General features: G+C 42.8%; 1 protein-coding gene across 2 annotated transcripts; it reads left to right on the top strand.

Moving 5' to 3' along the window:
* Nucleotides 1-89,196: 89,196 nt before the first annotated feature.
* On the top strand, nt 89,197-118,093 carry SLC34A2 (solute carrier family 34 member 2). 2 transcript variants are annotated; one of them, XM_040335165.1, is made up of 14 exons: nt 89,197-89,468; nt 93,675-93,707; nt 98,289-98,394; nt 101,675-101,812; nt 101,923-102,051; nt 103,267-103,410; nt 105,808-105,919; nt 107,762-107,957; nt 108,059-108,145; nt 110,138-110,252; nt 111,528-111,695; nt 112,188-112,304; nt 112,405-112,529; nt 117,069-118,093. In XM_040335165.1, exons 2-14 carry the CDS (start codon nt 93,696-93,698, stop codon nt 117,642-117,644), a joined length of 2,025 nt encoding a protein of 674 aa, XP_040191099.1. In that variant the 5' UTR covers nt 89,197-89,468; nt 93,675-93,695; the 3' UTR covers nt 117,645-118,093. The 2 variants fall into 2 exon arrangements, with proteins under 2 accessions (XP_040191099.1, XP_040191100.1); XM_040335166.1 differs by lacking the exon at nt 93,675-93,707.
* Nucleotides 118,094-144,179: the final 26,086 nt, after the last annotated feature.

Genomic DNA, 144,179 nt, shown 5'->3' with positions numbered 1-144,179 from the left:
ATGAGCGTTTTAATAGCGCTATTTTTAGCGCTAAAACGCTGTAAAAACGCTTCAGTGTGAAAGGGGTCTTACTGTTCCAACATGACTGCGCACCAGTGCACAAAGCAAGGTCTATATAAAGACATGTGTGAGCGAGTTTGGGGTGGAGGAACTTGACTGGCCTGCACAGAGTCCGGACCTCAACCCAATAGAACACTTTTGGGATGATTTTGAATTAAAACTGCGAGCCAGACCATCTTGTCCACATCAGTGCCTGACCACACAAATGCGCTTCTGGAAGAATGGTCAAACATTCCCATAGACACTCCTAAACCTTGTGGACAGCCTTCCCAGAAAAGTTGAAGCTGTCATAGCTGCAAAGGGTGGGCCAACACAATATTGAACCCTATGAACTAAGACTGGGATGCCAATAAAGTTCATGTGCGTGTAAAAGCAGGCGTCCCAATACTTTTGTCAATATAATGTATATGTGGTGTTTACTAAAAGAATGCCCAATCTCTATATAATGGAAATATTAAGTGCAGCGCTAATCCATATGTAGCACTACCCCCAAAGGAGCTGCTGGTTTGTTTTGGTTGGCATGTTACCTCTGTATCTCCGCCGTCTAGGGTACGTGATGAGAGCTGCAGTAAAGGCAATATCTTTTCTGTGCTTTTATTACCCAGCTGGGTAAAAACGATAATAGTAGAAATGGGTGAAGAGATAGAAGAAAAGGAAATGGCAAATTTAGGTGTAACTGGATAGGGAAGTCCTGCTTCCAACGACAACTTTACATCGCCACTCTAGCCAGAGTGGGTATAGTGTATCTGGACAGGCCTCTCTCACCAGCTTGGCAGCCAGAGTGTCACTCGAACTTAGGATTAAGTCTCTGCCACAGACCCTCCTAAAGGTTGGAGACAATTATGGTCCAGAATCCTCTTTCTGTAGATTCAGCACCCGGATCTCCTTCAGGTAGTTTTGGTCAAATTAGTAACTGAGAGGTGACCAACATCCAGCCTCTCAGGTTGTCCTCCGATGAATTGACAGGCCTCTCCTGAAACACCAGCCTCGTGCTTGGTATCCTTCAGACAGACTCCTCATCGGTCAGCTTCCTCCAATTGGACGGACAGCTCAAGACCCCCATTAGATTGGGGACCCAGTTGATAACTGGGCCCGCACAGCAGATCAATTACTCTGGGCCAACGTGGTCCCGGAACCAGGAACACTGTGCCACACGCACATCCCGGCCAGGAGGGCCATTTGTGGGGGTGTCGTGGAATGGCTACCCCAATGTTGGGCGCCACACGAGGAAGAACCTCGAGAGAATGCCGTCTGCCCCTTAAATACCCCTCCCCAGCATGCACAACGAGGTGGCCCACCCTCCTGATAGGCTGCTGAGGAGTGATACTCAAACACACTTGACCCCACTGCTGCCACCTGTCGGCCTGGGGCGGGACTCACTCCCCAGACAACAACAGTATGCACAGTCAGCACAGCCAAAGCTAGAGCAGAGGCCCCAAATGTAAACAATTAGACTAGTTCAGAGCCAACTGATTTACTGAACTCTCCCCTATATTTCCAATAGCACCGGATCTGAAAATAGCCAGGTGCTACACATATTGGGCCAGATTCACAAAAGAGATACGACGGCGTATCTACTGATACGCCGTCGTATCTCTGTTTCTAACTATGCGGCTGATTCATAGAATCAGTTACGCATAGCTAGCCCTAAGATCCGACAGGTGTAATGGACTTACACTGTCGGATCTTAGGATGCAGTACCGCGGCCGCCGCTGTTTTTTTTTTTTTTTTTTTTTATAATTTCCCCGGCGCAACTCTTTTTTTCCCCGACGCAACTTTTTTTTATCTGTCGCGATTCACAAAACCTAGGCGCATCGTAACTTTGCGCAAAGCACGTCGGGAAATTTACGTCGGGAGCATGCGCAGTACGTCCGGCACGGGAGCACGCCTAATTTAAATGGGACTCACCCCATTTGAATTTGCCCGCCTTGCGCCGGCCGGATTTAGGATACACCGCCACATATTTCCAGGTAAGTGCTTTGTGGATCGGGCCACTAACTTGGAAAAATTGCGGCGGTGTAACTTAAATCGGAAAAGTTAAGTTGCGCCCGGGCTACGTGAATCTGGCCCTTTGTGTGTATGTATTAGAAAATTGTGCAAGTATTCAAACAGTGTAACACATTGACTGTGCAGCAATAAACGAATATAAATAAAATTCATAGATTGAAATAACTAAAAAGTCCATATATGTGAAATGACATTGTGAATAAATAACCCATGAGGGCAAAGCAAAAAACAGTCCAAACAGGTGAGATGAAATCACGAGTGTTTAGGTAGAAATCAATGTTGAAATTGAAGATATATTCGACCTATGAATATAAGATGTCCCTTTTAGCCATGCCTAAAATTTTGCAGATTGTAGTCATGCCCACTTTTTACTATGGCCCACCGGACACTCTCTGTATGCCACCCCCAAACCAGAATGTTTTTCTTTCTCATATTCTAAAATTGAAAGGTATACTTTAACCGCTTAAGGACCGCCGCCTGTAGATATACGTCCACAGAATGGCACGGCTGGGCAGGTGGACGATGCACAATCGACAATGTCACTCCTACAGCCACACCCCCCTACAGTTGTAAACACACACTAGGTGAAACATAACCCCTTCAGCGCCCCCTGTGGTTAACTCCCAAACTGCAACTGTCATTTTCACAATAAACAATGCAATTTAAATGCATTTTTTGCTGTGCAAATGACATTGGTCCCAAAAATGTGTCAAAATTGTCCGAAGTGTCCGCCATAATGTCGCAGTCACGAAAAAAATCGCTGATCGCCGCCATTAGTAGTAAAAAAAAAAAAAAAAAAAATAAAAATGCAATAAAACTATCCCCTATTTTATAAACGCTATAAATTTTGCGCAAACCAACCGATAAACGCTTATTGCGATTTTTTTTTTACCAAAAATAGGTAGAAGAATACGTATCGGCCTAAACTGTGGAAAAAAAAAGTTTTTTTATATATTTTTGGGGGATATTTATTATAGAAAAAAGTAAAAAATATTGCATTTTTTCAAAACTGTCGCTCTATTTTTGTTTAATAGCGCAAAAAATAAAAAACGCACAGGTGATAAAATACCACCAAAAGAAAGCTCTGTTTGTGGGAAAAAAAACACGTCAATTTTGTTTGGGAGCCACGTCGCACGACAGCGCAATTGTCTTTTATAGCGACGCAGTGCCGAATCGCAAAACCTGGCCTGGGCCTTTAGCTGCCTAAAGGTCTGGGGCTTAGGTGGTTAAGGCCATTGCCGCAGTCATTTCAAACAGGAAGAGATGGCACAGTGTATGTCTTTACAGCTAAATGATTCTTCAGTGAACAAAGAAAATAATGAACAGTTCACTCACCACCGTCTCCCACCATACATGATGCAATTGTGGAAACTCAATACTGCACATCTAGCTAAAAATAATATTGCAACATGGCCACTATCTAAATAATTCCCAGAAACGTGGAAGGCACATAACATACTTCTATGTTTTTCTGTCATTCCTCTGGCATTTTACTCACTAGAATAAAGGGTTTTGTTTTGTACAAAATGTGCAAGGGGAGTGTGTTTTATCCATGATATCTGGGGTCACTGAGGAACAAAGCCAAAGACAGACAAATTCCCCATATAATCACTAAAAATAAATCCCAATCAGGAAAATAAAGCATCCAAAAATAGAACAGACACAACAGCATGTTTTTCTGAAAAATAATTAATGGAATATAAATCTGCTTCAATTAAAAAATGATTTATTATTGTTTTAAGATACAATGCCTTGAAAAAGTATTCATACCCCCTGAAATTTTCAAAATGTTGTCATGTTACAGCCAAAAACGTAAATGTATTTTATTTGGATTTTATGTGATAGACCAACACAAAGTGGCACATAATTGTGAAGTGGGAAGATAAAGAGAAATGGTTTTCAATTTTATTTTACAAATAAATATGTGAAAAGTGTGGCGTGCATTTGTATTCAGCCCCCCTGAGGCAATACTTTGTAGAATCATCTTTCTATGCAATTACAGCTGCAAGTCTTTTTGGGGATGTCTTTACCAGCTTTGCACATCTAGAGAGTGACAATTTTGCCCATTCTTCTTTGCAAAATAGCTCAAGCTCTGTCAGATTGAATGGAGAGAGTCTGTGAACAGCAATTTTCAAGTCTTGCCACAGATTTTCAATTGGATTTAGGTCCACCACACATTTTCCTTTTAGGCCAAAAATGTTGGTCTCATCTGACCAGAGCACCTTCTTCCACATGTTTGCTGTGTCCCCCAAATGACTTCTCGCAAACTACTGTAGCGCTACCCCTGAAGGAGCCGCTGATTTGTTTTTGGGATCGGCATATTGAGTTACCTTAATGTGGCGTATGGGTGCAGTTGGAGAACAAAGCAGTGAGTGAAGGTCCTGACAGTGAATAAAGGGTTTTCCAATCCTTTATTCCAGGCCAAACACGGCCAACATCAACATTAAATGGGAAGAGCAGGTTGATGAAGACGAAAGAAGAGCCTTGCAGTCAGGCCCGGACTGGCCATAGGGCATACCGGGCAAATGCCCGGTGGGCCGCGGCGGCCCGCGGGCCGGTAGTGGCCCGCGAATGGCCCTTGGCGGCCCGCATGTCACTTCTACCCAGAGGTGTACCAAGGCCCTTGGGGCGGACTGGGCTGGGTTGCAAGAATGCATTTGCCCCCTGGGCTGCTCTAATGTCCTGCAAAAAGGCCACTGAGCTGGCCGAGTGCGTCACCTGCCACAAGTTGTGGATTGTCCACTGGCCACGTCACCTGCCATGTCACCTGGCCACGTCACCTGCCACAAGTTGTGGATTGTCCACTTGCCATGTCACCTGGCCACGTCACCTGCCACGTCACCTGGCCACATCACCTGCCACATCACCTGGCCACATCACCTGCCACAAGTTGTGGATTGTCCACTGGCCACGTCACCTGCCACGTCAACTGGCCACGTCACCCGCCACAAGTTGTGGATTGTCCACTTGCCACGTCACCTGACCACGACACCTGCCACAAGTTGTGGATTGTCCACTTGCCACGTCACCTGCCACAAGTGGATTATGCACTTGCCAAATCACCTGGCCACGTCACCTGCCACAAGTTGTGGATTGTCCACTGGCCACGTCACCTGGCCACGTCACCTGCCATGTCACCTGGCCACGTTACCTGCCACAAGTTGTGGATTGTCCACTTGCCATGTCACCTGCCACGTCAACTGGCCACGTCAATTGCCACAAGTTGTGGATTGTCCACTGGCCACGTGACCTGGCCACGTCACCTGCCACATCACCTGGCCACGTCACTTACCACAAGTTGTGGATTGTCCACTTGCCACGTCACCTGCTTCAAGTTGTGTATTGTCCACTTGCCATGTCATCTGCCATGTCACCTGGCCACGTCACCTGCCACAAGTTGTGGAATGTCCACTGGCCATGTCACCTGCCACGTCAACTGGCCACGTCACCTGCCACAAGTTGTGGATTGTCCACTTGCCACGTCACCTGACCACAACACCTGCCACAAGTTGTGGATTGTCCACTTGCCACATCACCTGCCACAAGTGGATTATGCACTTGCCAAATCACCTGGCCACGTCACCTGCCACAAATTGTGGATTGTCCACTGGCCACGTCACCTGGCCACGTCACCTGCCATGTCACCTGGCCACGTTACCTGCCATGTCACCTGGCCACGTTACCTGCCACAAGTTGTGGATTGTCCACTTGCCATGTCACCTGGCCACGTCACCTGGCCACATCACCTGCCACGTCACCTGGCCACGTCACCTGCCACAAGTTGTGGATTGTCCACTGGCCACGTCACCTGCCACATCAACTGGCCATGTCAATTGCCACAAGTTGTGGATTGTCCACTGGCCACGTGACCTGGCCACGTCACCTGCCACATCACCTGGCCATGTCACTTACCACAAGTTGTGGATTGTCCACTTGCCACGTCACCTGCTTCAAGTTGTGTATTGTCCACTTGCCATGTCATCTGCCATGTCACCTGGCCACGCCACCTGCCACAAGTTGTGGATTGTCCACTGGCCACGTCACCTGGCCACGTCACCTGCCACAAGTTGTGGATTGTCCACTGGCCACGTCACCTGGCCACGTCACCTGCCACATCACCTGGCCACGTCACCTGCCAAAGTTGTGGAATGTCCACTGGCCACGTCACCTGCCACGTAAACTGGCCACGTCACCTGCCACAAGTTGTGGATTGTCCACTTGCCACGTCACCTGCCTCAAGTTGTGTATTGTCCACTTGCCACGTCATCTGCCATGTCACCTGGCCACGCCACCTGCCACAAGTTGTGGATTGTCCACTGGCCACGTCACCTGGCCACGTCACCTGCCACAAGTTGTGGATTGTCCACTTGCCATGTCACCTGGCCACGTCACCTGCCACATCACCTGGCCACGTCACCTGCCACAAGTTGTGAAATGTCCACTGGCCACGTCACCTGCCACGTCAACTGGCCATGTCACCTGCCACAAGTTGTGGATTGTCCACTTGCCACGTCACCTGCCTCAAGTTGTGTATTGTCCACTTGCCACGTCATCTGCCATGTCACTTGGCCACGCCACCTGCCACAAGTTGTGGATTGTCCACTGGCCACGTCACCTGGCCACGTCACCTGCCACAAGTTGTGGATTGTCCACTTGCCATGTCACCTGGCCACGTCACCTTCCACGTCACCTGCCACATCACCTGGCCACGTCACCTGCCACGTCAACTGGCCATGTCACCTGCCACAAGTTGTGGATTGTCCACTTGCCACGTCATCTGACCACGACACCTGCCACAAGTTGTGGATTGTCCACTTGTCACGTCACCTGCCACAAGTGGATTATCCACTTGCCAAATCACCTGGCCACGTCACCTGCCACAAGTTGTGGATTGTCCACTGGCCACGTCACCTGGCCACGTCACCTGCCACAAGTTGTGGATTGTCCACTTGCAATGTCACCTGCCACGTCACCTGCCACATCACCTGGCCACGTCACCTGCCACATCACCTGGCCATGTCACCTGCCACAAGTTGTGGATTGTCCACTTGCCACGTCACCTGACCACGACACCTGCCACAAGTTGTGGATTGTCCACTTGTCATGTCACCTGCCACAAGTGGATTATCCACTTGCCAAATCACCTGGCCACGTCACCTGCCACGTCACCTGGCCACGCCACCTGCCACAAGTTGTGGAATGTCCACTGGCCACGTTACCTGCCACGTCAACTGGCCACGTCACCTGCCACAAGTTGTGGATTGTCCACTTGCCACGTCACCTGCCTCAAGTTGTGTATTGTCCACTGGCCACGTCACCTGGCCACGTCACCTGCCACAAGTTGTGGATTGTCCACTGGCCACGTCACCTGGCCACGTCACCTGCCACAAGTTGTGGATTGTCCACAATACAATGCAAACAATTACATTTTTAATGTTTTTTTATGGTTTTTCATAATTTGCCATAATTTTTGAGATTTCTAATGTAAAAAAATAGGTCACCTTTAAAAACGCCTATAAACGAAATCGCGGCAAAACGCCGGTACCACGTTTTGCCGCGTTTAGCAGCGATTTGCCGCGATTTGCGTCTGAAACGCGAAAACTTTTGCGTCTGAACCCAAAATTTTGCTTCTGAAAAAAACGAGCCTAAACCCAACTGCTTTAAAACGCAAAAAAAACAACGAATGTGTGCATGGACACATAGGATAACATTAAATGTGTTCAGGGGCAGTTGAAAAAAATGCCCAAATGGCCTGCTGGCCTGCATTTGATGGGACAAAGTGGCTGCATTTGATGGGACAAAGTGGCTGCATTTGATGGGGCACAGTGGCTGCATTTGATGGGACACAGTGGCTGCATTTGATGGGGCACAGTGGCTGCATTTGATGGGGCACAGTGGCTGCATTTGATGGGGCACAGTGGCTGCATTTGATGGGGCACAACGGCTGCATTTGATGGGACAAAGTGGCTGCATTTAATGGGGCACAGTGGCTGCATTTGATGGGGCACAGTGGCTGCATTTGATGGGGCACAGTGGCTGCATTTGATGGGGCACAGTGGCTGCATATAATGGGGCACAGTGGCTGCATTTGATGTTTTTGTTCAGTTCAATTGCTTCCCCCCCAAAAAATGTTGAGCAACAGTGTGAGCCAAAAGGCTTGCACTCACAGATACTCCACTGAAAAGTTATCAATTCTCATTTCACTTTTCAGAGGCATTTGACAGACAGTAAGGAGGTGATGCCTAATTTCCTCCCTGCCTGTTTTAACCTCAGCCAGTCCCTCCAGATATTTCACTTTGTACTCCACCTTATTTTCATTACTCTTTATAGGTATTAGATGTTCTCTCACCTTATTCTTTGCACATCTAATACATAATGAGAGTTCTGGAAATAAGGTGGAGTTCAAAGTGAATTTCTAAACCTAAGTTGAGAACCCCTTTCTGAAGATTTGAGGATATTATTAAACTCAGAGACTGGTGGACTTAGGCCATCATAAATAGATTGAAAATCTGCCAGTTCAGCAGAAATTTCAATCTATCAATGTGCAGACTGGTTATACAGACTCCGATATATCAACTGACTTCAGTACAACAATGGGAAATGTCCAACGATTTCTCTCTGTTCCAGCAATGTGGAGTGATTTCTCTCTGTGCCACAAATGTGGAGCAGTCTCTCTCTCTGTGCGGGCATTCCATCATTAACCCCCGCCGCGTGCCCCCCCCCCCCCGCCGGGCTGCTCAGTCTAAAATGCCCGGGCCTATTTTTTGTCCCAGTCCGGGCCTGCTTGCAGTGTCAGGCCTGGATATTGATTGAGCAGTACTTGCTCAATAGAGTACCAAATTATTATTCGCCGCCACTCTTTCTGAGTGGGTAAAGTGCCCCCGGACAGACCCCTCTCACAAGCCTGGCAGCCGAAGCGTCACTTAGGATTTTCTGGGAGGAACAGATCTCTCTCACAGACCTGGCTCTAGGGCCTCTGCCACAGGCCAATTACTTTAGGTGAGCTAGATGGATACATTGAGTGAATCCTCCCAGTAGGTTTGTAGCATAGGTCACCGGATGACAGCAGCACGTACCTGTCACCATTCCGGTCACCAGATCCTCGATTGGTTCGTTCAAGCCCTGTTGGACAACCTGCCTCCGGGTTCCCCTCAAGCCGACTCTCTAATCGAACGGCACCCAGCCTGGGATCCTTTCAATAGAACCGGGAACCCAGTAAGTCACTGGAGTCCCTTTTTACCTCAGGATGAGGGTTTATGTAGACTGCAATTCTGGCCTGGTGGGCCTCGCTGGCAGGGTCCATGGATGCGTGCACCCTGAAGGTGGATGCCGCACCTGGAACCGGGACCCCACGAAAACTCGGTTAGCACACGACACCTGTCACAGATATACCCCTCCCCAGCATGCCTTGCGAGGGAGAAACTTCTCTGATTGGCTGCTGGGGAAAGTTGCTCTGCCAGAACCCCTCTGGTGCCAACTGCTGGCCAGGGATGGTATTGCATCCCTGGAGCACAGACTGACACAGTGGACGTTTCTGGAGTGACAGAAGTCCCAATTTTAGCAAATTTTGAATGGGAGCAAAGTAACTCGCCCATTCCCCACTAACTTTAGCGTAGTGCCCATACTGAAAGTAAGGGGGCACTACACTACAAACAGGACTTCTTTAAAGGGGTTGTAAAGGTTTGTTTTTTATTTTCTAAATAGGTTCCTTTAAGCTAGTACATTGTTGGCTCACTTACCTTTTCCTTCGATTTCCCTTCTAAATGTTTTTTTCTTTGTCTGAATTTCTCACTTCCTGTTTCTCCTCAGTAAGCTTGCCTCCATCATCCGAGCCGTTCTGGCTGGGGATTAGTCAGCGTGCTCGTCCCCTCCCTCGGACTTCATCCCTAAACGTTCACAGCGTCTCCTCGCAGGGATTTAGTCCCAAGGGAGGGAAAGGAAAAGGTAAGTGAACCAACAATGCACTAGCTTAAAGGAACCTATTTAGAAAATAAAAAACGAACATTTACAACCCCTTTAACAATGGCTTTCTTCTTGACACTCTTCCATAAAGGCTAGATTTGTGGAGTGCACGACTAATAGTTGTCCTGAGCACAAAAGGCATATCACAAAATAGTTGTCCTGAACACAAAAGACACTGATACAAACATGCTTAGGACAAACAGATCTATACTCAAGACTAAAAAAAAAATGGGGCAGACTTGAGGGACCACTTGGTCTTTTTTTCTTGGTAATCCCCATAACACTAGTGGATCCCTACTTGTAATGTTTACTATCTAATTTTCATTCAAAACCTCCTTTCCAGCAAGCTAACAAAGATATTTTTTTTATAATTTGCTCTGCTCAACCATACAAAAAGCTGGACAGGTGGGTCGGAGTCAGACAACACATTAACCCCCCTGGCGGTATCCCCGAGCGTGACTCGGGGTTGATTTTTTCTGCTGCGATCGGTATCCCCGAGTCACGCTCGGGGTAGCTATGCAGAGCCTGCAGCGTGCGCTGGCTTACCTTCTCCTGGATCCAGCGATGTCACCACGCTGTGTGAGCGAGCGGGACCTCGCTCGATTCACACAGCGTCCTCCTGTGCCGCCGATCTCCGTTCCCTGCGACGTTACAACACACGGGAGCGGAGATCGGCGCCAAATTCAAAAAAGTAAACAAACACCTTACATACAGTATACTGTAATCTTATAGATTACAGAACTGTATGTAAAAAAAACACACCCCCCTTGTCCCTAGTGGTCTGCCCAGTGCCCTACATGTTCTTTTATATAATAAAAACGTTTCTTTCTCCCTGCAAACTATAGATTGTCCATAGCAACCAAAAGTGTCCCTTTATGTCAAAAATGGTTTTAGATCAGCTAGAAAACAGCGATAATAAATTATAATCACTTGCAGAATTGTGCGATAGCGATTTGCGGGGAAATTCGTCATAAAAAAAAAAAATTATGACAGCGACAATTCTGCAACTGAGCAAATTTGATTTTGAGTTGATTACATTATTGAATAATTTTTATTCGAATTATATTATTATTTGTTATAATTATTTATAATTATTTATTATATTATAATTTATCATTTTGTTTTTAAAAAAATTTCATACCCGGGATGCCTATTAGATTCTTGTTTGGTCAGATTTAAGTGAGTTATTTCTAAGAATTACAGGCCTACAGTATAAAACGCCAAATTTCCTTGCAAATAATTGTACCGCTTTTGGTACGTAATTCCAGACTCATACCGCCAGGGAGGTTAAGTAGTTGTTCTATTGAAGAAGGTTGGATCGTTATGCCCAAAGACATCCTCCTGCTGCTTCTAAGCACTTGACTTGACCACCCAAGAAGTTCCTCTTCTTCTCCTCAAATCCTTTCAAATACCCATTTCTGGCCTGGCCTTCTCACTTTAGTCATGCAGTCCCTTTCTCCCAGCATTGTCATATCTCCAGGTCTTTTCTCCATCAGCTCATTCCTCACAGCGATTACCTTTTTTATCAATTGACCCCCCCACCCCACCTCTAACAAGCAGGGCCCTCTGATTCCTCTTGTACCAAATTGTAATGTAACTGTAATGTTACATTAAGTGCTGCGCATACTGTTGGCGCTATATAAATATTTAGCGCCAACTGGAGCAACTGTGCATAGCAACCAATTGGCTTCTATCCTTTATTTTTAAAAGTGAAGCTGATCCAGCTGAAGATAGAAGCTGCTCCAGATTATCCCAATTCTGTACCATTGCAAAATATAACCCAATTTAATATACAATGGCATTGATATTGTTTATTTACTCCCAGACCGTTTTATTTGTATTGATGTCATCAGCAAACATTTCCACAAAACACAATATTTATTTATTTTTCCATTGAGTCACTATATGGGAAATTCAGTTTTATTATCCATATACTGACACAGAGAATAACCAGAGTAACCTGTAAATGGTACCATACCATGTAAAAGCAGTTAAAGTGGGAGTTCACCCAAAAAATTTTTTTTTAACCTTAGATTAATGCTCATTTTGTCAAGGGGAATCGGGTAGTTTTTTTAAAATCGAAGCAGTACTTACCGTTTTAGAGAGCGATCTTCTCCGCCGCTTCCGTGTATGGTCTTCGGGACTGGGCATTCCTATTTGATTGACAGTCTTCCGACGGGCTTCTGACAGTCGCATACATCACGTCACGAGTAGCCGAAAGAAGCCGAACGTCGGTGCGGCTCTATACAGCGCCTGCGCACCGACGTTCGGCTACTTACGGAAAATCGTGACGCGATGTATGCGACCGTCGGAAGCCTGTCGGAAGACTGTCAATCAAATAGGAACGCCCATTCCCGCAGCCCATACCTGGAAGCGGCGGAGAAGATCGCTCTCTAAAACGGTAAGTCCTGCTTGGATTTTAAAAAAACTACCTGATTCCCCTAGACAAAATGAGCATCAGTCTAAGGTTAAAAATTAACTTTTCGGGTGAACCTCCACTTTAATAAGTGTTGGTCATGATGGCACTATAATTCAACACATCTGCATTTATAATAATAAAATGCCCAGTGCCACTGAGTGACTAGCCTACCTGTGTTACATTTGAAATGTATAGTAAGTAAATAGGAGACAGGTCAACAAACAGCATTTGAAATAGCATGAGCAATGTAAGATAAATACAGCATAATGCGGAACAACTAGAAATTGAAGCTCAGCCATGCCAGGGATTAGCAGGGAGTGTTTGACAATAATATCTTGTATAGTGTTTATCATACAGGATGCCACTCTACTTCTCTGTGCCAAGCAGGAAACAAAAATGATATCAAATCTTGCTCTACTACTTAAAGATGGAGATGTTGTAATGTATTTTAAAATGAAAAAGTAATGATGGTGGAAATTTTGTAATTTACAGGGATAGTCATACTTCTTTTGCAACCTGTATTATAGCAGCGTAGCCTCAAAGAACAACAGAGTCTAGTAGGGAGTTACAGCGTAAATATATATAGCGGTACCCCCCGTAGGTGATGCTAGAAAGTTGTGGCCCACCTGTCACCCTGCCCAGCCCTACATTCACTTCCCAATCACCTTGGAGACAATGAACAGTCCACATGCTTGTTCTTGTATTTCTTATTAAGGGATTTGAACTTGGAAAGGGACGGGAATATACTTATCATTAATTCCAGAAAACCATGCTGGTTTAGTAACACAATGTAAAACTTTGAGGCATAATTTAATGAGTAACTCCATTTTTGTTAATAAAAAAAATCCCCTCTGGATAATCTATGTTCATTGTAAGGGAGGCGGTGTGGTTGGTGGTGTTCGTTGGTCTTTGATGGTGGCAGTTACAGATGTGATGGAAATGGTGGTGGGCTCATCGGTGGGATGAGACCCTTATGGGGGGTTATTCCAGTGGAACGGTGTCCGCTGGAATACGGTTGTAGTTGCACTGTGGGGTAAAAGCGGTTGTCTCCAAGCTGGGTCGGCTGGGGGCCTGTTATGGTTAATGGTTCCGCAGTGTAGTGGTAAAAGTAAGGTTTAAGCCAGGTTGCCGTCAAAGATCAATAAGCTGGGTTATTAAAGTTGTTTGTCAAAATTGTTAATGAATAAAGTTTGGTGTGATTTAATTATTTAATTTAAATATTTATGTGGTTAAAATAAAAACTGGCTGTTGTGGCCATTTTTTACTCCAACATCTGTGTCTCTCATTAATATTAGAAGGGGGGGGGGTAAGGTAATACTAATGTAAGGGGGGTTTGATGGTTATGGGGGAAAGTTGGGCTATCCGAACTACACTGGTCAAGGATTTTTATCTTCTTAGTCCTACTTGTGTCTGTTCTTAAAGTGGTATTAAACACAAAAGCAAACATTTATTGTGTTGCAGCTTATCAATTTTCAAATGTTATGGCTGTATTAATTTTATTTTTTTAGGCTTTTCATTCTTCTATTTTTACCTGGTGAGCCAGCCAGTTAGCCCCCTTTCACACTGAGCCGAGCATAGCTTTGGCGGTAAAACTCCGCTATTTTTACCACTGACGCTATGGGCGGATTTGCGGCGCATTTCAGCCGCTAGCGGGGTGCTTTTAACCCCCGCTAGCTGCCAAGAAAGTGTTAAAACCGCCCGCAATGCGCTGCTGCAGCAGCGCATTGCCAGCGGTATAGCCGAGCTGTCCTATTGATTTCAATAGGCAGGAGCGGTGGAGGAGCGGTAAACACACAGTGGTAAACAACAGAATTGTATCAGTTACAGAGATCAGACAAACCATTTACCACTGACAGGGGTGGGGTGCTTGCAATTATCAGCTTTTAATTATTTATGTAAAACCTTTAGGCTCCATTCACATCTAGGCGGACGAAATCGTGGCGTTTTGTCGCCGCAAATCGCGGTACAAATAGCGGCGTTTTGTACCGCGATTTGCGGCGACAAAACGCCGGTATTGTCCGCCCAGATGTGCCCCAGAATGACCCCCTCTATGGAGATGCTTCCCATCTCCTAGCCGAAACGCCGAAAGACGCCTGAAAAAAAGGTCCGGGACCTTTTTTCAGGCGATAGGCGTCAGGCGTCCGGCGTTCGGCGTGGAGATGTGAACCATCTCCATAGAGGGACATGTATTTCCAGCCCTCTGGCGGCAGCGGTGTAGCGCTACAGGCGTAAAAACGCCTAGATGTGAATACGGGCTTACTCAGGAAAATAACTGTTGGCTGTGGCTCATTTGTTAGTGTATTTAAATCTGCATATACATATCCTTTTTTGCTTGTTGACAATTAAAAAAAATTATAATGTGAAAACAAGTCCACTGTGAAATTTTGCCATTTTAAAGTTCCCCTTTAGTAACGAGCCGCACACATTATCACTTGTGTGAAAGGAGACTGCAGTCCAGAGTAAAATGTTGTAATTTCTCATTATGTATTAATATTTATTTGACAAAGCTAATTAATGCTTGCACAATGTTTCCAGGTATGGAGTGTGAAAAATTTCCATTAATACGGGGGCCAATTTAGCAATAAAACTGATTATTTATCTTTAAGCAGCAATGATAATCTGGTTTTCATTAATCTTCCATGAGAGTTTCCAAACTCTTAGCCAAATATCCAGTTAGGGGAAGATAATTGCCAATGCCAACAGGACAACATTACGTCTTCATAATCATCACCTGAAACACACACTACTTACATACCAGCAGGTGTGTTACATGATCTGGAGTGCTATAAAGTGACCACCAATTTAAGGAAATGTATGATGGAATAGTCCTTCTCAAAAAGATATACAAGTGGAAATACATTTAAGCATCTGAAAACCCTACAAGGAGTAAAAACAAAATGCAGTGGCCAGCTGTCTCACAGACCGTTCAACAATCCAGATTAGAGATGGCCTGCCGGTTCGACATCTGGCGATGTTCACGGTGGTCCGCAATGTTACATGGGTAAGAAATTTGACCTATGACACATCCATCAGCTGGTGCAGGACAGCCAATTGAGACATTTCAGCACATGGGCATACCCCCTACCTTATAAATAGACCTGATCTGGCGGCCATGTCACATTCTGCTGTTTGTCAGTGTAGGGAAAGGGTGCTGTGTTTGGAGCAGGGACAGGCTGTATTATTTCAAATAGCTATCTAAAAGGTCCACAAAAGTCCCTTTAAGGACTGGTATAGGTGTGCTACTTGCTCCAGTATATAGGTGTCTAATACATTAATATACTTTTTGTCAGTGTAGGGAGAGGCTGCTGTTTGGAGCAGGGACAGGCTGTATTCATTAAAATGTAATGAAAAAAAAGTTTCATAACTGGTTAAATAAACCAGTGGCCCCCCAAAACGACAGATTTTGTTATATACCTTCTTCCACATATACTGCGCTTCTCTAGAGACTTTTGTCACAGGGTCATTTAAAAAATGATAGGCAGAGGAAGAGGCAGGCCCTTCCGCAGGGGTAGTAGGGGTAGGGCAGGAGCACCAGGCCGGAGCCAAAGTGGGAAGTGGCACAATGTTCGTTCGATTACGTCAAAAGGACGCACCAGACTTGGTTGAGTGGCTCGCCACCAACACCACCACCACCATATACCCTCCGCTTGAGTCACAGGAATTATTTTCCAATCCATCAGAAGACATTTCGGATGTGCAGCCATTCTTGGCATTGGATCAGGAAGAAGAGGTAGCAACAGCCGGCACTCAGCAGTCTGACGATAGTACTCAGATCAGCCCAAGGAGTTTGGTGCCCACTGTTGAAGCCTACTCCGAGATCTCTACTGTTAGTGATGGGGAAGGTGACGTCGATGATGACGTGTCTACAGACGTCACGTGGGTGCCCACAAGAGAGGAAGAGGAGGGGAGTTCAGAGGGAGAGATGGACAACATATAGGGAGGAGAAGCAGGCCGAACTTACATTGCACAGGAGGGACAAAGCAGACTCCTAATGTATCAGGAGCGAGCCATCAACCATGTACGGTCACATCTGGCGCTCCCAGGACGCCGGCCCATGGCTCCGCAGTGTGGGCTTTTTTTAACGTGTTCGCTGCAGACAATAGTTTTAGCTATCTACAGCTATTGCAGTCAACGCATAAGTCGCAGTAAGCCCAACACTCACCTAGGGACGACCGCCTTAAGAAGGCACCTGGCCTCCCATCACGAGCCCTGTGGGAGCAACGCCATCAGAACCCACAAAGCCACACTCCACGCTCTCACCGTCCAGCCTCTTCTCCTTCCCCTCTATGCTCACAATTGTCCTCCACTCCACCTTCCATCATGCCTTCCTCACGTTTTTCTGCAAAAAGGCAGGCTTCCGTGGCCCAAATGTTCGATCGTAAAAAAAAGATGATGCCGGATAACCCTCTTGCCCAATGGTTGACCGCTGGCTTGTCGGAACTGATAGCCCGCCAACTACTGCCATATAAACTGGTGGAGTCGGAGGCCTTTCGAAAATTTGTGGCCATTGGAACACCACAATGGAAGGTCCCAGGAAGGTGAACCCCTGTGGCCGTGGGCTAATTTTTGGGGTCTGTAATGGCCGACACTTACTCCTGTATCGGTTTGAATGCCTAATGTACCACCAGCCACAGAATACAAAGTTGTTTGCTGTCCGATGAGCGCCTGTGGCCGTGCGCTAATATTTGGGGCCTGTAATGGCTGACACTTACTTCTGTATCCGGTGAATGCCTAATGTACCACCAGCCACAGAATACAAAGTTGTTTGCTGTTCGGTGAACGCCTATGGCTGTGGGCTAATTTTTTGGGCCTGTACTGGCCGACACTTTATTCTGTATCCGGTGAATGCCTAATGTACCACCAGCCACAAAATAAAAAGTTGTTTGCTGTCCGCTGAACCCCTGTGGCCGTGGGCTAATTTTTGGGGCATGTAATGGCCACACTTACTTCTGTATCCATTGAATGCCTAATGTACCACCAGCCACAGAATACAAAGTTGCTTGCTGTCCGGTGAACGCCTGTGGCTGTGCGCTAATTTTTGGGGCCTGCAATGGTCGACACTTACTTCTGTATCCGGTGAATGCCTAATGTACCACCAGCCACAGAATAAAAAGTTGTTTGCTGTCGGGTGAACGCCTGTGGCCGTGCGCTAATTTTTGGGGCCTGTAATGGCCGACACTTACTTCTGTATCCGGTGAATGCTTAATGTACCACCAGCCACAGAATACAAAGTTGTTTGCTGTCCGGTGAACGCCTGTGGCCGTGGGCTAATTTTTTGGGCCTGTACTGACCAACACTTTATTCTGTATCCAGTGAATGCCTAATGTACCACCAGCCACAGAATAAAAAGTTGTTTGCTGTCCGGTGAACCCCTGTGGCCGGGGGGTAATTTTTGGGATCTGTAATGGCCGACACTTACTTCTGTATCTGTTGAATACCTAATGTACCACCAGCCACAGAATACAAAGTTGTTTGCTATCCGGTGAACGCCTGTGGCCGTGGGTTAATTTTGGGGGGCCTGTAATGGCCGACACTACTGTATCCGTTGAATGCCTAATCTACCACCAGTCACAGAATACAAAGTTGTTTGCTGTCCGGTGAACGCCTGTGGCCGTGCGCTAATTGTTGGGGCCTGTAATGGGCGGTACTTACTTCTGTATCCAGTGAATGCCTAATATACCACCAGCCACAGAATACAAGGTTGTTTGTTGTCAGGTGAACACCTGTGGGCTAATTTTTGGGGCCTGTAATGGCCGACACTTACTTCTGTATCCGGTGAATGCCTAATATACCACCAGCCACAGAATACAAGGTTGTTTGCTGTCAGGTGAACACCTGTGGGCTAATTTTTAGGGCCTGTAATGGGCGACACTTACTTCTGTATCCGGTGAATGCCTAATGTACCACCAGTCACAGAATACAAGGTTGTTTGCTGTCAGGTGAACGCCTGTGGGCTAATTTTTAGGGCCTGTAATGGCCGACACTTACTTCTGTATCCGGTGAATGGCTTAATGTACCTCCAGCCACAGAATACAAAGTTGTTTGCTGTCCGGTGAACGCCTGTGACCGTGCGCTAATTGTTGGGGCCTGTAATAGGCGGCACTTACTTCTGTATCCGGTGAATGCCTAATATACCACCAGCCACAGAATACAAGGTTGTTTGCTGTCAGGTGAACGCCTGTCGGCTAATTTTTGGTGCTTGTAATGGCCGGCACTAACTTATGTATCCGGTTTTCACTTAATACTTTTGGTAGGTCAGTGTCCATGTTGTGGGACTATTTGTGCACAGCTATTAAGTATTTTGTGGCTGCAAATATGACCTGAAGATTTTTAATATTCGCCTGCCATTAAAGTCAATGGGGCCTGCCGCAAACTTGCGGTTCATGGAAATTCGTCCATCACTAATCCAGATATCTTAACACATACTGGATATTTACTTTACAAAGTCAATCTTTACTTAACTTAGTTAATAAAGTGAAGTTGTGTTCACTTAAAGCGGTGGTTCCCCTAAAAATAAAATGTTAACATTGCCTTTCCCAAATAAATTACGATTAGAATCGGCCGGTTTTATTAAAAAAAAAAGCTCCGTACATACCGTTTGTTAGATTCGTTCCCACCGCCACTTCCGGGTACGATGCTGGCGGTGGGCATTCCTATTTGATTGACAGGCATCCGACCGACGCATACATCGCGTCACGAGATGCCGAAAGAAGCCGAACGTCGGTGCGGCTCTATACGGCGCATGCGCACCGACGTTCGGCTTCTTTCGGCATCTCGTGACGCGATGTATGCGTCGGTCGGATGCCTGTCAATCAATTAGGAATGCCCACCGCCAGCATCGTACCCGGAAGTGGCGGTGGGAACGAATCTAACAAACGGTATGTACGGAGCTTTTTTTTTTAATAAAACCGGCCGATTCTAATCGTAATTTATTTGGGAAAGGCAATGTTAACATTTTATTTTTAGGGGAACCACCGCTTTAAGTCATTCCATCTCGTGCAAAAATGGTTTTGGTAATTTTCCTTTCACATGATTGGATTTTCCAAAAAACATATTCACATTCCAAAGTTGAATGTGCAAAATTCTCCACACTGGCTTTCTTTACTTCATTTTGTAGGGTTTGCCTTGCAAAATGCCGTTTTCCTGTTTATCTTGCTCATTTAATGGCTTCGGTATATTCTTAACTACTGAATAAATATGTAGATCTGAAGTTTTAACTTCACCCCGACTCCTGTAACTTTCCCCTTTTTTCAAAATAATAGATTTAGTATTGACAGATTTATGCCAGAATATTCTTGAGATTGTAGGCCACACTATCCCGAAAAAAAACATTCCCCAGATACGACCCAAGAAATAATTAGACAAAGAATCAAGTTTGGCAAAATTTGGCCGCGGCACATTGAGATTGTAGGCCACACACATTCCAACCGACACTTACTCCAGGTACAACCAAATAAATATACCCAACCAAAAGTTTGGCAAATAATGGCCGCGGCACTTTATTGGTTTAACATATGAAAAGAAATAACCATATATTCTTTTATTATTAACCATCAAAACATCATAATAATAATTAAAACAAAAATTGCTTAGTTTTCAGAACTCAAGCAGCATTACCTCATTATATCATGGAAATAAAACGTCCCCCCTACACATCTGGGGTGACCCAACCACATAATAGTGCGCGTGACTGGGGAGGGAGGGAGTTTTTCCACTGGTGCTCCTTGCAGAAAAAGGGGGATTCCCAGCCCAGCTAGCCCTTGTAAAGGCTTCCCAGATTCCAGCACCTTTTGCCGCGTCCCATTGGCTGGCTGCTGATCCCAGATTTAAAGCTGCAGTAACTTATTATGTCTATGCCCATTAACATAATGTATATCCATTATTAACCCTATACAATACAATTTCCTTTATATTGATAATAATACATTTCATCTTGACTTAAAATTATTTATCTGCCCATTTATCAGAACTGCAAGTCACCAACTTTCTAACATATACAAATCACGCCCCCCCTAGAAATTTAGGGTGGCCCAACCACATAAACAGTGCACGCGACTAGGGTAAGAGCTAATTTGCTGCTGCTCAGATCCCAGGGGAAAAGGAATAAGCCCCCCACACACAGCTCTTATATAGACAATCCCAACTTCCAGAAAATTCCTCACATTCCCATTGGACCTTCCTGGAAGTACATATTTAAAGGGACAGTAACCTTTTCCTGCTAAACCATAATAAATAACAATTAAATTCTATTTTAAAGCTATTAGGTGAGGTGGCCACAATCTCAAGCAGGTGGGCCCCAAATTGTGCCCCCCTTTTTATTCTTTGTTGTGGCTGCACATCTGTGCAGCAATATTCATTAAAACTGTATATGTTTCTATGCAGACAGCTATTGGTACTGACCTGGACATTTTATAGATAGGCAACTCCTATCCTCTTATTGATTAGTGGTTCCAAATTAAGAATAACTACTGCAGTAGGGAACAGGCACAAAAGATACACTCCACATCTTTCCAAATAACCGTTCTCCTTTATTATGACGCAATTGAAGGTTTTTATACACATGATTACGTAGGTATCACATTAATAATACAATTGTATTATTATGGTAACAAGGGGCGTAACATAGGCAGACTAATTTTAATCAGCACTCGAAAGAAAGCAAACATGTACTGAAAACATTATTAGTGCCGTGTGCCGAGGGCAGTCTGCAAAACATACAAAATAGAATACAATTATATACAGAACTTACAAATTTCCTTAACAGTACCATTAGAGAACCTAAACAAATAAAGTTTTTCTGGCCCTGCAAACATTTCTGTGGATGGTCATAAGCCTAAATCCTGGCACATAGGCTTGAACTAGGACACTGATGCCCACCGGAGAATAAAAAAATCAGGCATAGATACAAATTGCTACATATTGGGTGGGGTTTGAAGGTGAATGGTTAAATAGAGTCTGAGCCTCTAAACCCCACCCATACACACTTTACACATTTGACACTGTCCTTGTACGCAACATTAACGTTAACAAATGTTGTAAGACATATACAAAATATTCAGTATATACATTGAATCCATCATCAGGCCTCAGATCAAAATCCTTGTAGCACACACACTAGAAATGTACAAACTTATATCAATAAAATCTTCATGGACCTCAGATCAGTGTAGGCGTGGATATAGACAGGCTTTTAACCCTTTCATGACTAAGCCGATTTCTGACATTTGTTGCTTGCAAGTTAAAATCTGTATTTCATTGATTAAAAAAACATTAGCATGATTTGTTTGTATAATGTGAAAGATGATGTTACACCGAGTAAGTAGAAACCCAACATGTCATGCTTTGAAATTGTGCACACTCGTGGAATGATGACAAACTATGGTACCTAAATATCTCCACAGGCGGTGCTTTAAAGAAAAAATCATGGTTACCAGGTGGTTCGAATTACAGAGGAGGTCTAGTGCTAGAATTATTGCTCTAGCTTTGATGATCGCGGTGATACCTCACATGTGTAATTTGAACCCCGTTTACATAAGAGGGAGCAACTTACGTGTGCGTTTTCTTTGCTGTACGAGCTCGCTGGGACGGGGGCGATTTAAATTTAATTTTTTTTTCTAATTTATTTTATTTAGTTTTTTGTTACTTAAAAAAAAAAAACAATTGATCAGTTTTATTGCTGTCACAAGGAATGTAAACATCTCTTGTGACAGTAATAGGTGGCGACAGGTACTCTTTATGGAAGGATTTGATGTCTAAAAGACCCCAAATCCCTCTTTTACACTTCAAAGTATTCAGATCGCCAAAAATGACAATTCTGAATACTGTCACTTTTTTAAAAACTGGCACCATTGGCAGCCGAGTAAACCGGAAGGGACGTTGCTTCCGTGTTTACAGAGAGAAGACTGGAACAAGGCCATTTCCGACTTTGTGCCAGTCTTTCTCTAGCTGGCGGAAGTGCCGTCTCGCAGACCGGGTCTCCCAGTGGGATGGGAGGCCTGGTAAGAGCAGCGGAAGGCGGCGGTAGGGGGGACGTCCCCTCTCGCTCCTCCGGTATAACATATGAGTGGCTTTTAGCCACATCGGTTGTTGTCCCTGAAGAGTCGACCGCCCGCTCTAAAAAACTGTACGGGGATGATGCCTGCGTTTAACCCCTGAATGCCGAGGCCGCATATATGCGAACGCTCGGCGGGAAGGAGTTAAATGTATATACCTGCTATGGGTACATATCAAACTCCCTGCAGGACAATGAGACAATTTATTGCTCAGACACAGTAAATAACATCTATTACTAAGTTTTAGCAATAAATTAGCTTCTTGTGCTGCAAACACTTGAGATTCCATACCTGACTGGAGATGTAGGGTGCAGCTAGTGGCGTAGAATTCCTGCACCTTTGCACCTCAGATGAACCTCAGTTCCTGCACCTTTTAACCTCAGGTCAGCCCTGATTTCTGCACCTTCACACCTCATACACTATACGCAAATGCTCTTTACCTCGGACTCCCAAAGTACCAAATCTCTCGTCTGCAAGTCGTTCAGAATACGGCCGCCAGACTTGTGACTGGGAAAAAAACATGGGAATCAATCTCACCTTCACTGAGAACCCTTCACTGGTTGCCAGTAAAGGACAGAATTGCTTTTAAAGCACTCTGTCTGACACATAAGTGCATCCATGGGAAGGCTCCGCAATATCTTTGCGACAAGATAGAACCCCACAATTCCAATCGCCTTCTGCGATCTATGGGCCAAAACCTGGTCAAGGTACCCAAAGCCAGATACAAATCCAAAGGAGAAAGAAGGTTTGCATTCCAGGGTCCAAGACTATGGAACGCTTTACCAACCAGCATTCGGTTGGAGGAAAACCACCTGGCCTTCAGAAGACAGATTAAAACTCTGCTCTTTTGATGTCAAGAGACAGGAACCATCAAGCGCCCAGAAGCGATTCAGTTCGCATGTGCCGCGCTATATAAGTTTTTCATTCATTCATTCATATATAAATATATATATATATATATATATATATATATATATATATATATATATATATATATATAAACACTTGCCTAATAATCTTTGCTTCTGGCCTGGATTAATGACAGCTCCTTTCTAGTAGGACATGTGGTCTCAGACCCTCTCCCCATATTTACTTCCTCCCGTTGGGGTTTCTAACCCAGCCACACAGAAACAGGAAGTGATGTACATTAATAACTCTGTGTCATTGGCAGCACAGCCACTTACAAATACAGACAGTAAAGTAGTAGCAGAGTAGCAGATCCCCACACACACATAAACAATCGAGCTTCTTACTGTTGGTGAAAAACGTATTAAAGCACTTTGGAGGTTTTGGAATTCCTTATTTCGAATGCTGCTATGTGGTATCCTTAACTTTGTTTTGTTTTCGCATTAGCAGCACCATGTAAGCAGGCAGACAGATGTGTGTGCACACGGGCTTCCTCTGTCACTGTCAGCGGTCACTGACATCAGGCAGGTGGTTTGCACCAGGCTTTATTCTTGACAACCTAGGGAGCTGTCAGCTTGGGCCCTTTTAGGTGCATCATCAAAGAGATGATAGGACTGCGATCACAGAGGGACAGACCAGGTTCTGTAATTGGTAGCCTAGGCTCTAATTGACAGCCTAACATGCGGTCAATCACATTGTGCGATGCTGTAATTGTAGCAAACACTTCATTAAAACTGAAGAGGGGGGACCATCAAAAGTCCCAAATCATTGGTTCTAATTATGTGTTTGCCCTACATGCTTGGGGCTCACCAAAGGTGGTACTGTCTGCTCCTGCTAACACATATCTGAACTCTGTCTACTAATGATCAATTCTTTTATTTCTTAGTTTTAATTGAATGATGCATTTAGAACTAAGTAACCTAACTTCATTATTCCATCTCTTAAAATGCTTATTAGGACTTGACTTTACCAAGGTTCTACGTATACTCTACTGTACTTTGTTGTGTGTGATTTTTCATGTAAGATATATTTACTTGCAGTTATTCATTTCTATAGATTACACCAATTTCTTTTGGCCATAAAACTATGCGTGTCGTAGTTGCTGAACTCTGGGCTCATTGGGTATCATGTAGCCGCCTCCAGTAGCTGCACGTCTCTGGTGGAGTGATATGCGACCGATCAAGGTGCAGACATCGGCATTCACAGACTGCACCTGTAATATCTCTGCAACTTTCTGTAATTAGCTGTATTTGGCTCCTGAATTATTCTGTACAGATTTTCATGTTTTACATTTCATATGAAGGTAAAGATGAACTTCAGATAAGGATAGCAGAGGGCGCATCTGAGTGTAGCAGTATAAAAACGAATTTATTCACAAGACGATTGGCTACTTACAAGATAATGTAGTGATATCAGGCATATACATGTAGAAATGTCTTTCAGGGTCAGCTTCTGGGGATGGACCTTCGCATAAAACAGGATGAGTGTCTTTAGGAGGGATCACCTGTGAAGAAGTAAAAGGTTAAGAGCATTTAGGTCTTCCCCTTCACAAAATTCCGAACGTCAAGACTGCGGTCACGTACAACACTACAAAGACATGAGAAAAATTAAGTTCAATGATTCTGAGAATGCGTTGAATTGATTCCGAGCATGTGTAGGATTTTTGTGGGTCGGAATTGGCTACAGATGATCGGAATTTCTGATCTGTTGTCGGAAAATTTGAGAACCAGCTCTCAAACATTTGTTGTCGAAAACTCCGACAGCAAATGTCCGATGGAGCCTACGGCATGGTCGAATTTTCCAACAACAAGCTCCCATCGAACATTTGTTGTCTGAAATTCCGACCGTTTGTACGCGGCATGACAGTTTATGTGTGCATAGACACATAAAGATAGGCTAACATGGAGGGGCGTTTAGAGGCAGTTAAAAAAAACGTAAAACGCCCCTAACAGCAGCTGTAAAAACGTCCTTTGTGCACAAGCCTTAAGAAGAGGAGGATCGGGGCTGCAAAACCATTACACAAAGTAGGTATGTATGACATGTTTTTAATAAAAAAAAATCTAAAAGTTTAAAATCCCTTTAAGGCTCCGTTCACACTACTGAGGCACACAGAATCTAATGACTATGGAAATCAAATTGTTTTCAATGGTGCCCATTCACATCAATGCAATTCAGCATGGCACAATTTTGGAAAAAGTTCCAGCATTTACTTTGGTGCGATTCCAGTGCAATTTTGGCCCCATAGAATATGCAAACCAAATTCAAATAGCATCCAAGTTGCACTACATAATCTCACTAAAAATCAGATCAAAGTCTGATCATAGCAGAGTGAACCTAGCCTAAAAGTAAAAGTCTGCTGTAAATTACTAAAACAAAAACAATCTATGAGAAAAAGCAAAAACTGTAAATGGCATTGAAATCATAAAATCTGAAACTAAAAATATAGCATTTGTAATCAGACCTTAATTAAATCAGCATCATATTTGGGTGTTTGAGAATTTCTAAAAGGCATACTTAGGGTAAAGTGCAATGACCATATGCAAATTGTAGTAATCCTAGTAACCAATTACATTTAATTTTTATTTTTCCTCAATAGACTACTGAAATATGGTTAACTATCATGCACGACTGTCCTTTGTGCTGTGTGAATAAATACACCTATACATAAGCCTTTTAGGATAGCTGAGACACCATGGGGTAGAACTTTCCATTACATAGTTTAGATTTGCTATAAAATATTTCTAGGCTTTAGGCAAGGCTATATTTATAGTTCCTTCCACATATGAATGAGGCTGATCTTTTTTTTAATAGGCCTTTCATTTTCGAAAATGTTACATAATAATATTATTATTGGAATAAATTTTACTATTCCATATGCTTTAAAAACAAACAAACAGGTAAATAATGTAATGTTGTTGCCATTAAGCGCTCTTCCTTATTTGCAGAGTGGCCGATGGACTGGACATTTTACTACTTCAAAAAAAAAGAGAGATGGTACCATTTTACCTAAACAAAAGAAAGACAGGACATTAACCTGCCTAGCGGTATTCCCGAGTGTGGCTCGGGGTGAGATTTCAGTGCCATTATCGGTAACCCCAAGCCACACTCGGGAATGCCTCGCTGGATCCTGGAAGAGGTTACTTACCTTGTCCCCGGGATACCACAATGTATTTCCGCAGTGTACGGCGGCCGGATCTTCCGCCCGATGCACTGTGTGTTCCCCTGATTCCCTTCCCTGCGAGTGTCGCAACGCAGGGGGGCGGAACCGGCGGTAAACTGGCGGTAAATTTTAAAAGTATAAAGCACAAACACACTGATACAATGTAATCATATTGGATTACAATAAAAAATAAAATAAAGTGAACTTAGTTTGCCCCCCAGTGCTTTCTCCATTGCCCTTGTCTGCAGTTTTACTGTACTTTGTGTCTGTAAACTGCGCAGCGACCATGGCATCAAAAAAGCACACCTCCACCTCAAAATCACTATATGACCTGCTGGAAAACAGCAACAGCGATACAGAACCGCTTGCAGAGGAGTTGAGTGACAGCGACTCATGGGGATGTTTGTCATCAGACGCAGAAAGCGATTTTAGGGATGATCCTGCGACTGTGCCCAGCGATGTGCGGACTTGGTGCTCGATTGATTGCGGTACGGAGCACGTAGCGCCCCCCAACATTTCCATTTACAGGAGCACCTGGGATCAAAGTGGATGTTGACGATGACAACCCCTTGGCATACCTCAAGCTCTTTTTGACTGATGAAGTTATTGCCGAAATTGTTATGGAGACGAATCGCTACCAGGAGCAACAAGCTGCTACCCATCAGCGCTTTTCAAGGAGCAGAAAGTGGGAACCTATAACCAGCGACGACATCTGGAAGTTTCTGGGTGTTATAATTTTACAGGGAGTGGTGGGGAAACCCCTGCAGAAATTTTACTGGACAACCAACAAATTACTGGCCACTACTTTTCTTGGCACAGTTATATCGGAATACAAATTTTCGCTCATAATGAAATATTTGCTCCTTGCAAATAATGAAGAATTTGATGAGAGTTCTCATCCAGCTTCAAAACTGAAAAAAAATTGGGAGATTTACCAACTAATTTTGAATAATTTCCAGCAGACCTATGTTACAGGCAGAGACATAAGTATTGACAAAAGTCTTATGGCCTAAAAAGGTAGACTTAGCCGGATACAATATATTGCATCAAAGCAAGCTCGATTTGGCATAAAGTCATTTATGCTGTGTGAATCCAGCTCTGGGTACATCTGGAATTCAGTCCTGTACATCGGGAAAGGGACCAAATTCAGCCATGAGGAAGCAACAAAAAAATATTATAAAAAAATCTTCAGGCATCTTCTTGAACAGTGCCTGTGGAATGCATCCATTCTTCTGAAAAAAAAGAGTTACAGGTCTATGGTCCATGCGGACTTTGTGTGGAAGGTTGCCGAACTCCGAAGCACCAAACGCCAACGACTGTAAACAGATATGGACGTCGGGCTGGCGTTGTGAACCCAGAACGCCTGACATGGTCGTTACTTTATGGACCACATTCCACCAACTGAAAAGAAGACAGCACCCACAAGGATGTGTGTGGTTTGCTTCTCCAAGCCTGACGACACCAAAAGGAAAATCCGAAAAGAAACCTGTTTCTATATAGTTTATGATTTTGTGTTTCAAACTTTATCGTACCCGAGATGTCTACTAGACTCTGGTTTGGGCAGATTTAGGTGAGTTTTTCCTAAGAATTACAGGCCTACAATGTAAAACGCCAAATTTCCATGCAAAATAATGGTACCGCTTTCAGCACCTAAAATCTGAAATAATCATGGGCTAGTACAGAGGTATTGAATAAGGAGACCAAACAACAATTTGATACAACATTTTTATTTATCTTTGGTAAAATTGGCCACGGTGTCATCCATAAAATGTGGGGGCGGGGTTACAAAAAATTTCTCAATAAATAAATTAAATTACAAAAGGCCAAATTGGCTAAACTTAAAACTTTAAAATCAAATTAATTGCTGTCCATCCAGCAAAAGCTGGACGACTACTCCCCCCATACGGACGACCCCATGACTTATTATGACAAACTGACAGGGAAGGGTGGGCGGGCGGGCGATGCTGCTTGTCAGGAGACGTGACTGAGCAAATCGCCTCAGCCTCTCCCTTATATAGGCTCGTCCAGCGCGGGCTTTACCTCACGCGAACGGACCTATCAGAGAAGGGGGCTGCCGCAGCTAACCAATCAGAGGCTGTTACTACCCCAGAGCGCGGCAGCCCACTTCTCCCTCTGCGCTATCCCATGCAGGCTCAGCATATTGCCGTAGCCTCACATACCGCCAGGGAGGTTAAGATTAAACAATCATTTCCACAGGTGGTAGGGAAAGGAAACATAAAGATAATACAAGATTAAACATGAATGAGAAATACATTTTGGTGATGTGTAGTAGTTGTGCTTAACCACTTGCTTACCAGGCCATTTCTGACACATCTCTCAAATATAGGGATGGGCAGAACACCCCCCGGTTTGGTTGGCACCAGAACAATTCAAGCAGGCAAAAAGTTTTTGCAAACATGCAAACCCTATTAAAGTCTATGGGACATGAACATGAAAAATCAAGTCTTAATTTTAAAGGTTAATATGCAAGTTATTGCCAAAAAAGGGTATGGGGACCTGGGTACTGCCCTAGGGGAAATGTATCAATGCAAAAAAAAAGTTTTTAAAACAAAAATTCAATTTAAACTTGCTTGCGGCTGTAATGTATTGCATTGAAAAAAATCCATGAAAAAAACAGCGTAGGGCCCCCCCCCCCCCCCAGTCCATACCAGGTTCTTCAGGTCTGATATGAATTTTAAGGGGTACTCCAAAAAAAAGTGTCCCTCAATGTACATCCACTGTCAATTACGCCCTCAATTAAATTTTTCTATTTTTCGGGTCTATCGGGTGGCGTGATTGAAGATGGATATACATCGCAGGACACTTTTTTTTTTCTTTTCAATAAAGGAATTGTCAAAAACTGTTTCTTGTGGTCTTTACTTTTTGACACTTTTACAATGTACCTAATACCTATTCACATGGGGGGAGGGGGGGCGCGAGATCTTTTAAAGGGGGCTTCCAGATTTCGATAAGCCCACCGGCCAGGGTTGTTGGGAAAAGGACCTTGTCCCCATCAAAATGGGGGCAAGTGGCTTTGGGTGGCAGCCCACAGCACCCTCCCCATTTTAAGGGCAAGTGGCCTTGTATGTCCACGCCAATTTTTTTTTTCAATTTTGGCATGGAGTTCCCCTTAAAGTCCATATCAGACCCAAAGGGCCTGGTATGGATTTTGGGGGGGGGACCCCTGCCGGTTTTTTCTTAATTTTGTCATAGGGTTCCCCTTAAGCACTTCTATACACTGTATTATATACTCTGCACTGCACTATATACCCTACACAGCATTATATATACTACACTGACTGCACTATATATTTTCCACTGTATTATATATACTACAATGACTCCACTATATACTCTGCAATGTATTAAATATACTATACTGATGACACTATATACTCTGCAACGTATTATGTATACTTCACTGACTTCACTATATACTCTGAACAGTATTATATATACACTACATGGACTGTACTATATACTCTGCACTGTATTATATATACACTACATGGACTGAACTATATACTCTGAACTGTATTACATATACTACACTGACTGCACTATGTACTAACTACCTGCCTAATCTCTATTAATTCCTTATATAAGGTCGCCGTGTAAGCAGCAGCCTTATACAGTGTTGGGCGTGGACTTAGCCCTTGAGCCATGATTGGCCAAAGGCACCTTGCCTTTGGCCAATCATGGCTCTCACAGCACATCGCGTTGTGATTGGCCAAATCATGCATGTCAGGTGCATGCTTTGGCCAGTCAGCGGCTGTCAATGCACTACGATCTCGTAGTGCATTATGGGGCGCTCCGCGGCGAGCGAACTTGCTGCGAGCACCCCATATGTTTGTTCTACGAACACACAGCTGATGTTCGCTCGAACTTATGTTCAACTCAAACATTGAGCCCATCCCTACTCATATACTGTATTTAAAAATCAGCGTTTTTGTGTTAGGAAGTTTCTTAGAACAACCAAACATATATATGTATATCTATCTGTCTATCTCATATATATATATATATATATATATATATATATATATATATATATATATATATATATATATATATATATATATATATATATATATATATATATATTAGCAGAGACCCTAGAGAATAAAATGGCGATTGTCGCAAGTTTTTATGTCACACAGTATTTACACAGGTGTTTTAAATTTTTTGGGGGGAAAATACACTTTAACCCTCCTGGCGGTATCCCCGAGCGTGACTTGGGGTGTTTTTTTTATGCTGAAATCGGTAACCCCGAGTCACGCTCGGGGTAGATATGCAGAGCCTGCAGCGTGCGCTGGCTTACCTTCTCCTGGATCCAGCGATGCCACCGCGCTGTGTGAGCGAGCGGGACCTCGCTCGATTCACACAGCGTCCTCCTGTGCGACGTTACGACGCACGGGAGCGGAGATCGGCGCCAAATTCAAAAACGTAAACAAACACAGTACATACAGTATACTGTAATCTTATAGATTACAGTACTGTATGTAAAAAAAAACACACACCCCTTGTCCCTAGTGGTCTGCCCAGTGTCCTACATGTGATTTTATATAATAAAAACCTTTCTTTCTCCCTGCAAACTGTAGATTGTCCATAGCAACCAAAAGTGTCCCTTTATGTCAAAAATGGTTTTAGATCAGCTAAAAAACAGCGATAATAAATTATAATCACTTGCAGAATTGTGCGATAGCGATTTGTGGGGAAATTCGTCATAAAAAAAAAAAAAATAATGACAGCAACAATTTTGCAACTGAGAAAATTTCAGTGATTTTGAGTTGATTACATTATTGAATATTTTTTATTAGAATTATATTATTATTTGTTATAATTATTTATAATTATTTATTATATTATAATTTATAATTTTGTTTTTAAAAAAATGTCATACTCGGGATGCCTATTAGATTCTTGTTTGGTCAGATTTAAGTGAGTTATTTCTAAAAATTACAGGCCTACAATATAAAACGCCAAATTTCCTTGCAAATAATTGTACCGCTTTTGGTACGTAATTCCAGAGAGAATCATACCGCCAGGGAGGTTAATTAATAAACCCCCCCCCCCCCCCCCCCACAATATACAACCCAATTTTTTTGTAAAATATGAAAGATGAGGTCACACTGAGTAAATAAATACCCTACATGTCATGCTTTAACATTGTGCACGCTCATAGAATAGCAGAAAACTACAGTACTTTAAAATCTCCATAGGCGACACTTTAAACATTTCTACAGGTTACCAGTTTAGAGTTAGAGGTCTAGTGCTAGAATTATTGCTCTTGTGTAAACATCCCTTGTGATTGAAATAAGCAGTGACAGGTCATCTTTATGGAGTGATCGGGGGTCAAGACCTCACATCTCTCCTCTATAATGTAAAGCATTAGATAAAACAACAACAAAAAAACATTGATCTAGTGCTTAAAAAAAAAAAAAATGGCCTTGTTTTTAATTAGTTTGGAACCGGAAAGGGGCATCATCATCCGGTCCTCCTAGACCAGGGGTCCCAAAACTATGGCCCTCCAGTTGTTCAGTTGCTCTGGGAAAAACCCCTTGCAAAGTGAAACTTCTCTTGCAAAGTGAACAGTGTATTTGCCGTCAGTAAATCAACCCCAATGCGGGAGAAACAAGAGGAAAGTTTACACATTAGTTACTATAGTTTTGTCATGGCACACCAAATTATAAAAATACATTTTATCAAAGAACTATACACTAAACCTAAAAAGACTTGCTCTGTATGCAAAACTATGAATACAATTCATAAATGTCTATAGAAGAAGTTTGGCAGAACATAAAATATTTTATTACCATTTGTGTCTGAATGCAGTTCTCCAGTGCAGGTGATATTGTGTCACCCACGGCATACTACATTTCTTTAATTTGATGTCATTAAATGTTTTTTAATACACATGGATTTATTTTCTTATCACTTTTATGTAATCTTGCATTTTATAGTTACTTAGAACATGCTAGCAAAAGTAAAGAATAATAATAACAATAAAATGTAAACTAGTGATAATATAAACCTTTATATAGTGTTTCCTTTTACCATCAATAACAAGCAAGTGGATAAAGGACACTGATACTTTAGATAATGAGTAAAGTGAGTAAATAGTGAGTATTATCTCTAATAAATAAATGTAAGCATGCACACATAAATTAAAATAGAAATACTGAAACATTAAATAATTATATGCTGCTGCAGGTATTCCACTGCCGACCGAGGACATCATTTGTCTATGGCCCGGTCGGCAAGTTGTAAACCCTAAATTAAAAAAGTTAATTAAAATAAAAATAATACACTTGTTTTTTCATGCTTTGTTGCATGGGTCTCAATGAAAGAATCATAGGGTATTTTTTTTTTAAGATTCAGATTTAAAAACATTGAAAAACACCTTTGAAATTACAATGACGTGTTAAAGAATATCTTCAAATCTTGCAAATTATAGTCATTTGTTCTTACAATGCATGATTGGTGCAATTAGTTTTTATAGAGTACTGATTGACATTGCTATTTAAGGTGCCCAGCTTTGTTTAAATATACAGGATATATATATGCTTAGGATAGTGTGGCTCTCTTATATACTTCAAAGTTGGTTCCTCTGCTGTTGTTGATGGTAGGCACTCAAGTTCAATGGAGTTGATTTACTAAATGTAAATAGTCTTTTCCATAGGTGTGCGCAGACTATTGAATTAGGAGGAGAAGCCTACTTTCAGCTGCTGCAGGAGGAAAATACAGATCTGTTCCATTAAATTCCACCCCCGCCATCTCTCCTGTCCAAGTTCTGAGGACCAGCAAGGAAGGATTGTAGTTTACCTGTCACCTGCCCACCATTGACAGGTTGCCAACCCCAGGATTAGGGTGTGCCCAGGCACACCTGGCACACCCCTTGCGCACGCCTATGGTCTTTTCACATTGCAAGGGAAATTACACTTTCCAAGGGAATTTTCCCCAGAGCCTCATGAATGTGACCAGGTTTTACTCTGCAAAGAATACCCAATCACATGCATGGAAAATAAAAACAGTTTTTGCTTGCACATGATTGGATGATAGAAGTCAGCATAATGTCACCCCATTCACTAAACTCTTGCAAAGCAAACAGCCTATTTTTAAGTGAATGCTGTGAACTTTATTTTTTCAAATGATGTGCAAGGAAAATAGAAAAAAAAACAGCATTTGTGGTTGCACGTGATTGGATGATGGAAGTCAGCAGAGCTTCACCTCATTTACTAAGCTCTGGGGAAAATATCCCCCTGCACAGTGAAACTTCTCTTGCAAATTGAACAGTGTATTTGCCTTCAGTAAATCTCTAATGTGGGAGAAACAAGAGGAACGTTTACACATTAGTTACTATAGTTTTGTCATGGCACCCTAAATTATTAAAATACAATTTATCAAACAACTATGCACTAAACCTAAAAAGACTTGCTCTGCATGCAAAATTATTAATGCAATAGGGCAAATGGGCATACCTGTACAACCCCCTTTAATTCTCGGTCTAGTGGACACACATTTTGATATACTAATGTTAAGTTTGTTGTATGTTTGAAGTGTTGTAAAATTGAAAAACTTTAAATAAAAAATGTAAAAGTGAAAAAAACAAAAAACAACGGAGTGCCGTGTCGCCAAAAGTGCTCTGGTCAGGAAGGGGATAAATTATTCCGGGGCTGAAGTGGTTAAGAAGTTTGGCAGTACATCAAATATTTTATTACCATTTGCTGTGTGTCTGAATGCAGTTCTCCAATGCAGGTGATATTGTATCACCCACGGCATACTACATTTCTTAAATATGATGGGCTAGATTCAGGTAGCATTTTACGGCGGCGAATCTCCAGCAATGTTAAGTATGGACGTCGTTCCCGCTTCGATTTTTGAATTTTTTACGTCATTTGCGTAAGTCGTTCGCGAATAGGGATGGACGTAATTTACGTTCACGTCGAAACCAATACGTCGTTGCGGCGTACTTGGGAGCAATGCACACTGGGATATGTACACGGACGGCGCATGTGCCGTTCGTAAAAAACGTCAATCACATCAGGTCATCATACATTAACATAAAACACGCACCCCCTTCCATATTTGATTTACGCGGGCTTACGCCGGCCCCTTTTACGCTACACCGCCGCAACTTACCGAGCAAGTGCTTTGTGAATACTGCACTTGCTCCTGTAAGTTGCGCCGGCGTAGCATAAATACGATACGCTGCGCGCCCCTACCTGAATCTAGTCCGATGTCATTAAATGTTTTTTAATACACAGATTTTTTTTCGTATCACTTTTATATAAGTAATTTTGCATTTTATAGTTACTTAGAACATGCTAGCAAAAGTTAAAGTATAATAACAACAACAATAAAATGTAAACTAGTGATAATACAAACCTTCATATAGTGTTTCTCTTTACCCTCAATAACAAGCAAGCGGATAAAGGACAGCGTATACTTTAGATAATGAGTAAAGTGAGTAAATAGCGAGTATTATCCCTAAAAAATAAATGTAAGCATGCACACATAATTTAAAATAGCATACTGAACCATTAAATAATAAAAATAAACATTTAGCCTGGGACAAACTCTAGCAAATAATATTATAGGGTTGATTTACTAAAACTGGAGAGTGCAAAATCTAGTGCAGCTGTGCATGGTAGCCAATCAGATTCTAACTCAGCTTGTTCAATTAAGCTTTGACAAAAAAGCTGGAAGCTGATTGGTTTCTATGCACTGTATTTTGCACTCTTTAGTTTTAGTAAATCAACCCCTAGGTATTTTTCATAATTATTGCTTGTGGTATATCTACAATATATAATTGTCAAAGTATAACCTAGAATGTAAAATAGGAGATATAAAACCTTGAATTTACTAAAAGCAATACAATTTTAAGGGCGCATGTATAATACAAATAGTGCATGTAAAACATTAGGGATGAGCCAAACCCTATACCCCCCCCCCCCCCCCCTGGTTCGGTTCGCACCAGAACATGCACCAGAACATGCGAACAGGCAAACAGTTTGCACGAACATGCAGCAGTGAACCCTATTAAAGTCTATGGGACATGAACATCAACAGTGCTCATTTTAAAGGCTTATATACAAGTTATTGCCATAAAAAGTGTATGGTACTGCCCGAGGAGACATGTATCAATGCAAAACAAAGTGAAAGAATAAAAATGAAAGATTCCTTTGAATATCGTGTCTAAGGGATCCCCTTTGTCTTCCTGTAAAGTGGCACATCTGTGCAATCTATAGAACAGTGCCACAGCAAAATAAAAATCTCTAAAGGAAAAATGTAATTCAAACTTGCTCACGGCTGTAATATATTGCTGGCTCCTGGCAATATAGATAAAAAATCAAGGAAAAAATCGGCGTAGGTACCCCCTCAGTCCCCCTCAGATTTTAAGGGGAACTTGACGCCAAAATGTAAAAATGTTTTTGCAAGGAGTCCCCCCATAATCCATTTCAGACCCTTATCCGAGCAAGCAGCCTGGCAGGCCAGGAAAGGTTGTGGGACGAGCGAGCACCCCCCCCTCTTGGATCATACCACGCCACTTTCCCTCAACATGGGAGGGTGTTTTTTCAGGTCCCACCCAAAGCACCTTGTCCCCATGTCTTATCAGAATCTGGAATCCCCTTTAACAAGGGGGCCCTCAGATCCCCCCCCCCCTATGTGAATGAGTACACTGTACCCCTACCCATTCACCATAAAAAATGTCAAAAAGTAAAACCCACAAAAAATATATAATCTGTACATCCATCATCAAACACGCTGCTTGACGTACCCAAAAGATTGAAAAAAAACCCCCGAAGATACTCTGCCTCCATGGCAGGCCTCCCGGCAACTTCTGTCATTTGGCTGTGACAGCTGTTATATAGGCAAGGGCGGGGCAAACCCGCTGACATAAACGGATGACCCCCGCCCCCTCTGTTGTCACAAGACGTCAGAAGGGGACGGGGTCACACGGTTATGTCACCAGATGGCCCTGCCCTTGTCTATTTAACAGCGGTGACAGCCAAGAGACAGCAGTCGTCGGGAGGGCTCCTATCGAGGCAGAGCTTTTTTTGTTCTATTTTTTGGGTCTGTCGGGCAGCATGATTGAAGATGGATGGAAATCGCGGGACACTTCTTTTTTCTTTTTCAATAAAGGAACTGTCAAAAACTGTCTATTGTGTTTTTACTTTTTGACACTTTTTGGGTGAATGGGTAGGGGTACAATGCAGTTGACAACTGAAATTCTGCAATTGTACAAAAATATATAATCTCATTTAACTACAATTCTAAAATCTGGCAGAGCTATGCCAAATCACCCACCACCTACCCTGCTGAAGGCGCAGTTTTGGTACTTTTTCCTAAAGAGCCAAATAGAACATGGCTGCTAAAACAGTACAAGACTTATTTAATTGCATTTATCTAAGTCGTTTACAGTTATCATGCCATAAAAGAATAACTTGTTGGCTGGAATAGATTATCCTGTGTCTGGATAGTAGTACAAGGAAAAGTCATTTGCGGTTCTTCAGTTATGTATTTGAACTTCACCTGACTTAATCTGAATTGAGATAAGGTAAGTGACTTTTAGTAAGTTCATTGTTTATTGTCCACAGCCTGGGTTTTTGAGTTCATCACGACTGTACCATACTGTACGTTGTTTTTAATCCATCAGTAAACATTTGACCTAACCATCCAAGTTTTTGAACCTCGGTACCTCTTACTTGTTTTTCAGTTTTTTTCCTTAGCTTAGATGAGTTGTATATTGTTTGTTAGTATCACTGAGATTAAGAATTACATCAAACACATTGCGTGCCAATAAACTGCCAAGATGTGCACCCTATGACATCAACTTCACAAATATAATTGGATAAAAGATCATGTACGTCAAATGCTAAAGTCCACCTTGAGACAATAATTAAGAAGGATGGTTGTGTAGAGCATAGCAGAACTTGTGACTTGAACCCATAAGCTGACATTGCATCTATTGGGGGACATGCTGGAGCTGACACTTAGGCCCCGTACACACGACCGGTTTTCTCGGCAGAATTCAGCAAGAAACTCGATGGGAGACGTATTCTGCCGAGAAAACCGGTCGTGTGTACACTTTTCGCCGAGGAAACCGACGAGGATCTCGTCGGGCCAAAAAGAGAACATGTTCTCTATTTCCTCGTTGGGCAATGGGAAAATTTGGCTCGCCGAGATCCTCGCAAGGAACTCGACGAGCAAAACGATGTGTTTCTCGGACGTGTGTACGAGGCCTTACACTATGGAGATAGTTGGAGATTTACCATGATTTCACTTCCATTTAAAGACATGACTGAAGCAATGCATTTTCTGTGATCTGCTGCATCACTCCTATGCACTGTTTAGTAAGATTAGAAGCCCAGGAACTGATCGTTTTTAGCCCCTGCACTGAGTACTAGATTCCATTTGTCACTGACAGCTTGCAATTCCAGCCTACATGCCAGCTGGGACCAGACAGAACCATTGAGTCTTGATTCCATTTTAAACAGCACTGAAAGTTGTAGCCTATGAATGAGCTGCAGGTTTCGTCTGAACCCATGATTTGGCAGAATTTTGCTTGTTCAGAGGTTCTTTTTTTTTCTACATTTTTAATAATGATCTTATGATAAGTGTGTATGTTTACTTAATATTTACTTTTTTTGGTAATTGAATAGGAGTTCTGTCAGGAATGTGCTGTCCATAGCACAACTGAAGCTCTGAGGTGCGGGCCTGCTGGTGCCCGTCTTGCTGTGCTCAGTTGCACGCATATGCGCATGCGCACACGAATACAAATGCACACACATATGTGCATGCATGCACTTTAGCCATTGACACTGGCGCCAATTGGCCTATATAGAGGTGCATCTCAAAAATGTGAATATCATCAAAAAGTTCATTAATTTCAGTAATTCAATTCAAAAAGTGAAACTTTTGAAGTTAATTACTTGAAAATAAATGAACTTTTTGATGATATTCAAATTTTTTGAGATGCACCTGTATCGTGCAGCAGCTGCACTAGTCCAATGCTGTCTGATCTGCAGCTGTACCCATGTTCCTGTATCTGATTCTGTTGATTCTACTGACTTCTGTGTTTGACCCGGCTTCCTCCTAACTTCGCTTGAACGCTACCTGCCCTGATCTTGGCTCATCTCTGGACTTTGCTCTGTCTTCTGCCTATCTGCCTGATCTCGTATTGCCAACCTCTGCCTGTATCCTGACTACTCCTTTCCTGCCATCAATGCCTGTATCTGACCGTCTGCTGCTGACCTGGCTTGTCTGATCACGCATCCAGTTGCTCTTCTGCTTTGCTGGCATCTGCCCAGCTCCCGCTGAAACTTCCTCTACTGTGGCTCACCTGTCTTCATGCAGCTGCTATGAGCCTCTATCAACTGCTGCCTATTGCTGCCTGCTATCTACCAGTCATGGGTCTGCTGTTCCTGCTATCATCTGCTGTTCCAGCAATCCGGCCAGTTCTGGTGACACACCTGCTATGAATCAGTACTGCCAGCGGAAGACTACACAGGCATTCAAACCCCACCGTGCTCTCACGACCACTGTTGCAACATCAGTGGTCCCCAAGAGGCCTCCCTCTGCAGTCAGGCTCAGCTGCAAGGTACGTGACAGGTGCTATGTACCTCTTACTTTTTGGATGGATGGAGGATGGTATCTTCCGTGCCCCCCTTATTTTTATAGGGAGCTTCCAAATTTGAAGAAGCCCCTCCCCCATCTGCAGACCCTAATAACCACCAGTTCAGGGTTTTGGGAAAGAGGCTCTTGTCCCTATTAACAATGACATTTCGCTCTCATTGACTTCAATAGGGTTTTGATTTGGCACTCAAACGTCAGTAATGTGGACTGCACCTCTAAATGAACCCAGGTTTGTTTGGCTTTCTCTACCACTTTTCCTGTGTCTGTGGACTCTGGATAAGATGACAAAAGATAAGACAAAAGATAGACAAAAAGACAAGACATTAAAAAACTATAAAAACACACTTTTTCTACTTTTATCAGAGTTACTGTAGATAAAATGTATAACTTTTATTCTATAAATTGTGCGATTTGCAATGACACCAACAGTATGATTCTGGTACAAAGCATTGAAAAGTTATTTACAAAAGAAATATAACCTTTTATTCTCAATAAAAATGATGATGATGATGTGGTGTGTGGGTAAGTTCCTCTCACCTCGTTCCGAGGTAAGTATTTCATAATGAGCTAGTATGCGGTGCATACTAGCTCATTATGGCTTTTGCTTTTCAGGTTTAAAAAAAAAAAAAAAAAAAAGACAGCGGGTTTACTACCGCTTTAACCTCCCTGGCGGTTTTATACTGTAGGCCTGTAATTCTTAGGAATAACTCACTTAAATCTGACCAAACAAGAATCTAATAGGCATCCCGGGTATGACATTTTTTTAAAAACAAAATTATAAATTATAATATAATAAATAATTATAAATAATTATAACAAATAATAATATAATTATAATAAAAATTATTCAAAAATGTAATCAAATCAAAATCACTGAAATTTTCTCAGTTGCAAAATTGTCGCTGTCATTATTATTATTTTTTTATGACGAATTTCCCACAAATCGCTATCGCACAATTCTGCAAGTGATTATAATTTATTATCGCTGTTTTTTAGCTGATCTAAAACTATTTTTGACATAAAGGGACACTTTTGGTTGCTATGGACAATCTACAGTTTGCAGGGAGAAAGAAAGGTTTTTATTATATAACATGACATGTAGGGCACTGGGCAGACCACTAGGGACAAGGGGGTGTGTTTTTTTTACATACAGTACTGTAATCTATAAGATTACAGTATACTGTATGTATAGTGTTTGTTTACCTTTTTGAATTTGGCGCCGATCTCCGCTCCCGTGCGTCGTAACGTCGCAGGGAACGGAGATCGGCGGCACAGGAGGACGCTGTGTGAATCGAGCGAGGTCCCGCTCGCTCACACAGCGCGGTGACATCGCTGGATCCAGGACAAGGTAAGCCAGCGCACGCTGCAGGCTCTGCATATCTAGCCCGAGCGTGACTCGGGGTTACCGATCGTAACATGAAAAACCCACCCCGAGTCACGCTCGGGAATACCGCCAGGGGGGTTAAGCTAGTGCATTGTTGGTTCACTTACCTTTTCCTTCGATTTCCCTTCTAAATTTGTATTTCTTTGTCTGAATTTCTCACTTCCTGTTCCTCCTCAGTAAGCTGTTCTGGCTGAAGAGAAACAGGAAGTGCGAAATTCAGACAAAAGTAAAAAAACATTTAGAAGGGAAATCAAAGGAAAAGGTAAGTGAACCAACAATGCACTAGCTTAAAGGAAACTATGTAGAAAATACAAAAATTACCTTTACAACCCCTTTAAAGCCAGCACATGCAATTTTTGGCCTAAAAATATAATCCATTTAAAAAGATAGTAAAGTCTCTTAGGCCGGGTTCAAATTTGTGCGGCCGAGGGGTTCATGCTTGGAGTATGGTGCGTGTCTGATCACTGGTTCAAAAACATACTTGGGGGGCACACCCTAGAATGCATTTAGATTCAAGATGGAGCTGCTACAAGACTAACAAACAGTACAAAACAGATTATAGCGCACACATTCAAGAATTACATTTATCCTGCAAGGCTAGTTAAAAACACCTGAACATATTCAAAAAAATACGGGGGTTTAGTAAAACTATATGGTCATATAGTGCTAAGCCCACTTACTGCGAAAGTACCCCAAATTAGTGGGTCCTACTCTAGTAATAGAATGAAAGATCATGCGTCTCAGCCATGGGAGCCAAACTCTTCTATGTGGGAGAACTGAAGGGATTCCTCCTATGCACTGGTGGCCACTAATAAGAGGTTCAGGTGCCATTCAGGTCCAAATTTTTGCATAAATTCACACCTGAACTAGACCCAAACAGGAACCTTTTTAGCATTTGCGGCACAGTGCTTTTAATAGACGGCACATCAAGTGTGCTGTCCATTCAGAGCGCAGGGCGCATGCGCTGGTAATGTCACCGGCCATAATAAATGTGAATATCTCCTAAACGGTGCACGTTCAGTAGATGTTTACTGTAACTACAGGTAAGTCTTAATATTTACCTGTAGGTAAAAGTGAAAAACTGACTTTTTCTACCCCTTTAAGGTTTAGCTAGAATAGCCTTTGTTCATTTAACACTGTGTGCCGTTTCCTTAGACACAGTGGATGAATGTGTCCCCAATTGTCCTTGTGATTTTTAAGTCACACATTTCTTAAGACGGTTAGATTTCAACCACAGCCACAAGCACATTCTCTTTTTATGTCCTTAAAGTTATTCAAAGGCAGGCCACAGAAACAACGGCATAAAATTATGCTCAATCACACTTGTTACTTCATGTAAAATTTATAAGTGAGGAACAGTTAGGAACATGTAAATTTTTCTCTAAAATTATAAATGATTTCCCTGCTTAGTGAGCAGCGCTCCATAGGATTGTGTATTAAAATGATATGTGTTTCAACACAGAGCTGCAGAAGCTGCTACAAGAACCCTATTTATATATAATAAATAACAAAGATTTTTTTTTTTTTTTTTTAAGTAGTAAGTAAACCACCAGCTTTTTTTTTTTAAACTTGCAAGACAAAGTTATAATATGCTAGTATGCATTGCATACTAGCACATTATGTGAAACTTACCTTAGAACGAAGCCTTTTAGGCCGCATACACACGGTCGTTCCAAACCAATGAGAATGGTCCGACGGGCCATTTCCATCGGTTTACCGCTGAAGTGGCCTGATGGTCTGATGTGCGTACACACCATCGTTCCAAAAACCGATCGGATCAGAACGCGGTGACGTCACACGACATGCTGAATAAAACAAAGTTCAATGCTTCCAAGCATGCGTCGACTTTATTCTGAGCATGCGCGGGTTTTGAACCGATGCTTTCTGTACTAACCATCGGTTTGGACCGATCGGGCAGTGGGCCATCGGTTCGATTTTAAAGCATGTTTTACAATTTTGGACCGAAGGACAACAGACCGATGAGCTATACATGAAACTGAACCTCAGTCCATTCTCATCGGTTTTGTCCGACCGTGTGTACGCGGCTCTAGAGGCACGCTGTCACTGCTGAAGCTGCTTCCATGTTTACCCGATTTTCCTTCCAGGTTCGTGGACTGCGTCACAGGAGTCTAAAGGAACGGCCTGGGTGGCCATTCATGCAGAGTGCATGCACCGGTGTCACCGGTTGCATCTACAGTAAATATCTCCTATACGGTGCATGTTTAGGAGATAGTACTTATAGGTAAGCCTTATTATAGGTACAAGGTATAGCCTTATTATTCACTTATTACCCCGATACTAAGTACAGCCTTATTATGTTCAGGGCATATCACAATGTTCACTTTCCTGCGCTGTGCAGTAAGTCCCAACGTGTTATCAGACTCTCGTCTTGACATGTTAGTATGTGTGGATAATGGACACCTCGCTGCCTTCCAAAGATTGGGGAAGTCCAAATGAACTGAAAGCATAGAAGAACACAGAGGGCGAGCAGGCCTAGCGCATTGCCCTCAATACATTTTTTTATTGAATAAAATAGAGGTGAATTTCATCTCTAAAATTTGCCCCTTTTTAACTAAGGAAACCACCAAGCTACTTATTCACTCCCTTGTTATCTGTCGGCTTGGCTATTGCAACTCTCTTCTCATAGGCCTTCCTCTCCATGCCTCTACTCTTCAGACTATCATGATTTCTGCTGTCAGACTCATCTACTTTACCAACTGCTCTGCGTCTGCTACCCCTCTCCGCCATTCCCTACAGCGGCTTTACATTAAATTCAAATTACTAACAACATATACAGCCATTCACAACTCTGCTCCGAGCTAAATCACCATTCTTGTTTACAAATATCACCCAAATCGTCTCCTCTGCTCCTCTCAAGACCTCCTACTCCCAAGCTCCTTTGTCTCCTCCTCCCATGCTCGTCTCCAGGACTTCTCCATAGCCTCTCCCACCCTCTGGAACTTTCTACATCAATGTGTCTGCCTATCTCTGACTCTGGCTGCCTTTAGGTGATCCCTGAAAACTCATCTCCTCAGGGAAATCTATCATGCCTCCAACAAATCTTTTATCACTTCCATGAGCTCACCTCTCCCCCCCCCACCACCACCTTTATAACCTTTTGTACCACTTTACCCACCCTAATAGATTGTAAGCACACATGAGCAGGGCCCTCTTAACCCTCTTGTATTTTATTGTATTGTAACTCTCATGCGGCGTACACACGGTCGTTTTTCGGCATGAAAAAAAAAATAAAAATTTCAGCATGTCCAAAAAACTACGTTTTTCCAACTTCATCATTAAAAACGATGTTGCCCACACACCATCATTTTAAAAAAATGATGAACTAAGCGCGGTGACGTACAACACGTATGACGGCACTCTGAAGGGGAAGTTCTATTCGCCTTTGGGCTGCTTTTAGCTGATTCCTTGTTAGTAAAAGACGATTTGCGCTTTTTTGTCTGTTACAGCGTGATGAATGTGCTTACTCAATTATGAATGTTAGTTTTACCTGAACAAGCGCTCCCGTCTCATAACTCGCTTCTGGGCATGCGCGGGTTTAAAATGTTGTTTTAGCCCACACACAATCATTTTTTACAACCCAAAAAACGACATTTTAAAAAAACGACATTAAAAAATGCAGCATGTTCGAATTTTTTTTTGTCGTTTTTCAGAAGCCGAAAAATGATGTGAAGCCCACACACGATGATTTTAAATGACGTTTTTCAAAAACGTTGTTTTTTTTCATGCCGAAAAACGACCGTGTGTACACAGCATCAAGTCGCGTACACAGGATCATTTTTCGGCATGAAAAAAAAACTTTGTTTTTGAGCAGGTCCAAAAAACAAAGTTTTTCCAACTTCATCATTAAAAACGACGTTGCCCACACACCATCGTTTTTAAAAAATTATGAAAAAAGCGTGGTGACGTACAACACGTACGACGGCACTCTAAAGGGGAAGTTCTATTAGCCTTTGGGCTGCTTTAGCTGATTCCGTGTTAGTAAAAGATGATTCGTGCTTTTCTGTCTGTTACAGCATGATGAATGTGCTTACTCTATTATGAACAGTAGTTTTACCTGAACGAGCGCTCCCGTCTCATAACTTGCTTCTGAGCATGCGCGGGTTTAAAACGTAATTTTAGCCCACACACGATCATTATTTACAACCCGAAAAACGAAATTTTTAGAAGCTGAAAAACGATGTGAGGCCCACACACGATCATTTTAAATGACGTTTTTAAAAACGTAATTTTTTTTCATGCCGAAAAATGATCGTGTGTACGCGGCATTACTGTCTCCCTCTTTATGTTGTAAAGCGCTGCGTAAACTATTGCCTAATTAATTTCTGTAAAATAGTAATACGTGTTAAGTGGTTGGAAAGAGGGTAAGGTGTATTTTCACTTATGTAATCTACAAAGTATTTATACATATACAGTATGCAGTATATAGTAACACACTGATAAAATACCAGAAGATAAAGACGTTGAGATACCAGAAGATAAAAAAAGATAAAAAAAGTTAAATCTTTAAAACAAACACAATATGGAAATAAACTAAAAAAATACAATGAAACAAAAAACAGAGACATAAATATAAAAAAAAAACAATATATCAATTCTGTGTACTTCTGGTGGTCATCCACCATTGTATAATGTAGAAAACCACCTAACTGTCTCTTCTTCTGAAATATATCCTTAACCACTAGGGATGAGCCAAACACCCCCCCGTTTGGTTCGCACCAGAACCTTCGAACGGACCGAACGTTCGCGCGATCATTTAGAACCCCATTGACGTCAATGGGACTCGAACGTTCGAATTCAAAAGTGCTAATTTTAAAGCCTAATATGCAAGTTATTGTCGGAAAACGGGTTTGGGGACCCGGGTCTTGCCCCAGGGAACATGTATCAATGGAAAAAAACGTTTTTTAAAAAACGGTCGTTTTTTCTGGAGCAGCGATTTTAATGATGCTTAAAGTGAAAAAAAAAATGAAAAATTCCTTTAAATATCGTACCTGCTGGGTGTCTATAGTAGTGGCACGTGTTAAGAACTGTCCCTGCACAAAATGAGATTACTATAAGAAAAAAGTAATTTAAGACTGCTTGCGGCTTTAATGTAATGTTTGGTTCCTGCAATATGGATGAAAATCACTGAGAAAAATAGCATGGGTTTCCCAGCCCCCCTCCCCCAGGTCATTACAAGCCCCTTTGGCCCTATATACTTTGAACAGAAATATACAGGCAGTGCAAACAAGACAGGGACTGTAGGTTTGTTGTTAAGTAGAATCTATTTGTAATTTTCAACTGGTACTTCTTTAAAGTGTAGCTTCAACCATAAAATCTTTTTTTAAGCTTTTCTGAAAACATAGAGAAGGGTTATCACCCCTGTACCATTTGTTTTGCTGTCTGTGTGCATCTGTTCAGAAGATTGCACCTTACTTTCTGTCCCAATGACAAATGATTTTTTGAAAACAATTTTTTTTTTGGTGAAACAAGGATTGTGATAAAGCATCAGTGGACAGGAGACACCTCTTACAGAAGAGAATTTTCCTTTCTAGGGGTAGATTTCCTCTCACTTCCTGTTGTCTCCTTCCGTTTGCAAGTAGGAGTCGTTTGTAATTTGGATGTTTGAAAGTAGGGGCCTGCCGTATATACTCTGCAGAAATTTGGGACCTAGGTGTTGGTGTTGCCACAACACTGTAAGCCCTCACAGTTAGTCTTGGTGGGCGCTGGAACGCCCTGCTGTGAAATATTAGATCAAGAATTATAATTACATGCCCCTGTTGAACAGGGGCAGAAAAATTGGGCCTTAGGCACTGGCGCTGGTGCCATAACACTGCAACCCCTCATAGATACTCTAGTTGGAGCGCAGCAAAGAGCCTGCTGCAAAGTATTGCATCAAAAATTGTAATTACACGCCCCTGTTAAACAGGGGCAGAAAAATTGGGCCTTAGCCACTGGTGGCGGTGCCCAGAACCAACAATGTTCTTACAAGCTATGAGCAAGATCATTGAGGAGGAAAGGGATATTCAGTCAGCATAACAGGATAGTCACTCAGCATCAGCATAGGCAGTCTCCAAGGGATCTGACATTTCAAAAAAATTATTCAGTTGCATCAGCATCAGGTGCTTGGTAGCTGGTGTTGATCCAAGCCTGATTCATGAAGGTCAGTCGATCGACGGAGTCGGTGGAGAGGCGCACCCTGTGATCGGTCACAAAGCCTCCAGCAGCACTGAATGTGCATTCTAAAAGAATGCTGGATGCAGGACAAGCCAGTAGCTCAATTGCGTACTGTGCAAGCTCTGACCAGTGATCCATCCTCAAGACCCAGTAAGCCAGAGGATTTTCGGTTTGAAAGGTGTCCAAGTCTGATCTTGCCCCTAAGTATTCCCGCACCATGTAAAACAGACGCTGGCGATGGTTGCTGGATACGGTCATACCTTGGGGCTGCGGACTAAAAAATTGTCTGAACGCATCGGTCAGACGGCCACCTTCTCCACTGCTCCTTCTGTGACTCACCTTAGCCTCAGCCTCAGCAACACGTTGTCCAGGACCAGGATTTGGTAACCCCCCAGTCTCTGGGAACGCGTTGCACAGACCTTTCTGCAAGGCCTCCCAAAGATGTTTCATCTTCTGCTCCCTCTGCGCTGGCAAGATAAGGTCTGCAACCTTATTCTTGTAACGTGGAATAAAGGAGAGTTGCCAGCCAGTAATGATCCCTCTTCTTGATAGCACGAATATGAGAATCCTTACGCAGGCTTTGCAGGATCAGGGAGGCCATGCAGCGTAAGTTTGCTGAGGTATTCGGTGCAGAGTCCTCTGGGACACTGCGGACGACAGGATCCGCAGCCACCTGTGCCGCAAAAGATAGGCAACGTCCCTGTCCATGCCTGCTGGACCATGAGTCAGCGGTAATATGCACCTTACTACTGACCGCCCTATCCAGCGAGGCATGGACATTGCCTTCCACATGCCGGTAGAGAGCCGGAATCGCCTTCCGTGAGAAATAGTGGCGTTTGGGAACTTGCCACTGAGGTACCGCACATTCAACAAACTCACGGAAGGGGGCAGAATCTACCAACTGAAAAGGCAGCAGTTGAATTGCTAGCAATTTTGCTAAGCTAGCATTCAACTGCTGGGCATGTGGATGGCTGAGAGAGTACTTCTTTCAGCGCTGCAGCAGCTGGGGCAGGGAAATTTGCCTGGTACAATCTGCCGTCGGTGTACCAATAGTAGATTGCCCGCATGTACTAGGCTGTGACACACCTAATTCTACACTTTCAGTCCTATCAGTGCAGGCTTCAGAGAGGACTGAGGGTATAGTGGGGTTGGAGATCCCAGCTGATGAGGGGCAAGGGGAGGTCCTCTTTGTTCCTTGGTGTGGGTCTTTGAGGTACGCTTGCCAACGAACTGCATGGCAGGTAGACAAATGTCTGGTCAAGCATGTGGTGCCCAAGCGAGGGATGTTTTGGTTACGCGAGATACGCTTGAGGCATATGTTGCAAATAGCAGCGGTGCGATCTGATGCACTCGTCTCAAAAAAGGCCCACACCAAGAACTTTTGAAATAACGCTGAGACACAGCAGCGACCTGCACATGCGTAGCTCTGTGTTGTGATGCAGTCGGTGTGCTGCCCTTAAGCTGACCCCTGGAGGGCATCCTGCCTCGTTGGAGATGTGCCTGTGCCGCCTCCTCCTCCTCCTCTCACCTATCAGGCACCCATGTAGAGTCAGTGACCTCATCATCCCCTCCTTCCTCATCACTTTTGAAAACCTGGCAGTATGCTGCAGCTGGGGGAACATGACTGCCAGATTGTTGTCCTTCTTGGGCACTCCCTCTCTCTGGGCTCACATTACTGCCTTCCTCTATCTGTGTACCATCATCGGAGCCTTCAAAACGCTGCGCATCCTCATGCAGCATGTACCCAACACTGTGTTTAAACAGTTCGGGGGACTCCTCAGGAGGACATGGTGGGGCTAGGGAAGGAGTGAGTGATGCCATTGAGCAGAGGGAAGAGGACGCCTTGGCAGCTACTTTGCCAGACAAAGTAACCTGAGCCTGGGCGAGAGAGGATGAGGAGGACGGCTTGGTCATCCACTCTACCAAGTCTTCGGCTTGTTGCGGCTCAACACGGCCAGCTGCCGAAAACAAGGACGAGCGTGTCCAACGGCCACGTGCTGATGAGGATGCACCGTGTCCACGACCAGCACTTTTGCCTCTAGACGCAGAGCCTGCTTGCCCTCGTGACTCTCTGCCTCTCCTTGTTCTCCTTCCAGACATATTAATGGCCTGCAGAGGACAAAGGCATAACACACACCTCGCAGCTTTAGGTGCAAACTGCAGAGGACACTTGCAAACTACAGAGCACAAGTGCAGTACACACCAAGTAGGTTTAAGTGCAAACTACAGAGCACAAGTGCAGTACACACCAAGTAGCTTTATGTGCAAACTACAGAGCACACGTGCAGTACACACCAAGTAGGTTTAGGTGCAAACTACAGAGCACATGTGCAGTACACACCAAGTAGCTTTAGGTGCAAACTACAGAGCACAAGTGCAGTACACACCAAGTAGCTTTATGTGCAAACTACAGAGCACACGTGCAGTAAACACTTAGGGCCAGATTCTTGTAGAATCCGCGGCGGCGTAGCGTAAGCCATTTACACTACGCCGCCGCAAATTACTGGAGCAAGTGCCGTATTCTCCAAGCACTTGCTCCATAATTTGCGGCGGCGTAGTGTAAATGGCCCGGTGTAAGGCCGCGTAATTCAAAGGGGGCGGCTTGTATTTAAATTAAGTGCGCCCGCGACAATCGAAATGCGCATGCGCCGGGCGGAAAAATAGCCCAGTGCGCATGCTCCAGCTCACAACGGAAAATGTCAATGACGCCGACGTGAGCGTCATTGACGTAAAGTCGTATTCGCGGACGACTTAGAAAAACGACGTAAACGACGGAAAAAGCCGACGCTGACCCGACGCCATACTTAACATGGCATACGACGGACCTTCGTAAACTTGCCCCTCATATAGCAGGGGCAAGTTTACGCTTAGGGAAACGTCGTAAAATCACTGCGTCGTCCGCGCGTACGTTCGGGAATCTCGCGTAATTAGCTAATTTGCATAGACGACGGGGAAAACGACGATGTGGCACCTAGCGGCGGGAAAAAAAATTGCATTTAAGATCTGACAGCGTAAGAGCCTTACGCCTGTCAGATCTAATGGGTATCTATGCGTAACTGATTCTAAGAATCAGTCGCATAGATACGCCGGGCCAGATTAGGACTTACGACGGCGCAAATGGCGTTGCGCCGTCGTAAGCCTTTTAAGAATCTGGCCCTAAGTAGCTTTAGGTGCAAACTACAGAGCACAAGTGCAGTACACACCAAGTAGCTTTATGTGCAAACTACAGAGCACACGTGCAGTACACACCAAGTAGCTTTATGTGCAAACTACAGAGCACACGTGCAGTACACACCAAGTATGTTTAGGTGCAAACAACAGAGCACAAGTGCAGTACACACCAAGTAGCTTCATGTGTAAACTACAGAGCACACGTGCAGTACACACCAAGTAGGTTTAGGTGCAAACTACAGAGCACAAGTGCAGTACACACCAAGTAGCTTTATGTGCAAACTACAAAGCACACGTGCAGTACACACCAAATAGCTTTAGGTGCAAACTACAGAGCACAAGTGCAGTACACACCAAGTAGCTTTATGTGCAAACTACAGAGCACACGTGCAGTACACACCAAGTTGCTTTAGGTGCAAACTACTGAGCACAAGTGCAGTACACACCAAGTAGCTTTAGGTGCAAACTACAGAGCACAAGTGCAGTACACACCAAGTAACTTTAGGTGCAAACTACAAAGCACAAGTGCAGTACACACCAAGTTGCTTTAGGTGCAAACTACTGAGCACAAGTGCAGTACACACAAAGTAGCTTTAGGTGCAAACTACAGAGCACACGGGCAATACACTACATGAGAATACTGCAGCTAGCACAATCAACTGCCTGACAGTAAATTAGGAAGAACTGATCTAGCTAAACTATACAGTGTATAAATATATGTATAACACCTGGGATGTATATATATCCTCTACACACTGTGGGCTGGATTTAGAAAGAAATACGATGGTGTATCTCCTGATACGCCGTCGTTTCTCTGAGTTCCGACGGTCGTATCTATGCGACTGATTCAGAGAATCAGTTACGCATAGATATCCCTAAGATCCGCCAGGTGTAAGTGTTTTACACCGTCGGATCTTAGGCTGCAATTCCAGGCTGGCCGCTAGGTGGCGCTTCCGTATTTTTACGCGAGGAATATGCAAATGAGGATTTACGCCGATTCAGAAACGAACGACCGCCCGGCGCTTTTTTTTTACGTCGTTTGCGTTCGGCTTTTTCCGGCGTATAGTTACCCCTGCTATATGAGGGGTAGCTAATGTTAGGTATGGCCGCCGTTCCCGCGCCGAGTTTTGAAATTTTACGTTGTTTGCGTAAGTCGTTCGCGAATACGGCTGGACGTAATTTACGTTCACGTCGAAACCAATGACGTCCTTGCAACGTCATTTAGAGCAATGTACACTGGGATATGTACACGGACGGCGCATGCGCCGTTCATAAAAAACGTCAATCACGTCAGGTCATCACACATTGACATAAAACACGCCCCCCCTTCCACATTTGAATTACGCGGCCTTACGCTGCAACACATACGTTACGCCGCCGTAACTAAGGGCGCAAGTTCTTTCTGAATAAAGAACTTGCGCCCAAAGTTAGAGCGGGCCAGACAGATACGCCATTGTATCTGAATCCGGCCCTGTAACTTTAACTGACTAGCCTGCCTGCTCTATCTACCTAGAAAAAAAGACACTCTCTCTCTCTCTCTGACAGATCTCTAACCAGCGCCGCAACACACCACACAAGGCCGCCCTGAAGGCGGCCTTTTATAGTGTGGGGCGTGTACTAAAGCCCTGAGTCATAATTGGCCAAAGCCACCCTGGCTTTGTCCAATTATGACTCTCCGTTTTTTCGCGCGCTGTGATTGGCCAAGCACGCGGTCATAGTGTATGCTTGGCCAATCATCAGCCAGCAATGCCGCAGTGAATTATGGGTTGTGACGCGTCACTCGAATTTGGCGTGAACGGCCCGTAACGTTCGTCTTTCGGCGAACGATCAAACATACGATGTTCGAGTCGAACATGGGTTCGACTCGAACACGAAGCTCATCCCTATTAACCACTGTGTAGTCTTCAGGACATAATGTTTGTGAATCCCACACCCTGTGAAAACAAAGATGGGATATAATCGCCTTCTATTCAAAGAAAAATCTGACAGCGCTTGTTAGCAATCTGCTTCTAGCTCCATTCTCATGTGTTAAAAAAGAGGAACTGCAGTCTGCTTACATAATTTGTAATTAAAACATCTTTGCCATTCTAAAGCTTCTCTCCAGCCACTTTGCATATTATTTTAGATATACTGTGATTCTGTACTTGCCAAATATGATGAAATCTCTCTCCACTGAGTCTGGCTCTCTAGCAATACACACCAAACTGAGCATGTGCAGCTTGCCCCTAAGGCTCTGTTCTATCAGCAGGGGGCAGTGGAAGAAGGGGAGGATCAGAAAAGAAAGTATCAAACAGCATTTTTACACAGGGCAGAGGATTAGGTTCCACAGTGAATATAACAAGCCTACTTTGAAGCAGAAAGTGGCAAGGATGAGGGCATTGAACGATGACCCCCTGATATCTCTAATCTCAATAGATAAGCAAACTATTTATATAAAAAGTAATATCTTTATTACAAACTTAAAAAAAAAACATATCACATTATAAGGGCAACATAAAGCCCAAATGTATAAAAACAAAATAAGGGTACAAGTCAGACAGTGGAAATCGTCTATGCGCTGCGCAGTCAAAGCCACTTCTTCAGGGCTTCAGTCTCTCAGCATCTGACTAAATCCCTAGTGTTAACAAACACATATACAGTGGGGGGAAACAATTATTTGATCCCCTGCAGATTTTGTACATTTGCCCACTTACAAAGAAATGAAGGGTCTATAATTTTTATCATAGGTGTATTTTAAATGATAGAGACAGAATATCAATAAAATCCAGAAAAAAAAAAACATAAAACAAATGTTATGAATTGAGTTGCAGTTCAGTGAGTAAAATAAGTATTTGATCCCCAAGCAAAACATGACTTAGTACTTGGTGGAGAAAGCCTTGTTGGCAAGCACAGAGGTAAGACGTTTCTTGTAGTTGGTGACCAGGTTTGCCCACATCTCAGGAGGGATTTTGGTCCGCTCTTCTTTCCAGATCTTCTGTATATCTTTAAAGGGGTTGTAAAGGTTCGTCTTTTATTTTCTAAATTGGTTCCTTTAATCTCGTGCATTGTTGTTCACTAACCTTTTCCTTCGATTTCCCTTCTAAATGTTTTTTTTTCTTTGTTTGAATTTCTCACTTCCTGTTTCTCCTCAGTAAGCTTTCCACCATCATCTGAGTGGTGGAAAGTCATTTAGAACAGCTTACTAAAGGGGAACAGGAAGCGAAAAATTCAGACAAAGAAAACAAAGAAAAAAAACATTTAGAAGGGAAATCGAAGGTAAAGGTAAGTGAACCAACAATGCACTAGCTTAAAGGAACCTATTTAGAAAATAAAAAACAAACCTTTACAACCCCTTTAAGGTTTCTTGGCTGCCGCTTGGCAACTCGAAGTTTCAGCTCTCTCCATAAATTTTCTATCGGATTAAAGTCTGGAGACTGGCTCGCTACTCTATGACCTTAATGTGCTTCTGCTTGAGCCACTCCTATTTTGCCTTAGCGGTATGTTTTGGGTCATTGTGATTTCGGAAGACCCATCCACGACCCATATTCAGTGTTCTGGCGGAGGGAAGAAGGTTCTCATACAAGATTTTTAAGATAATACATGGCCCTTTCATTGGCCCCTCAATGTGGTAAAGTGGACCTGTACTTTTAGTAGATAAACAGCCCCTTACGCCATGAGGCAAAATCTTGGATGAAACTCCAGAACGAGGGCGACTGATGGTTATTTTGTATTTTGTCCATTTGCTAATAATCGCTCCAACAGTTGTCTCCTTTTCACCAAGCTTCTTGCTGATGGTCTTTTAGCCCATCCCAGCCTTGTGTAGGTCTACAATCTTGTCCCTGACTTCCTTTGACAGCTCTTTGGTCTTGCCCATGATGGTGAGGTTTGAATGGAAAAAAGAGATTCTGTGGACAGGTGTCTTATATACATATAACGAGTTGTCGCTATTAGCACCTTCTGAAGCCTCGTACACACGTCCGAGGAACTCGACGGGCGAAACACATCGTTTTGCTCGTCGAGTTCCTTGTGAAGCCGCCGAAGATCTTGGCAAACCAAATTTTCCCATTCCCGTCGAGGAAAAAGAAGACATGCTTTCTTTTTGGCCCGACGAGATCCTCGGCGGTTTCCTCGTTGAAAAGTGTACACAGGACCGGTTTCCTCAGCAAAAAAAAAAAACCAGCAAGCTTCTTGCTGTTTTTTTTTTGAGAAACTCGGCCGTGTGTACGAGGCCTTATTGATGGGACTAATATGTGTACCACACGAGTACATACTGTAGCCAGTCTGTGGGAGACAGAATTATTGTTGATTGGTAAGGGATCAAAAAAATACTTTACTCCCTGAACTGCAACTCCATTAATAACATTTGTACCGTGTTTTTTTCTGGATTTATGGTTGATATTCTGTCTCTATCATTTAACCACTTGACACCCGTCCGCCGTCAAATGACGGCGGGCGGAATGCTCTATTGTTCTGACATTTAAAGCCTCTAGGGCGCGCGCGCGACCTGTCGCGTCACTGGGAACACAGTGCGCGTGCCCGGCCGACGCGATGGCCGCCGGGCACCTGCGATTGCCTAGTAACTGAGCAGGGACGTGGAGCTCTGTGTGTAAACACAGAGCTCCACGTCCTGTCAGGGAGAGAGGAGACCGATCTGTGTCCCTTGTACATAGGGACACAGATCGGTCACCTCCCCCAGTCACCCCCCTCCCCACACACAGTTAGAACACACCCAGGATACACATTTAACCCCTTCCCCGCCCCCTAGTGGTTAACCTCTTCCCTGCCAGTCACATTTATACAGTAATCAATGCATATTTATAGCACTGTTCACTGTATAAATGTGAATGGTCCCAAAAATGTGTCAAAAGTGTCCGCTATAATGTCGCAGTCCTGGAAAAACCGCAGATCGCCGCCATTCCTAGTAAAAGAAAATAAAAAAAAATCATTATGTCCCCTATTTTGTAGGCAATATAACTTTTGCGCAAACCAGGTTATTGCGATTTTTTTTTTATACCAAAAATATGTAGAATAATACGTATCGGCCTAAACTGAGAAAAAAATATATATATTTTTTAAAAATTGGATATTTATTATAGCAAAAGGTAAAAAATATTGTGTTTTTTTTCAAAATTGACGCTCTTTTTTTGTTTATAGCCCAAAAAATAAAAACTGCACAGGCGATCAAATACCACCAAAAGAAAGCTCTATTTGTGGGGAAAAAAAGGACGTCGATTTTGTTTGGGAGCCACGTCGCACCACCGCGCAATTGTCAGTTAAAGTGACGCAGTGCCGGAAGCTAAAATCTCGTCTGGGCAGGAAGGGGGTGTATGTGCCCAGTAGGCAAGTGGTTAAAATATAGCTATGATAAAAAATTATAGGACCTTCATTTCTTTGTGAGTGTGCAAACTTAGAGAATTAGCAGGGGATCAAATAATAATTTTCCCCACTGTAATAAATACAAAGTACAAACATATGAAACCTCTTATTTCCATGGAAGAGGGGGAATAGGAAAATTGAGAAAAAAAAGAGAGGAAAAATGACATAACATATACATCACCTCACATTGCCATCACATCCGCTTAGGCTATGGGCAGATAAATGCACAAGGACCTACACCGGGAAAAAACAGCCCCTGGAGTGGATCGGATCAAACAGAAGACCTCAGGAGACCCACAAGTGGTGTCAAAAAATCACAGGATCACAGATAAGGCTCACCAGTCAGAGGCACAGAGGTTCTAGATCACAGCATGTATCCCTCGGGCAGCTAGAAATACACACCAATTATGATTAGTACTGTAACATGTTTCATGATACAAAGATCAATTCCTCAGAGAACCATAAAAGCAGAGGTAACTATAAATCATTAAAAAAAAATGTTTTATCATTGTGTCACATATTATAACATACCCATGTTCAGCAGCTTATTTTATAGTTTTTATGCATGTATTCTTGTGCAAATCTACCTTTTATCTTTCCCCTCCAACAATAAGTGTAATGCGCAATGTGATGAGATTAGTGGGCAAGGAGATTAAACTTGTTTTCTGATTCAGATCTGCATAGGTAAAATAATTTAAATATTTCAAACTTTGACTGAGATGTACTTTCAAAAGTGCTCTGTTTTTAAAAAACATTGCTAAGAATTTCAACAAAAAATACAATTTTAAAAATCTCCTTTGTTTATTCATGTAGATATAAATTATTGCATATGAATGTTTTGTATTTTCATATACAACAAAACTGTTATTACATTATCTGTCTAAAGGGCTGAATTCTGGTTCTATTGAAGTTTTGTGAAATTTTGGATATGATATTATAGTCAAGGAATGAGTCAAGCGTATCAAAGTTGAAAGGCCTGCATAGAATTAAAAGGTCGGCAAATAATTGCTAATTATCGCTTTCAGACTTTTCATACTTTTGTAAATTATTAGGCCCCTTTCACACTGGGGCGTTTTTCTGGGTTTTTCAGGCGCTCTGGCGTTAAAAAAAGCCTGTAAAGCGCCTGAAAGAAGCCTCACCTGTAATCCCAATGTGAAAGCCGAGTGCTTTCAGGGCCCTTTCACACTGCCAGCGCCCAAAAAACGCTGGTAAAGCGCCGCTAAGACCCCTTTCACACTGGGGTGTTTTTCAGGCGCTTTGGCGTTAAAAAAAGCTCCCTCAATGGGAAGGGGGCTTTAGAAGCAGTGTATTCAATGCTCCTAAAGCGCTGCAAAAAATCTGCTTGCAGGACTTTTTTTGACGCCCTGCCAGCGCAGCGCCTCAGTGTGAAAGCACTCTGGCTTTCACATTGGGATTGCAGATACAGCTTCTTTCAGGCGCTTTACAGGCTTATTTTTAATGCTAAAGCGCCTGAAAAACACCCCAGTGTGAAAGGGGTCTTAGCAGCGCTTTACCATCGTTTTTATGGGCGCTTGCTAGGGCTCAAGTCCTGCGGGAACGCATGGGAACGGAGTCCCTGCACTTTTTTCACAGCAGGAACGCAGTTCCCTTTGCAGGACTAGAGCAGCCGAGAGCAGCCGAGCCGCCCGAGCCAATCCTTCACTAAGCAGCGATGCCCAGCTCGAGGAGATATTCCTGCTTAAAGTTCTTTCTAAATCCCGCGATAACTCGGGGTAGACCTCCGCAATGTCTCCTAGGAACAATGACAAAAGCTCCCAGGAGACATTGCGGAATACCCGCACACTACCCGATGAATCCATATACAGGAAGCGGCCAGTAACATTAAGGATTACTAAGGTACAGTGGATAGAAAAAAAAAAAAAAAACATGCGGTTTAGTAATTATGCATATGAGTGCATTTTTGTTTTTTTTTGGTGGGGGAGTGGATCTTGGGTGGGAGTTCCCACACTTTTTTCCCCAGGACTTGACCCCTGGCGCTGGCAGTGTGAAAGGGCCCTGAAAGCACTCGGCTTTGATATTGGGATTGCAGGCAAGGCTTCTTTCAGGCGCTTTACACGCTTTTTTTAACGCCAAGGCGCCTGAAAAAAACCCGAAAAAAAGCCCCAGTGTAAAAGGGGCCTAATAATTTACAAAAGTATGAAAAGTCTGAAAGCGATAATTAGCAATTATTTGCCGACCTTTTAATTCTATGCAGGCCTTTCAACTTTGATACGCTTGACTCATATATACACACAGAGTAAAACCTTGGTTCGAGAGCGTTTTGCAAGACAAGCAAAATGTATTCATAAATTTTGACTTGATATACAAGCGATGTTTTGATATACAAGTAGCGTCATGTCACAACTGATTATAAAAGAGACTCTAAGTGTAGCAATATGGTTACATTAAATGAAGGTACAACATTTAGCAACTTATTGCTACACTTAACCACTTGCTTACTGGGCACATACCCCCCTCCTGCCCAGGTGAAATTTCAGCTTCCGGCACTGCGTCGTTTTAACTGACAATTGCGCGGTCGTGCGACGTGGCTCCCAAACAAAATTGACGTCCTTTTTTCCCCACAAGTAGAGCTTTCTTTTGGTGGTATTTGATCGCCTGTGCGGTTTTTATTTTTTGCGCTATAAACCAAAAAGTGCGACAATTTTGAAAAAAAATACAATATTTTTTACTTGTTGCTATAATAAATAGCCCAATTAAAAAAAAACAATTATTTTTTTCAGTTTAGGCCGATACGTATTCTTCTACATATTTTTTGAAAAAAAAAATCGCAATAAGCGCAAAAGTTATAGCGCCTACAAAATAGGGGACAGAATTATTATTATTATTTTTTTTTTTTTTACTACAAATGGTGGCGATCTGCGATTTTTATTGGGACTGCGACGTTATCGCTGTCTCTGTGTGAGCCGGCAATGACAGATGATCTCATATGTTTACGTATGTTCATTGGCCGCACAGATCGCATCGCAAACGGCCACTCTGATTGGCCGTTCGCGGCGATCTGTAATTGGCTGTGTCCAAGGGACACGGCCAACACAGAGTTTCCCCGCTGCGCGCTCTGGCGCGCACACAGGGAACGCCCAAAGGGGCGGACGTCAATTGACGTCTAGTTGGATTTTGAGATCCGCGCTGTAGCCGCCATTTGACTATAGCGCGGGTCTCAGGAGGTTAAAGGTGCCTCTCTTCTCTTTAATACTCTGTAGCTGCTGATGGATGTTGCTTCTGATCCCCCTGTGGAGGCTTTGTGGATGAACATGTTATGGTTACACAACCTATCACATTGCTATAAGCTTAATATGCACTATAAAATGAAGGACCTATGAATAAATGGTTGTGGAACGAATCATTTGACTTTCTATTATTTTTTTATGGGGAAACTTAAACTGCAATTAGGTTTACATATTTCCATTTTAATTAACATACGGTGATTTGTCATAGACTTTGAATGAAGTACAAACTATTGATTTTCTTTAAGGACATGATAAAGACCCTTGTAACCAGATAAACAACTAAGAAAACCCGTGGGTGTTAAACGGCCTATGGTTTATGGAACCATTAGTCACAGTACATCAGATTCAGGCAGCCACAGTTATGTAGCTAATGTTATAGAAGTCAATGAGTTCAGCAGCTAAATACCTGAGATAAGAACCCAGTTACACAAATTTATGTTCAGTCGGGGCAAGGGTCTCCGTCATGAGCACAGATAGGTCACCAAGAATATTTTCATTATCACTTTGCAGCACTTACACCTGAAAGATATGATGGGTTCTCTGTTCTGTCGCAGATCTTTAAGCTGCCCAGACCCCATTGACACACCTGTGTAACTGAAAAGTTAATATGCTACCACTCTATAATACTACACTTGACTGGAAAATAGGCCACCGACAACTGGATAATAGACTGAAATGATGTATTATAGCAATGCATGAAACCATGAACAGGCAATTTAAATATGTTTAAAGATATTTTACTAGATAATTATTATTATTATTGATAATGTGAACAGTGACCCCTAAGATACAGTGAAAATGGGGGCGCATGCGCGGCGCGACGCTGATGGGACGTGCCTAGTCACTGCTCCGCCACACCCGGTCATCCAGAAGCCGTTTCCCCAGGGCCACAAACCTCGTTTCAGGAAAAAAACCATCAGCACCCCTGTGGGAAAGCGGGGTGCATGCCTGGCAACCAAAAGAAAAAAAAACGAAACCAGCAGCATTCGCTGACATACTTCCTCCTGGACATGGAGCAAAGATCAGTGAAGAAACCCCAAAATGGCGCCGGCAGCAGCGTGTGGGGAGATGATGAACTCGTCTCACAGCCTCCCAAAAGTTTGGAAAACCGTGAGTACAACTCCCCTCTCTCTAAGGCCGACCTAGATGAGAGTCTCTCACACATTTTTGATAAGCTTGTGGATAAAATTGAGAGAGAGGTACACAAATCCACCGCTGCACTATCCCATGAGATAGCCAGCATAGGGAGCCGCACGGATCTCCTAGAGACTAAGCATGATGAGCTCTCCCTGGCTCATAATGACCTGAGAAAGGACTTTGAAAATTTAGCTGATAACTTTGCGTTCATGCAGGCCCAGGTCGAGGATTTGGACAATCGCAATCGCCGCCAGAACATAAGAATACGTGGCATTCCAGAATCTACTATAGATTTATTACCAGCAGTGTCCAAACTATTTCATAGTCTCCTACCAGAAAAGCAGCTTTCTGCATTTGCCTGCGATAGGATACACAGAGCCCTCCGCCCCAAACCCCCCCCTGAAAATCCCCCTAGAGACATCATTATGTGCATGAAGGACTTCCTTGTAAAAGAGGACATTATGCGTGCCTCCAGGAATTCCCCCAACATCTCCTTTGAAGGGAAACGCATACAAATCTACCCAGACATCTCCCCTGCTACATTAGACAGAAGACGCAGGATGAAGGAGGTTACCTCGGTCCTACAGACTGCCAGGATAAAGTACAGATGGGGATTCCCCTTCAAGCTAACTATCCCCCACAACGGCTCCACGTACACAGTTTATAACATAATAGAAGGAAAGGAACTCCTAATCAAGCTGGGCCTCTTGCCCCCTGAACCTCACCTACGGCTTCCTTCCACCCCAAGGCCCTCTCCTATTTGGTCTACTCCTTCCAACAGGCGCAGCCAGAGAGATCAAAGGAGACTCTTCAATCCCCATCAAAATTAGCCTATGTTACTTTGATTGGATGCTTCATGTTATCACACCACCTGTTTTAAAGGTGTGACTGTACTTTCTAAATTGTTTACCCCTGGGATTCGACCTCTCTCTGCATGGAATGCAGACTGCATTGAATTGATGGTTCTGTGCGGATTGGGCTGGGGTGAGTGAGACACCACAGGTTTACAAATGTTCAACCCCCATGGTTATGCTGACATATGATATCACCTAGTTAAATCTCAACATATGGACTTGAAACTCTCTGACACAGCTCACTGAAGCTCAGCGAAGCATATTACCAGCTGCTAGGTATGATAAGGAAACACTTCAAGTCATGGCACTCTCTTCCCTATCTACATTTTACCTATCAGAGGCATCTAGACATCTAGGCTGGGAAGTTACCTCTACAGCTCATCGAGATACACTACCTGTTCCCATAAATAAGTATTGGACACTTCAAGTCGGTATTATCTGCACTATTATCCTTATCACATGCCATGTACTCACTCCTTCAGTATGATGCTTTGCTATACCCTAACACCCAAATTGGCCCGAATTTAATACCGCATTTGGATTCTACAGTAAAAGGATGAACTCCCTAGACTTCCTGTTGTGATCCCCACTCTCTGTGTCGCATTTCATGGGCTCCATAAGTGTCTCTCCCCCCCCCTGCTGATCAATCTGGGATGTTGCCCACGGGTTCATACCCGTCATTTGATCTCATGCTATTACCAGGAGGATGTTGTTTACGTGACTAGCCAAGTTCTTTAACATTGATGATGTTATATGTTGTTGTTCTACGTTGCTATCAGGCATGCACTAATTTGATGATTCTTTGCAGTTTAAATTGCCTTCTTTGACCGGGTGCGTCCACCGTCGCTGGATTGACCCCACCCCTGCCTCGGTCCTCGCCTAGACTTACTGATGGTCTGGCTAGGCCTGATGCGGGAAAAGGACTTTTTTTTATTGATGTCCTTCATATTGTTTTTCTTGTTTAATAATTTTTTTTCTTCATTGATATTTTATTCATCCAGGTTAGATGGGTTTCTACCTATCATGATATTCCTGGATGGCACCACGAGTGCTCCGTTTAAAAAGTTGAATGTGTTTCTTACGAGCATAGAGTATAAGAATTTTAGATCCTCCTCACATATAGGTATACGCAACCAACATGTATCATATATTTTTGCTTTCTACAATCCAATGTGTGCAACAATTACATTATCTCCATATAAACACTTCTTGGGCTTACTTTGCCTATGGCACACCAATAGTGAGAATGATTCAATTTATGTTCACTTGACACAATCTGAAATATTTCTGTACAGGCAGATTCTTTTCTTATCTGTGGTTCTGCTGATAGTCTACTTTAAATTTAGTCATGGGCCTTAGATTTCTCTCACACAATACTAATGGGTTTAATTCCCCCAACAAACGCAAAAAGGCTTTTCAACAATACAAAAAGCTAGGGGCTGACATTATTCTTCTCCAGGAAACTCACTTTGCATCCTCTAATCACCCCAAATATTTTCATAAATCCTACAATCAGACATATTTTACCACATATAATAACAAAACTAGGGGCGTCGCCATTTTTATTCGCAACTCAATAATTTTTGATATACAGCACGTATTTAGAGATCCTGAAAGTAGATTTATCATACTCAAGGGAACTATTAATAACAGGGAGATCACCATAGCATCTGTATACGCCCCGAATGATACACACACATCCTTTTTTCTAAATTTTTTTGAGGCCCTAGATAGATACCATTCACCCCACATATTGATAGGTGGAGATTTTAATCTGGCTGCTCACCCATTCCTCGATAGGAGCAATGTATCCCCACATACGAAATCATTTTCTAAAACCATTAATCGTTTGATTAACAAAACACAGCTACTAGACACCTGGAGAGCTCATAACACTGGTATCAAGGCCTATACCCATTATTCACACCCGCACGACTGTTACGCCAGGCTTGACTATCTATTCTCTACCCCCATTCTCCTTGCTAATTCTACACAGGCTCAAATTCACCCATGCCCATGGTCAGATCATAATATCTGTACTTTCACCACCTCATATATTGGCTTAGCCCCCTCCCCATTCAACTGGCGCCTCAATGACTCCCTTCTAACCAACTCTTCTTGTAAGTCTACTATTTCCACACACATAGAAAACTATTTCTCAGACAACATCAATGATGAAACCCCACCCACCTCAATATGGGTCGCCCATAAAGCGGTCCTACGAGGCCATATTATTAGCTTGGCAGCATCAAAAAACAAAGAAAGACAGACAGACATTAAGCGTCTTACCAACGAACTTCATCATCTATACATTAAACTACATCACAAAGTTGATCCTATTATCACTCAACAAATACAAGATACACGAAAATCCCTTGATTTACTCCTCTCCGCCAATGTAGAAAAATCGCTTAGATTTTCCAAAGCTAAATATATGCTACATTGTAACTCTCACTCAGCAATGTTCGCAAGGAAACTCAAAGAAGACAGTAACCCCACCCACACATATAAACTTAGAAACAATAATGGTAACTTAGTCTCCCACCCGCAAAAAGTAATGGAAATATTCACCTCCTTTTATAGGGACCTTATGTCAGATCCCAACACTCCCCCTGGTTTAGCCGCGAAATCATGGCTCGACAGCCTCAGTCTCCCTTCCCTAGAACAAGAAAGCTTAGACTCTCTCAATTCCCCATGTACTGTTGAGGAAATCACATCTATCATTAAATCTCTTAAATCCTCTACAGCGCCTGGCCCTGATGGTTACACCTCCCTGTACTATAAAAAATACGCCCCCCTTCTTGCCCCTCATTTAAAAAATCTATTCAATCACATACTAGAAGGTAACTCCTTCCCAAAGGAAATGCTTTTGGCCAACCTTTCCCTTATCCCCAAACCCAATAAGGACCATTCACTCCCCCAAAATTTTCGACCAATTTCGGTCCTAAATAATGATCTTAAGATCTTTGGCAAAATCCTGGCAGATAGACTTGCTAGGGTGATTTCCCCATTAGTGCACATAGACCAATCAGGTTTCATCCCCAATAGGCAGATCACGGATAATATCAGGCTTGTTACCAACATAATCCAGGATGCAAATCTTCATGCTCGCCAAACATGTCTCCTTAGCCTTGATATTCACAAGGCGTTCGACAGCGTCAGCTGGACTTACCTAAATTATTTACTACCCAGATTTGGAATCTCTGGAGCATTCTTGCAGGGGTTTAACGCTCTTTATAGCTCCCCACAAACACGCATCCGTTTACCTGGTATCAACTCTGACTTCTTCCCCTTGGGCAGAGGAACAAGACAGGGCTGCCCATTATCCCCGCTCCTCTTCGCCCTAGCTATGGAGCCACTTGCCCAAGCTATTAGAGCAAACCCAGACATAAAGGGCTATTCTAAAGAGCATCAGGAATATAAAATTAGTCTGTACGCTGACGATGCTCTGATATATATTACAAATCCCCATACCTCCCTACCCATACTACTTAAAGTCCTAGAACTCTTCCACAAAGTATCCGGACTCAAAATCAATCTCAGCAAGTGCTCCGCTCTACCCATCAACATCCCCCCAGACTCACTCACTCTTCTCCAAACCAATTTCCCCTTCACATGGATTTCATCCTCAATCAAATATTTAGGTGTCAACATCACCCCACTTCATAATGGTCTCTTTAAGGCCAACTACACCCCCTTGTTCGCTCGTATTACCACCCTCCTGATTACCTGGTCCAAATATCATATTTCATTTTTGGGCAAAGTTTGTGCAATTAAAATGAATATACTCCCCAAATTATTATATTACTTTCGTACCATACCAATTAATGTCCCTAAATCTAAACTCGAAGCACTACAAAAAAGCATCAACAAATTTATATGGGCAGACAAAAAACCGAGATACAGCTACGCTTTACAATATAGATCTCAATCCAAGGGTGGTTTGGGTCTTCCCAACCTATGGAAATATTTCCTAGCCGCACGTCTCTCCCAGATTTCCCAATGGTACTCCCCAAATAAAAATATCCCCTGGATTAGCTTTGAGACCTCATCCATACAACCGTTACACCTTCAGGGAATTCTTTGGTCCAAATATGTTCTTTACCGAGACCTAATTAAACGCAATATTATAGTAGCTCATGCCTTCAAACTCTGGCAAACCTCCAGAGACATTTTTTCACTGGCTTCAGAAGTCTCTCCACTCACATCATTCTTAGGTGACCCCAGACTACCCCTTGCATATACAAACAATCATCTATTTTCCGCCTGGACTGATAGGGGACTAACATCTCTAGGCTCGCTGCAGTCTAAATGGTCATTTAGATCATTTGATTCCTTCCAAAAGGACTATAACTTCCCCTCTTCAGAATCTGAAAGATATCTGCTAATCAAATCTTTTTTTCTCTCGCACTTCTCACTTTCCACAAATCCTAATATCACGTTATTCGAGAGAATATGTAAATCTACATCCAGAGATAGAGGCATGATCTCTAAGCTCTATAATCACCTTAATGACACCTCTGCCCCGGAAAAATCACATCCCATGATCCAATGGGAAACAGAATTAGATTTCACCCTCTCGCCTGACACTTGGCACTCCATGTCAGAAAACCTCCGTAAAAGCAATAAAGCGGTATCCTTTAGAGAAACACCCATAAAGCTATTTACAAGGTGGTATCTCACACCATCCAAAATCCATTCCTTCTACCCTTCAGTATCCCCTAACTGCTTCAGGGGCTGCCAAGCTGACGGTACTTTACTCCACACATTCTGGAGCTGCCCTCGTCTCTCACATATATGGCTGGAAGCAGCTCACAGAATGGAAACCTCTTCCAAACACAAGATTGCCCTCACACCACAAATCTGCCTCCTATATGGTAATGCCCCAAATATCCCACTCCCATGCAACAGACTCCTCCACTCACTTTGTAGCTCAGTGCAATGGATGATAGCCCTTAACTGGAGGTCTGAGGAATTGGTATGGTCACAGGTTCTTGATAGAATGGAGCTATTGAAGCTTTCGGAGAGAATATTTCACACAATTAACGATAGCCTTCACATCTTTGAAGATAAGTGGTCATACTGGTAATTCTCTGTGGTTGCTTCCAATGATGTTGTGATATTCCCTCAATCTCTGAAATAACGTTATCATATTCATTTTGAATGTACTCAGAAATATTCAATGCAAGATTGTTCACATGTTGCTTTAATATTTGTATACCTCCGAAAAATTTCTGTACTTTATATTTTTACCTATGCTTGTACTACAATATGCTCAATAAACTTTTGTAAACAAAAAAGATACAGTGAAAATATTAATATAATACTGCGCTAGACTATCAAACTTCAAGCAGCAGCTAGCGCGACAAACAGACAATGTTGCAGTAAAATATAGTGAAATATAGTGCAGCGCTTGCAGTTTAAGGTGTGCAGGGACCTTGTGATAGGTCCTAGATACACAAAGGGGGTTATTTATGAAAGGCCAGGGCCGGCCCTATGATGGGACCGGGTGGTACCATGGGTACCAGGCAGCACTTTTAGGGGGGCAGCATACTGATGCCCACCAGCCCGTTCCGCTACCCAAATAAAATCGATGTCCTTTTTTTCCCACAAATAGAGCTTTCTTTTGGTGATATTTGATCACCTCTACGGTTTTTATTTTTTGTGCTATAAATATATATATATTTTAACTTTTTGCTATAATAAATATCCCCAAAATTTAGAAAAATAAACAATTTTCTTCAGTTTAGGCCAATATGTATTCTTCTACATATTTTTGGTAAAAAAAAAACACAATTAGCGTACATTGATTAGTTTGCGCAAAAGACATTGTGGCCGCCGTCAATTCACAGGTCCCTTTATACTCCTGGATACATGTATAGAGCCATGGCAGGTCCTTTTATATGCCTATATGCATGTATAGAGCCATGACAGGCCCTCTTTATACATCTATAGAGCCATGACAGGCCCTCGTTATACTCCTTTATACATGTATAGAGCCATGACAGGCCCTCTTTATACATCTATAGAGCCATGACAGGCTCTCGTTACACTCCTTTATACATGTATAGAGCCATGACAGGTCCTCTTTATACTCCTATATACATTTATAGAGCCATGGCAGGTCCTCTTTATATTCCTTTACATGTAAAGAGTAATGACAGGTCCTCTATATACATGTATAGAGCCGTGACAGGTCCTCTTTATACTCCTTTATACATGTATAGAGCCATGACGGGTCCCCTTTAGTTATCATGATATAAAATAATGAATGGTTGGCGTTATTTTTTTTCTGGGGGGGCAGTATTTTATTCTTGGTCCCAGGCAGCACAATATCTTGGGCCGGCACTGTGAAAGGCAAATCAACTCAATTAGATACATCCACAGGTAAAACCGCATTATCCTTTAGAGCTCTTAAACATATCAAAAAACTCCTACGGTCTCTACACTTAATAGACAGCTGGAGAGTGCTAAATAAAGAGAAGAGAGATTTTAGCTATTACTCAAAGACTCATAAAGTATACTCCCGATTGGATCTGATTCTGGTAGACCAATTTTATCTAGACTGTGTGGGATCTAGCAAAATAGAATCGATAACAATTTCTGACCACACTCCAGTGGTGATAGTGTTCTACTTGGTGCCAGGTGGCCGCCAGGAGAGGACATGGTGTCTAAATGAACTATTGCTGGACGACAGAAAAATAGCGGAGGACATACAACACAAATTGGTAGAATACTTTGAGAATAACACAGACGTGGGAAATATCTGACCAAATAGTCTGGGAGGCACATAAAGCCATCATTAGAGGAGAGCTAATAGCACATGGTATCAGAGCTAAAAGGGAGAAGAGGAAGGAAATGGAGGAGTTATTGGGGAAAATACAGGATAGAGAGATCAAGCATAAAATTAATTTAGACCCAGAAGAAGCTAGGCAACTAGACATACTAAGGATAGAACTTTCGGAATGCCTGGATAGAAGAAACAAAGAGAAATATAGATTCCTTGCGCATCAATTTTATGAACAAGGAAATAAATGTAGTAGATTATTAGCGAATCAAATAAAAAAACAACAAGAAACCACTCATGTACATAAAATAACAGCAAATGGCAAGGAAATAGAGGATACTAAAACAATAGCAGCAGAATTCCATCGCTTTTATACGGAATTATACAATATACAAACAACCCCATTAAGAGGGGAAGGTAGGAGGGAGAAGGAGGAGATAGAGAAATACATTAAAGACTCTATATTACCAACCCTGCCCTCAAAGATTATAAAAAAATTAGAAGGACCGATAACCACGGAGGAAATAAACAAGGTAATAAAAAATCTACCAAATGGGAAAAGTCCAGGACCAGATGGTCTAACCAACGCATATTATAAGAAGTATAGTAAGATCCTGGTAATGCCCTTATGTAATTATTTCAATAAAATAACAGATAGTAACCCTCTGCTTTCAGAAGCCCTAGTGGCACATGTGACGGTAATACCAAAAGCAGGAAAAGACCCACAATTCTGTGCAAACTACAGACCTATTTCCCTCTTGAACTCAGATATCAAACTACTAGCAAAAATACTAGCTATAAGACTAGAAGATCATATGAAGCAATTAGTCCATATCGACCAGACGGGCTTCATGAAGGGCCGAGAAACTAAAGATAATACCATCAGGGCCCTCCATGTACTCCACTGGATACAGAATGGGCCAGATAAGAAACCAACAGTAGTACTATCAATGGACGCCGAAAAGGCATTTGATAGAGTAAACTGGAGGTTCATGACAGAAGTATTAAAAGGAATAGGTCTCGGGGAGTGGATGATGGGATGGATATTAGCACTATATGCTAATCCTAGAGCTAGGGTCAAGGTAAACGGGACCCTTTCGGAAAATTATGATATACGGAATGGCACTAGGCAGGGGTGTCCCCTCTCCCCATTATTATTTGCAATAGTGCTAGAACCCTTCCTGTGTAAAGTAAGGGAAAATAAGCGAATAGCTGGGGTCGACATTGGTGCAGAAACACACAAGGTCTCTGCATATGCAGATGACCTACTGTTTTATCTTTCTAAACCTCACGAGTCCATATCTGTACTGATGATGGAGGTACAGAAATATGGAGAACTGTCTAACTTTAAAATACATTTCGATAAATCTATGGTACTATCAAGCAATGTACCGGCTGTAATGGCCACATCCCTGAAGAAAAACCTCCCGTTCATCTGGGAAGAAGAATCATTACACTATTTAGGAATACATATTACAGCGAATACAAAACTTTTGTATGAGCGTAATTATGGAACACTAATAGTAGAGATAATAAAAGACCTCCAGAGATGGAAAGGCCACCCCCTGACATGGTTCGGGAGGGTCAACGTAATAAAAATGAATATCATACCCAGAATAATTTATCTTCTATACACAGTACCAATGTCGATCCCACAAGTTTTCTTTAAACAAATACGTAAAGCATTTATATGTTTCATATGGAAAGACGGAAAATCTAGAATAGCTCATGATATGCTACGTAGAAATAAACAGGAAGGGGGAATTGGACTACCAGATATATTTATGTACTACAAAGCAATGTCGCTGGTACGTATACTCAATTGGTGCCATGACTCTTCAAATAAAAGATGGGTTCAAGCCGAAAAAATTATGGCAGGAAGAGATTTAAAGGGAGCACCATGGATACCGAATAAAGAGAGGGGGCTCTCTAAATGGACATCTCCGTTGACCCGGAATACACTAGCAATATGGGACAGATTAAATAAAGATGGGAAATATGCACCACCCACATCCCCAATGGCTCCATTAGAAGGATACCCATGGTTCCCACCAGGGGAAGAAAATGGGGCAATGGGCCTATGGGGATCTAATGGGAATACTATGTGCTCAAGATACGCACCGCAAGGAACTTTATTGCCTCTAGCAGAATTAATATCATCCCAGGGGAATATGAGAATGGCTAAATGGAGATACTATCCAAATGACAAACTTTTTTAATAAATTAAAACCAAAAGTAAGGACAGCAGGATCGCTTACAACATTTGAGAATATGTGTGTGAAAATATCGAAGCCTAATCATTTATTATCACAAATGTATAAATTGTTTCTTAGTGAACAAAAAAACACGATTCCTTATTTTATTAGGGAATGGGAAAAAGAGCTAAATTATACATTTACATCAGTACAAATTAAAAAAATTATAGAATCAACATACAGAACATCTATAAGCTCTAAAATCCAAGAAATGTCATACAAATTCATGGTCAGATGGTACCAGACGCCAGCTCGATTAGCCCAAATATACCCCACAGCAGATGGAAACTGCTGGAGGGGATGCAAAGAAAAAGGAACATTCCTCCATATTTGGTGGACTTGTATAAAGATCAGACCATTCTGGGAAGAAATAGCTCCATGGGTAAAAAAGATGACCAATCAACCTATGGAACTATCACCTATACACTTTCTATTTCACGGGACACCGGGATCTATGATTAGTTATAAGAAAAGTGTGATACCACACTTATTAAATGCTGCTAAAATGTTAATACCTAGGCATTGGAAACAGAATACACGCCCCTCCCTTATGGAATGGAAAAAAGAAGTTAACTCAATAATAGAGGCAGAGAGATGGGTGTATAAGAGTAGAGATAAACAGAATGAATTTAACAACGTATGTGCAGATTGGGAACACCACTCCCCACAGATATAAGGGAGTAATGAATGGAGTCTATCTCCCTTCTCCTCCTTTAGTTTTTTTTTAGTTTTTTTCTTGAGCCACATATACTCACTCCTCTCTCTAAAATATACATGATGATTAATGGGAAAGATAAACTACAATATCAGATGACTGAATTTCCCCCCATTTTATTTTGTATTATTATTATTTTTTGTTGTTGTTGTTGTTGTTGTTGTTGTTGTTGTTTGCTTTACCCTACTCACCTACCCGCCCTTACTATCCCTACCCATGGGGGGGAGATGGGAGGAAATGGAAAGTGAAGGGGGAAAAAGAATGGGGCTTTCCCTCCCCCTTGGAAGTGCAGTCGCTGTAGATCTGAGGGGGACATGCAAGGAAAATAAAAAACAGCATTTTAGCTCGCACATGATTGGATAATAAAATCCGCAGAGCTCATTTCAGATCTACCCCTCAGATTTAAAGCACTTCTAAGTGCACTTTCAGTGCAATTTAAAATGCACTTGTATTTTGCACTTGTAGTGCAAAGTGGATTTGGCTTTAGTAAATAACCCCCACAGTGCTTATGACACTTAAAAGTGATAACTGTAAAATCCATATGTTGATACAAAATTAACTAAATGTTATGTCCAAACATCCCTTGCTGGGGAAATAATAGAATGTTCAAATCTTCACTTAAACATCCAAATTTTGTGAAATACTAGTGAAAATGTGTAATCCACCACCGATAGGGTAAAGGCTTGCCACATGGTTTGAACTCAAAAAGACATACGTCCTATGGGCTAGATTCAGATAGATTAGTGGATCTTTAGATCCGCGTAATCTATCTGATTTACGATCCGCCGGCGCAAGTTTGAGAGGCTAGTGCTGTATTCAGAAAGCACTTACCTCAAAACTTGCGGCGGCGTATCGTAAATCCCCCGGCGGAATTCAAATTTCGCGCCTAGGGGGAGTGTAGTATTTAAATCAGGCGCCTCCCCGTGCCGATTTAACTGCGCATGCGCCGTCTGCGAATGTTCCCAGTGTGCATTGCTCCCAATAACGTCGCTAGGACGTCATTGGTTTCGGCGTGAGCGTAACTTGCGTCCATCGCTTTTCTGAATCGACTTACGCAAACGACGTAAAAATTCAAAACTCGGCGCGGGAACGACGGCCATACTTAACATAGGATACGCCTCACATAGCAGGGGTAACTATACGCCGGAAAAAGCCAAACGCAAGCGACGTAAAAAAAAAGCGACGGGCGGGCGTTCGTTTCTGAATCGGTGGAAATCGGCATTTGCATATTCGTCGCGTAAAAAACCGAAGCGCCACCTAGCGGCCGGCGGGGAATTGCAGCCTAAGATCCGACGGTGTAAGTCACTTACACCTGTCGGATCTTAGGGGGATCTATGCGTAACCTGATTCTATGAATCAGCCGCATAGATCCGACCGTCGGATCTCAGAGATACGACGGCGTATCAGGAGATACGCCGTCGTATCTCTTTCTGAATCTCCCCCTATGAGTCAAACGTGCTTGGATTGGCAGACACCAGAAAGTGGGAACATCAGCTCTCTGAAGCCTCGTACACACAACCGTTTTCCTCCGCAAAAACCATCAAGAAAAATGCTGGCAGAGCTTTTTTGCAGAGAAAAATGGTCGTGTGTATTTTTGTATTTTTTCGTCGAGAAAACTGTCGTGGATCTCGACAAGAAAAAAAGATAACATGCTCTCTTTTTTCTCATCGGGAGTCTCAATTTTATCGTTGTGGTTCTCGTCGGGCTGGTTTACAGCGAGAATAACGCGTTTGTATGTATGCTTAAAAACCTGCGCATGCTCAGAATAAAGTATGAAACGGGAGGGCACCTTCGGTAAAAGTATCGTCCGTAATGGAGATAGCACATTCGTCACGCTGTAACAGACTGAAAAGCGCAAATCGTCTCTCACCAAACTTTTACTAACACGCAGTAACATGAGATTAGCAAAAGCAGCCCCAAGGGTGGCGCCTGTGGAATCGAACTTCCCCTTTATAGTGCCGTCATACGCGGTGTACGCAGGGCCGGACTTACCATTGGCCTTGACTGGGCTCAAGCCCAGGGGCCCCACCCAATAGGGGGCCCCCTTTAAAAAAAAAAAAAAAAAAAAAAAATTTTTTTTTTTTTTTTTTTTTTAGGGGTCCGGAGGTCCCCAGGGCCCCGGACGGCAACCCCCCTTTTTTTTATTTATTTTTTGTAAAAAAATGTTTTTTTTTATATATTTTTTATTTTTATATATATAATATAATATATATATATATATATATATATTTTTTTTATTATTATTATTATTATTATTAAAGGGCCCAGGGTTCTCCAGGGCCCCCGGATGGCAACCCACCTTTTTTATAAAAAAAATTACATTTTTTATATATATATATATATATATATATATATATATATATATATATATATATATATATTTTTTTTTTTATTAAAGGGCTCAGAGGTCCCCACGGCCCCATGTGGCAACCCCCCCTTTTTTTATTTTATTTTTTTATTTTTGTTTATTTTTTATTAAAAGGCCCAGAGGTTCCCAGGGGCCCAGAGGTCCCCAGGGCCCCCGGGTTTGGCAACCTCCCTTTTTTTATGTATTTTTTATAAATGTTTTTTTTTTTTATTATTAAAGGGCCCAGAGGTTTATTTTTTCTTTTATTAAAAGGCCCAGAGGTCCCCAGGGCCCCGGATGGCTACATATATTTATATATATTTGTTTTCTTCTTTATTTCTTCTTTTTTTTGTAAAGGCCCCCCCCGCTTCTCAATTTGCGGCAGCCCCCACGCTTCTCAATTTCAGGCGGCAGCACCCCCACCCCCCCTAGGTTCTCTGCTTCAGGGGGCCCATGCCTTAAGCTGTGCAAGGGGCCCCAAAATTCCTGATGGCGGCCCTGCGCATACCTCCCAACACGCACGGATTCTGCAGGACTTTCCCGCACAGACAGCTTCTTCCCGCAGTCCCGCAAAAGGGTTAATTTTCCCGCACTGCAAGAGGAGGCAGCACGGAAGCAGGAGGAACCGGAGTGGTGTGTGGAGGACTGTGGCTGCTGAAGGGAAGAAAGCCGACAGCCGGGCTAATGACAGTCTGTGGCCCCGGCTGTTGGCACAGGTGAGAGGCACTCCCCCCCTCAACAACTGCAAAATCCCCCCCCGCTCAACAACTTTAATGCGCTCCCCCCCGCTCAACAACTTCAATTCCCCCCCCCCGCTCAACAACTTCGATCCCCCCCAATTCTCGGCTCCAGGGGGCCCCTTCAACACTCAAGCCCAGGGGCCCCCACCACCCTAAGTCCTGCCCTGGGTGTACGTCACCACGTTTGAGAACGACGAGATTTTGTCTCGACAGTGTGTATGCAAGGAAAGCTTGACAAGAATCTCGTCGAGGAAAACAAAGTTTCTTTTACGACGAGATTCTCGGTCGTGTGTACGAGGCCTGAATCCTTTCATGAATGAAGCAAATCCAATAACGGTCATTGGGATAGTACTCTCCGTAGAAAGTAGTTCATATAAAGAAAAGGACAGGCTAGACCTTCCCAAGGCCAAAATTAATATTGACCAGAATTAACCTCCCTGGCGGTATGATTATGTCAGATTTTTGATGCTGAAAGTAGTACAATTGTTTCGCATGGAAGGGTAGTGTGCAGTGAATAGGGAGGTGGGATATCTGCCGCCGTCATATTATAGCTGTCCTTTCAGAAGTCACTACAGATGTCAAAGAGGCGTCATGGGATACATGCACTGGTTCAACTTCAAAGTCTATTCCAAATAATGTGCACCTGCTTTTGTTTCTACAAACAATTGTACTTGCTCTTGATCTGGCTGGGATGTTTTTGAGGGGACAGCAACCAAAGCTTTTGCTGTCATATTGCATAGCTATTGCATAGCTCCCAACTGTCCCTGATTTTGAGGGACTGTCCCTGAGTGTCACCGGTGCCCCCACACCTCTGGCCAAATGCGGTACTGCACCCCCCAGTGTCTTGAATCCTGTTCATCTTGCGAGACAACACTCGCAAAGTGAATCAGGATTTTTTTTTATATAGCTTGTATTACGAAACGCTCGTAAACCGTGTTACTCGCAATCTGAGGTTCCACTGTATTATAAATAAAGAGCATAGTGCCCAAAATCTCAGTATTATTGGTAAGTGATCAAATAGAACCAAGTAGATGACATCAAACAAGAAAAAAACATGAATATGGAGTCTTATGACTGTAATAATCATGAAAAAATTGTCCACAAATAAATACATCACAAAAAAGCCATGGTGTCCAACCGAATAAACCGCCACCATCTAGTTAATTGCAAACTCACCAAATTTAATGGCTGCCGTTACAGCAGCATGGATGCCTTAAACACATATGGAAATCCCTCTGGAGTTGTCGCAGTGGATCAATCCCGCAGATAGCTCTGGCCAGAGTCCAACTGACTCTTTGGGCTAGATTCACATAGATCAGCGGATCTTTAGATCCGCGTGATCTATGTGATTTAAGATCCGCTGCCGCAAGTTTGAGAGGCAAGTGGGTAATTCACAAACCACTTACCTCCAAACTTGCGGCGGCGGATCGTAAAACCCCCGGTGGAATTCAAATTCCGCTGCTAGGGGGAGTGTACTATTTAAATCAGGTGCGTCCCCGCGCCGATTTAAATGAGCATGCGCCGTCTGCGAAATTTCCCGGCGTGCATTGCTACCACTGACGTCGCTAGGACGTCAGTGGTTTCGGCGTGAGCGTAACTTGCGACGAGCGGGTTTCTAAATCGGCGTACGCAAACGACGTAAAAAAACAAAAATCAACGCGGGAATGACGGCTATACTTAACATTGGCTGCGCCTCATAGAAGCAGGGTTAAGTATACGCCGGGAAATCCGCTACGTAAACGCCGTAACAACACTGCGTCGGGCCCGCGTACGTTTGTGAATTGGCGTATCTTGCTGATTTACATATTATTCAGTGTAAATCAGCGAGAACGCCCCCCGCGGCCATTTTTAAAATGCAGTTAAGATCCGACGGTGTAACACAGTTACACCTGTCGGATCTTAGGCATATCTATGCGTAACTGATTCGGTGAATCAGTCGCATAGATACGACCGGCCTAAGTCAGGAGATACACCGTCGTATCTCTCTCTGAATCTGGCCCTTTGTGTATAGTGGGCAGGATGGTGGACGAGGTGTATGGAGACACAAATCACATGGTCTGCACACATCTGTCCTCCCCCAGTCTCCTCTCCACTCTCAGGCCCTTGATCTCCTCCCAGAATCCTCGCCTCTCCGCTCTCAGGCCCTTGATCTCCTCCCAGAATCCTCGCCTCTCCGCTCTCAGGCCCTTGATCTCCTCCCGGAATCCTCTGTTTTAGAGAAATTAGGAGCAGGGCCTCTAAAGCGATTCTTCGCCAGGCCCCCCCCCCCCCATTTTCTTCTTACCCAGCATACTGAGTGGTGTGTTATGCACATTTCAGATACTCGCCCCAACCTAGAGGATCTAGCGTTGAGATCCTCTTGTCTTCTGCCACTCGCGCTTCCATGTTGCTGGTGACGTCATAAAGTGGCTCCTGCTGATGGCATGCCCCCCCCCCTTCTTTCTAAATGAATGGCTATGCCTCCTAGGATATGTGACATGCAAGCACTGTGCACATCATTCACCTAGGTTAGTGATGTGCCTGGAGTGGGGCTGTAAGTTTTTCATTTAAAAAAAGGTTTAAAAAAAAGCCATTGTGAAATGACTATGTCTTACAGTGAAGCATTGAATGAGTATGTTTTACATCTTTAAATAAAGTACTATTTATCTATATCCTAGATCACAGAAAATTACTGCCTTCCCTAACTACAGTCTTTAGTAATCCGTTGTGCTTTTCATACTATGGCAAAAACAGTGATGCTATTATTCTGCTACCTTTCTCTTATGTAAAAGTAAATGCTTGTTACGCAAAAGCCTTTTACCTTAGTAGACCATGCATGTCATTCCCAGTATCTGACCTGTATTACAATAAACTACAGTAAACAGGTAAGCGCTAGTGTTGCTCACGAATATTCGCATTGCGAATATTCGACTCGAATATAGCATATTCGAGAAATCGCGCTATATTTCGAATTTCGCGGTGAATATTCGCAATTCCGAATATTCGCATTTTTTCAATTTGATTTTTAAAACAGATCACATCCTATCGACGTCTAAAAGCATTGCTGGTATGATTAGAGACCCTGGGCCGAGTAGCTAAGCTGAGGCGATCCTTTTATGTTGCCAAATTGAAAAAAAAAAAATTGCGATTTTTCGCTATTGCGAATGCGAAAATGATTGCGAATTTTCGATAACTGTGGTAGGAGAACTCTGATTGTCTCTGATGCAAAAGGGGGGGGGGCTTTGTGTATGTGTATGTTATGAATATTTGTATGTTTGATATTATTATTTTTTGTAAGAAGGAAAAAATTGCGCATACCTTAAAAAAGGGGAGAATACAGCAGCAACTAAAAAATGTTATACAACATAAATTAATACAAGACAGAAAATGGAGTCGCTCTACAAGAATAAAAAATATGTCTAGTGACAAGACATGTGGGCAAATTATAAAATAAGCAAGCGCAAATAACTTGTGAAATACACAGTGAAAAAATATATATAAAGAAATATAGTCCCAATAATAGAAAAATAATCTTTCATAAAAATGTCTTTGATATGTGAAGTGAAAAAAAGTCCAAAGCATGCAGCATGAACGTGTTCAATCTTCAAGGTGTTTGATTGACAAATGGCTGTGACAGATGGATAGAGTAAAGAATCACCACCAATGCAAAACACTTTTTATTTTCTATTGTAAAATATCACGAATATTCTGAGCCAATCAGAGTGCTCCTTCCGCATTTGCCGAATATTCGCAATTATTTTGTATTGTAAAATATCAAGAATATTCTGAGCCAATCAGAGTGCTCCTTCCGCATTTGCCGAATATTCGCAATTATTTTGTATTGTAAAATATCAAGAATATTCTGAGCCAATCAGAGTGCTCCTTCTGCATTTGCCGAATATTCGCAATTATTTTGTATTGTAAAATATCAAGAATATTCTGAGCCAATCAGAGTGCTCCTTCCGCATTTGCCGAATATTCGCAATTATTTTGTATTGTAAAATATCACGAATATTCTGAGCCAATCAGAGTGCTCCTACAGCATTTGTCGAAATTGCGCAATAAATATCGCATTCGCATGTTGCGATATTTCGATAAAATATCACGAATATTCTGAGCCAATCAGAGCGCTCCTCCAGCATTTCTCGAAATTGCGCAATAAATATCGCATTCGCATGTTGCGATATTTCGATAAAATATCACGAATATTCTGATCCAATCAGAGTGCTCCTACCGCAGTTATCAAAAAATCGCAATTATTTTCGCATTCGCAATAGCGAAAAATCGCAATCATTTAATTTCGATAAAATATCACGAATATTCGAATTTAGCGAATATATCTCGAATATTCGAATATATATTCGAGATATATCGCGAAATCGAATATGGCATATTCTGCTCAACACTAGTAAGCGCTGAGACTTGGGTATTCCTTCCTGCTGATTCTGAATGTAGAATGGAGAAATAAGGTCCAAATGACATGGATGCTTACAATAAAGGACTCCTATGGTGTATCTATAGGATCTAAATCTGAGAATGGCAGACAATTTTGGTTACTAAGAGTTATACCACCAAAATTCAAGAACCACTGGCCCAGATTCTTGTCCACTAGGCGTATCTCTGCGGCGGCGTAACGTATCCGATTTACGTTACGCCGCCGCAAGTTTTTCAGGCAAGTGCTTTATTCACAAAGCACTTGCCTGTAAAGTTGCGGCAGCGTATCGTAAATCACCCGGCGGAATTCAAATTCGGCGGGTAGGGGGCGTGTAACATTTAAATGAAGCGCGTCCCCGCGCCGAACGAACAGCGCATGCGCCGTCCGTAAAATATCCCAGTGTGCATTGCTACAAATGACGTCGCAAGGACGTCATTGGTTTCGACGTGAACGCAAATGACGTCCAGCCCCATTCACGGACGAATTACGCAAACGACAAAACTTTTTAAAATTTCGACGCGGGAACGACGACCATACTTAACATTGGCTGCGCCTCATATAGCAGGGGCAACTTTACGCTGGGAAAAGCCTAACGTAAACGTCGTAAATTTACTGCGTCGGCCGCGCGTACGTTCGGGAATTCGCGTATCTAGCTAATTTGCATACTCGACGCGGAAATCGACGGAAGCGCCACCTAGCGGGCAAAAAAAAATTGCAGTTTAAATCCGACGGCGTAAGAGACTTACTCCTGTCGGATCTAATGGATAGCTATGCGTAACTGATTCTAAGAATCAGTCGCATAGATACAACGGGCCAGATTAGGACTTACGACGGCATACATGGCGCTGCGCCGTCGTAAGTCCTTTGAGAATCTGGGCCACTGTTTATTTATACAACATTATAGACCAGGGTTAGAGCCGGTTCACACTGGGGCGACTTGGGATCCGACTTGAAGTCTCCTCAAGTCGTCCCAAGTCGCGCTGTCGAGAAAAACAATGCAAGCGAATGGGAGCGGTGTTAATACACACAACTCGAGTCGGTCCGACTTCAAAAGAAGTTCCTGTACTACTTCAATCCGACTTGTAGGCGATTTGTACCCATTGATTTCAATGGAAGTCGCCTCCAAGTCTGATCCAAGTCTGATCACTGTCTTAACTGAAGCGACTTTCCAGGAAGAGAACATACATTTCTCAGGCAAACCTCTCCCTTCCCCTCCCTCCCCTAGAGCTGATTGTTGTTTGATTGGCCACTGGAAAGTCTCCTGTCCTGGAGACGACTTTAAGTCGTGTTGTAAATCGCCCCAGATCGCCCTGTGGTTCATGCTCAAGTCGTGTCGGAGTCGCCTCTGAAAGTCGCGCTGGAAGTCGTGTCGCCCTAGTGTGAACCGACTCTTAGGCAACCTTAACCTCCCTGGCGGTATGATTATGTCAGATTTTTGATGCGGAAAGCGGAACATGGAAATTTGGCGTTTTATATTGTAGTCCTATAATTCTTAAAAATACCTCACTTAAATCTGTCCAAACAAGAGTCTAGTAGACATCCCGGGTATGATAAAGTTTTAAACACAAAATCATAAATTATAATACAGGGGTAGGCAACCCCCGGGACTGGTGCCGCAAGTGGCACTCAAATCCTCTTTTGCCAACACTCATCTCCCTCACCAAAAGCAGAGCAGTGCAGGGAAGTGTCAGTGAAACACTATATTTTCAGAAATACCCACGCTGCACTGAGGGGGAGTTACTGTGCCCCCACACATTGTAAAAGATGGGAAACATTGTTTGGTTCTCTAACTTTGCTGTAGCTGCAATTGTCAGCCTTTGTGATGGGGAAAAGATTGGTTGCAGTTCTGATAGTGGGGGGGGGGGGGGGCGGTCTCTGTTTCCAGGAGGAGGAGGACTGTCATTGGCCACTGCTAAAGCCAATCTACTGAACCCCTGTACTCTGTGTCCCTTTAAGCCACAGTCAGTATTTAGTGCAATGAAAATCACACCCAATTTGTGCTGCAGCACTTTTTTCTCAGCTGCGAGGGCCCAACTTATGATCCTGCACACAGGCCCACTGCTTTCAGAAAATGCCCCTGACCTGAGCTCATCACTGCGCATCCATTCCAGATGCTTGTATGTGACATCACATACATCACATACAAACACATGGGCTGGATGCAAGAGGTGAATCAGCAGGATGAGTGTGCCAAGACAGGTAGATGTGTCTCATCGCTGCTTCTTTCGACCACTCTGCATATCATGCATATCATAGATGAAAAGAGGGTACAGCGGTGGAGCAGATGAGCAGGAGGGTACAGCAGAGGGGAAAATGAGCAGAAGGGATTCAGAGGGGACAGAAGAGCAGGAGGGTACAAAGGTGGGGCAGATGTGCAGGAAGGTACAGTGGTGGAAGAGATGAGAATGGGCTTCAGCAGTGGGACAGAAAAGCAGGGCGGTACAGTGATGGGGCAGATGAGCAGGGGGAACAGAGGTGGGGCAGAAGAGCAGGGGGTATAGAGGCAAGACAGTTGTTTAGGAGGTATATTGGGGCATATGAGAAAGCGTGTTACAGTGGTGGGGCAGATGAGCAGATGGGTTCAGTGTTAGGACAGATTAAAAGGTGATTCAGTAGTGAGACAGAAGAGCATGGGGATACATCAGTGGAGCAGATGTGCAGGGGGTACTTTGATGGGGCAGATGAGCAGCGGGTTACAATGGTGGGACATAAGAGCAAGGGGGTACAGTGATGGGGCATATGTGCAGGAGGTACAGTAGTGGGAGGGATGAGAAGGGGGTTCAGCGGTGGGACAGAAAAGCAGGGGGGTACAGTGATGGGGTAGATGAGAAGGGGGTTACAATGGTGGGAAAGATAAGTAGGGGGGTTCAGTGTTGGGGCAGAAGAGCAGGGGGTACAGAGGTGGGGCAGATGTACAGGGGGGTACAGTGGCGGTGCAAAAGAGAAAGGAGGTACATTGGTGGGACAGATGAGCAGGGGAAACAGAGGTTGGACAGATGTGACAGATTAGCAGGGGAGGCAATGATCTGAGGTGTGAAGGTGCATGAATTGGGGCTGATCTGAGGCATGAGTGCAGGATGTTAATTTCTCACTACTACTACTAGTTTACAGCATTTACTATAAAAAATCCTTTTCGTGATTGAGAGTGTGAAGTTGAAATATTTTTGTTATAAAATCGTCACTCTCGATTTCTTTGAAAATATTTTTTGGCACACTGTGCTCAAAAAGGTTGCCTACCCCTGTAATATAATAAATAACTATAAATAATTATAACAAAGAATAATATAATAATAATAAAAATTATTCAATAATGTAATCAAATCAAAAACACTGAAATTTGCTCAGTTGCAGAATTGTCGCTGTCATTACTCTCAGTCTTTGATGACGAATTTCCCCACAAAGCGCTATCGCTCAATTCTGCAAGTGATTCTAATTTATTATCGCTGTTTTCTAGCTGGTCTAAAACCACTTTTGACGTAAACGGACACGTTTTGGTTGCTTTGGACAATCTCCAGTTTCCAGGCAGAAAGAACAGTTTTTATAATATAAAACTGCATGCAGGGCACTGGACAGACCACTAGGGACAAAGGGGATGGATGTGAAACTATTTGATAAAGTAATGTAATCTGTAAGATTACAGTGTACTGTATGTATACTGTGTTTTTCATTTTTTGAATTTGGTGCCAAGCTCCGTCCCCATGTGTCGCAACGCTCGCAGGGAATGGAGCTCGGCACTGTGAATCGACACGGCTCGCAGACACAGCGGGGAGGATATCGCAGGATCCAGGGGACAAGGTACGTAAGAGCTCTACATGGATCCTGCGATGCGATCCCGAGTGTGGCTTGGGATTACCGCTTTTGGTAATGAAAATTCACCCCTAGCCACACTCGGGAATACCGCTAGGAAGGTTAAAGAGGTGGAGATCTACCTTGACAACATGGGTGAAGTCAAAGATCGTCGAGCACAGTGTTGCCCAGTATCACCTCCTCTTACCTGATTTAAACCTCTGATTGCTATACTACCATGTTGCAATCGCGTGCATTGCACAGCAATCATTGATTTAAATTGGGTGGTGAGGAGGCACCATATTGCCTTCTCACTACCTGTCAAGCACACTTGAATCGCTTTTCAGAAGAGCAGCAGTGCCTGCTGCACTTGTGAATGAGCCCTTAGTTGCATTCCACAGGGGTCCCCTTAGGACTCATTCACACGTAAAGTTGGGGGGGGGGGGTGATAAAACCATGCTGTTGAGTTTACCGCCCCCAATCCCACGCCTTTTGCTCCTGAGGCAGCAGCCAAATGTTTACACATGTCTTAGCAGGAATTAAACCCCCTGTTGCTTTGGTGGGTGCAAAAGATAGAACGAGTACAGAAACTAGAAGCAAACATGGTGAAAGGTTTGGGGGATAAAACATATTGAGAGCGACTTCAGGAACTGTGGGCCAGATTCACGTAGAAGTGCGGCGGCGTAACGTATTGTAGTTACACCGCCGCAAGTTTTCATCGCAAGTGCCTGATTCACAAAGCACTTGCAATGAAAACCTACGCTGGCGGCCTCCGGCGTAAGCCCGCGTAATTCAAATGGGCGTGTGCCATTTAAATTAGGCGTGCTCCCGCGCCGGACCTACTGCGCATGCTCCGTTTTGAAATTCCCACCGTGCTTTGCGCGAAGTGACGTAATTTTTTCGAATGGCGACGTGCGTAGCGTACTTCCGTATTCCTGGACGTCTTACGCAAGAAATTTTTTTTTGAATTTTGACGCGGGAACGACGCCCATACTTTAACATGGGCTGTGTAAAGTTAGGGCACCAAAAACGACGACTAACTTTGCGACGGGAAACTAGACTAGCAGCGACGTAGCGAACGCGAAAAACCACCGTGGATCGCCGTAACTCCTAATTTGCATACCCGACGCTGGTTTACGACGCAAACTCCCCCCAACGGCGGCCGCGGTACTGCATCCTAAGATCCGACAGTGTAAAACAATTACACCTGTCGGATCTTAGGGCTATCTATGAGTAACTGATTCTATGAATCAGTCGCATATATACTCTGAGAGATACGACAGAGTATCTGAGATACTCCGTCGTATCTCCTTTGTGAATCTGGCCCTTAATCTGTACAGTCTGGAGGTGAGAAGGGAAAGGGTAGACATGATTGAAACCTTTATATACATCAATAAGGTCCAGGAGGGCAGGGGACAGGGGACACGACCTCGAACTAACTGGAAGAAAGTTTAAAACTAATCTTAGAAAGTATTATTTTACTGAAAGGGTGGTTGATGATTGGCAGACTATCAGCAGAGGTAGTGAGACAGTCAACATTAAATGGCTTCAAACATGCTTGTGATAAACATAGATCTATAGTCAGACAACAAAGTTAACAGAAAAAAAACAACAACCCCCCCCCAAAAAAAAGAAAAAAAATGGGCAGACTCAATGGACTACTAGTCTTTTTCTGCCATCACTTTCTATGTTTCTAATTCCGACCTATTCAAGTCAATTTGGCCCATTTTCCAGCCTCCCGTAACTGCATGCTTCTGCAGGGTCCAAGGGGTTAAAGCAGGTGGTGAGAAGGCTTCACTTCGCATGGGACCAGAGCCAGCACTACAGAGAAGGCATCAGCTTATGGGCCTCTTGCTCTCTACTACAGCTCCTACTTTACAAGTAGTTCCTTTGCATTGCAATAAGTTTGATGCTCTGGAATGGCGAGTCAGCAAGCCCAGACTGCAATCTACCAGTCACCTAGCCACGATCTACTGATAGATCATGATCTACAGGATGCTGACCCCTGTTATGGGCAAATTCACTAAACATTAAAAATGTAATAAATTGAAAAGTAAAAAAGTAACAACTGAATAAACCAAGATTCAAAAGCATTGGCCACAGTTGTTGCAAATACAGTTTATGCCAATGTACATGACGTCTTTATGCTATTCTTTTACAATTTAATCTTGGTGTAAAATTTTCCAGTCACAAGTTTACTGTAGTAGTTAAATAAAATCATGATCAAATTACCGCATGGACATCTCTGGTTACTCATGTACTATCTTCTTGGGAATTTGTGATTTGGAGTAAAGTCCACACCTGCCTGACCTTTGTGTAGTTTAAGGAAAGTCCCATATTATCAGGTCTAATTAATTCTGAATTTTGCTTTATAACAATGCCAAAGCCCAAGGTCTAAGTGCCGTATCTTCAGACCCATTATTTCCATGTAGAATGTGGAGGGGCCTCATCATGCATACATCAAGCGAGGCTCTGTGAAAGTTATTTAAATATTACATTTAATTTAATTTAATAATTTAAATTATGTTTTTTAGTTTAATAAATTACAGGTGACGCTATGTAATGATGTCTGCCTGATTTTGACTTTGCACTACATTTACATGAAAAAAAAAACAAAGAACGCGAACAACAGAAAAATTACTTTGGTGAATTTTCAATCCATCTAAATAGAAAAATAAAAACTTAATAAAAACATAATATACTGCAGCTTACCCATACATGGCTGCATTCGTTTTCCTCTTTGAAGTTTATTTTTGGCCCTTCTTTTCTTTTCTTTTTTTAAATCCTTTATTTTTACTAGATGATCCTGTAAAAAACATACTTCCTGCTCTTGGGTGGCTATGCACATTCACTTCACTGTATGTATGGAAGAATCCATGGTTGTCACATTAGGCAGCTCTTCTAATTTGGACCACAAATAACCTAGAAGGAAGGTGACATTGTTTTATATATCGGTTCAATTTGCTGGTAGATACAAGGCCATAAGAGCTGTGAAATATTGAATAGACTTTCTTAGGATTAAATATAGTAGAAAACACTGGTAATCCCCCCGAGGTGGTGAGCGGTCTGTGCATTGGTTTGTAGTTGTAGTGTTTTCTAGCACCCGAGCAAACATGTAGATAAGGGAAATCTTCAGCAAGGAATACATTGAATACATAGTTAAACTGAAGCTGCCCAAACCTTCTTGAGAGTGTATCTAAATCCTTGAGACATACTTATCTCTGTCCTATTGGTACTATCTCACATGCACAATGCCAGGTAGCTAGGTCTGTGTTACTGTTACTTAGTGCTCAACTTCCAGTATATTGGTAGGTGAACCTGTTTATTGCTGTAGCACTAACCCCGAAGGAGCTGCTGGTTTATATTTTGGGTTTTGCACGTTACCTCTAAGTTCGTTGTCCAGGGAAGAAAGTCCTTAGTAATTGCAATGTCCACACAAGATGTAAAACCTTCAACTGTTCGGTTTTATTTTTGCTGCATAAACTTGTGAAGGACGCAGAGAGTATAGAGAGAAGGGGAAGGTTCAGGGACGCGGTGCAGAATGCACACAAAGTATTCAAAGTTCCAATGTTCGCCACTCACTCCTGAGTGGGTATTGCTCACCCGGATAGACCCCTCTCACATGGCCTAGCAGCCGGAATGATGCACGGACAGTATGGAAACAATCTCTGCCACCGACATCTGAAAAACAGAAAAATGGATAGCCAGGAATCCTCTGCCACAGTATTTCAGTCCCAAACTTCCTGCCTTAAAGCAAAAGAGCCTTTAAGCCAAACCGGCAGGCTGTAAGACAAATTGCTTGGTCTCCTCCAGGGCAGGTCCTCCCCCGGTTTCCTTCGCTAAGAAGCTTCCCCCGCTTGGATGGAGAGCTTGGGATCCCTTGTAGAACAATATGCCCCAGCCAGCATAGCTGGGCCTACTAGATAGGAGCACAGCCTCAGACCAACGTGGTCCCGAGACTGGAATCACGCACACCCACCTCGCACCAGGAGGGCCACGAGGCGAAGGACCCCGAAAAACGGCGTCTGCCCTTAAGTACCCCTTCAAGGCATGCACAGCAGGGCACCACTCCCACTGGGTTGCTGCCGAGAAGGGTCACTCAACACACCATGGTTCGCCCGAATTCCAACATTTGCCTGAAGTGGTAACGCCACTTACAGGCAACAGGGGAAAATCTCTATCAAGCACAACCACAGCTAGAACAGAGGCTAATTTACATAGAATTAGCAAAGTCTGATCACAACTATTGGCTCAGACACCCCTAAATTTACAATAGCGCCCGACTTGCAATATAACCTATATGCAGCTATTGTTATATTACTTAACCCTGTCCCTTCTGGTCCAGGATTCTAAAGAGCCAGGTTAGGCATCCAACGGGCACTCCTGGTAGTTAGAGGTCCAGTTGCATGGAAGATAGCTACTAGGGACCAGAGTAGATTGGCTAACTCCGAGTTCCAGTGCCACACCACATTTTCTGCTGGCGAAAAGCTGGGTTCAAGGCTGGTTGGAGAATGGCTGGAGGGTCTCCTCATCACTACAAAAAATGTCTTCAGGTCTTTGACACCAAGACAAATGCCATATCATGATCATCCGCAGGGGTCCCTGCAACTGGAATTTGCTGCGATGTTAATCTGGAGCACTGTACCTGCAGCTTTAGTGCAATATCCTGTTTGGGGTTATTTCTCATAACCTCATCACCACCACCATCACAAGAATAGCAGCAGAGATCCAATAGGTGGGATAGAATTTATGAACACTCTCTAGTAAAAATAAATTAGGGTATGCACCCTTTATATATAAAATGTGTTTTAAACTTTTGCAGCAATACCATTTCTTCTAATATATATTTACATAATATATCTTATTAAATTTGAAAACAGCTTGTGCAAATACTTGAAACGTGAAAATAAATACACTTTAACAGAAAGCATTTGACTTTCATGTAGGGTGTGTGCCCCAACTGAGTTTAACCCTTTCTGGACCCCCCCCACCGTCGTTTTACGTCGCTAATTTGAAGAGGAATACCATTGTTATGGCAACAGCTAGCCACCCTAACCCCAGTATCCTCTTCTTCAGTGGGCGGTCCACTTTCAGATAAAAGTGGTCCCTGAGAGATCACTTTTATCGGTGGCGGGAGAGGCCCCCCTCCCGCCGCTCTCCGGTGCCCTCTGCCGCTTACCGGAGCCGTCGGTAGCGGCGGAGGCAATCGGGTCCTTATTCCTGCTTGGCATGGAGATGAGTGAGGGGAAGATGCCACCCGTCTCCATATCATTGCAGGACGGAAGTGACGTCAAAACGTCACTTCCGCTCAATGCTCTTATAGAGTCTTTTTTTTTAATGACATTTCATTTTATTTTTATTTTTTATTGCATTTTAGTGTAAATATGAGATCCTTGTAAAAGGAATAAAAGTGACAATTTAAAAAAAAAACAATAGTGTAAAAAATAAAAGGTAAAATAAATAACTAAAAAAAATTAAAACATTTTTTAAACGTGCCCTGTTCCGCCAAGCTCACGTGCAGAAGCTAACACATACGCGAGCAGCGACTGCAAATATGAAAACATTGTTCAAACCACACATGTGAGGTATCGCCGCGATCGTTAGAGTGAGAGCAATAATTATAGCCTTAGATCTCCTCTGTAACTCAAAACATGCAACCTGTAGAACTTTTAAAATTTGCCTATGAAGATTTTTAAGGGTAAATGTTTTTCGCCCTTTCCACGAGCAGGCACAATTTTGAAGCATGAAATGTTGGATATCAATTTACTCAGCGTAACATTATCTTGCACAATATACAAAATAATTGGGCCAACTTTACTGCTGTCTTAATTTTTTATTAACAATTTTTCCCAAAAAAGTGTGCTTGTAAGACCGCTGCTCAAATACGGTGTGATAGAAAGTATTGCAATGACCACCATTTTATTCTCTAGGGTGTTAGAAAAAATATATATATATAATGTTTGGGGGTTCTAAGTAATTTTCTAGCACATTTTTTTTATGTTTTTAACTTGTAAACACCAAATCTCAGAAAGAGGCTCGGTCCTTAAGTAGTTAAAGAAGAAAACCAGGATTAATCTACAGCCAACCAGAATTGTCAGTTCCATAGATGTATATAGGGTTATTGAGTTCACCATATTGCAGCATGAAGAAGACATTTCAGAATCTCTGGATAGAGGACACTGTAATGAAGCAAGTGTAAAGCAGGTTATTACACTCACATCACCCAGAGTCAGAGAACTTCTAATTCTGGAGCCCTTCTTTAATCACCTCAATACTGGGCACTTTCACCCCCTTCCTGCCCAAGCCATTTTCAGCTTTCAGCGCTGTCACATTTTGAACAACAATTGCGCGGTCATGCAATACTGTACCCAACTGAAATTTGTATTATTCTTTCCCCACAAATATAGATTTCTTTTGGTGGTATTTGATCACCTCTGCGTTTTTTATTTTTTGCTCTATAAACAAAAGAAGAATGACAGTTTTGAAAAAAAAAAACAATATTTAATACTTTTTGCTTTAATAAATATCCCCCAAAAATATATAAAAAAGTTTTGGCCGATGTCTATTCTTCTACATATTTTTGGTAACAAAAAATCGCAACAAGCGTATATTGATTGGTTTGCGCAAAAGTTATAGCGGCTATAAAATAGGGGATAGATTTATAGCATTTTTTTTTTCACTAGTAATGGCAGCGATCAGTGATTTTTATCGTGACTGCGATATTGTGGCGGACACATCGGACACTTTTGACACTATTTTGGGACTATTCGCATTTATACAGCGAACAGTGATATAAATATGCACTGATTACTGTGTAAATGTGACTGGCAGGGAAGGGGTTAACACTAGGGGGCGATCGAGGGGTTAAATGTGTACCCAAGTGAGTGATTCTAACTGTAGGGGGAGGGGACTGACTAAGGGAGGTGACCGATCGGTGTCCCTATGTACAAGGGACACAGCATAGGTCTCCTCTCCCTGACAGGACGTGTTTACACACAGAGATCCATGGTCCTGCTCAGTTACTGGGCAATTACTGGGTGCCCGGCGGACATCGTGGCAGCCGGGCACGTGTATCGGGTTCCCAGTGATGTGGCACGCGCGCCCCCTAGTGGCTCGGGAAGGTGAGGACGTCATATGACGTCCTCCCAGCTAGTGGTCAAATGCACCATTTTTAGAAATATCTATAAACTTTCTTGTGAAAAAAAAAAAAGAAATATCTATAAACATACCACAAACATTAATTTTCTTGTGAACTTTTTACAAGCATATCTTTATTTCCTGGAATTAATTGTATTATACATTCTATTATATATCATTCTTTTTCAATTATGATTGCTTTTTGTTCCATGATTTCACCAAGGGAATCTAAAGCCTGAGGCTGACTCTTTTCTAAGTCTCATAACCCTGTTGTTTGGACAGGTCCAAGGCCAGGTACCACAGATAACATATACATGGACATGTCAGGTGTATTAATTTCCTTGTGATGGGAGACTGGGTTCTTCAGTAGCAGTTCAGGTATTGCAGAGCTCAGTGAGTACAGAACTAGTGTGCACATGGTGAGCCAAGCACCCTCCCTTCTACAGGGAAAATTCTACTGTCAGGTGCTGAATGAGCCAGCCTCCCTGAGATCAGCATGGAGCACGCACTGATAAGCCACAGGGAGCAAGTAACTTATCATCTCCTTGATTGTAAAGTGCTGATGGGGAAGATTGGGAGTAAGGAGTCAGGTAGGAAAGGCAGTGCTAAAGGGTAAAGGGGAGGGGTACCATAGTGCGACCTGGGTGCGTAGGTACACCTCTCATCCTGTATAAAAGTGCTGAAATCCTTGGTACCTGCATCCCAACTCCCAGCACCTCACCTCTCCTTTCCCTGCTTCCTCTACCACAGGATCAAAAGGTAAGACATCACTTATTACAATAATTATAGTCTTTACCTGTACATGAGCATAATACTTTCATTGATTCATGATATGAATTGATTATAGCGCTTTATTTAATGTCAGCATAATAAATAAAAGCATAGATAAAATTGTTATGAAAGTCATATATATAAAGGTTATTTCTGGTTGTTTTTTTTGTATTTTTTGCTTTTAAATGCCAAACACTTCTACAACAGCACAAAACACTAAAATGTATTTGGAGCTACAAATAAAATAGTTTACATTTTTACCTTGATCTGATTAAAAAACAGGGATATTTTCATTAAGTTTTTACAAATAGAACTCTCCCTGGATATGATTTAAAGATTAGTCCTTATTCATGTTATGAATTGCTTATGGTGCTTTATTTGATGTCAGCATAATACATAAAAGCATAGATAAAAATGTTTTTAAATAATTTTCAGAGGCACTGCATCACTGCCACACCGTTAGATCCTGTTTTAGAAGACGAAATTGCTTCATTATACCATCTATATAATTTGAGGTTTTTTTTTTTTAGGTCACACACTTCTTTAGCAGTACCAAATAATAAAATATATTTTGAAATAAATATATAACACTTTAAGGCCCCATGTACACTAATGCTGCTAAACGGACATTCAGAGGCAGTTGGACACTAAACGCGGCTAAACGCGGTAATCCACGTTTAGCAGCGTTTCGTTTATAGGTGTTTTTTTGTTTTTGGCCATTAAAAAAAATATATATATATATTTTTTTTTAAACGCTTCTAAATGCAAACGCGGCACAAACGCCACTAAACGTAGCATGTAAATGCGGCAAAACAGACGTGGGTTACTATCTGTCAAGTTAAATCGTTCAGGAGCAGTTGTAAAAACGTCCCGTGTACATGAAGCCTTATTCTCAGTATTCAAAATCAGGCACATGGAGAATAGTTTTTTTTAGACATAGCGCTGTCCCTGGATATCAGTTGTAATTTATGCCTTTTTTATTGATTCATGTTATGAATTGAATATGGTTCTTCATTTGATATCTACTTAATAAATAAAAGTTCAGATAAAAACGATTTAAAATAAATTCAAGGGACACTGCACCGCTGGTACATTGTTACATACTGTTCTAGAGGACAAGGGAAACCAAGGTGTATAAACTTCTATTTAGTTTGTGCCAAATAATTAAATAATACTCATTCTCACTACACACTTTGCAATTAAAATTTTAACAAGAAGCAAAAGTGCAAATACTAATTGTTGCTCTGCTGACAGCAATGTGTAGACAATGGTAACCCCTAACAAACACACAATCAATCAAATACAACAACTTTATTTGTTCTGACAGCTCTTACCTAATCTTAAGTTCCTATGAACAATTGTACTCTATAAATTAATAACATTAGCATTAAATACTTTTTAATGTGTTACTTTTATATTCAGTTCATGGGTATAATTATTTTAGGTTGATTGAAGAATTAGCAAATTTGGTTGGTACAGTGTGCTCACATTGTATTTGGAAATTTCCACACTGTTGAGCAAATTAGTATAAAGGATTGGAAGTGATTGTATTTAAAGTGTCCCTGCCTGGCGTGAACCTGTTGCTTCATTGCATAGTAATGTTCTGTTATCTGCCCCAGTGTTCTCATTTTCCACATTCCTGATGTGCATCAGAGCAGCAGACAAGACAAGGCCACTGTTTATTTAATTCACCTATGATGTGAGCCGAAGTTTTAGTCCTTCAAGCATTTTTTTTCTTTTTTTAAAGAAGCTAATTTTAGACTTTTGGTGCTCGTTTAATTTCCTGATTAGGCACAGGGGATGAAGAATGTTTAACAAGTCAAAACCATTGACTAAATGTTATAGACCAAAGGTAAATGTTGGCAGATTTACTATCTCTGCTGATAACATTTACTGCTACTGTAATTTTATTTTTAAACAAATCAGTGTATAGATCTTGAGATTTAACATAATTTCCAGGAAATCTTGTTATAGAATGGGATGACTATAGATCATGGAAAGCAAGAAAATATGTCAAGAGACTTAGGCCCCGTACACACGTCCGAGAAACTCGACGGGCAAAACACATCGTTTTGCTCGTCGAGTTCCTTGTGAAGCCGCCGAGGATCTCGGCGAGCCAAGTTTCCCCATTGACTAACGAGGAAATAGAGAACATGTTCTCTATTTGGCTCGACGAGTTCCTCTTCGGTTTCCTCGGCCAAAACTGTACACACGACCGGGTTTCTCGGCAGAATACGGCTCCGATCGAGTTTCTGGCTGAATTCTGCCGAGAAACTCGGTCGTGTGTACGGGGCCTCAAAGTGTTCCCCTTTCCTGATCACATTCACCTGAAAATGCTATTTGCTTTGAAGTATTTTGAGTCACTTATTTGAATATGACATCAAGACAACTAGCATTTTCAAAAAGAGGTCTACAATGTCATCCCTATAATTGTCTCCTGATGGATTTTGAGTCAAAAGGTTCAAATTTTAACACATTTAATACAAAGGTTTTTTTTCTCCATGTCTTTCTTACATCGCAGACAAGCCAAAAACGTCTGCTGAAAGCAACTTTTATCTGGCTCCCAAATATTAACTCCTTTAGGAACACTTGTTTAGCTTTACTGACACAGACAAGCCTGAGATAGAAGCAGTAAAGTGCTAGGGGGGGGGGGGGACAGGTAAGGTGGAATATGATAGAGTCACTTTTGCTTTGAAAAGCCATGATTGGTAAAAAAAAAAAATAATGTTTAAAAAATGTGATTAGGGTAATTCTTTATAACCGTCACACCCAATTTTCAAATGATAGAACCAAGAGTAGAACTGGGATTGTGCATTTAGCACCAGAACCAATGCTAAATCAAGACTGAAGCCCCATACACACTATGGCCTCGTACACACGACAGAGTTTCTTGGCAGAATTCAGCGAGAAACTCGGTCAGAGCCGGATTCTGACGAGAAACTCTGTCGTGTGTACACTTTCAGCCCGATGGAGCCGCCGAGGAACTCGTCGAGAAAATAGAGAACATGTTCTCTATTTCCTCGTTGTTCTATGGGAGAACTCGGCCCACCGAGCTCCTCGGCGGCTCCAGGACTGAACACGCCGAGGAACTCGATGTGTTTGGCACGTCGAGTTCCTCGGCCGTGTGTACGGGGCTTCTCAGTTTTCCTGCAGGTTTTTCTCTTCAGGTTTACCAAAACCATCTAATATGAGGTCAAACCTTAAGAGTTTCAATTTGTATGTAATCAGGCAGGCCCTTGCACTACATGGTTTTGGTAAACCTGAAGAGAAAAACCTGCAGGAAAACTGATAGGCCCGGATTCACAAAGCATTTACGCCGACGTATCTCAAGATACGCCTAAAAATAGGCTTCATCCCGCCGATGTAACTTGCCTACGCCGGCGTAGCGTGGGCGCATATTTAGGCTGGACGCATGGTGGCGCTCCCATTGATCAGCCATTCAAATATGCAAATGAGGAAAATACGGCGATTCAAGAACGTATGTGCGCCCGACGCAGGCTATGAGTGGTGTGCGTAAGTTGTATGTCCGGCATAAAGTTAAGCCCCATAAAGGAGGTGTAACCCAGCAGCAGACATGCAAAAGTCTGCACCAAGGAATACAAGCCGGCATATTTTACGTAGTTTACGATGGACGTGAGTCTGGCTGGGCATAGGATACGTTCATGGCGTAGGCAGTGATCCCGCGTATCTTAGGCAGTTGTTTCGACGTGGTTGTGAGCATGCGCAGGGGGATGCGTCCACGGCACGACGCATGCGCAGTTCTTTAAATGTACTTGTCTGGCGCTCGGACCATCATTTGCATGGGGTCACGCCTCATTTGCATGGGTTTGCATGGGTCAAGCCCACTTCCACCTACGCCGGCCTGTGCCTTCAAAATCTACGCCACACTGACGCAGCGTGGGGAGCAATAGCTTACTGAATGCAGTGCTTGCCTCTCTGCGCTGCGTCGGCGTAGCGCACAGGGGGACGCGCTGCGGCGGCGTAATGTGCGCCTGCTGTCTGTGAATCCGGGCCATAGTGTGTATGGGGCTTGAGAAAAAAAAGTGACTGTCTAGGCCAATAGGAAATAACAGGTTTCTTTTACAATATCGCTTTTTTTGCAAATACGATTTGCTTAGACTTAAAAAATGATAAAGCTTATGTAATTTGATTATATATTCCACGTTTATTTAATTTACAATAATTGCCTTCCAGTACTTGACTCCAGCCATAAACATGGATAAAAAGGTACTTTGGAGTTTAATGGTGAAGGATAGCGCTTTAATTTGCAGAGCGCATTGCTTGTATTGCTAGAGTTTGCTTTGCTTCTTTATGGTGAAGGGGCTGTGCTGTTTATGTATATAGGAAGAGCTGCACAAGGGCCATATTGTCCTAAAGGAGAGCTTAAATCATGTGAACACTTGCTTTGCTGGTGCAGTAGTGCTGTTCATTTTTATATGTTGCAATGTTATAATATTTAAATGCTTAAAACAATTACTTGAGTGAACAATCCGCCATAACGTTTATAATATAATAAAAGAGTTAAAGAATACCTGTACCTTTAATGTTACAACTTAAAAATATAAATATACCTAACAAGTACATATAGGCAGTACCCAGCCTCAAGCCGAACTTGGACTGGCCATAAATTTTGTTAACAAAAATAAATTCAAAGGGTAAGAAACAATTGCAACATTTAGGCTCCATTCACACCTAGGCGACAAAACGCCCGACGCCCGATGCTCGATACGCTGGAGGGGCGAATTTCCATTGCTGTCTATGAGATGGTTCACATCTCACGCCGAACGCCGAAACGCTGTACGCCTGCCGCCTGAAAACAAGTCCCGGACCCTTTTTTTCAGGCAGCATTGGCGTTCGGCCATAGACAGCAATGGAAATGATTTGTGAAAAAAAAAAAGTTACACAAATCGCGGCAAAATACGCCGCATACACAATGTGAATGCAGCCTTAGGGTACGAAAAAGTGGTAGGCTGGAAAACTTGAGGAGCCAAGCACAAGAAAAACAAATTATTGGCCGTATAAATACTCACATCTCCTAATACTTAGTGTATATGGGTGAACAGCAACCAGGTGTCCTCAGTGACCACCAAAATAAACATTAAATCTGAAGGGTTGCAGCACAGAGAGCCTACATTATTGTCCATGAATTGCAGCAATGTTTCAATCATCCTTGCCATTTATCAAGCTTAATACTGAAGCTTGTGTAACCATTTAGTAATGGAAAGCCATTGGTGTAACATGCACATGCACAGCATTCTTCAGTACACAAAGTGTAGCAACCCCTAGCAGACATTTCGAAATTGTGCCTGAACAGGTATAATAAATATACCTACAAATGTAAAGCCTCGTACACATGACCGAGGAACTCGACAGGCGAAACACATCGTTTTCCTCGTCGAGTTCCTTGTTAGGCTGTCGAGGAACTCGACAAGGCAAGTTTCTCCATTCCCGTCGAGGAAATAGAGAACTTGCTCTCTTTTTGGCTCGTCGAGTTTCTCGAAAGTTTCCTCGACGAAAATGTACACATGACCGGTTTCCACGGCAAAAAAATATCTCCCAGCAAGTTTCTTGCTGGTTTTTGCCGAGAAACTTGGTCGTGTGTACGAGGCCTCAGGGTTTGCCTTAGTTTGCTGGCGTTTTCTTACATTCATCACTTTTTCTTTTTGCATTGTTTTTATAAGTTATCTCCTCTCTGCTCTATAAATTCTCAGAACCTAGAGGTGATGTTGGTACTGACGAAACTTCCACTCCCAGCTATTTTATAGTGATCACCTGACTGTAATGAGAGTTGTTGTCTAACCCAAACAATTAACTACTCAATCTTACACCCAATAACTTGTATTGCCCGGTGATTTAGTGCATGTAGTACAGTAAAAATGTTCCCACGTACTCCTTCAATGTGCTTTAATTGTATGCCAGGTAAAAAAGAGTTAAGCTGGAGATAGGATTGCCAACTCATCCCTTTAAACCGAAACACATATACGTACACAGGTTCTGAGGCTAATTTAATGCAGAGAAGGCATCAAGTGAGTTTCATTACCACCTTAATCAGCCACAGAGCCTGTGTAATTCATATGCGTTCAGTTTTAAAGGGATGAGGTGGCAACCCAAGGTGGAGATAATAATTATAAATAAGTGGATCAGCAGGTTGAGTAGGATTGACTTGCTGGAAATGGCACAGGATAAACATTGATGATAGAAAAGATTCAGTGTATGTCTATGTAGGCAGGTCTTGGCATTGTCCTCTATACAATTCTCTCCCTTGTTTGGAAAATCTGTGAGCACATCATAGGATATACTTTGTAGAATAATACATGCAATGAGCATAGTGACTGCACCACAAGACTCAGTGAGGTTTATTTATTAAAACTGGAGAGTGCAAAATCAGGTAGAGCTCTGCATAGAAACCAATCAGCTTCCAGGTTTTAGTCATTGAACAAGCTGAAGTTAGAAGCTAATTGGTTACCATAGTTACATAGTTAGTCAGGTTGAAAAAAGACTCAAGTCCATCCAGTTCAACCATAAAAAAAAAATAATAATAATATCATACAATCCCATATACCCAATTCTATACCCACAGTTGATCCAGAGGAAGGCGAAAAACCCCAGCATGATTCAATTTGCTACAGCAGGGGAAAAAAATCCTTTCTGATTCCCTAAGAGGCAATCGGATTTTCCATGTAAAGCTGCACCAGATTTTGCACGTTACAGTTTTAGTAAATCAACCCTGATATCATTATCTGAATAGGCCATAGACCTCAGAAGCTTGTCAGGCCTCGTACACACGACCAAGTTTCTCGGCAAAAAACAGAAAGAAACTTGCTGGGAGAAATTTTTTTGCCGAGGAAATCGGTCATGTGTACATTTTCGTACATTTTCGTAGAGGAAACTGTCGAGAGCATGTTCTCTATTTCCTTGACGGGAATGGAGATAATTGGCTTGTCGAGTTCCTTGACAGCCTAACAAGGAACTCGACGAGGAAAACGATGTGTTTCGCCCGTCGAGTTTCTTGGTCGTGTGTACGAGGCTTCACTCTTGTTTTTTTTTTTATCTTCTCACTCATTTGGGCAAATTTAGATTATGTGCCTCGCTTTCTAATTTACTTTAAGGGCCAGTTCACACCAGACGCAGTTCCGTGTGCTTTTTTGTGCACAAAATGCATGCACAGTGTTTTCCATGTATTCCAAAGGCTCTAGTTGGCTCTAGTTCACACCATGCAGTCAGTTTCTGCACCGGAAACTGACTGCATGGTGTGAACTAGAGCCATTGGAATACATGGAAAACACTGTGCATGCATTTTTAGTGCAGAAAAAATGCACACAAAACTGTACGGAACTGCGTCTGGTGTGAACTGACCCTAATGGTGCATTTTCTGTGAGCACACAAGCTCCTGTCCATACTCCACCTTTTATGTGCTAAATAGTTGTATATCATGTATTTATGAAACTGTTTTCTGTTTTTTTGACTAGTATGCTTACACATGGACAAAGATATGTGGTGGCTCCATAAATTTGGACATGTGTGCATTAGAAGCTGTTTTTTAATGCTGGTATCTGGAACAGTTGTGCAGTTCACCAGGTTTCTGGATTCCCCCCCCCCCCCCCCAAAAAAAAAAACTTTATAGAACCTAATTTCTGACATCAAGGAACATTATTAATAAACATACATCTGGCCAACGATTCTCTTTTTCTCAATAAAAACTAATAATTGCTATTTAGTTGCACAAATATGTTCCTGCATCATAGAATCTTGCCATGCAGTACTTATTCAGTATTCCAGATGCTTAGGGGTTCTCAGTATTGCTTGTCTAGTCCAAATTTCCACTGCCCAGTCTGGAGAAGAGACACTTGAATCTGTGACATTGCTTGTTTTTAGGGTGTGTGTGTGAATTTTACTAGGTCACAAGTTCTTAATCATAAACTGTATAATAATGTGCTAATGCAAAAGAAAATGAAAAACACTGATCAATACATGAAAAATAAAGTCCTACGGTATATTCTTGTCCCGTGTTTGCTAGTACACACACATCAGTAGCTCACAGGCTGTTGTGAAAGACATAGTGACACCAGGAACTCTGTGTGACAAGTCAATAAATCAGGACACTCTATAGCTTATTGTGTGCTCAGAACTCATTAACTTTATAATACAAAGTCTTCTTTGAGAGAATGTAACCATTGTATAAAGGCCATCACATTACCTGATGTACTTTAGAAGTCTGTTCCAGTAAAACAAACACAGATACAGACATTTGGGAATTTCAGAATGAGATTTTGGGAGGAAATGACTTGTGCTAAAATTCCCCTCTTTGGGTCTCAGCTTGAATAAAAAAATGCCAAACCATTGTTGTACACGTGAAAAGGTAAATAAACTAAACATTTGAAAAAATATGGTAGAGAGTTGGCCAGGGAAACCAAAGCAGCATATTGGACACAGAAATATTGTTCCACTTTAGGCAGAGATTTGGTTACTACCTGTAATGGTTGGATTCCATGATTCAAAGAGGAAAGAGTCTTCGTTATGTTAAATGATAATGCGCAACGAGCATTTACAAGAACCAATCACAATGCAACTAAAATTGTTCTACCAGCTGCATACTAAAAGGTGAAGAAATGCTTTTGGTACATGTGGTAGCTGTTGTTTGCACACCATTATTGCTTGGATGCTGCTTTATTGAATAAGCTTGTTGATGTGAACAGGATCTTTGACAAAAAGCTGCTGGGTCGCTGCATCCTACTGATAGAAAGCTTGTATGCTTTTAATCTAAAAATCCCTGCCAGCATTTTCACTTATAAATTGTATTGTTTCCAGAAAATGGCTCCCTTTCCGGAATTCCAGAACCATATTGCTGATGATCTCGATGATGTCAAAAAACAGACGGATATGTCCCTGAATGGCAATACATTCCTTCCACCTGGTAAGTACTATACCTCCAACAAAGTGCCCTGTTAACCACTTAAGCCCCGGACCAATATGCTGCCTAAAGACCCAAGGGGTTTTTACAGTTCGGGACTGCGTCGCTTTAACAGACAATTGCGCGGTCGTGCGACGTGGCTCCCAAACAAAATTGGCGTCCTTTTTTCCCCACAAATAGAGCTTTCTTTTGGTGGTATTTGATCACCTCTGCATTTTTTATTTTTTGCGCTATAAACAAAAATAGAGCGACAATTTTGAAAAAAATTCAATATTTTTTACTTTTTGCTATAATAAATATCCCCCAAAAACATATATAAAAAAAAAAAATTTCCTCAGTTTAGGCCGATACGTATTCTTCTACCTATTTTTGGTAAAAAAAAATCGCAATAATCGTTTATCGGTTTGTTTGCACAAAATTTATAGCGTTTACAAAATAGGGGATGGTTTTATTGCATTTTCATTTTTTTTTTTTTTTTTACTACTAATGGCGGCGATCAGCGATTTTTTTCGTTACTGCGACATTATGGCGAACACTTCGGACAATTTTGACACATTTTTGGGACAATTGTCATTTTCACAGCAAAAAATGCATTTAAATTGCATTCTTTATTGTGAAAATGACAGTTGCAGTTTGGGAGTTAAACACAGGGGGCGCTGTAACATTTAGGGTTCAGTGTGTGTGTGTTTACAACAGTAGGGGGGTGTGGCTGTAGGATTGACATCATCGATCGAGTCTCCCTAATAAAAGGGATCACTCGATCGATGTGCCGCCATAGTGAAGCACGGGGAAGCCGTGTTTACACACGGCTCTCCCCGTTCTTCAGCTCCGGGGAGCGATCGCGATGGAGCGGCTATAAACGAATAGCCGCGCCGTTGTCCCGGATCGCTCCCCAAGGCTTGCCGACCGCCGCATGTACCGGGGGGGGGGTCCCGATCGGACCCCCCAACCGCGTCAAGCAGAGGACGTATAGGTACGTTGATGTGCCTGTCCATGCCATTCTGCTGACGTATATTTAAAGGAGGAGGTCGGCAAGTGGTTAAAGAAGAACTTTAGTTTAAACAAAACCTTGCTGAGAATTCCAATGACTTGGCCATTTTGATTTCTAAATATAACCCAATAAGAGCTAGAATAAGTGCCAATATACAAATTAGATGACCCCTCAAGCCATAATAATGTGTTGTCAGTGACTGTCCTTCTGTAAAATATTTGAGAGTTACTTAATGCCTTCATTGCACAGCAGGCCCATAAGGAATGCTTGAGCCATAGAGAGAAAAGATTTGACATAGAGAGAAAAGATTTGACATAGAGAGACAGTTTCGTTGCTCCGTCAAATCTTTTTTTTTTCTTAAAGATTCTGTTGAATCTTTTTTTTTTTTTTTCTTAGAACATTGGACAGACACCATAAGCCTTCAATGACAGATTCGACCTTAATCAATTTGGATTTTCAGACGAATGCATTTTTTTAACGAAAATCAAAATAAATAAAAACTAATTCAGGAGTAACTAAATACATTTATTTTTCGATTGAAAATGAAATTATAAGACAAAATATTTCAGTGTGCACATGTCTAGTAGACACCACTGCTTACAGGTCCCTGTGCGAGCGGCTGCACTCCTGCTTATTGAACACAGGAGGTCGGCTGCTCAGTACAGGCACTATATAGCGAATGCTCTACATTTTCTGAATGAATGCAAAGCATTCTCTGATTGGGCGAGGCAGGGTGGTGATGTCACACTCTCCACCTGGTTTAATCAAAGAATGCGTTGCATCTATTCACAAAATATTTTATATATGCTTTGCATTGTGCTGAGCAGCCAACCTCCAGTGCTTAGGCCAGTCGCTCAGCATGGGACCCGGAAGCAAGTGGAGATAAGTGGAGTAGTGGGTATCTACTTCAGTGATTTCCAGCTTCAAGGGGCATCGACCAGGTATGGACAGCACAGGACCAACGTAACTATATATATATATATACCTGGAATTTATCTTTAAAGTGTGATTCACATTTGCAGCCAAATTAGGATAACAATTTATATTTACCTACCCATTCACATTAGATAAAAATTGCTACTTACCCTTTTTACTTTACTTTAAAAATCTTATTTAGCTTTCCAATTCTATGTAATGTTAATGCTGTGTACATTTAATCGACAAATATGGCCTCCCCATGTACACATACAATATATATACTGTATAATTTAAAGTCAATATATAAACATTTTTTTTTAACATTAATATGCACTGATAAAATAAAATCAATGATAATAATGCGAATTAACCCCCTTGACGGTATCCCCGAGCGTGACTCGGGGTTGGTTTTCAATGATAAGATCGGTATCCCCGAGTCACGCTCGGGGTGGACGTGCAGAGTGTGCAGCGGCGCGGCTTACCTTCTCGTTGGATCCACAAGCAAGTTACTTACCTTGTCCCTGGATCCAGCGATGCCACCCCGCTGTGTGAGCGAGCGGGACCTCCTCGCTCGATTCACAGTCTCCCCGTGTGCCGCCGATCTCCGTTCCCTGCGACGTTACGACGCACGGGAGCAGAGATCGGCGCCAAATTCAAAAAAGTAAACAAACACTTTACATACAGTATACTGTAATCTTATAGATTACAGTACTGTATGTAAAAAATACACACCCCCCTTGTCCCTAGTGGTCTGCCCAGTGCCCTACATGTTCTTTTATATAATAAAAACAGCCTAAAAACTGTAGATTGTCCAAAAGTGTCCCTTTATGTCAAAAATGGTTTTAGATCAGCTAGAAAACAGCGATAATAAATTATAATCACTTGCAGAATTGTGCGATAGAGATTTGTGGGGAAATTCGTCATAAACAAATAAAAGTAATGACAGCGACAATTCTGCAACTGAGCAAATTTCAGTGATTTTGAGTTGATTACATTATTGAATAATTTTTATTATAATTATATCATTATTTGTTATAAATATTTATAATTATTTATTATATTATAATTTATAATTTTGTTTTAAAAAAAAATTATAACCGGGATGCCTACTAGACTCTTGCTTGGTCAGATTTAAGTGAGTTATTTCTAAAAATTACAGGCCTACAGTATAAAACGCCAAATTTCCTTGCAAAATAATTGTACCGCTTTTGGTACGTAATTCCAGACAGAATCATACCGCCAGGGAGGTTAATAAGATATTGATGATAAAATAAATGATCGCATTCGTTTATGTATCCAAAAGAAAACAAAACGTTTAAAATGTTGTAGGTTCACACAATGGTATTTTCTTGACATATACTAAATGTTTTTCAGACAATACCAGTTTAGCTACTACAGACTTACCACCAAGTTACTCCTCTGTGACACTCACACAAGATGAATCTGAAAAAGAAAAGGAGTTTGATCCATGGGACATGCCGGAACTTAAAAGTACTGGACCCAAGTGGTCAGGTAGGTGTACCAGAGCCTTTTCTCTTATTGCCTTAAATGTTATAGCACAGTTCTTGGTGAAGACTGTGCTTCTTTCACAGCAAACAAAAAAGTGTCTTTTTGTTTTTTAGAAATGAACACAAAACAACGTGTCTTGTCTGTTCTAAAGGCGATTGCTCGGGGGATCCTCTTACTTGGATTGTTGTACTTCTTTGTGTGTTCACTGGATGTGTTAAGCTCTGCCTTTCAGTTGGTTGGAGGTAAGTGGGTGCTACTTTAGTCTAACTATTTGCAACATGCTATAATACAAAGGGGTTGAGAGTATTTTCTCCTATTGCTGCTCTTGAAGAGTTGCATTTAGTGAAGTGGAAACTATTACATCATTTCCTGTACACATAGACTTATGCCCTGTACACACGATCGGTTCGTCTAATGAAAACAAACCGATGGATTTTTTCATCAGATATCCGATGAAGCTGACTTTCATCAGTCTTGCCTACACACCATTGGTTAAAAATCCGATCGTGTCCAACGCGGTGACGTAAAACACAACGACGTGCTGGGAAAAATGAAGTTCAATGCTTCCGAGCATGCGTCGACTTGATTCTGAGCATGCGTGGATTTTTTTTTTTTTATCAAAAAAGTTTTTATTGCTCACAAAACATACAAACAATGAAAGAATGACATCCTACACACTGTATTCCATCAGTCAAAACAGCAAAATTGCAGGTCAAACATCAAAGGTACAAAAAGATTATGTCACATATTCAAAATACCATCACAACTAGTGTAGCATAGTCTACAGAACCCCCTATCCCGCCCACCCTTCCACTCCTCCGCCCTCACCCCCATCCACAAATCCTACCAAGTGACAACTAAAAGTCCCTGTTATTTAGCCTCTGCTCCTACACTCCCCCAAGTAGCCTTACCTGTACCAATTCCAAGGGGCTCAAACCAGGTGACGCAAGCCATGGATCCCATAGTTTAAGAAATTTCCCTGCGTTCCCTCTGTGTTGATATATGTATTTTTCCATTAAGAGTGTTCTACCCAATGCGTGGATTTTTGACCGATGGATTTCCCCACAGACAATCGTTTTTTCTATCGGTTTTTTAACCATACGAAAAATTTAAAACAGGTTCTATTTTTTTCACCGATGGGAAAAAAACTGATGGGGCCCACACACGATCGGTTCGTCCGATGAAAACGGTCCATCAGTACGTTTTCAACCGATCGTGTGTACAGGGCATAAGGGACTGGTAAACTGCAATACATGACATTGTTCTTGAGTTTAAACAAATTTGTGTTTGACACTGGAGGGAGGCCAAACAGTTTAAGGTGGTCATACTCTTCATGTTGGATTTTATAGTTAGGTTACACTTTGGAGATTTTAGTTGGACTAGGATATTAATGTTTATTACAATTACCAACTAACTAGCTAATTAACTAATTAATACATTTAATTCATTTATTTTAGGAAAAGCTGCAGGAGATATTTTCAAGAACCACTCTATTCTCTCCAATCCTGTTGCTGGGCTGGTTATTGGTGTCCTGGTGACTGTCCTTGTACAGAGCTCAAGTACATCCACATCTATCGTGGTCAGCATGGTGTCATCTGGACGTGAGTAGGACTTTTTAATTGTAGAACATAGCTATGTGTCTGTCCCTACTTCTGTGGAGTAGATTATTGCTTCAATCATTGCTTCATGCCCCATTTGCCACCCGGAGCCCTGGGGACCTCTGGGCCCTTTAATAAAAAATAAATAAATATATAGATATATATATATATATATATATATATATTATATTATATTATATTATATTATATTATATTATATTATATTATATATATATTATATTATATTATATTAATATATATATATATTATATTATATTATATTATATATATGTAAAAATGAAAAACATAAATAAAAATAAAAAGAGATTACAAAAAAAGGGGGGGTTGCCATCCGGGACCTCTGGGCCCTTTAATAAAAAATAAAAATATATTAAAAAAATAAACATTTATAAAAAAAGGGGGGGTTGCCACATGGGGCCCTGGGAACCTCTGAGCCCTTTAATAAAAATATATATATATATAAAAAAAAATAATATATAAAAAAAATGTAATTTTTTTATATAAAAAAGGGGGGTTGCCATCCGGGGCCCTGGGGACCTCTGGGCCCTTTAATAAAAAAATAAATATATATAAATATATATATATATATATATATATATATATATATATATATATATATATATATATATATATATATATATGGAAAAATGAAAAAAAAAGAAAAAGAGATTACAAAAAAAGGGGGGGTTGCCATCCGGGACCTCTGGGCCCTTTAATAAAAAATAAATAAAAAAATATATAAAAAAATAAACATTTATAAAAAAAAAGGGGGGTTGCCACATGGGGCCCTGGGAACCTCTGAGCCCTTTAATAATAATAAAAAATATATATATATATATATATATATATATATATATATATAAAAAATAATATATAAAAAAAAATATTTTTTTATATAAACAAGGGGGGTTGCCATCCGGGGCCCTGGGGACCTCTGGGCCCTTTAATAATAATAATAATAAAAAAAAATACATATTAATATATACCTCTGGGCCCTTTAATAAAAAAATAAAAATAAAAAAGGGGGGGTTGCCATCCGGGCCCCTGTGGACCTCCGGGCCCCTTACAGGTGTACTGCCTGTACCCCCCTGATGGCGGCCCTGTTGACAATCTCTATAGTGAGAAGACTTTTTATGCTACATTCGGCCAGGTCAATTCCAGGAGGTGGTACACCAGACAAACAGACACTTCAATTATATATACAGAAAAGGAACTTTATTACCTACCAAAAGATTGTTGGTTTTTGCCCGCCATTCATGTGAGATGTACTTCTCTGTTAGTCAAGAAGGTCACTCTACTAATTTCTGGTTTGGCATTGCTTCTTAAATCTCATTGCCCAAAGGTGATGATGTTGGTGCAATGTCCAATGAGATGGCTGCAGTGTGTCACCTACCTGGCTGTAAAGTATGCAAGTCACAAGACTTGGTTGTGCAGAACTTAAAATTCTTTGGCAGATTAAATTAATAACATATTTTTTAAACTATGGGCCAGATCCACGTAGCGTGGCGCATTGTTGCGTCCGGCGTAGCGTATCTCTGATACACTACGCCGCCGTAACTTACAGCGTATTTTCCTTATCCTGAAAGAATTTGCACCGTAAGTTACGGCGGCGTAGTGTAACTTTGGCGACGTAAGGGCGCACAATTCAAATGAATGTGATGGGGGCGTATTTTATGTTAATACGTCTTGACCCGACGTAAATTATGTTTTTTTTGAACGGCGCATGCGCCGTCCGTGGGGGTTTTCCCAGTGCGCATGCTCGAAATTAACCCGCAACAAGCCAATGCTTACGACGTGAACGTCATTCTACGCAAAGCCCTATTTGTGAACGACTTACGCAAACAACGTAAAATTTTCAAAATTCAAAGCGGGAACGACGTCCATACTTAACATTGAGTACGCCTCATATAGCAGGGGTAACTTTACGCCAAAAAAAGCCTTGTGGAAACAACGTAAAAAAATGCGCCGGCTGGACGTACGTTTGTGGATTCGCGTATCTAGCTAAATTGCATACTCGACGTGGAATTCGACGGAAGCGCCACCTAGCGGCCAGCGTAAATATGCACCTTAGATCCGACGGCGTACTAAGACGTACGCCAGTCGGATCTAGCCCAGCTTCAGGCGTATCTTGTTTTGTGGATACAAAACAAAGATACGCCGGAGCAAAATAGAAGTTAGGCGGTGTATCAATAGATACGCCGTCGTAACTTCTTCGTGGATCTGCCCCTATGTATTTAGCTCTTTGCCTGGAGTTCCACTTACTATTCATAGATAAACAAATTGCTTTAGACTCTTGAGACAAGGCACAGACATGTTTTTTTCCATTGTGCTGTTGATTTCACTATAATATCAGAGTTATCTTTTTTTCTGTTTTGCCAGTTCTAACAGTCAGGACAGCCATTCCAATCATCATGGGAGCCAACATTGGCACATCAGTCACAAACACCATTGTAGCGCTGATGCAGTCTGGCGACCGGAATGAATTTAGAAGGTATAGTATCTACTCCTTTGCCATGACTATGAGACTGACAATCAGATATAGTGAACCTACAGTGTTAATTTAGTCTTCGAAAATATTTCCGTTGACTAAAGCCTCGTACACACGATCGGATTTTCCGCAGACAAAACCTCAGACTTTTGTCCGAAGGGCGTTGGCCAGGAACTTGTCTTGCATACAAATGGCACACATTTGTTGGCCAAAAAACACGAACGTAGTTACGTACTACATGGTTTTTCAGCGCCACCCTTTGGGCACCTTCTACTAATGTTGTTTTTGGTGAGCATTGCTTCTGAGCATGCATGTTTGTACTTTGGATTTTTGTCTGACGGAAATCCGACAAAAGACCGTTGTCCACGTAAAATTTTAAAGCCTGCCATCCAACATTTGTCCGCGGAACATCCTACAACAATTGTGCGATGGAGCTTACAAATGATCGGATTTTCCGTCAACAGGCTGTGTCAACACACAATTCCCGTCAGAAAATCCAATCGTGTGTACAAGGCTTAAGTTAACACTATTTATTCTACTAAATTGAAAAACTATTAAAGCTGTTATCACAATTAAGGACCAGTAAGCTGCAATATATTACAATATAATACATTTGTGTTTCGGGGGTTTAGATATGCTTTAATTTACTCATTCTGTCCCCTTACTGTGTTTACTTGTCATATTAAGACAGTAACACCTCGCTTTATTCCTCAAAAATATGCAGTACAGATACCTTTCTGCTTAAAGCGGAGTTCCAACCACAATTAGCATTTTTTAAATGTATGTCCTTTCATCCTGCGTTTTTATAATATAAATCTGGTCACTTACTATTTTACAATCTGCCGCCGATCCGCATAGATATTCAAAAAAGATAGTTTATAAAACTATATCTACACCGTTGTCATTTTACTTGTGGGCATTGTGAAGCCTACAGGCACTTACTTCCTGGAAGTCTTTGATGGGGAGTGATAATTGGACAGTGCACTGCATCCTGGGAAATGATGGCACACATTTCCCAGGAGCATTAGAGGGAGATGATGTCAGAATCCTAGGTGGTTTCAAAGGCAGATTTCGTGGGACCGCATAGTAACAGGTATTTCCAGATGAGTAAAAAAAAAATGTTTCTTTTTTTTTTTTTTTTTTTGTCGTAAGCTACAGTTTAAAGCAAAATAGTTTTTTTGATGGAACCTCCACTTTAAGGTTTTATCTCTCATAATGTTGAACTAAATCAATATTGATCGACGGTGAGTCACTGATGGCTTTAGCAAATAGATTACTTTTGCAATCCATCAAAAATGTCCTTAAAACCTAAAGCAGTTGTAAAGACACAAGGCTTTTTACCTTCATGCATAGACCTTTTTTGTGTGCAGCAGCCCCCTCTAATACTTACCTCAGCCTCCTCTCGATCCAGCGATGTCCATGAGAGCCTTGCCTCTCCAGGGTCTCACACTCCTAATTGGCTTTTGACAATTTTGTCAATCATAGCCAGTGAGACAATCAGGAGATGGAGGGGCCAAGCCACGGCTCCATGTGTGAATGGACACACAGACCTGCGGTTCGAGAGCACGCCTGCTTGGGTGTCCCTCACAGCACCTGGCAGGAGGGAGGGGCCAGGAGCACCGGCGTGGGACCCAAGAAGAGGATGATCTGGGCCAAACCATTACACAAAGCAGGTAAGTATAACGTGTTTGTTATTTTAGAAAAAACTGAAAAAAAAACAAGGCTTTAATATTAAATATTTAAATTGCATAATACATATAAAATGACAGACTTCTATATTATCTGCGATTAACATGCCATAAGTTGGAATTTCATTTAATAGCGCTCAACTTTTCCCCATAATAGGGCATTTGCTGGAGCTACTGTCCATGACTTCTTCAACTGGCTGTCGGTGCTGATCCTGCTACCCATTGAAATAGCATCAGGATACCTGTACCATCTAACCAATGCCATTGTGGATTCCTTCAACTTAGAGTCAGGAGAGGATGCCCCAGATATGCTGAAGGTTATCACTGAGCCTCTCACCAAAGTAATCATCCAGGTATGAATAAATGTAGGCTTTTGCCACCTTCTTTCAGATTCCTAATGCTCAATTAATCAATAAAAACAGGGCATGCTAAATATGACATTTCTATATTGCAGCTTGATAAGAAAGTCATACAGGAAATTGCCAATGGGGATGAAGCTGCTCAGAACAAGAGTCTGGTTAAAAGAGATTGTGGAACGAAGGTAAATTGTCTGTGATGTCAGAGATGTAACAGTATGGGTAGCAGAGATAACATTCATTATATTGTCCACTGACCCAGGTGGAGTCTAAACCTGAACTGTAGCCATTCAGAAAATCATATGTGATGCAGCTAGAACTATCGTTTTCAGAAAATATAAATTCCTTATTTTTATTAGTTCCAATTACTGTTTTAAATTGGCCCGTACCAAGCTGTCTATCTGCAGAGTGCTAATATAAGCAGTCCTCTTGGGAAGGATTAAAGGGAAACATGCACCGCCCACTCATTACCACTCAGAATATAAAGTGTGAATGTTATGTTGCTGCGGATGAGAGGTAGGAGCTTTTCTGTGGCTTCACCTTTCTAACTCACAGGGGCTACTGTAGACAGTGGCCACAAATATTCTCCTATGGCGAAAACCATAAATGAATTTAAATACAATTCTTTGTTACTCAGAGGTAATATATGCATTGGTCTCCAAACTATGGCCCGAAGGGCCTGATGCAGCTCTATGCTTGCCTTTATTTGGCCCCTGGGGCACTGTTCCTACCACTGCACTAACAATGAGGAATAATTCTACTACTGACATAAACAATGGGACACTATTCCTCCCACTGACACCAATGATGGGGCACTTCCTCCAACTACTACCAGTGATGAGATGTTATTCCACCTTCTACTGACCACCAAGTCTGAGACACTGCCTACACCCACTGATGTTGTGGCACTTTACTACTCTCACAGGCAGGGGAGGGCTGGCAGGGGGGGCAGGGTGGAAATCTCCCCCTGGGCTGGTGACACTATGCACAGCCACCGGCTGCCACTACCAAATGCTGTTTTTGCAGAGCAGGAATATGCCTGCTGGAGCTCTGTTAACACAGGTCATGGCCGCTGCTCACCTCCCACTGTGCAGCTGTGCCTGTGTCAGCTCCGAGGTAGATGGCTGCAGAGCTGAGCTATGTCTCGTCTCACACATAGCTCAACCTCAGCACACACCAGCGCTGACATCCCCTTCTCTCTATGCACAGACACGAGGAGAGATAGAGCTCATCTGCTCCTTCTCCTTCTGAGTCTGCCCTGCCCACACTCCCTGGGCATGTGTGGGCACTGGACAGGAAGTTTGAACCCAAAAAAGCATCAGACAGCCTGCCTGCGCCTCAGCCTCCATCCTTGTAAGCTCATCCTCTCTAGTCTCTCCTGCCTCCCAGTGTATAAAAAGGGGTGCTCTGTGGACTTTGTTAGAGGGGAGGGGGGCAGGCTTTGGTGAGCAGAGACCCTCTTTACACAATAGTCCACAGCATGCACCCTTAAATCAAGTTTCCCAGAACACCCCTTCTGATGTATATGGGGTCTGTGCGGACTCTGATATATATGAGGTCTGTGCAGACTCTGATGTAAGGGGAGGCTCTGTGCGGACTCTGAAGTAAGGGGAGGCTCTGTGCGGACTCTGATGTAAGGGGAGGCTCTGTGCGGACTCTGATGTAAGGAGAGGCTCTGTGTGGACTCTGATGTAAGGGGAGGCTCTATGTGGACTCTGATGTAAGGGAGGCCTCTGTGCGGACTCTGATGTAAGGGGGGCCTCTGTGCGGACTCTGATGTAGGGGGGGCCTCTGTGCGGACTCTGATGTAAGGGGGACCTCTGTGCTGACTCTGATGTAAGGGGGGCCTGTGTGCGGACTCTGATGTAAGGGGGGCCTCTGTGCGTACTCTGATGTAAGGGGGGCCTCTGTGCGGACTCTTGTGATCATGAAAAATCTTAGACGGTTTTCCTTGATGCATAACTTTTCCACGCTCTATGGGCCACTTGACTGGACTTGCCCCCCAGGCCTAAGGCTGCCAGCCCTCCCCTGCTCACAGGCCACAGTCCAGCCCTCCTAAAGTTGGTGGGACAATAAACTAGCCATTTGTTTAAAAAGTCTGTAAACCCCTGGTATAGAGGAATGATAAAATAAATAAAAAATACTATATGAACGTGCATGTTTTCTATTTTACACAGATGTGGGTGAATGCTTCAGTGCCGGGCCCAGAAAACTGTACTTCTAGCAGACTCTGCTGGACAGATGAAAACAATGTGACATGGACAGAGATCCAAGAACATGTCCAGGCCACTTGTAAGTATTTATTCATGTTACTCAGATCATACAGGTCAAACTGCCGGACCTTACACGGGGTCCCTTCTCTCCTTGAAAGGCACTTTGCAAATGGAATTAGGAAAATGTAGAAATAAAAGTGAACTGAAATCTCAAGAGGAAACTTGTTAGGAGAGGCTGCCATTGCTGACCTGGAAGTGCTATCTGCTTGCTGACCATCTTCCTCAATACTTTGAGTCACCAATCTAGAACAATGCAGATAAGAATTACTAGCTTTTCTCCAACTTTCTAGATCTACCTACTTGTTCTGGGTCAGAGACCTGGAAAATATTAGAGCTACTGGATTGACATAACCACCTTGCACTCTCCGGCCCCCCCGAGCCCCGTTTTACTCACCTGAGCCCCGAACTTCCGTGGGCGCGATCCTTTGGCGCATTCCAAATGGCTTGTCGGCTCTTCATTGGTTAGATCTATAGCAGCGCAGCCATTGGCTTCCACTACTGTCAATCAAACCAATGACACGGCACACCGGGGGCGGGGCCGAGTCATACACTCGGCGGCTTTGTGCGCCGACTGTATCACACAGCAGTACGCCCGCAAAGTAACCCTCCCGGGAGAGAGCTTCCCAGAGTGGGATAGCTCTTGTGGGGAGGAGCCGCGAGAGCTGCCGTAGGCCCCCAGAAGAGGACGTTCTGGGCCACTCTGTGCAAAACGAACTGCACAGTGGAGGAAAGTATGACATGTTTGTTTTAAAAAAACTGAACCTATAGTACCACTTTAATGTTTCTCATAACAGGTTTAATTTAAAGGGCCACTTAGCACAAAAAAAAGCTACAAGAATAACAACTATGAAAATAAAAGCGCAATGAGACACCTGAGGTCTATGTCTACTGTTCTGTTTTAGCTGCCACTGCAAGCAAAATTAATAAGCAAAATAAAAGCTTGTATGTTTCTTCTAATGGAATACTAATCTGAAAGGCTTCTCTTTCTTGGAACCATTCACTCCTCAATGTACAACCCTCATTTACTTTTGAAGATTCCCAGTATTTCCAGGACAACCATGCATAAATGTGCCTGAAAGTACAATTATTACAACCCAAGCTTCCTTGTCCACAGATTACAAGAAAACTCAAGGCTTCAAGGCCTCATGGTTAGGCCTTGAATAATGTTTGCGGCCACTGGGCCCCCATTTGAGTGCCATTTACTTACTGGACACAAAATAAAAGACCACTGCTACCATGTACATGGATGCAGAAATTGAACAAACTAGTAATTTTTCTATATTCTATTGTTTAGGTGCACACATATTTGCCAAGGCAAATCTCCCAGACCTGGCAGTTGGACTTATCCTCTTGGCACTGTCACTGTTAGTGCTTTGCACCTGTCTGATCCTAATCGTCAAGCTCCTGAACTCAATGCTAAAGGGACAAGTTTCAGTAGCCATCAAGAAGGTCATTAACACTGGTAATAATACATATTATCTCTTTGCTTTGGTGCTCCTCCTGCATTTCCTTTTGCCATGATATCACTTGGCTAGAGACTGTCTCACTGGGCTCACACAGTGCATTGTGCTTGCAAACACTAGCTTCCCATTTCACCCTGTTGAACATTTTATGCTGCCCATTACCAACACTACTGACTAAATCCGGTGCTACTGGTCTTCAACAATAAAGCGTCATATTTGTACACTAGTCTCTCTACTGCAAGCCTATATGATCATTAGAAAGAAAGAAGAACCCTTCGATATTCGGAGCCTCTGCACCTCTCTAACACTTCCCCTAATTAGTTCCCTTGTCCTTTGTAAGCCTGTTTTTAGGAACACAGGTATCCCCCCCACCACCACACTTTTTACATACTTGTCCTAGATTGCTACAACAGAATGCTGCTCATATACATCAACATTTTAGAGTGCTAGGTACGGCATTGTGTCATAACTAATTTATTGTCATTACACAGATTTCCCTTTCCCATTCTCATGGCTGACGGGTTACTTGGCAATGTTGGTTGGAGCCGGAATGACATTCATTGTGCAGAGCAGCTCGGTTTTCACATCTGCAATTACTCCACTCATTGGTATGATTCATAAATGTGCAGAAGTTTTGTATGTCTTTGAGAAAATCATCATTGAGTGGCTATCATCATTGTCTAACATTTGGCTTGTGTCACCTTGTAGGCATTGGTGTGATTAGCATAGAGAGAGCTTATCCCCTGACGCTTGGATCTAACATTGGAACAACAACGACTGCGCTATTAGCTGCCTTAGCCAGTCCTGGGGAAACCTTATACAACTCTGTGCAGGTTTGTCTTCTTAGTCTTTTATAATCTTTGTTTCATACAATAAGATCCATGGTGTTAAGTCTGCTTCTTCTAGAAAACAAAATAAACAAAATAATGAATGTAATTTGGTATATTGGCGGTGATCCAATGGAAAATTTAGCTTTTTTGTTTGTGAATTTTTTTTAATTAAAAAGTAACACATTTCAAAAGATTACAACGCCGTGTTCTTCCCATCCACTATGTTCAATTTGTAAAATTACAACAGACAGATTCCTGTTTTTAGATGACAGATGTCTGGCTTAAATGTCCCCATAACTGTTATTGGTTTAGCCTCTATATTTGTGACCCAAAGTACATGATGTTAAACTAAGTTTGAAGACGAAACGTTTAATCTCCAGCTGATGAAGGGCATTTTACTGTAATATATACGAGACCATACAATACACCTCCAAAAGAATTGGTCCTGAGGGCTCGTTCACACGTGTGACATACTGCTATTACTCTAAAAAGCTGTGGCTTGCTTTTCAGAGGGCATTTGACAGACAATGAGGAGGTGATATGTCGCACCTTTGCTGCTTGCTTTAACCTTCAAAATGCTGAACCATGGCATCGCAAACACATTCATTGTATGTGGTTAAAGGACAGTTGCGGTTGCAGCACGGCCTTGAATGGGCTGTGTTCAGTGGTAGTATCATCTGCTGAATAGGACATAATGTTTTATTTTGCTATGGCAAAGTATCATAGCTGTTACATGGGTACAGCCCTAAACGACTGCATTTCTGTTTTAAATGCCACCCCATCCCCACCCACCACACTTCCCCTGGCAGCTTGAGTGAAGAAGCCTAACTGCAATGATAGAGAGATTTGGGCAAAAACAAAATCCCCATACAGTGTTTCTGTGCCTGCACTGCATGGGTTAACTGATTGTTTCTGTCTAGAGGATTGGAGAGTGGAGATATACTGCAAAACTGGTCCCTATGGCTCCTTCACCCCACGGTCTAGCGGTCATGTGCAGTGGACTAATCCTGACGTCATCATGCCCATAGACTATCTCTGGATGTGAAGACGTCAGGAACAGTCCACCTCTGAAAGAGGGGGTGAGCTGTTTTTCGTAGAATCGAAGGATCGGGTGAGTATAGGCTCCGTATTCACCCCACGACAAAATGAGCAGTTAACCCATGCCCTGAGTTGGGCTTTACGTAAGGTTTAGATGCTTTTGTTAAAAGAACGACATACAAAGGGTTACCAGTGCTGACAAAATAACAAACACATTAACAATTGTTGATCCAGCAATGAATCGACTACTATTAGGCCTCGTACACACGACCGAGTTTCTCGGCAAAAACCAGCAAGAAACTTGCTGTTTTTTTTTTTTGCCGAGAATACCGGTCGTGTGTACACTTTTTGACGAGGAAACTGTTGAGGATCTCGTCGGGCCAAAAAGAGAGCATGTCTTCTTTTTCCTCGACGGCAATGGAGTAATTTGGCTCGCCGAGATCCTCGACAGCCTAACAAGGAACTCGACGAGCAAAACGATGTGTTTCGCCCGTCGAGTTCCTCGGTCGTGTGTACGAGGCTTTAGAATTAAGGGGGATTTTTCTGTTAAAAAATGAATCCTTTGTATTATAAAGATTTTCTTGCCCTCTATGGATCAGCAGTACAGAGTTCACAAAATCTCCATTGCTTTCATTGTTTTAGTGAGCTGGCTTATATATAAGTACAGTTTCAAGTTCAACAGACTATCCCATGCCAATCTAATCAATCCTAACAAGCATTCAACAAGTTGCACTTGCTAACAGGAGTTCTTTCAGTGTCAGCACATCCAAACTTTGATAAACCGAGTGAAAAAAGACTTTACAACCATTTATTTTTAAGGCTGTTATGTAAAAGACATTCATTTTCCTAATACAATAACTGATTTGCAAATGTAATGCTATCTTTACAATGCTCTTCTTATCAGTTCTGTTCTTACAATGAACTTTGAGCTAAAAAGCAGTGCACAACGCTGCACTCATAGTACCCTATCGAAATTCTATTTGGCTTTAATAAAGTGATGTCTGATTGGATACTGTGGGGGTTATTTACTAAAGGCAAATCCACTTTGCACTACAAGTGCACTGCAAGGGCACTTTCAAGTGCAGTCGCTGTAGATCTGAGGGGGACATGCAAGGAAAAAAAAAAAAAAAACAGCATGTTAGCTTGCACATGATTGGATGATAAAACCAGCAGAGCTTCCCCTCATTTCAGAGCTTCCCCTCAGATCTACAGTGACTGCATTTCTAAGGCCCCGTACACACGATAGAATCCATCCGCTGAAAAATCTCAGCGGATCGGTTTCAGCGGATAGATTCTATGGTGTGTACATTCCAGCGGATATTTATCCGCGGATATTTCCGAATTCCAGCAGATAAAAATTTGTAGACATGTCTACAAATCTATCCGCTGGAATCGGAACCAGCGGATCGATCCGGTGGTCTGTACAGACTCACCGGATCGATCCGTCCGAACCCATCCCTCGCATGCGTCGTAATGATTCGACGCATGCGTGGATATCCTTATATGACAGCGTCGCGCACGTCGCCGCGTCATCATCGCGGCGACGGCGCGACACGTCATCACGATGGGATTTCGGCGCGGATTTCGATCCGATGGTGAGTACACTCCATCGGATCGAAATCCGTGGAAATCCTCGAGAGGATTTATCCGCGGATACAGTCCGTTGGACCGTATCCGCGGATAAATCCTCTCGTGTGTACTAGGCCTAAGTGCACTTGTAGTGCTAAGTTGATTTGCCTTTAGTAAACCAACCCCTCTGTGTTACCATGCTTTGCTTATTGAAGAATACTGACTGACTGCTTGCATAATGCATAACTAAAACCAAGAAAATAATATAATGCACTTTACTAATCCTTATGCCGCGTACACACGATCATTTTTCGGGTTGTAAAAAACTCAGTTTTTAAGGGTCTAGAAAAAACAACGTTTTTTTCAACCCGATCATTAAAACGACGTTGCCTACACACGATCGTGAAAAAAAAAATGCTCTAGCAAAGCGCGGTGACGTACAACGCGTACGACGGCACTATAAAGGGGAAGTTTCATTCGGATGACGCCACCCTTTGGGCTGCTTTAGCTGATTTTGTGTTAGTAAAAGACAATTTGCGCTTTTCTGTCTGTTACAGCGTGATGAATGTGCTTACTCCATTATTAACGGTAGTTTTACCAGAACGAGCGCTCCCGTCTCGTAACTTGCTTCTGAGCATGCGCAGATTTTTCACGTCGTTAAAGCCCACACACGACCATTTTTTACAACCCGAAGAATGACAACGTTAAAAACGTAGTTAAAAAATAGAGCATGTTCGAATTTTTTTGGCCCGTTTTTCAGAATCCGAAAAATGCTCTGAAGCCCACACGCGATCGTTTCAAATGACATAAAAAAAAACGTCATTTTTTTAGAACCCGAAAAATGATCGTGTGTACGCGGCATTAGATGCTGTGGCTGAGTTTGTTTTTCCTTTTCAGGCTTTTTTCCTTCATTTTTCACCTGTTGATCCTGCCAGTAGCACACCTTCTGTTCTAGGGTAAAACGCACATATATAGCCAGATTCACAAATAGTTACGCCGGCGTATCAGTAGATACGCCGACGTAACTCGGAATCTGCGCCGTCGTAAGTTTAAGTGTATTCTCAAACTGAGATACACTTAAACCTAGCTAAGATACGACAGCCTGCGCCGTCATATCTTAGGGTGCAATATTTAGGCTGGCCGCTAGGTGGCGCTTCCGTTGAGTTCGGCGTAGAATATGTAAATGCCTAGATACGCCGATTCACGAACGTACGTGCACTCGTCGCAGTAAAGATACGCTGTTTACGTAAGGCGTTTTCCGGCGTAAAGTTATTCCATCAAATAGCTGGCCTAGTCAATGTTAAGTATGGCCGTCGTTCCCGCGTCAAAATTTTTACGTCGTTTGCGTAAGTCGTCTGTGAATAGGGCTGGACGTAATTTACGTTCACGTCGAAACCAATACGTCCTTGCGGCATACTTTGGAGCAATGCACACTGGGAAATGTACACGGACGGCGCATGCGCTGTTCCTAAAAAACGTCAATCACGTCGGGTCACGAGTAATTTACATAAAACACGCCCCCATCCTCATTTGAATTAGGCGCGCTTACGCCGGCCCCATTTACGCTACGCCGCCGTAAGTTAGGAGGCAAGTACTTTGTGAATACAGTACTTGCCTCTCTGACGTAGCGTAAATACGATACGCTACGCCGCCTTAAAGTTGCGGCGCTCTCTCTGAATCTGGCTAATAGTGTACTGTATTCATAGCGGAGCATTATTGTCACTGGGGAGGTCAGGAAGTGTGTTTGGACTACAGGTCACCTCCCTCTCCTCATCTTCATAGTGCACGGGACACAGGGCAGCCCTGGAATTTTGGACAGGATCACCAAGTATTTTATTTTGCATTTACCAAACTGATAAAAACAAATATGAATTATTGATTTAGAGTTTAAATTCACCTAAAAGTAAAATAAACGTTGTGCTTTTCTCTTTGCAGATTGCATTATGTCACTTTTTCTTCAATATATCTGGGATCCTGCTTTTTTACCCCATTCCCTTCACAAGAATACCTATTCGGCTAGCTAAAGGTCTGGGAAACAAAACAGCCAGATACCGGTGGTTTGCTGTCATTTATTTGATTTTGTGTTTTTTCTTACTGCCTCTAGCAGTATTTGGCTTGTCAATTGCTGGATGGCAGATACTTGTAGGAGTTGCTGTCCCTATTGTGTTTTTGATCATTGTCGTCATTGTCATCAACACTTTGCAAGCCAAATGTCCACGTGTGTTGCCAAACGTTCTGAAGACATGGAACTTCCTTCCCAAGTGGATGCATTCTCTAAGCCCGTGGGATTCTTGGATGAGCCACGCTGCTCTCTTCTGTGGTCGCCGATGTTGCTGCTGCTGCAGCAAGTGTAAATGCTGTAAGTGCTGCCAACCCATTGAAGATGAGGAGTTGTCTCTCGACAAGCCACAGGCCTTGGAATGTCATGAGAACGTGGTGGACTTGAGTGATGAATTACCAAATATCGACAGTAAAGAACAAGGGAAAAACCTGAGCCTTACTTCCTTGTAGGAGAATCTGCCATGAGAACTGTATAGACTATCATTATACTTTCATATTTATTAACGACATGATAAAAATTACTATTTATCTCATACTATGAGTTGCTCTGCCCATCAGGAAGCGCCCAAATAATAACCCGTATTCTCTGTTCTAAGTGAATCAAGTTCTGACTTCTATTTCTTAGCGTCTACTTAATGCTGCCGTCATTATATATACTAATAATGATGTCAGACCCCTATGAACCATTGTTTATTAAATAGAATAAGTAAATAATTGGAGTGTAATGAGAGTGTGACATCATAGCTATAGACGTGTGGAATAACAAGCAACTGCATGTAAATATCACAAGTTCTGAAAGATCTCTGAAAGTCTTTTAAGCCTTTTACACACGATCGGATATCTGATGGAATCTAATCCGATGCATTTTTTCGTTGGATATCCGATGAAGCTGACTTTCATCAGTCGTGCCTACACACCATCGGTCAAAAATCCGACCGTGTCCAAACGCGGTGACGTAAAACACTACGACGTGCTCAGAAAAATGAAGTTCAATGCTTCCGAGCATGCGTCGACTTGATTCTGAGCATGCGTGGATTTTTGACCGATGGACTTCCACACAGACGATCGTTTTTTCTATGGGTTTTTTATCCATAGGAAAAATGTAAAACATGTTCTATTTTTTTTCACCGATGGAAAAAAAATGTTGGGGCCCACTCACGATCGGTTTGTCCGATGAAAACAGTCCATCGGTCCGTTTTCATCAGACAAACCGATCGTGTGTACAGGGCTTTAGGCGCGTACACACGGTCGGTCCATCCGATGAGAACGGTTGACCGATGAAGCGGACTGATGGTCTGATGTGCCTACACACCATCAGTTTAAAAAAACGATCGAGTCCAACGCGGGGACGTAAAACACAACAACGTGCTGAGAAAAATGAAGTTCAATGCTTCCAAGCATGCGTCGACTTGATTCTGAGCATGCACAGGTTTTTAACCGATGCTTTTGCATACTAACCATCGGTTTTGACCTATCGGTTAGGCGTCCATCGGTTCAATTTTAAAGCAAGTGCTAAAGTTCTAAGGATAACTGACCGATGGGGCCCACACACGATCGGTTTGGACCGATGAAAAGGTCCTTCAGTCTGTTTTCATCGGTTTGGACCGACCGTGTGTACAGGGCTTTAGAGTTCTAAAAAGATGGTGGGTAGTTCAACCCATTAGCCCCTATCCTAAAATAAATATATATATTTTTTAATGTAAATAAAGAAGGGATCCTAAACTTTTCTGTGGGAAAAAAAGGAACAATCTTAAAAGGCAATGTCTAAATTGGAGTGACACTGCCTGGTTTGCTGCTGTGTTCCTTTTGTCTTTTGCTTGCTCTTTTATTTTAACGTCAATGCCTGTTTATCTAATGAAAGTCCACCAGAAGAAAAGTTGTTCTTTATAACCAGTAGAGTTTGTCCTACTTGTGAGTTCCTTATAAATCAAGTCATAATAGCAATAGAATTTGAGTGGTTCCATTGCTGGCCAAAGCCTGCCAGCAACACATAGGCAAAAACATAGCCACTTCCGCTTTGCCTAGTTGTTGGTGGTTTTCAAAATCGATCTCTAGCCAAAACCATCCCCATTGTGAACGTTGTTTCTCCAATAACTAGATTTTATTTCTTTTTTTTCCCCATCCAAGAGGTAGAAGAAAAAAAATATCTCTTCAGTTGTCACAGAAATGGGTTCCCTCTATGTGAGATTTCCCGTCTACTACGGTTCTCATGACAACTGTAACATTTTAGATTTGCCATCAATTGTTGCGTTGGGGACAACTGCCTCAAGGACAGAACGTGATGGTGAGTCTTCCAAATAGGGACAACATACCAGAGATTCTAACCCTACCCTACTCTACTCAAAACTAGAATTTTTTTGGCTGAAAGTCTACTTTAGGTGAAAGGCCCACTTTGTGCTACTACAAACCATTTAGGCCCCTTTCACACTGGGGCGGGAGGTGCGGTGGCAGTAAAGCGCCGCTATTTTTAGCAAAATTGCAGCAGTATTCGGCCATTAGCGGTGCGGTTTTACCCCTCGCTAGCAGCCGAAAAGGGGTTAATACCGCCCCGCAATGCGCCTCTGCAGAGGCAAATTGCCGGCAGTATAGTTGCGGTTTCCCATTGCTTTCAATGGGAATGAGCGGTGGAGGAGCAGTATAAACACCGCTCCTTCACCGCTCCAAAGATGCAGCTAGCAGGACTTTTGAAGCGGTCCTGCTAGCGCACCGCTCCAGTGTGAAAGCCCTCGGGGCTTTCACACTGGAGAGACAGCAGCCGCTGTTTCAGGTCGGTTTGCAGGCGCTATTTTTAGCGCAGTATCGCATTCAAACCGCCCCAGTGTGAAAGGGGTCTAAGAGAGGCAGAATCTACGTCTTAACGAATCTGTTGGACTTATTTTAGGAAGAACAATATAAGAGAGCAGTAATGAGTTTTGAATGCTTCCTACAGAATTTAATGTGTACTGTGTACATTAAAATACTTCAGTATAGTTCAGATTATGTACATAGCTCCAGAAAATATTATTTTGAATGTAATGTTCAATGTAAAATATGTGCCTTGTATTACTTAAGCCCTTGGCATTGCGGTACTGCCAGGGAAAATGTAAAAAATGTACGACAATGTTGTTTTGCAATGCCTAATAAATATTCTATAATACAACAATGTCTTAACTGGCCATGTGTTGCACATATGCTGAAAGTATGGTCAATAATTCTAATGTGCGAAGGGAGAGGGCTGGGTGAAATCAGAAGTGTTTTTATTAAAAAGTTTTGCCAATGACACAAACACATGACCTTCAGACTGATAGACTGGGTAGAAACTGCTATTGCGCTCATACAAAATAATACTCATCTATATCTATATTAATAACATTCCCATATACAGGAATAATGTCCTCAAAGAAAATAATAAACAATTGCACATGTGTTGATGTGTTAAGGACAGAGCAGCCTTTACCAGTGGCGTCTCCAGCTTTCATATTTAGGGGGGGGGGCACATGGGGGGACAGGGACAAAAGTAGGGGGGCCAACTATAAAATGCAATTATATATATATATATATATATATATATATATCCTGGGGCCCTTTATTACGATCCCACTATGGGCCCTTTCATATGTTCTGCAGTGAGCTCCCTTCCTACTATACTGGGGCCCCCCAGGGTGGCAGAAAACAAGAGATATATGTCACCAGCACAACAAGAAAACATAAGGGTCCAAAGCAGTGGGAGAACTATCATTGTTGCAAAGGTTGTCTTGCCACCGGGCCCTGGGGTTCTGCCACAGTGGGGATCCCCAGCTGTCCTGTCCCTGCTATTTACAGCGCTGGTCTGGCATCTGTCTCCTTGGCAGCGGCGGCAGTCTATTAGGACCTAGTGCTGGTGACATTATGGGTGCATGCAGGGGAAGGCTGGCACTATTGGTTATAGAGAGCCGAGCCCCCAGCTGGTCACCTAGCAGCAGTAATGCTGTATAACCTTCTCTGTTGACATGCTGATCGGCATGTGATCCAGGTGATGCTCCCAGTCAGATCTAATAAACACAGTATTTATTAGCATCAAGAGTACAACCACATAAATATAATCAACCGTATGTTCAGCAGCCATGTGGGCTCTATGCCTGTAAAGTGTGGGCTTTGATCAATAAAATCACTGATATTTATGACTAGGATTTGACTGGGAGCATCACCTGGATTGCATCCCGATCAGCATGTCAGAGAAGGATCCACTGCTGCTAAGCAACCTGCAGGGAGCTCAACTGTCTACAACCAATAGAGATGGGCTCGGGTGTGTTTGAAATCCCACATGCCCGATCCCGCCAGGAAGCCGACACTCCACAGTGTTAATCAATGTATGGGCTGCCTAAGAGCTAAGACCAGCCATAGACAGTTTAAATCTCAGCTGGTTCAGCAGAAACTGGCTGAGATTTGAACCATTAATGAGCAGATTCTCTTCTAATTATCACTAGTGGTTGCTGTATAGTCACTAGTGATAATCACTGTTTGTCGGGAGAATATAATTGCTGGGCAGGAGGGATATTCCCCTGTCACCACTGTCTGTTGATGGGGGAATCATGCAAGTTTCTTTCCTGCAATCTGTGGATGCAGGAAAGAAATTTGCACCGTATATTATCTGCCTAAGTGAAAGTGAGAGTAAATTGTGAATGTTTTGAAAGAACAGGAGAGGGGGAGGGAGACAGATGGGGGGGAGAGAGAAGGGATGGAGATAATGTAGTTCAGTGATTAGTGTACTGCAGTCTGCAGTGCACACACGTAAACACGGTCCAGGCTAGAATATCTGGTTGTGTGAGCGCTCACATTATGCAGTGATGGCGAGCAGAGGGAGGGGGAGGAATCCCCCGCAGAGCTGACTGGGGACGCTCTCCCTCTCGGGGAGCAAAATACAAAAATTGCAAAAAAAAAATAAAAAATTTTTTTTTTTGGGGGGGGGGGGGGCACATGGTGGGGCACAGCATGATGTTGGGGGGGTCAGGGCCCCCTCTGCCCCCCCCCTAGGGACGCCCCTGGCCTTTACTGATCACAAGGATGTAAATCAAATCATCTTCACCCTGTTTATTACCTTAAATATGCTCCCTCGTACCTGCAATGACACAAACACATGACCTTCAGACTGATAAACTGGGTAGCAACTACTATTTTGTGTTCCCACCAGAAACACAGGTCAGTCTTTTGGTTCCCTTGCTATTATTAATAGTTCCTTTAGAAAGTGCTTTCTGTCATTCAGGCTTTTTACTCTATGCTGCCATCCACTGGTGATTTAATAGAAATGCCATGAGTTTTACTTTCTCCATTAGCAAAACTATAATCCTTTTTTATGGGGTGCCTGATTTTGACATCCCTTACACATGCAACATAAGCTACTGTCCAAAATGAATGGATAACTCTCACCCAAACAAAAGGTACATTAAATAACAATTTCAGGTATTAGTATTTTATACATAGTTACATTAATCCAGTTTTAATCAAACTTACTGGGCATATACCATACCGGGCTGATTACCGTGGAAGTGGGAAATCACTGAAGTAGACACCGCTACTCCAATGATCTCCACTTGCATTTGCGCAGTCCTCATGATAAATCCCTATATTTTGACATGATGGGCCGAGCGCCAGACAGGTACGTATCACGAACTGCGCATGCGCCGTAACATGGACGCATACACAGCACCCCCCTGCGCCTGTTCACAACCACGCCGGCACAACTGCCTATGCTACATCGGATCACCACGTACGGCGTGAACATAACGTACGCCCAGCCAGACACCCGTCCAACGCACAATACGCCGGCTTGTGTTCCCTGGTGCAGACCTGTGCATGTCTGTTGCCGGGTTGCACCTCATTTATGGGGAATAACTTTACGCCGGACGTACAACTTACGCGCATCTCGCGTAGCATGCACCGGGCACACGCACGTTTGTGAATCTGCGTATTTCCCTCATTTGCATTTTTGGATGGCTAATCAATGGGAGCAGCACCATGCGCCCAGCCCATATGTGCGCCCACCCTACGCCGGCGTTTGCAAGCTACGTCGGCGGGATGTAGCCTGTTTTTAGGCGCATGTTGGTTCGTGGGTCTGCCGCACACATACGCCGGCGCACATTTTCACTTACGTCGGCGTAACATGTTATACGTCGGCGTAAGTGCTTTGTGAATCTGGGCCAAAGTGTTTCTAAAGACTCTTTTTTTAAATAAAATAATAAACATGATATTTTCTCCTGCTCTGTCCAATGTTATTACACAGATCAGCCCTGATCCTCCTCTTCCCAGGCAGCGCTCTCGGCTTCTCTTCTTTTCTGAATGCCATCATAGCAAGTGGCTTGTTATGGTGGCATATTTTTTGGCATGCTCCCGAACCAGGTTGAGTGCATCAATAGACACACACAGTGCACATCGTGGCTCTCTGCTCACACTATTTGACTGGCACCTTACTGTAGGGAATGCATTAATAAAAAAAAATAGTTTTAGATTTAAAACCACTTTCAGTATCCCTCAGTAACCATCTAAAGTCCTTAAAAAACACCTTCATGGTCTTAAGGTGGTTGTAAACCCTTACATACCACTTTTTGCTACAGGTAAGCCTATAATAAGGCTTACCTGTAGCTACCCTGCACGGTTTAGGAGATATCCCCCTGTATCTGCATGTGACAAAGTCATCGGCACATGCGCACTGAAGCAATGGCGCGTCATGCCATTGCTTCAGTTAGCCTGTGCTGTTACCGGCGGCTCCCACGCACATGTACGGCAGTGACATCACATGGCTCCAGCGAATCACGGAGCCGGAGTCCGCGGCCCCCGGACAAATATAAAGTACTCTGTGTACATGTACTGAAAAGATAACAGGAGAGTTCAGGGGCTGCTGAAAAAAATGCCCAACTTATTCTAAACATCCGTTTACCAGCAGCAGTGTACATGAGCCCTAAAACAACTCCCCTATATCACCGAAGCAGTTAGCTGTTTACCTGGAGTTCTGCTTTAACCACTTAAGACCCGGACCATTATGCAGGTAAAGGACCTGGCCAGTTTTTGCGATTCGACACTGCGTCGCTTTAACTGACAATTGCGCGGTCGTGCGACGTGGCTCCCAAACAAAATTGACGTCCTTTTTTTCCCACAAATAGCGCTTTCTTTCGGTGGTATTTGATCACCTCTGCAGGGTTTTTTTTGCGCTATAAACAAAAATATAGCGAAAATTTTGAAAAAAAAAACTATATTTTGTATTTTTTGCTATAATAAATACCCCCAAAAAAGATATACATTTTTTTTTTTCAGTTTAGGCCGATACATATTCTTCTACATATTTTTGTTTAAAAAAAATCGCAATAAGTGTTTAACGATTGGTTTACGCAAAATGTATAGCGTTTACAAAATAGGGGATAGTTGTGTGGCATTTATATTAATATTTTTTTTTTTACTACTAATGGCGGCAATCAGCGATTTTTTTCGTGACTGCGACATTATGGCGGACACATCGGACAATTTTGACACATTTTTGGGACCATTGTCATTTTCACAGCAAAAAATGCTATAAAAATGCACTGTTTACTGTGAAAATGACAATTGCAGTTTAGGAGTTAACCACTAGGGGGCGCTGTAGGGGTTATGTGTGACCTCATATGTGTTTCTAACTGTAGGGGGGCTGGGCTGGACGTGTGACGTCACTGATCGCCTTTCCCTATATCGGGGTACAGACGATCAGTGACATTGCCACTGTGAAGAACGGGAAAGGTGTGTTTACACACACCCTTCCCCGTTCTTCAGCTCCTGTGACCGATCGCGGGACACCGGCCGCGATGGGGTCCGCCTATCCCGCGGTCACAGAGCTTCGGACCAGGTCGCGGGCCCGCGCACCACGGCGCGCGTGCGACCCACGGCTGGGCACTTAAAGGGGATGTACAGGTACGTGCCTGTGCCCAGCCGTGCCATTCTGCCGACGTAAATGTGCAGGAGGCGGTCCTTAAGTGGTTAATGAACACATGAGCCTTATTATTATGCAAACATCACTGTGCCATTGCAAGCCTCACTGTGCCCATTTCAAACATCACTGTGCCCATTGCAAACATCACTGTGCCATTGCAAGCCTCACTGTGCCCATTGCAAACATCACTGTGCCATTGCAAGCCTCACTGTGCCCATTACAAACATCACTGTGCTCATTGCAAACATCACTGTGCCATTGCAAGCCTCACTGTGCCCATTACAAACATCACTGTGCCCATTACAAACATCACTGTGCCCATTACAAACATATATATATATATATATATATATATATATATATATATATACACACAGTATCTCAAAAAAGTAAGTACACCCTCCCATTTTTGAAAATATTTTATTATATCTTTTCACGTGACAACACTGAAGAAATTACACTTTGCTACAGTGTAAAGTAGTGAGTGTACAGCTTGTATAACAGTGTAAATTTGCTGTCCACTTAAAATAAATCAACATACAGCCATTAATGTCTAACCGATGGCAACAAAAGTGAGTACACCCCTAAGTGAAAATGTCCAAATTTGGCCTAAAGTGTCAATATTTTGTGTGAACGCCATTATTTTCCAGCACTGCCTTAACCCTCTTGGGCATGGGGTTCACCAGAGCTTCACAGGTTGCCACTGGAGTCCTCTTCCATTCCTCCATGACAACAGAGCTGGTGGATGACCTTGCGCTCCTCCACCTTCCGTTTGAGGATGCCCCACAGATGCTCAATAGTGTTTAGGTCTGGAGACATGCTTGGCCAGTCCATCACCTTTTCCCCTTAGCTTCTTTAGCAAGGCAGTGGTTATATTGTAGGTGTGTTTTGGGTCATTATCATGTTGGAATACTGCCCTGCAGCCCAGTCTCCGAAGGGAGGGGGTCATGCTCTGCTTCAGTATGTCACAGTACATGTTGGCATTCATGGTTCCCTCAATGAAATGTAGCTCCCTAGTGCTGGCAGCACTCCTGCAATCCCAAACCATGACACTCCCACCACCATGCTTGACTGTAGGCATCAGCAGCTGACGTCACTTCACTCCCAGCTGATCAGCCTGAGCTGAAGCTGGTTGAACTTTTTACCCAGGAATCTTGAACTTTGTTGCTAAGTGCTTTTTAGATGTCAGTATTTTGTTTCCATCAAGTGGAATAAAGAAACCTTTTTTTTATCAAAGTACTGCACCATGAAGCCTTTCTTTTTCTCTTCACCCACATGTTTTCCAATTACCTTGTGATTTGGAGACCATCCCCCGAGAGATCCGTCTGAGACAGCATTGTTCCTGGAATCTTCAGAGGAGGAGGGGAGTAGGATTGAACATCCAGATCCAGCCGAGGATATTTCTGTGAGCAGAGCCTGATTGATCCCTCTTGGGTCCTACTGATCTGGTAAGCGGCCACTTACTTACCTTTTGAAGGAGTGTTTGTTATTGAAGATTTTCACATCATCCCTGTAGTCTGGTGGGAGACTGATCTCCCTACAAAGGATTTCATACACGTGGGAAGTCATAACAGGACTTTATGCACATGATTTTATGCAATATATCACTCAGTTGATTTGCCCATTCCTTTTCAGGATTTAGGACATTTGCATCTTTTATTATTTGGTTGCGCACTTATTTGTTTATTATTTTTTCATGTAGGCAATACATACTTTTCTTTGTACTCATCACCTGGTTGACGCCACACACGCTTGACACCATCTCATCACATCCGTGTCCTTAGTCTGCTTGTCTTCAGCAAACATCATCTTTAGAAGAGGCTTCCTTCTGGGAAGACAGCCATGCAGACCAATTTGATGCAGTGTGCGGCGTATGGTCCGAGCACTGAAAGGCTGAACCCCACCCCTTCAACCTCTGCAGCAATGCTGGCAGCATTCAAACATCTATTTCCCAAAGACAACCTCTGGATATGACGCTGAGCACGTGCACTCAACTTCTCTGGTTGACCATGGCGAGGCCTGTTCTGAGTGGAACTTCTTCTATTAAACCGCTGTATGGTCTTGGCCACCGTGCTGCAGCTCAGTTTCAGGGATCTTCTTATAGCCCAGGCCATCTTTATGTAGAGCAACAATTCTTTTTTTCAGATCATCAGAGAGTTCTTTGCCATGAGGTTCCATGTTGAACTTTCAGTAACCAGTATGAGAGAGTGAGAGCGATAACACCAAATTTAACATACCTTCTCCCCATTTACACCTGAGACCTTGTAACACTAACGAGTCACATGACACCGGGGAGGGAAAATTGCTAATTGGGCCCAATTTGGACATTTTCACTTAACGGTGTACTCACTTTTGTTTGCCAGCGGTTTAGACCAGTGTTTCTCAACTCCAGTCCTCAGGGCGCACCAACAGGTCATGTTTTCAGGATTTCCCTCAGATGAAACTGCTGTGGTAATTACTAAGGCAGTGAAACTGATAAAATCACCTGTGCAAAATAATGGAAAGCCTGAAAACAAGACCTGTTGGTGCGCCTTGAGGACTGGAGTTGAGAAACACTGGTTTAGACATTAATGGTTATGTGTTGAGTTATTTTGAGGGGACAGCAAAATTGCACTGTTATACAAGCTGTACACTCACTACTTTACATTGTAGCAAAGTGTCATTTCTTCAGTGTTGTCACATCAAAAGATATAATAAAATATTTTCAAAAATGTGAGGTACTTTTGTGAGATACTGTATATAAATTATATATATATGTGTGTGTGTGTGTAGCGCTACCCCGTAGGAGCCGCTGGTGAATGGGATCCCCCATCCTGCACGGCCAGGAACACCGCATTTACCACAGCACACAGAGTCAGGAAACAGTCCGAGCAGCTTTGTTTTTTTTATTTTGTTTTATTAGAGGATTAAACTTGGATGGGGATGGGCAATATGGGATGCCCATTTGATCAGTGTAGTAACAAAATACACCCGTATATACACTCCTCTGTGTCCTGCACAAAGTTGCTTGCAGATTCACTCCATTCTCCTGTAGCTAAAATTTTGCTTGTGGAACTACAACACCCAGGACTAGCTGGCACTGTTAGTCTAACATAAGGCTCAGTTAGACCAGTAGCAAATGCCTCTTACAAGGAAGAACGTGGGCCCCTTTGGTGTAGCAAAGAAAGTCCTGTGCTTAGTTGCCCCATCTGTAGCTACTGCTCAAAGCACCACCTCTTCAGGCACTGCCAGCGCACCTGGCTGCAGCTGCTCCTTTCTCCTGTCTGTTCCACCACAGTCCTCCCAACTGACTCTGCATTCATCCTAGACTGCTCTCTCCCAGTCCTCTCAGGCTGTCTCTCAGTCCTCCCGTCTATGTTTTACTCACCAGCCCACATGGCTGTCTTCCTCCCTGGAGATTTGTCCTCCTGCTGTCCTCTTCTTGCTCCTGTGCCTGCTGGTCAGGATCTCCCTGTGTGTCTTGAAGAGGGGTCCCTTCACCACCTGAGCCCAGGCCTGAGTCCCCCCCCTTTAGACTAGAGGGTTACTCTCAAAGGCCTCTGACAGCCTAACACTCCATCTCCAGCTTTCACCCAAACTCCATTCTGCCCCAGCTGGGCTGAGTATTTGCCAACCCATCTGTTGGGGATTGGTCAGGGCCCTCAGAACACTCCAGGTAGCTTTTTGTTACTCCACCTCCCTTCTTCTATAAGTTTCCAGTAAGTTTTAGTAGTAGGGGGGAGTCATCCAGGCCTCCTTGGATCTCTGCCTAACCCAGAAAAAACACACAGGCTTGGCTACCAGCCATTTCCGAACAATTCACCTATACTAACAAAAACTCCAGCAACGCTAGGGGCTGCTATATATATATCTATATCTATATATAGATATATCTATACTTACACATATATATCTCTGATTTGCAGCATTCTCCAGTGACACAGCTGTGCCACCTCTCCCTGGCTGCAAGTGAAGGGAGGAGCCACCGTCTGGGGAGAGGTAGACTCCAGCCCGGCTGCTGTACAAGAATATCTTTATGCGCTGAGGTATAAACAGTGAAGAGACTGTTTATATATGGGGATGACAGAAGACAAACAAGAGAGAATAGAACACAGGCACTGTGATAGGCCTGTAATTGCAGCCACAGCCACCGGAGGAGAGCCACCACCACCCAATTGTGACTGACTAGAGTGCAGCCTGGGAACTGTGAATGACTGTGGGGAGCATCTTGGATCTGCGGAAGCCTCTTGGAACTGTGGGGGATTGGGTCCCCAGGAAACAGCCTCTGTTAAAAGGAGAACAGTATGGGACTACAAGTCCCAGGATAATGGTGTGCTGCAGAATAGTGGAAAATGAAGCCAGAGCTCAGGGTAGTCTCACATGGGGAGTGAGAGGTAACTGTTTGTGGGTGCCATTGAGTCAGAGACGCTGTTGTTTTCTTTGCTCACAACAATGTCGGAGTATGACTGTGCTGCTGCATTACCACATAGGCTACAGCTTTTGGAGAGATCCAGTGCCCTAGAGGAGAGGGACGTCACTGGTTTTGTGAGAGGTTACCGCCAACACTGCAGGTTCCCATCATCATAGAGTTGGAGTAAGCTTCCTAACAGACTGCGTTGTGGTGAGAAGCTGCTAGTGACAACCTCCCTAATCTCCTTTTAATGAGACAGCGCTATCCTAACTTGGGACATCATTTGGGGACTAATGACATTTACCATGGGATACAATAGAGCTGAGCATTTCAGTGCAGGACTCTAAACCCCAAAGTTTAATACCCCCCCCCCCCCCAGTCAGGAGAGACTCAAGGGCCTTTTAGCTTTATGCACAAAGTGCAGGTCTATGTTCTCTTTCAATCCAATAGTTTCATACTGAAGGAGTCAGTACAGGAAATACTGCTTCCAGGCAGCAAGGTACCATGGGATATGCACCAATGCCACGAAAAATTTGACAGTTCTGAAGGCAAAAGGGGGTCCAACCCGTTACGAGCAAGGTGTACCTAGTGAAGTGGCCGGAGAGTGTATATAGTGTATAGGGATGAGCTTCGAGTTCGAGTCAAACTCATGTTTGACTCGAACATTGCCTGTTCGCCTGTTCGGCGAACAACGAACAATTAGGGGTGTTCGCGGCAAATTCGAAAAGCCGCGGAACACCCTGTTAAAGTGTATGGGAGAAATCTAAAGTGCTAATTTTAAAGGCTAATATGCAAGTTATTGTCCTAAAAAGTGTTTGGGGACCTGGGTCCTGTCCCAGGGGACATGTATGAATGCAAAAAAAGTTTTAAAAACGGACGTTTTTTCGGGAGCAGTGAATTTAATAATGCTAAAAGTGAAACAATAAAAGTGAAAAATGACTTTCAATTTCATACCTGGGGGGGGGGTGTAAAGTAAGCATGTGAAATATCGCATGTTTCCTGTACATAGAACTGTCCCTGCACAAAGTGTCATTTCTGAAAGGAAAAAAGTCTTTCAAAACCGGCTTTGCGGCTATAATGAATTGTCGGCTCTGGCAATTCAGAGCGAATTCATTCATAAAAAAAAAAAAAAAATAGCGTGGGGGTACCCCCAAATTCCATTACCAGGCCCTTCAGGTCTGGAATGGATATTAAGGGGAACCCCGCCATCAATTTAAAAAAAATTACGTGGGGTTCCCCCCAAATATCTATTCCAGACCCTTCAGGTCTGGTGTGGATTTTAAGGGGAACTCCACCCAAATAAAAAAAAATGGCGTGGAGTTCCCCCAAAAATTCACACCAGACCCCTTATCCGAGCACGTTAACCTGGCCGGCCACAGAAAAGAGGGGGGGACAGAATGCGGCCCCCCCTCTCCTGAACCGTACCAGGCCACATGCCCTCAACATGGCCACATCCTCCCCATGTTGAGGGCATGTGGCCTGGTAAGGTTCAGGAGAGGGGGGGCGCACTCTGTCCCCGCCTCTTTTCTGCGGCCGGCCAGGTTAACGTGCTCGGATAAGGGGTCTGGTGTGAATTTTTGGGGGAACTCCACGCCATTTTTTTTATTTGGGGTGGAGTTCCCCTTAAAATCCACACCAGACCTGAAGGGTCTGGAATGGATATTTGGGGGGAACCCCAGGTCATTTTTTTTTTAATTGACGGCGGGTTCCCCTTAATATCTGTAACGGACCTATGAACTATTCTGCCTACAGAGGACTGCATGACTGGTTACTGAGCTCAAAGGGTTAATTGTAGAGGGACTTTTTCACTGCTAAATGCTAATTGACGCTCTGTTGTGTATTACCAGTTAACAGCCTCTTGCCAGGTGTATGCTAACGTGATGATCTGTGAGTGTATATTGTTCTAAAGGTTAATTGAATTCTATTGAGAAAGGAATGTGCCCGGCCAGGTCATGTTAAGTAGATCTCGGTGCCGGAACGTCTAGAGACTGATTGATTCAAGGAGATCATTGTGTTTGAGTTCTGGTAATGAAGAAATGTTTATAATTAGCTCAAAGAAGGTGATTGAAGCTTCCCCACGGTGTGATGTGTGGGTGGGGACAGTTTGATTGTTCATGTGCCTTGAATACTGTATAAAATCTCAGAGTGAACCATTAAAAAATCAGTCCTGCTTGACTCTGCAAACGTAGCCCGTCTCGTTTCTTGAAAGGGCGTTCGATGGGATATACCGGCGGTACCTGCATATCGCAGCTTGCCAGGGAAAAGGACTTCTCCAACGGCTGAGACCCTCTCACTACATGGGTAGCCGTTACAATATCCATTCCAGACCTGAAGGGCCTGGAAATGGAATTTGGGGGTACCCCCACGCTATTTTTTTTTTTTTTTTATGAATGAATTCACTCTGAATTGCCAGAGCCGACAATTCATTATAGCCGCAAAGCCGGTTTTAAAATACTTTTTTTCCTTTCAGAAATGACACTTTGTGCAGGGACAGTTCTATGTACGGGAAACATGCGCTATTTCACATGCTAACTTTACACCCCCAGGTACGAAATTTAAAGTAATATTTCACTTTTATTGTTCCACTTTTAGCATTATTAAATCCACTGCTCCCGAAAAAACGGCCGTTTTTAAAACTTTTTTTTGCATTGATACATGTCTCCTGGGACAGGACCCAGGTCCCCAAACACTTTTTAGGACAATAAATTGCATATTAGCCTTTAAAAATAGCACTTTAGATTTCAAATGTTCGAGTCCCATAGACTTTAATAGGGTTCTAAAGTTCACACGAACATTTGGTGTGTTCGCAAGTTCTGGTGCGAACCGAACAGGGAGGTGTTCGGCTCATCCCTATGGTAAAAAGTAATTAAAAAATTAAATAAAAAAATGAAAGACTACTTACAACATCCACTGCCCTACTGACACCATCCACTGCCATACTGACCCCATCCTCTGCCCTACTGACAAAATCTATTGCCATACTGACCCCATCCTCTGCTCTACTGACTGACTCCATCTACTGTCCTACTGACATGACCACTGCCCTACTGACACCACCCACTGCCCAACTGACACTGTCTACACATTGTCCACTGCCCTACTAACACTGTCTACTTTTAAGGTAAACTAAGTTCATATTTTTACAGTGACATTAGTTTTATTATGTTTTTCTAAGCTTTCCCAACCATTTAGTTAGGCCTTGCTAGTTAATTACTTTGGTGGTCGTTGATTACTTAAAAAAAAAAAAAAAAGATTTGTCAAAATGTGGATAGTTTGTCAGAAATATTTAGAATTACCCTCTAAATATGTAAATAAAGATCTGAAACAACGTGGTGGGAGTATCTTGGTGCACCATACGCCAAGATACTCCCACCACGTTATTTCAGATCTTTCGTGGCGGGTGGTAGTGGAAGGACCTCAGGTCAACTTTTACATCTGGGTCTACAAGCTTCAAGCTTTGCCTCTGCCTGGCACTTTGCACGAAGAGATACAATGAGCTTACTGTATTGCTTCTTCTTCTCTCTCACCCACAATCAGGTAGTGATTGCCAGGAGAGAGAAGTGCAGGCAGCAGAGCAGCACAGAGCTACCCATCGTCCACTTCCTCTGGTTAGTGTCTGTCTAGACATTCATCAGAAGAAGCCTGCTGGCTGTCTATGTGCTCACTCAGGTAGGCAGAGGGACGAAGCAAGAAAATCGCTTTGTCTATGGCTGGCTTTACTTTGTGAAGATCCCCAAACATGTACTTCCTCAAATTCTGTGCCACAATTGTCACTATACCCTGTGTAGGCACTGCTGTGTCACATTTCACAGAGCCTGCCTTCTAAGCTACAGAGGCGCTGGGAGAAGGAGTTTCAGGAGGCGGAGTCAGTACAAGAAACACTACTTGCAGGCAGCAAGGTACCATGGGATATGTAGTCCTTAGAAATGGAAAGTAAACAGCAGAGGAGAAGCTGCAAAGCATGCAGGGAATCCAGGCAGTTGTGGAAAGAGAAGACCAACAGACAGGCAGAATTCACAATATGAAAAAAGATTTTGTAAGAAAGACTTTCTCGGGTTGGTAAAAATAACTATTGTTTGTATTGGTTTTACAATGCTGATGTATACCGTGACCTTCAATCACAGTACTGACTTTTTACAATTTTATGACAGTATTTTAAATATTTTCATACAAAATTTAGTCTGCAAAATGGATGCTGGAAGAAAATGCTCTGCCTCAATTCACTTTCTAAAAATAGTTACCGTATTTATCGGGGTATTGCGCGCACCCGCTTATAGCGCGCACCCCTAATGTGGACTTGAAATTCCTGAAATTTTTTTTTTATTACTTACCGTTTTGGTGTCTTGCCCGGCATCCTTGTCTGGTACAGCGTCCGTCTGCAGCTTATTTTCTAGAAGTAACATATTATGAGTGATTGCAGAAAAAAGACAATTTTGTCCATCGAGTTTGCCCCCTTTTTTTAATTGTTTTGTATTTTTTTTTTTTTTTTGCTCAACAATTATTAATAGCTACATAATGGCATTGGGTTCAAGCTAAATCATGGAGCAATCTTTTTGGATTGCTCCATAACTTGGCTTGAATCCAACGCCATTAAAATGTTACTGTTATTAATTGTTGGGCAATTGTGAATCACAGCAGGGAGAGTTTCTGTCTCTTTAATTTTGTAAACTAATTATATTTTCACTGTACACACCCTTTCAGAATTTATTATTAAAGGAAAGAGACAGCAATGTAAATTAATAAGGTGAGGCGAGGTAAGGTTGGTTGGCTTTCCGTGTTGCTTTATCAATCTTCCTTGTTAACTCTGCCCAAAACTGATATACAGTAAAACCTTGGATTGCGAGCATAATTTGTTCCAGAAAGATGCTTGTAATCCAAAGCACTTGTATATCAAAGCAAATTTCCCCATAAGAAATAATGGAAACTCCACAACCATTTATTCACAGTCTTTCAGTTTATAGTCCATATAAAAAGATTATAGCAATGTGATAAGTTGTGTAGCCATAAAATGTCCATCCACAAATGGAAGCCTTCACAAGGGGATTAGAGGCAAAATCCATCAGGAGCTACTGAGTATAAAAGAGAAGAGAGGTGCCTTTAAGTGTAGCAATATGTTGTTAAATGTTGTACCTTCATTAAATGTAACCATATTGCTACACTTAGAGGCGCCTCTCTTCTGTTTTATACTCAGTTGTGACATGACGCTACTCTTATATTATAAATTTTTCTCGGCTCGTCGTACATGTTGTACGTTACCGCGTTTTTGTCGGAATTTGGTGTGACCTTGTGTATGCAAGACAGCTTGAGCGAAATTCCGTCGGAAAAACCCGACGGAGTTTATTCTGACGGAAAAAACGATCGTGTGTACAGGGCATAAGGGTCTCCAGGGCCTTTTTGGAAATATTTTACATGGAGACATTAGGAAGTATGACGCCCACAAATTATTTATTAGCCACCAAAAATGAAAATATCAATTTTGGATAGTGATGATTTTTTTTTTTTTAAAGGGCCCTTCTACATCTTCTGGGGTGCCAAATTAGAATAGCACACTGCAAAGCAACAGTGTTAATGGACACTAAATCTGAAGAGACCTGTAGATGTAGTCTGCATTATAAAAAAAACACCCTTAAAATCCATAATATGTCTGGTTTTAGGTTCTTCATTTCTTCCACAAGTGGTCATAAAGGGGGTAATTTACGAAAGGCAAATCCACTTTGCACTACAAGTGCAAAGTGCACTTGAAAATGCACTGAAAGTGCACTTGGAAGCGCAGTCGCTGTAGATCCAGTGCTGTGCTGTGCCTGTGCCCTCTGCAGTGTTATCCTGAAATTATATAATAAAACCTGCCCAACTCCAGCTCACTTCTCAACACTGCAGAACATCTCTCCTCTATATAAGGTAATAGAGGAGAGGGTGAAGTGTTGTGTAGTCCTAACTTACTTCCTGTTCTAGGGTGGCAGCCCTGCTCTGCCATAGATACAGTTGTCACCCTAGGTCATGGTAAACCTGGCAAGATCACCAAGTGAAAACAAAATAAAAAAAAGCCCTAGAAAAAAGCAAATGCAGATACAGCATCTTAGACCTGGGGAGCTGTAGTATATCAATATATGCATACCTCCCAACTGTCCCTGATTTCGAGGGACTGTCGCTGATTTGGAGCAATGTCCCTCTGTCCCTCATTCTCCTCATTTGTCCCTCATTTTGGTCTGATTTATATAGTTGTATATAAAATGCACTTTTTATCTATCAAAAAGTGTTTCCCAGTGCTAAACCTTTAATCTGATTTCTAAATTGCTGCATTTGTAAATTCCAAAAGCCAATGTAAAGAAATAGTAGTGGTAAAAAAAGCACTTGTGGGTTTAACCAATCTTGTTTTTTTGTACAAATCTCCTTTAAGGGGGCGTGGCAAGGGGTGTGTCCTATGCCTGCATACTTTTGCTGATAGGTGTCCCTCATTCCCATCTCAGAAAGTTGGGATGTATTATATATGACATTCTTGTGAATTTAGATATGCTTTATTAAAGGTGTTGTAAAGAAAAAAAATGTGTTCACCTTAATGCAATCTATGCATTAAGGTGGAAAAACATCTGATGACGCTGCCGCTCAGCCTGGCCTCTGATTGGCTAGAGCGGATGGATTGAGAGCAGTGCAGCCATAGGCCGATAGAAACATAGTTGCACAGGACTATGGACCACTGGTTTCACAGTGCTGATTGGGGCAGTACTGTCACAAGGGGACACTCACATGCTCCCCCATACCTGAAAGTATGGGAATTTTTTATTGGGGGGGGGGGGGCTCCCGGTTCTAAACAGAGAATCAGGGAAGCTGCTGGGAAGGGGTGAGGGGAATTAACACAAACCCGTTTCTTTGATCCGAAAGGGCAAACTACTGGTTTGTTGGAAGAACAGGAAATCTTTTTAGTGGATTTTACTGCTCACAAGCTTGATCAAAATCAGTGGTTATCCAGTAAACGAGCTCTAGTAAAAAATAGCAACCACCCCATAACTAACCTTTGCAGCAAAATGGGCATGGAAGGGCATTGCACAGCACAAAAAATGTCCCAGCACACCAACCAGCTAGCCTGCAAAAACTAATTGACCCTGTCTACCATTTCACGTTTAAAAAAGAGGGTTTATTTATGAAATAAACAGTCTCACCAAGGCTCCAGTAGTTGTCCACCTTGAATGACCATCCTGTACCTTGTCAAGCCCATCAATTTTAACAGAAAAAGGAGAAACCACACACCAGGAGGTCCTTGCTCATTGCAATGTATTAAGATATAGGGAATGTCAACATTGCAACTGGGCCTTGGCATTCCGCCACTGTGGGGGAGCCCCAAGACCCAGCATCTCCTCCTCTATATCTGGCTAGCAGCTTACTATGTAGTGGAAGGGGGAGGGTTCGATCAGCAGCTCTGTGGTGCCCGCTGCATCTCAATCTGCACCCTCTGGCTAGCAGTTCACGTTATACAGTGGAGAGGGGAGGGTCTTCGGTATCGGCTTCAGTGAACAAGCAGAGTGATTTACTTGTGTACTGAAGCTGGTGCCTGCCTGGGTCAGAAGCCTCTCCCCTTACCACTTTATAGCTGAACTGCTCGTCGGAGGGGCAGAGGGCGATGGCACTGACACCACAGAGCTGCTGATCAATATGTGCAGGTGAATGGCCATTTGGTGACCAGGATACTGAAAGCAAACTGTTGTGTGTGTTGGGAAGGTAGGGGGATACAGAGAGTTTTGGGGGTTGGAGGTGTGTTGGGGGGGGGGGGTAATTGGAGGTGCAGAGATGTGCAATTGGGTACAGAGATGTGTTAGAAGTGAGGGGGGTGAAAAGATGTGCGGCCGAGTATGTAGATGTGCTGCTGGGGGGTGTTGAGGTGTGCTGGGGAATACAGAGGATGCTGGGAGGTGCAGAGGTGTGTGTGTGTGTGGGGGGGGGGGGGGTTCAGAAGTGTGCTGGGGGGTTACAAAAGCTTGCTGGGTGTATGGAGACATACTGGGGAATAAAGAGTATTCTAGAAGGCCCCAAGGTGTGTGGGGGGTGCAAAAGTGTTCTGGGTGTTGCAAAAGCTTGCTGGGTGTATGGAGACATACTGGGGGATAGGAGGTTCCAAGGTGTGGGGGTGCAGAGGTGTCCTGGGAGGTAACAGAGGATGCTTAGAGGTTCAGAGATGTGTGTAGGAGGTGCAGCGATGTGCAAGGGGGTAGAAATGTGCTGGGGTGCAGAGGTGTCATAGGGGTACATGGGGTTATTTGGGAGGTACAGGAATGTGCGGGGGTTCGAAGGCTTTCCGGGGTAAGTAGAGATGTACAAACGGGTATGGCTTTAGTTGGCTCTTGTAGAACTACACCCATTTAAAAAAAATGTTTTTGGAAAGATTGGCATCTATGCAGGATGGGGTCCCACTGCGGGATCATAATAAAGGGCCCTGGATTAATGGGAAGGACCCCGGGACCAGTGGCAAGGGCCCCGAGATTGGGTCAAAGAGGCTCTTCATGGTGTCTTGCACCAGGGCTCTGAAGGTCCTGGTTTCGCCGCTGAATGGCAACATGTTTTGGGGAATTCCTGCCCCTGTCTCAAGCTTTGAGAAACCTAAATAGGGTCCCCTGACCATTTACATGAAGTCCACAGCAGCCATTCTGGTTCCATTCTAGAGGCTATCTGCATGAAGAAGTGCTTGAGCTAGGGAAAGGCTGCCACCAAGTGGATTTTCATTAGATGCTGCTTTTTGATCGTACAATGTGAATGCATATTTTTTTTTTTTATGAGAGCTAATAAACGAATGCACCTTGTCGGTGGTGCGGTTTCTCTTTCCTTTGTCTTTTACTGTTGTGCTCATAAGTTTACATACCCTGGCAGAATTTATGATTTCTTGGCCATTTTTTTTTAAGATTATAAATGATAACACAAAAACATTTCTTTCACTCATGGTTAGTGTTTGACTGAAGCCATGTATTATCAATCAACTGTGTTTACTCTTTTTAAATGATAATGACAACAGAAACTACCCAAATGACCCTGATCAAAAGTTTACATACCCCAGTCCTTAATACCGTGTATTGCCCCCTTTAACATCAATGACACTTTGAAGTCTATCGTGGTATTTGTGGATGAGTCTCTTTATCTTCTCAGATGGTAAAGCTGCCCATTCCTCTTGGCAAAAAAGAAAACATGTAATATGCTGAAGCTTTTCAATTTATAATAGTAATGGTTGCATGAGTTTATTTTTTAGGCTAAAAACCTAAAACAAAGAAAAAACCTTTTGACTATACATACACTTACTAGCTGTGTTTGTGTCTGTTGGAGTTATTCTTCTCACTTCTTTTCCCTATGACATAAAAATAAGTCAGGGCAAATCTCCCCCATGAGAATACAGACAGCCAGTTCTAACCCTACCCTAATTTATCCAACACATAATACTATTTATAGTTGGATTTATACTTTAAAAGAGACATTGTTATCTTGCCAATTCAGGACAGGGCCATAGTTCCTCTCAATGGCCCACCCCCAATGAAAGGTATACTCACCTATAAATTCTCCATCACCATTTCTCAGTATAGGAGTCCACAATAGGTAGGTTTCAGAGTTGGATGATGTTGTAGCTTACCTGGGTGGGTGCTGTCAGGGCCGGCCCTACCATGGGACCCGATGGTACCATTGTACCAGGCAGCACTTTCAGGGGGGCAGCAAATTTCCTGCCTGCACGCCATCCCATTCCGCAAGCTCCACTCTCCACTCCACTGTGGGGCTAATTGCCGCCCAACCGCTCCTCCCGTTCCGCTCTCCGCTTCACTGTGGGGTTAATTGCATTAATAGAGCCATAACAGGTCCTTTTTATACTCCTATATACATGTATAGAGCCATGATAGGTCCACTTTAGTTATCAAGATATAAAATAATGGATGTGGGGGCATTTTGGTGAACGTAATTTTTTTTGGGGGGGGGCAGCATTTCATTCTTGGTACCAGGCAGCACAATGTCTTGGGCCGGCACTGGGTGCTGTTACTGTCTCTCCACATGTGACATTGTTCAGACCTTGCAATTGGCCCCTCAGGCCCAAGCACAGTCACACCGGGTAAGTCACATGACTCCCTTTCCCAAAAACTGTAAAGCCTTGTACACACAAGCGGAATTTACGACGGAAAAAGTCAGATGGAAGCTTTTCATCACATATTTTGTCCGTGTGTATACCCCATCGGACTTTTTCCTTCGGAAATTCCAATGGAATTAGATAGAGAACATGTTCTATCAAAATTTCTGTTTGTCTGGATGCAGTTCTGACGGACTAAAAATCATGCATGCTCAGAATCAAGTCGACGCATGCTCGGAAGCATTGAACTTCACTTTTCTCGGCTTGTCGTAGTGTTGTACGTCACCGTGTTCTTCATGGTCGGAATTTGGTGTGTCCGTGTGTATGCAAGACAGCTTGAGCGAAATTTCGTCGGAACTCCGTCGGAAAAACTGTCGGAGTTTATTCCGATGGGAAAACCGGTCGCGTGTACAGAGCATAAGTCCCATTCCATTACAGAAACACATAAAGAGCTCTAACAAAGCTGTATTGTGGCAAAGAAATGTGGATGGGTGAGCATTACTTGCTGGTGGGTTGTCTATCGGTAGGCAAAGTGTTTCTTTAATTTATAAGATATGGAAACATTTCACAAGAATTTCAAATGACCTTGTTTCCTAAATATAGCTAAGAAATGCTCCAGGAGATGTGTTTTACAATGTGGATTACAAAGTTCACCTTGTCGTACCATCATACAGTTCATTATGTGCACTCAGTGCCTGAGCCACTGGCTAATGTGTGACATATACAGCACTGTTGAAATAATAATCAATGTTAAAAGGAACTACTGTGAACTGGAAAAAACTGGCTTGTATTTACAGGGAGTGCAGAATTATTAGGCAAGTTGTATTTTTGAGGATTAATTTTATTATTGAACAACAACCATGTTCTCAATGAACCCAAAAAACTCATTAATATCAAAGCTGAATATTTTTGGAAGTAGTTTTTAGTTTGTTTTTAGTTTTAGCTATTTTAGGGGGATATCTGTGTGTGCAGGTGACTATTACTGTGCATAATTATTAGGCAACTTAACAAAAAAAAAATATATACCCATTTCAATTATTTATTTTTACCAGTGAAACCAATATAACATCTCAACATTCACAAATATACATTTCTGACATTCAAAAACAAATCAGTGACCAATATAGCCACCTTTCTTTGCAAGGACACTCAAAAGCCTGCCATCCATGGATTCTGTCAGTGTTTTGATCTGTTCACCATCAACATTGCGTGCAGCAGCAACCACAGCCTCCCAGACACTGTTCAGAGAGGTGTACTGTTTTCCCTCCTTGTAAATCTCACATTTGATGATGGACCACAGGTTCTCAATGGGGTTCAGATCAGGTGAACAAGGAGGCCATGTCATTAGTTTTTCTTCTTTTATACCCTTTCTTGCCAGCCACGCTGTGGAGTACTTGGACGCGTGTGATGGAGCATTGTCCTGCATGAAAATCATGTTTTTCTTGAAGGATGCAGACTTCTTCCTGTACCACTGCTTGAAGAAGGTCTCTTCCAGAAACTGGCAGTAGGACTGGGAGTTGAGCTTGACTCCATCCTCAACCTGAAAAGGCCCCACAAGCTCATCTTTGATGATACCAGCCCAAACCAGTACTCCACCTCCACCTTGCTGGCGTCTGAGTCGGACTGGAGCTCTCTGCCCTTTACCAATGCAGCCACGGGCCCATCCATCTGGCCCATCAAGACTCACTCTCATTTCATCAGTCCATAAAACCTTAGAAAAATCAGTCTTGAGATATTTCTTGGCACAGTCTTGACGTTGCAGCTTGTGTGTCTTGTTCAGTGGTGGTCGTCTTTCAGCCTTTCTTACCTTGGCCATGTCTCTGGGTATTGCACACCTTGTGCTTTTGGGCACTCCAGTGATGTTGCAGCTCTGAAATATGGCCAAACTGGTGGCAAGTGGTATCTTGGCAGCTGCACGCTTGACTTTTTTCAGTTCATGAGCAGTTATTTTGCACCTTGGTTTTTCCACACGCTTCTTGCGACCCTGTTGACTATTTTGAATGAAACGCTTGATTGTTCGATGATCACGCTTCAGAAGCTTTGCAATTTTAAGAGTGCTGCATCCCTCTGCAAGATATCTCACTATTTTTGACTTTTCTGAGCCTGTCAAGTCCTTCTTTTGACCCATTTTGCCAAAGGAAAGGAAGTTGACTAATAATTATGCACACCTGATATAGAGTGTTGATGTCATTAGACCACACCCCTTCTCATTACAGAGATGCACATCACCTAATATGCTTAATTGGTAGTAGGCTTTCGAGCCTATACAGCTTGGAGTAAGACAACATGCATAAAGAGGATGATGTGGTCAAAATACTCATTTGCCTAATAATTCTGCACTCCCTGTATAGGTTTGCATAATACCACTATTCCTAGTAGACTGTAGACTCAGTGGCCCGGATTCAGAAAGGAGATACGACGGCGTATCTCCTGATACGCCGTCGTATCTCTGAGGCCCCGTACACACGACCGAGTTTCTCGGCAGAATTCAGCCAGAAACTCGATCGTAGCTGGATTCTGCCGAGAAACTCGGTCGTGTGTACACTTTTCACCGAGGAAGCCGACGAGGAACTCGTCGGGCCAAATAGAGAACATGTTCTCTATTTCCTCGTTGTTCAATGAGGAAAGTTGGCCCGCCGAGATCCTCGGCGGCTTCAACACAGAACTCGACGAGGAACTCGATGTGTTTGGCACGTCGAGTTCTTGGACGTGTGTACGGGGCCTCAGTCCGGCCATCGTATCTATGCGCCTGATTCAGAGAATCAGTTACGCATAGATATCCCTAAGATCCGACAGGTGTATCTTAGGCTGCATTTTCTGGCTGGCCGCTAGGTGGCGCTTCCGTTTGTTTACGCAAGGAATATGCAAATTACTATTTACGCCGATTCAGAAATGAACGACCGCCCGGCGCTTTTTTTTTTTACGTCGTTTGCGGTCGGCTTTTTTTCGGCCTATAGTTACCCCTGCTATATGAGGGGTAGCTAATGTTAAGTATGGCCGTCGTTCCCGCAGTGAAATTTGAAATTTTTACGTCGTTTGCGTAAGTCGTTCGCGAATATGGCTGGACGTAATTTACGTTCACGTCGAAAGCATGACGATTTGCCGACGTTATTGGATATTTCCACGGACGGCGCATGCGCCGTTTGTTCAAAACGTCAAAAATGCGGGGTCAGTACTATTTTACATAGTACACGCCCCCAACCAGCCTATTTTTAATTAGGCGGGCTTACGCCGGTCCAGTTACACTGCGCCGCCGTAAGTTTAAGCGCAAGTTGTATGTGAATACACAACTTGCTGCTCAAACTTACGGCGGCGTAGTGTATCTGAGATACGCTACGCCCGCCTAAAGATAGGCAAAGCTCTCTGAATCCGGGCCAGTGTCTTGGAACAAGCTTCTCACACCTTAAAGTAGATTAAAGCCTAGTACGCACTATCCGTTTTTTTTGTTTTTTTTTCAACTGAGCGAGCTGAACGGAAACAAACTGACAACTCAGGTCGAAGCCACTGTACTAACAGTCCGGTGTTAGTACAACAAACTCCCCTGTTGAGCTATTGTGTTGGCTACTGGTTTTCCAGCATATGTGTTCAACAGAAGCCAGCCGGACGGCCAACTCCTGTCGGACTTGCTGCCATACACACAAGCCAAATGTCAGCCAATTTTTATTGAACCAGCCAATGTCGCCCAACATTCAGCCCATGTGTACTAGGCTTAACTGTAGCAAGCTGGCAAACAGCTCATCAGTTTATAGCTAACAGAAGAGATGCATAATGAGGGAGCAAAACACGATCAATCTATATAATAAACTTGTTTCCCAGTACTCAGTCCTGTTAACCAGCTAAGCTAGCCAATTAAGGCCCACTTCTAACATTTTGAAAAAAAGAAGAAATCTGAAAAAAGAATAAATAAAATCTAAATAATAATAAATAAAAATAAAACATTACTGCCATTAGATGAAAGGTCAGAAATTTTTATTTGCTGGCCTCGTACACACGACCGAGTTTCTCGGCAAAAACCAGCAAGAAACGTGCTGGGAGATATTTTTTTGCCGAGGAAACCGGTCGTGTGTACATTTTCGTAGAGGAAACTGTCGAGAAACTCCACGAGCCAAAAAGAGAGCATGTTCTCTATTTCCTTGACGGGAATGGAGAAGATTGGCTTGTCGAGTTCCTCGACAGCCTAACAAGGAACTCGACGAGGAAAACGATGTGTTTCGCCCGTCGAGTTCCTCGGTCGTGTGTACGAGGCCTTAGTTATGTGTCCTTTAATGTACCCCAAGAATTCGATATTACTGGCTATATCCTATTTTCATAAGAGGAGATGCCGAAATGCAGTTTAACCGAGGGGTGGGAAACAATGCTGATGGCCCACAAGAAAAAAAATGGGTCAGGAAAGCTTGGCAAGCTGAGAGAGCAACTTGTGGCATAAATAAAAAGTGATAAGTGCAACTTCTAAATGGGTATAAAAATAAGCGTAATAAATATGTGCAATCCAAAAATGTGGTAGGATGGTAAAATCTAAAATGTTCAATGTTAATGTCCAAACAGATAAAACCAAATGAAAAATAGTCCTGGATGAATAAATAAATAATGCTTGCA

This window comes from Rana temporaria, chromosome 1 (assembly GCF_905171775.1).
Source record: "Rana temporaria chromosome 1, aRanTem1.1, whole genome shotgun sequence".
NCBI lineage: Eukaryota > Metazoa > Chordata > Amphibia > Anura > Ranidae > Rana > Rana temporaria.
Note: the sequence above shows the minus strand (reverse complement) of the source record. Positions and strands in the feature narration are given on the sequence as shown.

What these genes read in the sequence shown, in the direction of transcription:
- SLC34A2 (XM_040335165.1), top strand. An exon ending in AAAGAGATTGTGGAACGAAG is followed by an intron (nt 108,146 to 110,137) that starts GTAAATTGTCTG and finishes TATTTTACACAG; the next exon opens with ATGTGGGTGAATGCTTCAGT. An exon ending in CAAGAAGGTCATTAACACTG is followed by an intron (nt 111,696 to 112,187) that starts GTAATAATACAT and finishes GTCATTACACAG; the next exon opens with ATTTCCCTTTCCCATTCTCA.